The sequence below is a fragment of the Serinus canaria genome, chromosome 20 (genome assembly GCF_022539315.1).
Source record: "Serinus canaria isolate serCan28SL12 chromosome 20, serCan2020, whole genome shotgun sequence".
In the NCBI taxonomy this organism is placed as follows: domain Eukaryota; kingdom Metazoa; phylum Chordata; class Aves; order Passeriformes; family Fringillidae; genus Serinus; species Serinus canaria.
The window spans coordinates 6,961,856-7,068,186 of NC_066333.1; the positions used below are offsets into that span (position 1 = coordinate 6,961,856).

Below are 106,331 nucleotides of genomic sequence, written 5' to 3' on the forward strand. Positions count from 1 at the left end.
CGTGCCCCCATGGAGTGGGGAGCAGCCCCAAGTCTGCCTGCTCTGCCCTGGGGTGTAGCAAGCCCTCTTTTATTTGGAGGGCTGGAGTGAGGGGGACTGAGCAGAGCAGCCTTGCAGGACCAGCCTGGGCAGGCATGCAGGACTGGAAAGGTCAGGAATGCCATGGCAGTGCCAGGTACTGACCCCCTGCTCTGGGAGTGCTCATCCAGGCACAGGCTCTGTGCTGGGGATGAGTGCAGGGGACAGACACAGCCCAGCACACTGCACACCCGAGGCCTTTGGGGCCCTGCTACATACACAGTTCTCTGCCCACCTTGTTTATTTTACTTATATTTCAGTAATTTGCTGATTACCATTTTTTAACTAACCAGCAGTGATGAATCAGCAGCACGGGAGAGGGTGGAAACTGGTGGCCTTGGACTGTGGCTCCAAGGTCTCAGGGTCTGGGAAGGAAGCCACAGGATCCCTCCAGAAGGGAAAGAAAAACACTCAGCAGTAGCAGCAGCAGTTCTGGCAGGCGCGAGGGAGCCAGCTGTTTGCATCCAGCAGCTCCAAGCACATCCTGGAAAGGCTGCTGATAGCCCAAAAACTTCCAGGAATGGCAGCCATGGCACTGACCTATGTGGAATAAGACCTGTGGCACTGGGTGTGGGACAAGATACATCAGAGAAGGAATGCATGGCTTGGCGCCACCGTTGCTCTGTCTTGGGGTCAGGGCACCAGGACACACCAGGAGAGCCCCTCCATGCCCAGGACACAGCCACCAGCAGCACCTCCAGGGCTAGTGAGCTGCCTCCTGCCAAGGGGGCTGCATGAGGTTGTGAGTGGTCTCACTGTCAACTTCCATGGGCTCCTCTACTGGGAGTGGCTCCTGCCTGTCCTGGGAGTGCTCTGCCTGAGCCCAAGGGTGGCATTATGGCTGAGATCATGGGTTCAGCCACAGCTTTGGTGGCCACAGAACACAGGCATCATCTTGTGGCACTCCCACTCACTCCAGCGCTCTGGGAAATGGGGATCCCAGCAGAACAGCACAGGGGCAGGCTGCTCGCCACACGAGCACCACCCTGGCACAGGGCAGAGGGGCCGAGGCAGTGCCTAGCAGGAAGCTGTGCCAGCTCTCACGGCCACCCTGGCATGGAGTGATCCCCCAGGAGTGCCCCAGGAGCCTTCTCCAGGAGCCAGCATTGCTGGGAAGGCACAGAGCCATGAGGCAATCTGGTGTGAAGAAAAACCATTTCCTGCAGCAAGGGCTGCTTTGCTCAACGTTTTACAAAATGTGCTGATGCAACTGCCCTTCCCAGGTGGGATATAAATACAAGCCTTGATGTGGATTCGTGCCCTGCAGCTACACAAACATCGCAACAATGTTTTCTTTGAAAAGAAAAAAAAAACAAGGAGGAACAAACAGCGCGGATGACAAAATCACTGGCAGTGGAAGTCCGGGGTTCGGGTTGCAGGGGGGGGCTGAGGCTCTGCCTTGGGCACCGTGCTCAGCACAACCATCTCCTATTTTGGGACAGTGACTGAGGCCATGAGCACATGGAAGAGCCATTGTGGGAGCTCAGCAAACTGTACTGGGGAGGGGGCAGCCCAGCGTGGCCAGCGGGCACCAGCAAGGACAGCCCCCTGAAGGGGTCACCCTGCCTGAACGGCAGCTTGCCTGATGGGAGCTCCTTCCCAGCGCTGCATCCAGGCTGAACAGCACAGAGCTGGAAAACCTCCCCGGGCATGGGACAGCCCGTCAGAGCAGCCCATCAAGCAGCCTGATAAAACCAGCCTCGTACTCCGCCCAAGCCTGAGCTTTGTCCTCCAGGCACAAGCGCTGCGTTGTCTCCTCAGCCCGTTCCCAAAAGGCCTTTAACCTGCTGCTCCCCCCGCTAAGGTATTTGGACACACATCCAACACGTGTTGCAGCCATTTTTGGATTCTCTTTAAGCCTCTTGCTGAGATTTCTTTGTGTTTTCTTTGGCTCTGAAGTGATCTCAGGCTTGGAGGCACAACAGCAGAGAATTATCAGCGAGGAGCTGTGCCTGCAGAACTGAGGACTGGAGCCGTGCTCTGCCTGCCCTGGAAATCCCCCGCTCACCCCGCTTGGGGGCACGCAGCATTTTTAAAAATAGCAGGTTACCCATCACAGCAAAACTCTGCTTGGGACAATTCACCGAGACAGAGGACATGGGGCACCTCTGCAGGGTGACAGGGAAGCTTGACGCAACTTTCCATCAGCCGAGCCAGCACCAGGAGGGTTCGTTTGAGCCCCTGTGGCCTCTGGAGCTCAGGCTGTTCTGCCCTGCAGCCATCACCAGTTGGGAAAATCCTTCACTTGTCTCACACAGCAGCTGACTGAAGGCAGAAAGAGGAAACCTGCTGGTCTGACACAAATCCATCCAGCTTCCTCTACCTGGCAGGCAGCTTTTGCTAGAGGTTCCTCTGACACCACTGCCCCTCCCCAACAGGAACGCGGACCTTCCCCCAAGAGGGGGCACAAGGGCATTCCAAACCCAGACAGAGCCGGTCACAGGCAGTGCTGGGCTCTACCGGTGTGAGCTACAGAACTATGGAGAGGGGACATCAGGCACAGGAGCACCTCCCATCCTCCCCAACTCCACTTCCCCCACTGAGCTACACGGGGCTACTTTAAAAAGCAGTAGTGGGAGAAAAAATGCTCAAGCCCTCGGTCTTTCTGCCTTTCTGACATGACAGTGACGGCAGCAGCCGGGCACATGTGGGGACTCAGCCCTGAGGCACTGACAGCAGCGCTGCGGCAGCAGAGCTCACACAGCCAGCCCGGGGATGGCTCTCACCGCTGCTGTCTGCCCATGATGGATGAGGGCATAAACCTTTCAAGGATGCATTTAATTAGCTTGAAAAAGAGCCGGAAGGTGCACACGCAGCTGCTGGCAGTGCGGCTCCTCTACTGCCTCTGCCGGACACACAGTGCCTCCGGGGACTGTCACCTGGGGCAGGACACAAGGGACGCTCAGAGCCCCAGGGAAGAGCCCCGGGCCGTGGGGGATGGATACAGGCACTGCCTGCCTCGCCCCGGCGCAGAGGCACAGAGGCACCACAGCCAAATGCTGCAGAGTACTGATCCAGCCCAGCACCCATCGGCTCAGATTTCTGGCAGGTTATGTCCATGCTCACAGACTGCGCCAGATGAGACACTGTCTGTCCTCCTGCCACTGGCACCGTGTCAGCACCGGCTCGGGACCGGCCGTCCTGGCCAGTGACAGGATGGCACTGCCCACCCCGACCTGCACTGCGGGCTGGCTTGGTCTAAATGGCCCCGGAACCGGCTGGGACGCAGAGCCCTGACCCCCCTCGCCCCATGTGTTTCTTCCACAGGGACCCAAAGCCAGGGTCAGCCCACCACGGCCCAGCCCCGACAGAGCACAGGCACAAGACTGCTGCCTTTCTTCCAAGATAAATATGGGATAGAGCCGTCCTTAATAGAGCACTGCAACAAGAGAAAATATCAGTGGGAAGAGGGAGCCACCTGAGGCTTTGGTAAAGCCATCTCCATGGAGCAGAGGCCAAACGCAGGCCATGCACAGCTGAGCTCAGCTGGAGGATCTGGAGCAGCACTGCCATCAGCAGTGCTGCAGGGAGCTGAGACAGCCAGGGAGCTGGGACAGCAGCAAGGTCCGAGTGCAACCCTGCAGGGCATGCTGTGGCATCAAGAGGTGCCAGCAATGCCCCACTGCCGGCAGTGCTCCGGGAGCCCCGGGTGGGGCCCTGAGCAGCCCCCCGGACTGTGCACCCCCAGCGCGGGCAGCCAGCGCAGCTAAATCGGGTGCTTGTCACCATCTGCTTTAGGGGAAAGCCATCCCGGAGGGCGCAATTCGATGAGCGAGAGCCCATCGGAAGGTGGCTGCTGCTCAGATGCGGATCCTGCCGTCGAAAGAGTCAGGTCTGGCATCAAGGAACAAACGGACAGTAGGTGCCGTTCCCCGCCAGAGACCGAGGGGGAAAGCGCTCAGCAGCCTGAGGCTGGGCCGCCGCCCCGGCTGACGGTGGCAAGGCCCCGGCCCTCGCAGGGAAGGACGAGGCGGAGGTCCCGCGACTCGGCCAGGATCACTCCGGGGATGGGCGGCCCCAGCACACAAGGCACGCCGGTCTCAGAGCCCACCGCGGTTTATGGAACAGGAGCTGGAGCGCCGGGGCTGCACGGCTCAGCCAAGGTAAGGACCTCGGCAGGGGAAACTCGCTACCGGATCATGCCGGTCGGGCGGGAAAAGGAGGAAGGGGCGAGAACAGTGCGGCCGCACCGAGCGCCCGCTCCCGGCCCAGTCCCGCCGCCACTTCCGCCTTCCCGTCACGTGTCCAGCGCAACCCGGCGCGACGCCGACGCTCAGGGCCCGGGCGCCGCTTCCTGACGCCATGACGCAAGGTCCCACCACCGCCGACCCTTCCGCGGGAAAAGTAGTCCCCGGCGGGGCGCCGAGGCCTCTCTCCTCCCGCGGCAGGCGGGCGGCCCCGGGAGGCGCCTGAGGCGGCGGCCGGGACGCGGAGTGGATTGCTGCCGCGGCGTGCGCTGCAGGCGGGGCAGGGGCTGGGCGGCCGTAAGTAGTCCCGGCGCGGGGCCAGCGCCGCCATATCGCTGCGCGGCAAGAGGGCGGGGGGGCATGGCGGCCGCCGTGGTGCCGGCTCCGGCGGGGGCGCGGCGGGGCCGCGGCGGACCGGGTGAGGGCGCGGGTTGGCGGGCGGGCGGGCGGCGGCGGCGGGACCCCCTCGCCCCGGCGTGGCGGCGTCTCCCCCGCCCCGGCGGCACCGGGGCCGCCCCGCCGTGTGCGCGCGCGCGGAGGCGGCGGGGGGGGACCCCGCGGCAAGATGGCGGCCAAACGCCGGGTGGGACCGCGGGGCATGATGGGACCGGGGGCACCAGGTGGCGCCGGGACCCCCGTGAGGGTGCTCGGACCGCCGGGAATGGGCCCGCGGCGGCTCCGGGGCCCCGGGCCCCCGCGGTGGACGGGGACGGCGGGAAGCGGACGGCGGCCCTGACGACGGCGGTCCTCCCGCAGGTCGAGCTTAGCGGGCCCCGGCAGGGCGGGCATGGAGGAAAATGCGGTGGAGAGCAGCAGCGACGCGAGCTCGCAGGCGGCGCGGGAAGAGCCCACCGAGAGCGGGCTGGGCGTCGGGAGCTCGGTGGCCGTGTCGGCAGACAGCAGCGATGCGGCCGCGGGGCCCGGGCTCCTCTCCCGGGCCGATGACTCCTGCGTGGGGCAGAGCTCCGACAGCAGCGGGGTCTCCTTGGTAGGTGCTGGTGGGAAGGATGGGGTGGCGAGGAGGGCAGCCGCGGTTCTGGTTCCTAGGGGTTTCTGTAGGCATTTCTGACAGACTGAGCTTTGCGGCCTTGGTGGGCACTCTTACACCTCTGGTCCAGCATCTGTTGTCAGTCTGAGGAGCAGAACTCCCCTTGGTAGCATGAGCAGCCCTGCGGCTCCAGACTTTTGTCAGTACCAAAGGATTTGTTCTGGTGTCTTTCCTGGAAATCTTGCAGTGATACTCCGGGTCATTTGCATAACCTGGCAGCCCCAAGGGCTTGGGCTAGGAAAGGTCTCTCACCTGAGCTCTTCTGGACTCTTTTTATCCACCAGGAAGAGGTCTCAGAGAGCGGTTCCAGCACAGATGCCATTCCAAGGATTTACCTGCCAGACTCATCCTCTATTGCCCAATCCACCTTGGTCTCCAGTGTCTCCACTGTGAGCCAGTCCATCATGGTGTCAGAGTCCCCGCAGGTCCTGGTCCACTCCAGTGTCATCACCGATGGAGCCATAGTTGTGTCAGACTCCACTGCATCCACTTCCTCCGACCTGGGTTCTGCCATTGACAAAATCATTGAGTCCACAATCGGGCCTGACATCATCCAGAGTGAGTGTGTGCTCCCGTGTGGAGATGGCTTGGTGGGCTAGGGAGGGAGCCACTACACCAGACCTCAGGAGGTGGAGGAAGTATGGACATGGAATTATTAAGGCTGGAAAATAAACCTCTAAGATCATTGAGTCCAACTGGTCAGCAGGGTTTTCTCTTCTTGCTTTGCTGTAGTGACTCGAGGGTTTAGTGAGGAGCTCATATTGCTGGACAGCCTTCCTTCTGTCCAGCCGCTCCTTCAGCCCAGGGCAGGCCAGACCCTCTTCCCACCTTCAGGCATCTGTCTGAGCTGGGAGAGCCCTAGGGAGCCCCAGTGACTCTCCAGCCCTGGATCTGGCAGTCACCACTCTGCTCTCCTCTCCCTGCCAGGCTGCATCGCCGTGACCAGCGCAGAGGATGGAAGGGCGGAGACCACACAGTACCTCATTCTGCAAGGCCCTGATGATGGTGAGGGAAAGCCCTGATGATGGCTGTCCATGGTGGCCATCTGTGCCTCTGAGCCTTGTGCCACTGGAGCAGGGCCTGGAGCAGGTGTCCAGCTGTGTCAGCCACGGTGCTGGTACCACAGTCCTGTTGGGAGTCTTGTGTTCAGCCCTGTGCCCCTTGTGCAGGTGCAGCTTTGGATGCAGGTGAGGGTCTTGGCTGAATGGGTTTTGGTGTTTCAGGTGCCCCTATGGTGTCCCAGATGGCCACTTCTGCTCTAGCCAATAGCTTGGCAATAGAGGCTGTTGGTGATGGACCTACCTCCACGTGCCTTGACCAGCCTGGCCCTTCAGAGCCTTCCAGGCAATTGGAAGTGCTGGAGCTGCCTGCACAGCCAAACCAAGCCCAAGAGGCAGATGGTGGGGAGGAGCTGGACCAGCCAGACTTGGAGACCCTGGAAGAGATGATGGAAGTGGTGGTGGTGCAGCAGTTCAAGTGCAAGATGTGTCAATACAAGAGTGTCTCCAAGAAAACACTGATTAACCACATGAAAGAGCGTCACTTCCAGCCAGGTGTGTGCCAGGGGCTCAGGGAAATTCATCTCACAGCAGATAGACTCTGCTCTCTCCTGGGAAGAAACAAGAGAGGAGCTGGAGCACAAGGGCCTGTTCTGGCTCAGTCTGGTAAAGAACTTTCACCCCGTTTTCTGTGGCAGTGGGTTCGGCTCTGGCTCTGAAGAAAGGACGACCACGAAAGGTGGGGGCTGTTCCAAAGACTGAAGATGAGGAGGCCGCAGAAGAAGAAGATGATGATATTATGGATGCTGGTGCTATTGATGATCCTGAAGGTAGGACTCGCCCTCCACACGTCTTCCATAGCTTATTCTTTTCCCATCATCTTTTCTGATGTTTTGCGGCACTTGCCTGCAGAGGACAGTGACTACAACCCAGCTGAGGATGAGCCCCGGGGGCGACTGCCCAAATATGGCTGCACTGTTGCCACCTCCAGTGAGGAGAGACCACGTCGACGCCCGGGGAGACCCCGCAAGCTGCTTCGTCTGGAGAATATGTCTCAGGACATGCCTGGAGGTGAGGGAGCTGGGAAGCAGCAGCCCTGTTCAGGGTTGAAGCAGGGAGTGGTGCTCCTGAAGCCACAGTGAGAATGTGATGGAGCTGTTCTGTGTTCTGTGGAGCAGGAGGGGAGGTAGAGCCCTTGGTGACATCCCAGAGCACACCAAGCCGGGAGCTGCAGAACTCGGAAGCAGCCAGTTCCTCTGGCTTGGAGAATGGGACCGGTGAGAGCCTGGCAGAGCCCGGTATCAGCCAGTCTGACTCCGAGAACAAGGACCCTTCCTCCAACACCACTGCTGAGGATGCAGACGTCATCCCCCGGCGGCGTGGGCGGCCCTCCCGCCGCTTCCTGGGCAAGAAATACCGCAAGTACATGGGGCGCAGGTGAGGGGTGTGCTGGGCCCTCTGGCCTGTGCCCAGGGCTGGTCCAGCCCATTTGCCACTGCAGCTCTGAGCCCTGCTCCTGTTCCTGCAGGTACTACTACAAGTCCCCCAAGCCCCTGATGCGGCCTTACCTGTGTCGGATTTGTGGCTCACGGTTCCTCACACACGATGACCTGCGCTTCCATGTCAACTCACACGAGGCCAATGACCCGCAGCTCTTCAAGTGTCTTCAGTGCAGTTACCGCTCCCGGCGGTGGTCCTCCCTCAAGGTGAGCTTCAGCTGCCCTGCCTCAAACCTGCAGGCTGCCTGGCAGCCCCAGGTCTCATGGCTCTGGTCTGCCTCTTACAGGAGCACATGTTCAACCATGTGGGCAGCAAGCCCTACAAGTGCGAGGAGTGCAATTACACCAGCGTGTACAAGAAGGATGTCATTCGGCACTCTACAGTGCACAGCAGGGACAGGTGAGGGCAGCACAGTCCTGGGGACTGAGCACTACTGACACTGTTCTTCCTGTCCTGGGAGGGTGGCCCTGGCTGGCCCATCCCCTGGCCCTTTCCAAATGGAGAGTTTTGGTGTCTGGGTATAAGGAAGCTTGGGCTTGGGCTTTGGCTGACACAAGGGGCTTTTCTTACTTCTTTTTCAGGAAGAAGAGAGCTGATCCGGTGAGTTTGAATACTTTGTTGACTTGAATCTCAGCTCTGTTATTTGGGAAGAGGCACATCTGGGTCGTCACAAAATCTCAGTGCCTCACTGGAGGCATTGTTTCTGGATCTCTTGAGGAAAGGCAACCCAGGTCGTCCAGTGGGGAGAGGGTAAAGAAACTGGTGAGCTCATCCAGGTGATATCATCTTTATGCTCTCCATCCAGCCACCAAAGCTGAACTCCTTCCCATGCCCTGTCTGCAACCGTGTCTACCCCATGCAGAAGAGGCTTACACAGCACATGAAGACACACAGTACAGAGAAACCACACATGTGTGATAAGGTGAGGGGGGGAACAGCCTGGGGAGGGGCTGGCAGTGGGTGAGGAAGGGCAGGGGGTGACTGCTGCTTCACTTTGTTTCACCAGTGCGGGAAGTCCTTTAAGAAGCGTTACACCTTCAAGATGCACCTGCTGACGCACATCCAAGCCATTGCCAACCGCAGGTAGGAGCCCAGTGTGCCTGGGCAGAGCCTGTGTCCTGCTCCCCTCAGCAGGTGTCACAGGTGGCTTTGTCCTGGCAGGTTCAAGTGTGAGTTCTGTGACTATGTCTGTGAGGACAAGAAGGTCCTGCTGAACCACCAGCTGTCGCACATGAATGACAAGCCCTATAAGTGCAGTGTCTGCAAGTATTCCACCTTCCGGGAGGACTTCCTGGTCTCACACATGGCAGTCAAGCACACAGGTGAGAGAACCTGTTTGACCGATGCCCTGCACTCCCATTTCTCCCAGAGACAGTCAGAGTCTGCCTGCTCTGCCTCCCATCCCCTGGGGACCTCCTGCCTGACTCCCCCTCCTGGGCCCTGCAGGAGGGAAGCCGTTTGCTTGCGAGTTCTGCCACTTCACCACCAAGCACAAGAAGAACCTGCGCCTGCACGTGCAGTGCCGCCACGCCGACTCCTTCGAGGAGTGGGCACAGAGGCACCCCGAGGAGCCGCCCTGCCGCCGCCGCCCCTTCTTCACCCTGCAGCAGATCGAGGAGCTGAAGCAGCAGCACAGCCAGGTGCAGGCACCAGCTGAGCCAGAGGCCAGCCCACCGGTGAGTGCCATGCCTAGTCCCAGCTCCTCCTGGTGCTCACTGCCCACTGTGCTGTCAGCACTCTCTCTCATGCAGGCACCTCTCGGCCCCATCACTTGCCACACGGTCCAGGCTGTTGCAGGTGCAGAGCCCTCTGTTCTCTCGCAAGGTTCCCTGGAAGGGGCCACCATCATCTATGAACAAGGTAAGCGAACACTTGGGAAGGGGGCAGGATGAGGAAGGAGGTAGGTGAGCTCCTGCCTGACCCTTCCTATCTGACTCCCCCAGATGTGGCTGGATCAGCAGAGCTGGCCACACAGACGGCCCTGGATCTCCTGCTGAACATGAGCACCCAGAGAGAGCTGGCCACCAGCTCGCTGCAGGTGGGCAAAGTCAAGGGGAGCCAGGCCTGCTGGGGGCTGGCACAAGGAGGCTTCCCAGCCCTGTTCTGCTGCAGGGGTGTCTTGCAGAGCCTTGCCCCCTGGGCTGAGCTGCTGTATTGTACAGGTGGCAGTGGTGAAACCAGATGACCCAGGAGAAACACCAGGCCCCTGTGAGCTGCAGGCACAGGAGGAGGAGGAGGCAAAGGTGGACTCTAAGGAGCAGCAGCAAAAGTTGGTGATGCTGCACATGGCAGAGCCTGGGCAGACACTTGTGCAGGAGGCTTACGGGGAAGCAAGCCTGAGTGGCTCGGAGCTGCAGCAGATCACCATCCCCTTCAGTGGAGCAGCAGAGTACAGCATCATTGCACCCATCAGCGAGGAGATCCAGGCTCCTGCCACGCTGTACAGGTCAGCTGTATGGGAGGAGTGGGGAGAGGGAGGCACTTCTGGCCTCCAGTCGGGAGGCTTTAGTGGTGAGGAAGAGGAGGAGGCAGACCATCCCTGACCTGGTGCTCTCCAGCAGTGAGGAGGAGAGTCCTGTGGAGACCTCCCACACAGTTGTGGTGAGCGGAGCTGTGATGACAGAGGAAGCACTGAAGGACCATAGCAATCACTACATCATGTCATCCGGTGTCTCGGGGAGCCAGTTCCAGACCGTGGAGGTAAGGATCTGAGCCTTCTCCCCATCCCAAGCAGCAGTGGCAGCAGATGTGACTGGTGTTTCTCTCGCAGCCCCTCAGCGGGGATGCTGCCTTTTCCTCACCTGCGGAGGGCCAAGAGGCAGAGCCCGCCGGCATCAAGTGGCCCGTGGTGCAGTGTGTCACCAGTCTGGTCCAGAACGACTCGTCTTTGTCCCCAGCATCCAAGGGGCAGGAAGTGTCATCCCCAAAGATCAAGTGGCCTGCACTCCAAGGCATGGCCAAGAAGCTCACATGCAAGGTTTCCACAGCCAAGAAGCTCTCATGCAAGATTTCCACGGCCAAAAAGTTTTCATGCAAGATTTGCACAGCCATGTTCACAGGGAGAGCGGAGATGGAGAGTCACAAGAGAGCCCACATTGGGCCCAGCACTTTCAAGTGTCCTGACTGTCCCTTCACTGCCACACTCTGGCCAGAGGTCCGGGTAAGTTTCCTGGTGCAGAGCAGCCCTGGGAACAAGGGGTTTGGAGAAACAGGGGTTTCCGACCCAGCACTTGTCCTTCTTCCCCAGAGCCACATGATTCAACATGCCAACCTCCGGCCACACAAGTGCCCCCACTGCAGCTTTGCCTCCAAGAACAAGAAGGACCTGCGCAGGCACATGCTGACCCACACCAATGAAAAGCCCTTCGCCTGCCAGGTCTGTGGGCAGAGGTGAGTGGTGGAGCTGGGCTGATCCCATAGAGCTCTTCAAGGCTCAAGAGGAGGTAGAATCTTGGCAGAGCTGTCTGCCTCAAATCTTCCCCAGTGTCAGCCCATTAGAGGGGACAGTGCCCTTGGGAACGGTTCCTGCTGCAGGTGGACCCAACTTTGTCACCAAAGGACCTCTGCATCGGAGGGTTCAGTCCCTGGGCACTGATGGGAACATGATGGGAGAGGGGACAGGCCATGTTATAGGATGTGCTTAAGGGTCCTGCTGAGAGCACAGGATCCTGTGCTGCCTTTGGCACACTCCACCCCACTCTGCCTCTCCATAGGTTCAACCGTAATGGGCACCTCAAGTTCCACACGCAGCGTTTGCACAGCTCAGAGGGCAAAAGGCCTGGGCCAGCTGCTGCGCAGCAGACCATCATCCTGAACAGCAACGAGGACACCCTGGCCACCCTGCACAGTAAGACATGTCCCCGGGACCAGGGCCGACCTGTGGGTGTCCTACATGCAGGATTCACCCAGCGTGTGGCTCAGGTGGGACTGAAGGGCCAGGAGGACCCTCCTGCAGTTGGGATTGCTGATGGAGACAGAGACCAAGGGGCTGGGCACAGGCAACTGTGCAGAATGAGGGGTGCCTGTGTTCCCTCCAGACAGGTCCTAGTAGTTCAGTACATGGGGGAACAGCTCACACTGGAAGTAGGGTTGAGGTTCTGAGATGGAGGGTGCATTCTGCCCCTAGTTGTTTAGCTCTGACCTCATGCTTTTCACTGGGGCAGCTGTCAGGCAGTAGCCACAGGTGAGCGAGGCCATTGGTAGCCCTGGCAGTGTCCCCAGCAGCATCCCCAGCAGCTCCCTCTCTGTGTTGCAGCAGCTCTGCAGGCCGGCCAGGCTGTGCTGGCTCCCGAGCGGCTGCAGCAGGCTCTGGGGCAGGAGCACATCCTTGTTGCGCAGGAGCAGAGCGTCACCAGCCAGGTGAGTTGGGTCCCTTGGCCTCAGCTCATGTCCTGTGTGGCTGCTTCTCACAGTGGGGGCCTCCTGGGGGGCTGTGGTCAGGTCCAGCCCCCCTGACCACACTGGGAACTTGCTGATGTTGCAGGAGGAGGCAGCCTACATCCAGGAGATCACAACTGCTGACGGACAGACAGTACAGCACTTAGTGACTGCTGACAACCAGGTGAGGGGACATGGCCCACAGATGGGAGATGCTAGTGGAAAAAACTGGCAGCAGTGTGGGAGAGCAGGGCTCCACAGGGAGAGCTGAAGGCGCTGGGGTGGTAGAAAGAGGCACAGGAGACAGACCAGATCCAGCTGTTGTGATGGGAGGTGGGGACTGGTGACCTTTTTCTGGGTCTGAATTCTTATGTTTGCAGGTTCAGTACATTATTGCCCAGGAAGGTGTCCCGCACTTGCTTCCCCAAGAGTATGTTGTTGTCCCAGAGGGACATCACATCCAGGTGAGCTTCAGACTGTCTGCTCCCATCACATGGTGGGTGGGGCTCATGGGGTGTCATGTGTGAGGATGGACCCCCTCCTGCTCCCTCTTGATTACTCGGGGTCACAACATTGTTGGAGGCCTGGACACCTTCAGACCCTACCACAGCCTCACTGTTTGTCCCCAGGTACAGGATGGTCAGATCACCCACATCCAGTATGAGCAGGGTGGCCAGTTCCTCCCGGAGTCACAGGTAAGGAGCCAGGCATGGTGGCAGGAGCTGGAGGGTCAGCCTGCAGTTGGACAGGGATATGTAAAATAGGGGGAGCTCATGGGCTGGTGCCAGAGTGCAGCAGCCACAGCTGGAGCAGCTCCAGGAGGAACCCTCCCCTCAGGCATTGTCTGTTTTCCCCTCTAGATCCAGTATATGCCCGTGTCACCGGAGCAGCAGCTCGTCACCCAGGCACAGCTGGAAGCAGCAGCACACTCGGCTGTCTCAGGTACTAGCACGGCCCTGTGCCAGAAGGGTCTGTCCTCCCAGGTTTAGGGGTGCCAGTCCTGTTGTTGGGGTTGGCAGCAAGTTGTGCAGCAGTCCTTGGTGGGAGGGCTGGGAAGATCAGGCTCGATCACTCTTTGCTGCCAGCCATGGTGTCCAAGGGCAGATACTAGCTGGTTCCTGCATGTCAATTGTGGAACAGGGTTAAGCAGAGCTGGGTTCACTGCTGGAGCCCCACATGGGCAGGGTGGCCTTTTGTCCCTTCCCGGGGACAGGTAAGGAACGGGGAGGGGAGCCCTGAGTAGGCAGTGCCTCCCCCTGCCCTCAGAGGCAGCACTGACCCCTCCTCCCTTGCAGCAGTGGCAGATGCGGCCATGGCCCAGGCCCAGGGCGTCTTCACTGCCGAGGCGGCAGCCGAGCAGATCCAGCAGCTGCAGCCGGGCATCCACTACGATGTCATCACGCTGTCGGACTAGCGCCGCACCGTGCTGAGCAGGTGGCCGCACTGGCAGCAGCCGCCCCAGCCAGCAGTTGCCTTATTGTGCCGGGGCTGCGAGGGACACACCTGAGCCGTGGTGGCACAGACACAACCAGGGACACGCTGCCGCTCGGTCCTGTGCTGTGGGAGTCCTGCACCTCCCCCCAGAGACTGCTCAGCAGCCACAGGGACAGCCCTTGTGAGGACGGTCTCTTCGTCTGTTGCACTGGATGGTCTGAAACCCCTTTTCCTGAACGGTCTGCGTGGGCAGCCATGGATCAGTGTCTGCGCAGCACATGAGGGTCCTGGGGAAGCCATAGGGCTGGGCACAACTGTGTGGTGCAGTGTCAGAGATGAGGTGTGTGCAGCCACAGCCACTGCTCCCCGCAGCCATGGGGCCAGTGGTCCTAGTGTGCCAGCAGCCAGCCCTCCTGTGGTATCTCCAGCCTGCAGGCAGGCAGCAGCAGGGCTCTGGACTGGAGGAACCCAAGGAGAAGGAGGCAGAAGATGCTCTATTTTTCTTCTGATGAGGAATGGACTCTCATGTTAATCCGCTGGTGGTTGTTGGAGGGTTCAGCTGTGACATTCTCAAGCTTTGACTATGCTTATGAATAAAAAGGGATGGAGAGCTGTGTGTGCACCTGCTTGGGGGTCCAGGGGACAGGGATGCAACAGCCCAGCCTCAGCATGGCCCTGGAGCTGAGGCCCTCCCATCCAGGAGCCCAGCACTGTGCTGGGCCAGTCGCTGCTGGCAGACGCCCCAGGCTATCAGCTGCCTCCCGCCGAGTGACCTTGACTCCTGAGCAGCAAGCCAGGCAGCTGGGACAGCAGTGGGCTGGGGGCTGGAGTCATGAAATTAATCGAGTGGTAAACAGCCTAAATCCCGTGTAACTCTGTCCCGAGCCACACACCGCCCTCCTGAGCGGCTTGTCTGGGCCTATTTACATGTGATTATAACAGCTAATCGCAGAGTTTTAGTTCTCTGCTCCTGCATTAAACTGATTATCCACGGAGGGGAAAAAGGCCGGGAACCACCCTGGCTCGGTGAGAGCCTCTGTGGAGCCTGAGCTCCACGGGGGTGGGGTGATCTCTGCAGGACTCTCTCTGCCCTCATGCAGGGTACGGCGGTGGCACCGGGGCCGCTGTGGGATGTCCCCCCGGCCACCAGGGCAGTGAGCAGTGGGTGGCCCCACACCTCCCCCGAGGTAGCTGCGGCTGATGTGGCTGTCCCAGCTGTGGCTCTGTCCCTCTGCCTTCACACCAGCCTTGCCTGTCACGGTAGTGCTGGTGCGTGGCTGTGCCTGCCGGGTTGCGGCTCGGACGGGTCCAGCTGTGTCTGCCTGCTGTGCCGGCCGCGGCGGCCCTCCCTCTCCAGCTGTGCTGTGCAGGGTCAGGGTGCTGCACACAATCCGCAGGCGCTTTCCTAGATTACAGCCCCATTATCTAATCAAGCAGATCCACGGTGCTGGTTAGGGCTGGACGAGTCCCGTGGGGACAAGGTTATGGGGCCACTGCAGGGCCATGGCCAGGGCTGGTCCCAGCCAGCAGCACCAGTGTCCTGGCTGACTTGAGGCTTCCACACCTGTGCCTGCCCAGAGGACACCATCAGCCCACTGTGGGACGGATGGGACTAGAGCTCTGTCTGCTGTATGTTGGGAGCTCCAGGCGCTGCTCAGGCTCTGGCCATGGGGTAGTGCGGTGGCATGGGACCTCTGGGTGCTGGCACCTCACCCTGGGACCTGCTGTCACCAGGGCCTGCAGGGATCCAGGGATGTGGCCAGGCTCATTAGCACCAGTGACCTTCGCCTTCCTGTCCTGGCCAGCGCTAAGCGGGTTTGTTACATATTTAATATCCTGAGAGCGTTATTAGTCGGTATTTAATGACGGATACAACCTGTGGGATAATCCCAGTTTTAGTGGGGAGGCGTGGTGGCAGGAGCAGGTGGCTCAGGGGGTCGCAGGCTCTTGGGGCCCCTCACACAGCTGCCCACCACTGCCCTGCTGTGCCAACAACAGGAACCCCCCAGTGCCTTGCAGTGGTCCACTGTCCATGGGGCTGTGGGACCCTTCCCCTTGGTCACTCTGCTGCTGGGAATCCAGCATGGCAGTGCTGGGGCTTGGGTGAGGACCTGGCCAAGCCAGAGGACGAGCAGGATGGGGCAGCATGGGTTGCTGTCCTCCCACCAGGCTATCATTCTTCCACCAGCCCCTGGCCCTCCATCCTGCCCTCCCACAGCACAGGGGGCTCTGCCACCTGCAGCCCCAAGTCAGGGCTGGGGTCATGGATGGGACACAGCTCAGCACTGCAGTCAAGCCCCAGCTGGGCTGTGTGTGTGTGGCTCTGGGTGTCCGTGGGGCTCATTGTGGGCCCCATGTGCCAGCCCTGGGATGCCATTGTACCCCATCCCTGGGAGCTGTGTAAGCTGTGCTGAGTTGGGGACTTGGAGGGACCAGGGCTCTGGCTGGTGGCAGGCAGGCAAGGACGGTCCCTGCAAGTCCCTGCGCAACAGTAGCTGGGGAAGGGGGGGTATCAGGTGCCCCAGATCCTGCTGCTGCTCTCGTGGGTGCTAATACCCCCTAATCAGCTGTCAGTCACTGCGGACCCCAGCAGCTATAAAAGACCAGGGAGCAGCTCCCCGGCTCCTCTCCTGCAGTATGGCTGCACCTCGGGGCGAGAGGAGCTCAGGACAAGATCTGGGGGGCTGCGGGGGGCCTTGGGGGACCCTGCGGGGGCCGCCCCAAGCCCTACTGCCCTGTCCCTACCCCTACTCCTGCCCCTGTCCCGTTTTGGCCGGGTACAGCCTCCTGCCACCCCCTCTCAGCCTCGTGACGCCCCTGGTAAGTGCCGCGCTGCAGCTCCGGGGGAGGAATGGGATGCGGGGCTTTCCACGGACGGACCAGGATGGGACTGTGTGGGGTGGTTGGAATCGGGTCTGGAGACCTGCTGTCCCGAGGCCCCTGCCCCTCCCCGGCATTCCCCTGCCCACACACACACACACACACACAGTCCTGCATTTGGCACTTTGGGTGCGCATGGGAGAGGAAAACAACGGGCAGGATACAGCTCTGCCCTCTCCCACACACAGAGGGCCCAGCCCTGACATCCCACAGCCCCTCTCCTCTGGCGATCGTGACCCCCTGTCCCACCCTGACACCTCTGTGCCCCTCCAGGTCTCAGCACCCTTTGAGGTGCCACTGGGGCTGCCCACAGAGCCGGGGCGGGCGAAGGTGGCAGCGACGCGAGAGAGCACCGGGGCACTGAAGGCTTGGCTGGCACGACACCCCAGGAACCCCTATCCCAGCAAGGGGGAGAAGGTGATGCTGGCTGTGGTCAGCCGGATGAGCCTCACCCAGGTTTCCACATGGTTCGCCAATGCCCGCCGGCGCCTCAAGAAGGAGAAAAAGGCGAGCTGGGCCACACAGAGCGCCTCAGATGGAGAGGACAGCGAGGGAGAGGGGGTTCCATCGGGTGCCGTCCCCATTCCCAGTTCCAGCCCCGTGCAGGATGGGTGCGGGGGCAGCCCCGAGGTGACGACAGGCCCTGGGCAGGACAAGCAGCCCCAGAAACCCAAGATCTGGAGTGTGGCAGAGATGCTGGAATCTTCACCCAGCAAGAACAGGTGTCCCCCGGGGGTGCCAGCGGTGCCAGAGCAGGTATAGGACTTGGGATAGTCATGTCCTGTCCCCAAAGACATGACAGGAGAGACAGGACCCAGCAGCTGTCTCAGCAAGGAGAGTGGGACACGTGGGTGGGAGGGACACAAAACCGTAATAAATGTGACTCTGTCCTGGGTCTCCTGGTTTTGCTTGTGTGCAGTGGGGATGCTGGTGGAGATGCTGGTAGGGATGCAGGGGTGCCAGCAGAGATGGTAGGGTAACTTTACTGCCAATGCTGCTGAGAGCAGCCCCTGTGGAGTAGGGCAGGTCCAAGGCAGAGATTAAAAATAGACTTTGCTCTTCTTAATAAAAGTAATAAAATGGTTAGCAGTATTAAATTAATCCTTACAAAACAAAACCCAAGGAGGTTAAATAGAGACTGGAGGCTGTGCAAAAAGAAAACCCACAATGACTACAAAATAGCTCCAAAGACATCTTTACACACCAAAGAAACTCCTCCACTCCTCCCCTCTGGGACACAATGTCAGCGAACACGAGACTCACACATGAGAAACACAGATGCGATGGGAGCAGCCCCACGAGGAGCGTGGGTGCCACAGACAGAACTATTTACACTATGGACACGGAGCCGTGCTGGGGCCAGTCCGGCCGCAGGAGCCCCGGGCTCTGCCCGTCCCTCTCCTGCCGGGGCCCCTCCGGCCGCGGCACTCGCGCTTCCTCAGCTGGGATCAGTGTCCTGGCTCCTGCTTTGTCTGCTGTGGAGGAGGAGGACAGGAGCTGAGGTCTGGCCCAAATGTTTGTAGGCTTCAAAGAGCTCCTGCAGCCGCTCCAGCCAGAGTGAGCACCCACATGGAAAAGACAGTGCTGTTCTGCATGGGAAGGCACCAGGCACTGAGCTTCTCCCCATGGTCCAGGCGGAGCATGCTGTGGGTCAGAGGACATGTGTACCTCAAGGGACAATACCCCAAGGAACTCAAATCCTGCCTGACTCAGGCACACGGGTTGGCTGTGCAGGGTCAGGAGTGGGGGAACCCAAAGACCTCCAGGCACAGGCACTGGCAGAGGCTGTAGACAATGCAGAGAAGGAGGGTGGAGGGCACAAGACTGACCAGGATGATGCCCAGGCTGTGGTGCTCGATGAGCAGGAGGTAGATGCCGAAGGGCAGGGAGCTGAAGTAGAGAAGGCAGAGGACGCCCAGAATGAAGCGGGGGATGGCTTGCCACCCCCAGGAGCGCCACTTCTGCCCAGGGCCGTGGCAGGGCAGTGCACCCAGGCTCGTGGGGCGGTACAGCCGCACCACCTCCAGCCTGCCCAGGCTTTCTGGTGGGGCTACGTCCTCTGGCACCTCCAGGATGGTGACAACCAGGCAGTCGGGGCTGGATGTGGGCTCCAGCACACTGGGGCAAAGGAGTACTTCAGGAGATAGGGGTGGACCCCGTTTCTTGGCCCGTTCACGGCCTGTCAGCAGTGCCAGTGCCTCACCATCATCCTGCAGCTGCTGCACGTCCCCGCCCGGCACCGGGCTGTGCTGGCGGCAGAAGGGGCAACGGAGCTGGGGGGTTGAAGAGTCCCCCGGGGGAACAATCCTGCGCAGGCAGCGGGCACAGAGGCGATGGCCGCAGCGGAGCAGCTTGGGCCTGCGGGCACGGGCGTCGAAGCGGCTGTAGCAGATCTGGCACTCCAGCTCGGGGGACGAGGGTGCCACCGGCGGGGACACCAGTTTGCTCTCTGGCTGGGCCATGCTCCTGGGGGGCTGCTGGGGGCTGTCCGGGCTGCAGGGAGGGGGCACCGCTGTCAGCCAGGGCTGAGGGCAGGCCCCGGGCCCGCTGCCTCCCACGCGTGCGGGTCCTAGCTCCTCCGCATGCCATGGCCATTGTCCCGGTCAGACCCCGGGGCTCGGTGGGAGAGCGGGGCAGGGAGAGCAGGATGGTGGCGACAGCCCCCTCCCCGGCCCCTACTCCAACCCCCGCCCGGTGCCACCGGCGCTGGGACTCACCGTCATTCCGCCCCTGCTTTGCGGGGAAAAAATCGCTCCTAGGAGCCGGCACCAGCGGAAGGGCAGCTCCCGGACACATCTTTGGCCCTCACGGTGCGTGTGGGTTCCCTGGGGCCCCGGGATGGCTCCGAACACCGGCTCTGCCGGCGGCAGGGACCCCCCACCCCGCACCCCGCTCCCCGGGCGAGCCGCTCTCGGTCCGTACTCCCCGCCCCCGCTCCCGGCCCGCACCGCATCCTCTCCTGTACCTGCGCTCCGCGCCGCAGCTCCTGGCGGGGACACAGCGGCGGGTCGGTCCCTGCCGCCGGCGGGCTCGGTGGCACCGGTGGGCTCCGCGGCGGCGGGCGAGGGCCCGACAGCCCCATGGGGGGAGGCGCGGGGCGCTGCCCGCCGCGCTGCGGGGGCGAGCACGGCGCAGGGGCCGCCGGCAGCGCCGCGGCGTTGGCCCGGTAACGGGGAGCGGGGAACGGAGGGGGAGCTCGGACGGGCCGTGCCGGAGCCCTGCGGAGCCGGAGCCCTGCGGAGCCCCCTCTTGCAGAACCGGGCCCCGCCGGCTGCTGAGGGGTAGGCGCAGGGGTCGATGCAGGGGCGGTGCGGGGTTTGGTGCGGGATCGGTGCCGGTACTCCAGGGTTCCCCGCTCACGGTCACCCCTGAGGATCCTCCTTCCCGGCGTGGGGCCTGCGGTAGCGGCGCTTGGGGTTCAGCATCTCTGGGGAGTCGAGTCGGGGGCACTCGGGGGACACAGCACTTGACAGGTTCAGGCTGGGCACAGCCAAGCCCCCTGCACATCCTACACTACAGACAGTGTTTTCCAAGTCCAGTCAAATCCTCCCGCAGCTGCTGCCCTTAGAGGGCGTTTCCAGGGGCCCTGGGGGGCAAAAGCACTCAGGAATCCCCTCCTTCCCTCCAGACAGGAGTGTGGCAGCACTGCCCACCACAGGAACAATGGTAGTGAGGGCCTTTTTGTCCAAATCGTCCAGGTTTAGTACAGCCTGACAGAGCTTTTATGTGAGGGCTTCAGCTCCTGGTGTACTTCATTTCCCCCTATCCTGCCCGTACTACCCACTGCGCCCAACTCTCCCACAGCTGCTCCTCACACCACAGCCTCTCACAGATTGACCTAGTCCTGGTTATCTGCCCTTGAAATGCCCCCAGTGTCAACCTGATGTGCCCCATCGACCATCTCTTGCTGTGTCAGGATAAAGGAGATGCGAAGCAGTCCACACCACCAGGCTTCTGGCCACTGATGTCTCACTTACACATACCTGTGAGACCACAGCCACCGAATACTTAACTAGGTAACTGTCCCTCACCTGAGGAAGCAGGCAAAGGGCTCAGCGTGCACTGACTGACCAAGGGGTGGGTTAGGGACACTCCCAGCACCAGCTCTCTGCTCACCTGTGCCTCTGGAGCAGGTGGTCTTGGGTCAAAAACAATGATTAAAGGGGGAAAAAAGGCTTTACGAACTTCCATATTCACAGATGACATTCCCATCTGCTCTGACTTCAAGGACATCAATGATCTCCTTGCCACCATCTAAAGCATCTCTGGAGAGCTTTCAAGCCTCTGGGAGTGGGCAACATCTGGTGCTGGGCAATTCCTGCCCACTTCAGGGTGGCACTGTCACTGCTGCAGCACTGACACTGGTCCAGCACCAGCAGCGCTGTGGCACCCCACACGCTAAGCTGGCTGTGCTGCCTGCCCCAATGAGTCCAAAGGCACTTTGAGTCCGAGTGCACTTTGCTGTACTTCTCCAATGGGAAAGCACCAAAACCTCACTGGAGTAGTGTGGGAGTCAGGCTGCTTCAGGGGCTCACACTGGTCATTAGGAAAAAATGCCTCCCTCACCAGAAGGCCTGGAAAAGGGCAGATGTCAGACAGTTCTGAAAAACCAAACCCCAACATTTTTCTACCTTCCACCCAAGCAGAAACCAGACAGGAGTAAGCACAGACCCCAGACACCAAAGAAGTCAAGTCATGGACACAAGCAGAGCTGTATGCTGGTTTTAATGTTCCTAAGAACTAGGAAACAGAAATCAAAAATAGATTTTGCTCTTCTTGATAAAAGTAATAAAATGGTTAGCGGTGTTAAATTAATCCTTACAAAACAAAACCCAAGGAGGTTAAATAAAGCCCAGAGGCTCCGCATAAAAACCACAATGACTACAAAACAGCTGCAAAGACATCTTTACACACCAAAGAAACTCTTCTCCTCTGCTCCTCCCCTCTCCAGGACACAATGTCAGCGAACACAGGACTCACACATGAGAAAGAAACACAGATGCGATGGGAGCAGCCCCACGAGGAGCGTGGGCGCCACAGACAGAACTATTTACACTATGGACACGGAGCCGTGCTGGGGCCAGTCCGGCCGCAGGATCCCCCGGGCTCTGCCCGTCCCTCTCCTGCCGGGGCCCCTCCGGCAGCGGCGCTCAGCGCCCAGCACTCGCGCTTGCCATCCATCCCTCCATCTGTTCCACCGTCCTTCTGCCTGCCCACGCGTGCGTCCTAGCTCTGGCCATCCCTTCCCTCACTGCTCCAGCGTTGCGGAGCTGCCGGCTCCTCCTGCCGCGCCACACTGGGCTCCCTCGCCTTGGTGAGGGCCGTGGCTGAGCCTCCTCTCCCACCGGCTGCCGGACGCTCCCGGCTCCTGGGGGCTGGCGTGCAGTTCGCAGAGGAGAGCAGGTGCCGTGGAGCTGCTGCGCAGGAGTCCCGGGCCGTGCTGCACAGCCAGCAGTCTCTGCTGCCCCGGCCAGCCTCCTCCGGGGCCACCGGCACCTCCCCTGCTGCCTCGCACTTCTGCCTTAGTTGGGATTAGTCTCTCGGCTGCTGCTCTGCTCTCGGCCCAGCTCCCGCTCTTTGTCCACTGTGGAGGAGGAGGACGAGGATGAGGACGAGGAGGAGGAAGACGAGGAGCTGAGGGTTCGGCCCGAATGCTTGTAGGCTGCAACGAGCTCCTGCAGCCGCTCCGGCGTGGGTTCCCACTTGGCAAAGCCGGCGCTGTTCTGCAGGAAGAGGACTGCTGTGTTGTGCACAGCCTTGTAGTACATCTCCTCCCTGCAAGGGAACAGCACAGGCATCAGCACCTCCCCTGGCCCCCGCCCAAAACCCTCAACACCTGCTCCTCCTCTTCCTGCCTTCACTAAGACAAGTATTTGTCCCATCCTTTCTCTCATTATTCTGAGCAGAAGGGAGGCACAGTGCAGCCTCGGGCAGTTCTGAGTGCAGCAGAGGCACCTGGGCTTCCAGAGGGAAGAAACACTGAAGCTGCAGAGTCCCACTGCTCTCTAGCAGTACATGCATGGGCTGGAACCTTGCTGTCCCTGCAAAGGGGACTCAGCACAGTGAGGCATCAGTCTCAAGCAGGTAAGAACTTCAGTGTTCAGGCACCTGTTGCTTAAACAAGCTGCTGCACACACTTGTTGCCTCAGCAGCAGAGCAGAGACCAGCCTGCCCCGCTGCAGACCAAACCCCCACTTACTGCCCCTTGCCTCTGCTCTCCCAGTGACATCCAGCTGCTGCAGCACAATCAGCTACCAGGCCTGAGGGCTGGCAGAGGCACAGATCAGTGCCACAGGTGTGACCTGTTCCAGCTGGACTCGTGCCCAAGGCACACACCTCTCACAAGCTAAACTTAGCAGTCATTAAACAGACGTTTAATTCACCATGCTGTCTGCCCATCCTAAACACCCAAAGTGATGACGCGCTGCGCTTGTCCTTGCCTGCTCCCTGCTTCCCACTGATTTCAGCCTGGGAGAGGATATTTCTGTCACACAGCTTCAGAGCTGTGTTCCCAAAGGATCTGAGAACAAAGCCTACTTTTTGCAGACATGCTGGGACCCACTGCGGTACTCGTGATCGAAGGCCGGCAGGATGAGCTGGTGTCGCTTGAACTTGCTCTGCTCCATGCGCGTCAGGGCTGGCGTGGGGGGGTCCCGCCACTCAGGGATGAAGACAATGAAGGAGAGCGGCTCGCTGGAGCTCTCCAGCAGTTTCTAGTGCAAGAAGAAAAGGAACAATCTCAGCACTGACTGAGCAACGACGTGTTTAGTCAGTCCTACAGAAAGGAAATGCTTCTGCTTCAAGAGCAGTGCCCAGCTGTCACTGTCCTCTGTCCATGCCCTCACGGTGCAGGAGTAGTGAGGAGCAGAGGATGGACAGCACAGCTCCATCCCAAACAACCCCACTGTGAGCAGACATACCTCAAAGTGAGAGACCATGGCATCCATCAGCTCCTCACAGAACGGAGGATTTGCCTCAAAAGAACCACTTATAGGGAAGAAATCCAGGCACGGGCTGGAGAAAGAGGCAAAGATCCCTATCAGCTCATCCTGAGTCATCTCACGGGCATGCACCCACACCCACGCAGAGCAAGGGAACACAATACTCACCCCCTGGATCCAAAATACCCATCTGTGTCCAAGAAGGCTGAACAGTACTGTTTAAAATAGCAATTCAGGGGCGAGGCAAAGCATTCAAAACTCACTCCAAAGAGCTTGTGGAGGGCTTCAAAGATGTGCACGGGAAGTGCCCCTTGCAGACCAGTCCCTTCATACAGCCCCACACCGAACATCATCTGAGGAGAGGAAACCCTTGTGAGCCATGTCAGCACTTGCTGTTCCTGCTGCTCCCTTCACTGACCACGGACCCAGGGCCACATGTCCCTGCACCTACTCCTCTAGGTATGCAGGGCCCCCTCGTCCTTTCTCAAATTCGTCCTTTCTCAAATTCCCTGCATGTACCCAAGAATGCTCTTTAGAGATTTTATCCAACTCTGACTCACAAAACCATCAGTTTTCTCTTGTACCCAAGTGACCCTTCAGCTGCCCCTCAGAGTCAAGAGCTACTGAAGGTTTCCTTCACAAAGATCTTTACCCACACTGAGGTCTCGCGTTAAGACCACAACTGCTCCCCAGTCCACCGTCATACCTCAGCATAGCATAAGCAGACTACAGATCCAGTTTAAACCTCATGTTGCTCCAGGCTCCCAAAGCTGTGACCCTTTCCCAGAGCAAAGACAAGTCCCCAGTGCTGCCAAGGCTTTCTGATGGACAGCTGTGGTGAGACTGTACCTGATATCGACGGAGAAGGCACCAAACCCTGGGCAGGAACTTTTCAAAGCCTGAGTCGTCGATGCAGCTGTACCGATAAAGAAGCCACTGGAAGAGAAAGCCCAGCCATTGAAGACACCAGGAACAGCCAAGCTATGGTGATACACGCACACTGTGACAGGGAGAGGGAGGCTGAGGAGCAGGTGGGCTCTGCAGGGAGCTGTCAGCACATCTGCTGTCACTGCGTGAGCCACCAGCTTGTCACTAACACAATGAATGAACCACCACAGCAGCACGTGTCTCTCACCAAGGGTTGCCTTGGTTTGAGTACAATGTTCTGGCAGCGCAACATTTATTCAGAGCACAGACCCAACACCTGGAAGTACTCCCAGCAGAGCCTGACCCCAGCTATGGTGAGAGTAGCTGTCTTCATGGCCACGGCAGCGTGTGGCAGCCCTGCAGGATCAGTTGGCCAGCCTCTGCCCAGCCCTGCCCCAGGGGCAGCAGAGCCAGTGCCCAGCCCTTACCAGCTTGCTGAAATAGTTGCGGCTCACTTTGACCATCTCCCCCTTGTAGCGCACACATGCCACATTGTTCTCCATGTGCATCTCCACGCTGGGCAGCGGCGGGGAGGGAATGGCCAGTCTCACGGGGTAGCAGTACACCAGCCTGTCCTGGACCTCAGGAGCTTCCACCTCAGCTATGGAGAATGAACAGAAAGGCAGCCTGTGAGAAGCCAAGGGTATTTGGGACCAATCTTCAGTCCACCTCAAAAGACACAGCAAGCCAAACAGGGCTGAAGAGTAGGGTGGTCTTCCCAAAAAAACACCACGGCAGTCCCTCACAGATGTTGCATGCAGCTACCTAGGTTCAAAGCTGATTCCCTAATGCAGACAGCAAACAGCCACCCCATCGTCCTGAGGCATGTTCCAAACAAACAAAACACTTTTTTTTTTTGCTACTGTTTCTTATTTCAGTTTGCCACAAACTCATCCAAAGCACAATAAAAATTCAAAGGCTGCCAAATGCAGGAGGCAAAGGAATCTCCCTGCACCTTGTGGTTATCCACTGCCTCAGCTTCAGGGAGAGCTCATAAATCAGCTGGAAGGAATCTCTGACTTAATGGGTTGGAAGATAAGCATCAAAAACAATGGCAAAAGGCAGACATTGGGACCTGAAGGGAGCCTGAGGAGAGCCGGGACCCAAAAGGGAAAAGGACTACACACAGTGGCAATGAAAGGAGCAGACCCCATGGAGGAAGGAAAAGCTGACTAGAGGCAGATGTACAGACATGAATGAAAGGAAGAGCAGAGGAAAGATCAAGGAACATGAACTCTGCCAAGAAAGGGTGCACAGTGACAAGCTGGGAGGCAGAGGGGAGCAGAAGGGTGCTCAGAACACAAGAAATGTGGCAAACAAGAATAAAGGGAGAACACTCAGCATTACTAAGGGGGTGTCAGCTGTGCCCAAGAATTCATGAAGCAGCAAAGCAAAAAAGCATAGTCCAGTGCAATGAACAAATGTCCTGCTCAGTGTGACCTGCTCCTAACAAGCTACTTCACCCTAGCAAATCACATATTTGTAGTATCTGATGTTACAGCTGGTCACAGGACCTGATGGAAGACAGTCTGTCACTGCAGAGACACTGTGACTGAAAGCTGAGGCCTATGTTGGACTGGCTAATTCTTACTTTGAAACACAGACTTTCTAACATTTGGAGACAGAGCTGCCTTCCCAACAGGTAACACTCTCTGAATAGGGACAGGCCAAACCACAGGGCCTTTAACTGCAGTGCTGCAGCTCTACAGCTCTTCAAAGCTGGCTGCATACCAGAGATATTGTTCTCTTTAAGTATGGCAAGATGCTTCTCTCGGATGCGCTTGACGTATTCCAGGGATATGTAGTAAATTTTACTGCAGATGCCTTCAACAGAGTCCTTGGCTGCAGCAGACACATGGGGCCCACACTGTTTGCGTAAGTGCTCCAGGCGATCCTGTGGAAACAGAGAACCAGAGTCTCTCATATGGCCACCAATGGCTCTCCAGGGGTCTTCAGTGTCTCCAGAAGGACCTGTACCTGTCCCCACATGCCCCCTCCCCAGCTCCCTGTGCCCAGCCAAACATCAGTGGTACACTGACCATGTAGTCCTCCTTGGAGGCAGAATGGTCCCGTCGCAGCCAGCTGAAGGTGTCCTCCACATTCCACTTCACCACCTTTCTGCTGTCTGGGGAAGCACTCCTGCAAAAACAGAGGCAAAATTTAACTCACAGCTGCACAGCAAGATATTCCACCCCCCACCAAAGTTTTCTATCAGTGGGGAATGTGGACACTGTCACTTGTCAAGGGCCATCCCTGTCACTTCCCTCCAGTTCTCTGGAAAGGCCTTCCAGGCATTTGCATGACTGCTATATTCCCTCCAAAACTTGGTGTAGCTCCTCTGCAACAGGAGAGGCCCAAAAAGCCTTTATTTGTCATGGCACTGGTCCATTTTGACACTGCCTCTAATTTTCAATTACTACTAGGGGCTTTTGACTCTGAGAAAACTACCCTGTTTACAAGTTTTTCATTTCCCCCGCTAGGTTCTCCTCACCTCTCTTCCTCAGTTCTGTCTCCTGTGGCACAACTGGTCAGAAAAACCCTACCTTGTATACAAAATGCCACTCTAAGCTTGTTGCTCTGTAACAGCAGTGAGTGCCCAAACACTCCTGATTTTATCTGAGGGATAACAAAAGACATTCCACACCCAGTACTTCACTGTCTCCACACACATTCAGCTCCCCAGTATTACATTTTACAGTAATGTCATTATCAGAAGATGGCTCCAGCACTACTGTTTTTCTTCTGTATGTTCCTAATTTTGCTTTTCCTCAGTAACATTATGCCCAGTGTTGGATAAGGCAGGATGAGAAGCCCCTATAGTCCTTTTGTCATTTCTGAACGTGACAGCACTGCGAGAAGAACTCCCACCTGGATTCAATCAGTCGTTTTGCAGCCTCAGCATACTTGAAGAGCAGCCTCTTGGCTTCCTCTCGGAACTTAATTCTGGATAACCTGAGGTAAGTTAAATTCATATGCATGAGTCTTACAAAGGCATGAAAGACAAGTTCAGTTCCCCAGCTTTCCTTCTCCAGCATCCAAACAAACGGAAGTACCACAGCAGAACCGTGGTAGGTAAATCACCAGACCAGACTGACCCAGAATCATCTCAACAAAGTGCTCAGTCTGTGAACAGTACCTGATGGGAATGTCATTCATGATCTCTCTGAACATGGAAGGAGACACTACTGGCTCGCAGTCACTCGGTAAAAGAGGATCTGTCCCTTTATCAACCACTTTCCTCTCCAACATCCAGCGATTAAATGACTCCCTTGGGGGGTCAATCCCTGGAGATGCACAGAAGGGTCTAATCAATACAATACAGAAATGCCCAGTAGCTCTGATAAGGATCATCACACAAAGTTCTGCCTAATCAATTAACCAACAATGCCACAAAGTATAACCATCACAAAAAGAGAACACAGGGACTAGACACGCATAAAACAAATTCAGATCACCACAACACTAGAACTGAGAAGGAAATCAAAGGAACCCAACAGAAACTCACCTTCTCGCTGCTGGCAGAGCTCACGGTAATGCTGCCGCAGCTTGAGAATGAGCTGGGACCGGAGCAGCTCCACCTCGGGGTGCGGAGAAAGCACTTCTGATGGCGCCCTCTGCTTAATCACAGCATTTGTCTGAATATCCAGGTCCCAGTATACTCTGTGGCAGAAGCAAATGTCATCAGGATAACCAGGTCACTGGCTAATCATCAAATATTACTTTTAAAGATACTTTCTTGGGCTGTTTCACCAGCCAGGAAACCGAACTACCAAGACTCCTGGCAGTGATTTATGCCTCAGGTTTCTCGAAACCTGTGTGTCTCAAACACTTCACTGAGAAAGGAACAGAAGATAAATGGACGCAACTCACTCAGTTGGTCGTAGAAGAGCTGCCTGCTGTTTGTCTTCAGGTGAAACACACCATGCCTTCAAAACAGAGGTTCCTGGAATACTGGGAGAGCTGGGGACTGGCTGAGCAGCTGAGTTCCCTGGGACATCCGCCTGTGTGTGTGAAAGATGAATTACTGCACCAGAGAGACAGGTAAAGGAGAAGCAGCTCAGTGAATATACCATCCCACACCAGAACACCACAAGGGAGACCCCCATGAGCTCTCCAGCCCCCCTTGGTTTCAGGCCGCACACATTTATTTCAGAGCACCACACCCACCTTGGGCTTCTTCACACTGTTGCCACTTGGTGGAACCTCTTCTGAGAACCTCCTCTTCCTCTGCTTGCTCTCCACTGAAGCATCTGCCACCCCACCTTCCAGTGGCACTGGAGCTGCATTCAGTCCCAGAGGGTCTGACTATGAGAGTCCAAACAACAACAGCACACGTCAAGCTCACCCACTGCCATGCAGCATCCCACTGCACTGATCCCAGATCCCATGTGGATGGAAATAGGGACACCACTAGTCACACCTGCACAAAGCTGAAAGACTCTCTTCTAGATGTCTATATGCTTTTTAAAAATACTTTAATGAGAAAAACTCATCACAAATCCCCCACGCTGACTGTTCTTTGAGCAGTGCATGACTCCTGGAACAGCAACACCTGACAGGCACCTGACAGAGGAACACTTCCCCAGAATTATGCCAGACAACGCACCGAGCAAAGAGTTCTGAAGGCACACAAGACCCTCACACACCTGGAATCTGAGGCCCACAGACCATGAAGACCCCAGTCCTGGCACAGCATTCCCAAGGTGAGCACTTACTATGACATCGTGCTGTCCCAGCACAGGCATTTCCCACAGAGACTGGTTGGTGAAGCGGTTGAAGTAGTACGGGCGGTTCTCCCGCTTGCTCCAGCACTTCTCCCAGCCAGCCTGCACCAGCTCATCTGAGAGGACAGTGAGAGTCAGGAGAGGAGCATCCTGCGTGACAGACCTGCCCTGCAGTGCCCAGCACTGTCACAGCACACTCTGAAAGACACATCATTCCTGGCCTCCCTTGGCAGCCTTGTTTCACCCCTCTCCCCACTGCCAGGGCCCTGCAGAATTCCCAAAGGCAGAGTTGGTACCTGGCAGGTCCTGTACCAGGCGCATGGGTTTGGGGGAGCTGGGCTGGTTCTGGTTGGAGGTGCCAGGTGAGTGACTCATGAGAGACGTTTCCTCCGCAGGGCTTCTGTGATTCTCATTGGCCATTTCTCAGCAACCACACTGGAAAAAACGGAGTAATATCCAGTGTTACAGCAGGAAAGGTCCCAGATCTGCTTGGCACACTCAGGTGCAGCAATACAAGTTCATTCTGACAATAAAACAGGAATTGAACCAGTACATGCAAACTGCACCTCAGCCCTGAAAAACACCTGTTATCCTGGATACAATGAGCTATGAGGAATGCTGTGTTAAATGGAGTTAGCCAGGGTGTTCTTCAGACCAGCATTCAAAATATTCCCTTTTCAGCTAGATCTCTCCAAAGAGTGAAGCACCAGATTGTAAAAAATAACATAAGCTCCTCTGTGATTATGTGCCACCTTCTGTCACACCAATACCACCGGCTAGGTCTGATCTGTTATCCTCAGAGACAGTTTGAATCAACTCACACACACATAACTACACATCATTTCAACAAAAGGCTTTCATTAAAAAAAAAAAATCTGCTATATGAAATAGCCCTGGAGGTACACTAACAACTTCTGCGGTTCAGAAAACCACAGGCTGGGAGTCAGGAGCTCCTGAATTATTACCCTCTGCATGTCCCAGGCTGACACGTCCTAGTCCTAGTCCTAGTCCCGACAGCAGGGCCTCAGCCAGCTGTTTTGGCCCTTGCTGGTTTTTCATCTGCATAACAACAGTTATGCAAAAGAAGGTCTGTTGGAACAATAAAGCTCCTCTTAATCATAATTTAATGTTGCCAGCTGGAGAGAAACAGCCAGGCTTTTCCTCTCTTAGTCACCACTCATCCCCTGGGGAAGTTTCTGAAACAGCGCCACAGATTGCTCTTCTCTGGCAGCCCGAAACGCATTGGCAATGAACTGGGGGGAAACAAGGCATTTTACATAATTCCCAGCTACCTCAGACACTTAACTCTATTCAGGCTTTGGAGACACCCCACAGTACACACCAGCACAGTCAGGGCAGCAGCAGCACGATGCTGTGCATAGTGTGCTCCTTACTGGAGCAGCACACTATCAGGCAGCAGGAGCCACTTACAGGAGCTCTCCAATAAAAACTCTAGATTTTTTGGGGGTTGTCACTGGGATTTGAAGCCTTTGCTGCCCTTCCTGTGCATAAAGCCCAATGGCTACTTCAGCAGAACAAAATGGAAGGAGCAAATAGTGGTCAAGAGCGAGTGGCCAGTAGCTCAGCTGCCCACAGCATTGGCTGAGATCAGCATTGAAGAACTCAACTCCTTCAGCCCCTCGGAAGATGTTTCCATCCTTCCAGGCAGGGTACACAAGGGAAGGTGTGGGACACTGACACCTGGAGTTTGGGTCTTTGCCCCAGAGCAAGCAGGTAATGCCTTGTGCCTGATGCAGAGCATAGGACACAACTGGGGACCTTTAACGGCCTCAACAGTGAGTGTTGTGCAATCTCACACTCCCTCCTGAACTCCAACCCCACCGTGTCCTTACAGTCATTTCACAAAGGTGCCAAGGTGAGCTGGGCCAGTGGGAGCAGCTCAGGCTTGTTTCAGCCCATGGGTACAGGGATCCTGGAGACACTGGGGCTGCGAAGCAGGACCACAGGGAACCTCTGAGAGATGTTTATTCCCTCCTCCTCAAACTAAAGCTACACTTGCACATGCAGCTGCTGCTGTGTCCTGCACGTTACAGGTGAACTGGTGTGTACTGGGGGGTCCAGAGCTCCCAAAGTCATGGTTGTCAGGATTCACAGACAGCGCTGGGCATGGAGCCCTGGCCAGCTTGGATGGCACATGCCAGCTCCAGTGACCTGCCAGTGTTTTTCACCACCCATCGCTCAAAAGAGCTGTCAAATAGGGTGACTGGCTCTGCCTCCTCCCATTTATGGATAAACTGGAATGGTGGAAGTAGCCAAGAAGTTTTATCACTTGATCAGTGTTAACAAGTATTAAATCCAAGTACCCTTAAAGTCTGCGAAAAGGAAACAGCCAAACTAACAGGAATCCTGGCAGAAGCCACTCTACTTTTATGTAACTACACTGGGACTTAGACAGTGACAGGGATCCAGAGGAAGCATTTTATGGTGATTACGGCATGTTTTTATACACCATGGCAATGCATACAGTGCTTCACAAACACGGTACAACGCTGTCCCTGCCCAGAGAGCTTACAACCTAGAGCAGCAGCACAGCCACAGACCACAGCGAGGGGTAAGGAGACACAGAGTAAAGTAGTACAGCAAAACAGGACCGGTATTTGTTTCCATTTCACCGAGGTAGAATTTTGTACAAGACAACAGCAAATGCAGACAAAGGAGATCAGCGACAGCCACCCGGGACAACCCCGCGGCTCTCCCCCATCCCAGAAACACGGCTGCTCAATGAGGCTGGGAGCCAGGCCATCGCCTCCTCCATCGGCACCCATCCCCTTTCCGAGCGCCGGCCGGCGGGCCCGGAGCTGAGCAGCGCAGCGCTCCCGGGGCAGCACGGGCACTGGGGACCGGGGCACCGTGTCTGCGCGGGGAAGCGGCCGGGAACCTCTTGAGGCTGCCCTGCCGGCGGCGAAGACGGCACGGAGCTCCTCGGCGCGGCGGGCAGGGGCCGGCGGGCGGCCACGGGCGCCCAGCGAGTGCGGAGAGGAGGCGGCGGCGGCGACAACTCTGCAGTCTGGCCGGGAGCGGTCCGGGGGCGCGGCCTAAGCGGGGCGGCGGCCGGCCGGGCGGGTACTTACGGTGGCGGGCTGCCTGGCGGGACGCGTGGCCGTCGCTCCGTGCTCGCCGCTGGCGCGCCGGGGCCGCATCCTCATAGCGGGGCGTCCCGCGCCTGGCCCGCGGGGGCGGCTGCGGAGACAGGAGCCCGTTACGGCGCCGCGGGGAGGGGCCGCGCGACGCGCAGGCGCGGCGGGGGCACAGCGGGGGCGCGGCGGCGGGAGCGCGGCGACAGTAGCGGCCGCGCTCTAAGATGGCGGCCGCGGGCCTGCGCCGCCTCCCCTCCGCCGTCCGCGCGCCGCCGCCGGTCCCCGCCGCCTCCTCCTGCACGGCGGGCTGCGGCCACGCGGTTGCGCCGCTTACCTGGGCGTGAGGCTAGGGGCTGCAGGCACCGGGCACCGCTGCGTCCGCCACCGCCACCACCCCACCTCCGCCTCGCCCGCCCCGCCGCCGCCATCTTGCGCCGGGGCCGCGGGTGTGGAGCGCATGCGCGAAGCAGAGCCCGCGCTTGGGGGAATTACGTGGGGCATGCGCAAAGGCTGCGCGGTCACCCCGCCCACCCGGCGCCATCTTTGCGGCGGGCACCGCCCCGCGGTGGGTGCGGAGCGGTCGCGGTCTCGCCCGCGCTGTCGTGGAGCCGCTTCGTGCGGGCCGGCTCCGCCCTCCCACCCGCCGCAGGCGGTTCCCGGCATTGACAGGGCGCGGCCGCAGCGGTCGCCACCAAAGGGCCTTTGAAGAGCGGCGGCGCCGGGGCGGGGTGGCGGCCGGGCCGGGGGGTCTGCATTGATGTGGAGGCGCGGGGCTTCCGCCGCCCGCCGGGCTCAGCGGTTGGCTTCAGCCCGGGCCGGCCCTGGCAGCCAGTGCCTGTCCCAGCGGTCCCTCGGGTGCAGCGCTGACACGTCCCTCCCTCCCCACGCTATTGCCGTGGCCATTCCCCGGCCCGCGGGTCCCGGTGGCAGCCGGCGCCGCTGGCAGTGAGGGACGCGGTGCAGCGCAAGGCACTGCCCGGTGGTCGCTCCCTTGTCCCGCGGCTGCTGCTGCACAGCGTATGCTCGAGGATGACACGGGACGTGGAAGGAGGACACGGCTGTTACTGGGGACTCTCTGGAGGCCGCAGGAACCCTCGAGGCCGGCGAAGCATCTGCCACATCCTCCTAGCAGAGCACTCGTCCTGCCTCAGCCGCAGCTCCCTGGGCAGCCGATGGCCGGTGCTGGCCCACGGCCCCGGTGAAGACGGCATGGGGAAACCGCGGGGCGTCTCCTGCCCTTTTCTTCTGGGATATCTCCGCTGCCCAGCTTTCCAAGGGGTTTCCCGTCTCCCGGAGTCCTGCCCTCTGCTCCGGGAGCACCGGGGTCAGTTTAATGAGTTAACGCTGGCGCAGCAGTTTTGGGGGGATAAGTGCTGTGTAAGCACTGAGGATCCCGTTTTGGGCTTCCAGCAGCCCGGCTCTGCTGCCCAGAGCACCGATAACCCCCTGGGGCACAAAGGGCCGGCTCAGACCGACCCCTGAGGGCAGAGGGGCCTCTGTGAAGGGACAGTGAAACTTCAGTCTTGGAGAGAGGGACCTCAAGTGGCCGAGGGGGTGGTGAGGACAAGGGCAGACTCTCGGTATGGCTCGGCCAGGCAGGATTTTTGAGAGGGAGCCCCGGGCTGAGGAGCTGCCCATCTTTTCCGTGACGGGAGCAGGACGGCAGCGTGGGCGCTCATGGGGACACTCCGGCAGTGCCTATCTCGGTGCTGCGACCCCGGAGCCAGCCAAGCTGCCGCTAACACACGGGACAAGGCCATCGGAAGGCACATCCTGCAGAGCCAGTGCTGGCTGCCTTGGGGTCGGGGCAGTCCTGAGGTCCGCAGCTTCTCTGCTCAGGGTCATGTTACAGATGGCCATGAACCAGCCCTCAGCAGCACTGCAGACCGGCCTGGGTCTGCACTGAAGCTGGGATAGCTGAGCACGGGCAGAAGCTGCATAACACACACAGGGAGTCCCCAGCAGCCCAGGCCCTTCCGGACATTGCCGTTTGCACATGTGCCCCTCGCACGGGGGCTGCCGGAGAGATCCATGGCTGTGGCTGCGTGTGCAGGACGCGCGGAGCGGTGTTTTCGGGAGGAGGAAGGCTTCGTGTCCAGCCTGGAGGTAGCCAGGCGAGCCGCTGTCTGTGCCGGCGCTGGCAGCCAGCCTGGCTCGGCGGGACACAGACCTGCATCCTCCCCGTCCGTCCGTCCCGCTGTCTCCTCCCAGCTGTGAGCCCACAAGGAGTGGCAGTTGGGGGCTATATAAAGGCAGGGAAACCTCAGCCAGCTCAAAAGAAAGTCTTGGAGCTGGTGGTGCTCTCCCTCCCTCCTGCCTTCACGTGATTCAGCTTCCCCACGCCGGGAGCCGAGGAAAAGCCTCGCTGTAAGTACCCGAACTGAGCCGGCATTGTGTGGGGGAGCCCCCAGCCTCTGGGCAGGACGGTGGCTCCGGGCCCCGGGGAAGGGGATCCCCCATCCTCTCCCTTCACGGAATTGGAGGAAAACACTGTGGGGGAGCCCCGTCCCATCGCACAGCCTCGGGGAGGAGGTCCCCATCCTCTCCTTTCAGAGAACTTGGGGAAGTTGTGGAGGAGACCGGTCCCGTCCCACAGCTCTGCCTATTGCTGCGGGATGGACAGGCTCCAGCTCCCGTCTCAAGCCAGCCTGGGGGCAGGCGGCACATCTCGGGGGGGTTGTGAGGGTTGTGGGACGGCCCCACGGGCGAGGGCTCGTTCCTCTGCGGACTGCTGGGGCTCCCCGCTGCAGCAGCACGTACGGGGCTGGCGCCTGTCCCTGCGGTTTGGGGAGCGGGGTGTGTTCAGGGCGGGGGAGTGCTGGAGTGGGTGTTCCCAGATGTGGGACCCTCGGGCTCCACAGGGCCAGTGCGGGGGCTTGTGCACAGCACCCTGGGGTGGGAGCCATGCCCTTATGGGCTACTGGTCCAGAGGTTTTGGGCAGAGGTAACCTGGGCAGCACTGGGGGGTTTCAGGGAGAACAGTGGAGCCATTGGGTGCTCCTAGGGAGCTATGCCCTGGGCAGGTTGGACAGCAGCTGCTTCCCTTCCAGTGTGTCACCTGGGCCTGTCTGTGCTGACACCCTTGTATGTGCCCAGGCCAGTCCGTGCTGACCCTGCTCTCTGCCTCCAGGTGTGAGATGGCTGCCGGTGGCTGCCTCCTTCTTCTCCTTTTGCCCTCGCTGGTCACAGCTTCACACAGTCCTCCTGGCTGTAAGATCCGGATTACTTCCAAGGGGCTGGACCTGGGTAAGAGGCTGTCCAGGATCTCTCAGTCTGGGAAAGAGGGACGTTGGGCACGCTCCTGGGGTCTGTGCTTGTGTAGGGCTCTGCCTGCACTGCTCCACCATGGGGCGGCTGGGGAGGAGTGGGGCCTGTCAGGGGCGATGCTGCCTGGAGGGCACGTCCCAGCCCAGCCTCGGTTTTCCCTGCAGTGAAGCAGGAAGGGCTGCGCTTTGTGGAGCAGGAGCTGCAGAACATCACGGTGTCGGACCTGCATGGGAATGAGGGGCAGTTCCAGTACAACATCAGCCAGTGAGTGCTGCCTGCTGCCCACGGCTTCCCATGTCCATCTGTCCGTCTAACCATCCCTGTCTCCTCCCTGCAGGGTCAAGGTGACAGACCTGCAGCTGGCCTTTTCAGATCTGAACTTCCAGCCCCAGCAGCATCTTGTCTTCAACATCAGTAATGCTTCCATTAGCCTACGCTTCCGCAGGCAGCTGCTCTACTGGTTCTTGTGAGCTGCCTTCCCTTCCTCCTGCTCTGGGTGCTAGCCCACCCCCTAGCTGTGCTTGCTGGGTGCCGCAGGTGCCTTGCTGTCCTGCAGCTGGCAGGAGTTGTGTGCTCCTCTCATCTGCTTTCCTGGCTTCTAGCTACGACATTGGGTCCATCAATGCCTCTGCGGATGGTGTCCACATCTACACAGTGCTGCAGCTGGCCAAGGATGAGGCTGGGCGCCTCAAGATCTCCAATATGACCTGCAACGCCTCCATAGCAAGAATGCATGCTGGCTTCTCTGGCACACTCAGGTACACCTGACCCCTCTGCATGTGCCTGGCTCCCCGACTCCCTTCCCACACCTTCAGTGCTTCCTCAGCCCAGCTGTGTGCTGGAATGGGCACAGAGCCACAGGCAGAACAAGCAGTGCAGAACCACTCTTGTGATCTCCAGGAAGGTCTATGAGTTCCTGAGCACCTTCATTGTCACAGGGATGCGCTTCCTCCTCAGCCAGCAGGTACAGCTGAGCATTGGGAGGAGCTGTGGGATGTTAGGGCTTGGCCTTTTGTGTGTGGGAGAGGGCAAAGTTGTATCCCACCCGGCTGCTGGGCCTTGTCCTGCCTCTGCAGCTCCTCATCCAGTCCTGGGCGTGATTCCCCTCAGCTTGGCTCCTTGCCTTGCAGATCTGCCCATCCCTGGAGCATGCCAGCCTGGTGCTGCTGAACTCTTTGCTGGACACAGTGCCTGGTGTGTGTTGCCCTGGGAAAGGGACTGGATCCTGTTCACTGTCGGGCAGACAGGGCTGGGCATCAAGCTGCCAGGCAGCTCCAGGCTAAGTCACACCAGCACATCTTCCCTGGCAGTGAGAAACTACGTGGATGAGCATATCGGGATTGACTACTCCCTCCTACGGGATCCGTCCATCACCACTGACACCCTTGAGCTCGACTTCAAGGTGAACACTGGGTCCTGCTTTGCTGGTTCCTCCCCATCCCTGTGGAAAAGGCTGTGCCAGCAGGCACATTAGGCTCTATGAAGTAGGTGAGGGCTGCCCCGTGGCTGTGGGAACCTCTCCTGCTCTTGGTCCAGGGCATGTTCTTCCCCCGGGTGAGAGAGGACCAGGAGCTGGAGAACCACGCGGTGGAGCCGGTGATCAAGGAGACTGAACGCATGGTTTATGTTGCCTTCTCTGAGTACTTCTTCGACTCAGCCATGCACTCGTACTTCCAGGCAGGAGTACTGACCATAGAACTCCAGGGGGAGAAGGTAAGAAGCACCAGATACTTGAACTGTGTGTAGGCAGGAAGGAGGGAGGGGTGGGCTGTGTTACAGAGCAAAGCAGGTGCCATCCAGGCAGCAGCTCTGCTGGGACCTGCAGCAGTGGCTTGCTCCCCCTCCAGTGGTTTGTGCTCTCCACAGGTGCCCAAGGACCTCGAGGTTTTGCTGAGAGCCACATTCTTTGGGACCATCTTCATGCTGGTAAGGAGCCCCCAGCCAGGATGGAAGGCATGGCAGAGCCCAAGGACAGAGCACAGCCCTGCCTTGTGCCTAGCCTCCAACTCACCTGCCTTCCCCAGAGCCCTTCTGTGGATGCTCCGCTGCGGCTGGTGCTGCAGGTCTCTGCTCCCCCCCGCTGCACCATCAAACCCTCGGGGACCTCAGTCTCTGTCTCTGCTTTCCTGAACATCTCACTGGTGCCCCCGGACCGCCCACCTGTCCAGCTCTCCAGCATGGCCATGGTGAGAGGGGGGCTGGGGTTCCTTGTGCAGTCACCCCAGCGTATATGGGAGCAGTGTCCCCCATCCTGTGTTATAAGGCACTGGTGTCACTGAGCAGAGGGACACTGGACCTGCAGTATGAGCTGACCTGGTTGTCCTCTGCCTGCCGTGAGTCAGCCCTCTCCCTCCCCAGGAAACCAAGCTGAGTGCCAAGGTCTTTCTGCAAGGGAAGGCGCTGCGTGTGCAGCTGGACCTACGACGGTATGGCTGGGGTCCCGTGGGGGCATGGGGAGGGTCCCCTCCACACCCTACTCACAACTGCTTCCTTCTGTGCAGGTTTCGCATCTATTCCAAGCAGTCAGCGCTGGAGTCGCTTGCGGTGAGAGCATGGTGATGGCCTGGGAACACTTACACCCAGCCACAGCATGGGGTGGGGTGGGGAGAGGCTCTCCATTGAGGATCCCCACTTACAGCCCTCCCTGCCCTGGCTGGCAGCTCTGCCACTACACTGACCCCAGCTCTTCTCCCGCAGCTGTTCTCGCTGCAGGCTCCCCTGAAGACCCTGCTGCAGCTGACCATCATGCCCATCATTAACGGTAGGCATCACTGCTCCCACACAACTGGGAGTGTAGGCAGGGGCATAACAGAGCTTAGCCTCATCCCAGCTCTCCCTCTCTGCAGAGAGGACAAAGAAGGGGGTGCAGATCCCACTGCCCGAAGGCATGGACTTCACCAGGGAAGTGGTCACCAATCACGCGGTATGTGGTGGGATGGGCACAGCCTGTGCCTCCATGTCCTGCTGGGAAGGGCACTGTCACTTCCAGCCTTGCACTGACCCTCTTCTCTCTGCAGGGATTCCTCACAGTGGGAGCTGATCTCCACTTCTCCAAGGGGCTGCGGGAGGTGATTGAGAAATACCGTCCGGTGCCGACCGCCGCTGCCTACTCCAGCTCCCAGTCCGCAGAGCCCAGCCTGGACCCCAGCTCACTCTAGCTCTCCTCCCTGGACTAAGGGCAGATCCCGGGCTGGACCCGTAGACTGTAGGTAGGAAGCAGCTTCCTTGGTACCACCAGCACATTGTCAGGGCGTCCAGGCCCTGGTGGGGCGCAGCAAGGTGGAGAGGGTGCTCTGGGAATCCCTGCTGCAGCCCTGCTCATTACACTAATAAACCACCTGACTCCAACCACATGGCCTCATTGCTTGGAGGACATGTCTATGCTGGGGTACATGGTGGGGAGATGGAAAGGAGGCAGCTGATGCTGCTGCCCACCTTGTTTGAGAGCAAACACAGCTTAGTGCAGTGCCAGAGGGCTCAGAAAGACTGTGCTGTTGCCACTTAGCTGGGTCACTTGTTTCCAGGATGCAGGGACCCCTGCAGAAAGAGCAGAGCTCACAGAGCCCAGGGCTCCCTGGGAAAGGGCATTGGCACTCACTGGTGCTCCTCAGAGAGCAGAGGAAAGTGAAACAGGGGCTGGCACAAAGGTACGAGGAGGAGCAGAACCACCTTGGTCAGAGTTTATTGCAAGTTCCTGAAGCACTGTGCCCTGGCAGTGGGATTGTTGTGATAGTGGTGGTAAGTTTCCTTCAGTGGGAGCAGAGGTGGTGGGAGCCAAAGTAAAGGTGAGCAGGACCCAGCCGCCCCCTGCTGCTGCTCCTCATAGCCTGCCCAGGCCATGTGCATTTGGGGCCAAGGGGAAGTGCTGGGGATTGCTCCCTGCCTGGGAGGGAAGCAGCTGCCACCGCAGACAGGGAGGAGGCAAGACAGGAAGCCACAAGGGAGGAGGTGGCTGCAGCAGGTGCACAACGCCTCTCCCACAAGGACAGAGTCCCCCAGCCCATGCCCTTCACCCTGTCCAGCTGGGGGGGAAGGCTGCAGGCGTGACAGGTCCGTCGTGTAGCCGAGCAGCAGCGAGGATGAGCTGTGCAAGGTGCCGGTGGTGAGGGCAGGTGGGGTGGTGGGAGCAGCTGGAGCGCCAGGCGCTACCTCTGCAGCTCTTAGTAAGGCTGGTTCTTAATGAAACGGCAGAACATGGTGAAGGCAGCAAGTGGCCGGTCTGTGGGCACCATGTGGCCAGCTCCCTGTAGGAAAGGGACAGTGGCTGGCAGTGTGGCTGGGGAGCTGCCACAGCCCAGCTGACACCACACAAGCCTGACTGCAGCCTTGGTATGCAGCACACCCACCCACAGCCCTGTCCCTGGCCCCCAAGCCCTCAGCCCTACCTTGACAGTGAGGAAAGCGATGTTGGTGAATTCCTTCACAAAGCCACCGATCTGGTTCTCACCGTTTTCCGTGTAGAGCCAGGGCCGGCGAGCCACCTGCACCTGGGAGTAGCAGCAGTGCCTTCAGCACCTGCAGCTGGCCCTGCCCATGCTCCTGCCACAGCCAGCTACAGCACATAGCCTGGAGCCAGTGACTGGCCTGGCCTGGGCCCTGCCCATTTACCTTCTGGCACAGGGAATCCACAAACCACTCATCCCCGAGAAAGTTGCAAGCCATGTCAACGTCCCCATTGTACACTAGGATCCGGTATTTCTGTGTAGCAGAGAGAGAGTGAGCTATTGGCAGGACAGCAGCCCCAGCCAGGTAGGAGGCTGAGCTGGCAGACACTCCCAGGGTCTGTGGGCTCCCCCGCACACACCGTGGCTCCAAGCAGCTTGAGGTACACCTCATTCATCTGCATGTATAGGCGCCTGTAGCTGCGGTTCACCTCAAAGCTGTGGAGGAAGCAATGGCAGCATGTCTGCTCCTTCTCAGAGTAGTCCCTCCCTGCCCACAGCTTGCTCACCTGCACACCTGCCACTCTGGAGCCTCGGGGGAGATGTGCAGCGCCTTCCGCACCTCAGGGGAGTTCAGATACATGCTAGGGGCTGTGGAGTTGGTGCAGGGCGGGTCCATCCGGACCTTCTTTCGAGCTACTGGCATCCGGAACAGGTTCTGGGAGAGTCGGGAGAGTCACTGTCACAGCAGCACCTGCCCCATGGAGCAGCTGCTTTCTGCCCCTCCTGCTCACAAGAGCACAACTGGCTGAACAGAGGTTGCTCACAGCCCAGCAGCATGGGCACCTCGGCTCACCTGCCGCCAGGAGTACCTCAGTGGCATCCGGATGAAGGAATTGCCCAGGTCATGTGTGATGAGATAATCACCCTCATATCTGTAGGCAGAGACAGTATGAGGACAGACTGAAAACCCGGGAGAAGAAGGGCTAAGGGCTCTCCTGGGGGGAAGTCTTAAGCAGTAGCCACACACCATCCATCTTTCCCAGAAAGGCCCCATGCCCAGCCCACCATGTCTCTCTGTACCAGTGCAACCAAAGCTCTCACCTCATGCTCCCAGGAACACCTCCATCGCATGGGGCATAGAGGTTGTAGATATTGAGGCCAGACTCCTCTACAATCTGAATCATGTCCCCCATCTGCAAGGAATTGCAAAAAGGGTTTGGGACTAGGCAGAACCCTTGTGGACCTGTGGGCCCAGGCACGTTCTGCTGGGCACACCTATAGGGGCTCCGGCTCCCCTAACCTTGAGTGTGCAATTCAGGTTGGAGTTGTCATGGAAGTTGCACTTCCCCTGGGAGCAGCAATAGGCCTGAAGGTCTTTCCACAGCCTGTGGGCAGAGACCAGCACCACTTGGACCAGGTGGTAACACTGACATGACAGCTGCCCTGCAGCCCATTGGCCACAAGGCATGCAGCTTGGCATGCCCTCTTTACCCATGAACAAGCTCACCCATGGGAGCTGCCCTGGGATGAGGAGCCACAGCCCAGCTGCTGGCCCAGGCTAGGTGCTGCCCTTTCTCAACACCACCAGCCAGACAGCCCCAGCCTCAGCTGTGCACCCATGCTGCTTGCACACAGATAGCACATCCAGCATTCCCTCTGCTCTTACTCGGTCCCCAGCAGCCCGTGGTAATAGGCAAAGTAAACCAGGGAGTTGTCATTGATCTCATAAGATGAGAGGCCGTTTCCCACAGCGATTCCCTGCGAGGCAAGAAGAAAACAACCCTGTTGTGTTCCAGCTCCCCACAGGGCAGTCACAGCACAGCAGCCGCAGGCAGGAAGCAGATGTGGAACTGTTTACTCTGCGGAGGGAACAGGGAGGGTTGGGGGTGCCTGAGGACACTCCCCGGCAGCAGGGACAGACACGTCCACCAGCAGCTGCTGCCAGAACCCCAGGAGATGAAAGGCTGCAGGGCCAGGCGTGCCCTGCATCCTAACTGGTCCAACCCTGGCTGTGCCAAGCTCTCTGCTCCCCGTCTGGGCAGAGCCAAGCTGCCCACCTTCAGGTTGAGGCTAGGGTCCTGCATCACCCACTCTGCCAGTGTGGGAATGTAGACACCTCCATAGCTCTCCCCTGTGAGGAAGAGATCGTTCTTGGAGTACTCGGGGAAGAGCCGGAGGAAGTCCTTCAGTGCCAGGTAGTTGTTGTGAGCAACCTGCAGGGAGAAAGTGGCACGGTCAGGTGGTGAGGCTGCACCCCATAGCCAGGAGAGGGCAGGCAGGGGAGCAGGGCTCTCCCAGTCACTCGCCTCCGTGTCATTTGTGGCATACTTCTTGTCATCAGAGTATGAGAAGCCGACACCAGCTGGAGACTCCACGTAGAGGATGTTGGCAATCTGCAAGGACAGCAGAGAAGCCAGCAATCAGGGGGGACCCTCTGGCTCAGTGGGGCCAAGGACTGCTAGCCCCACCCACAGCAGCACCCACAGGAGCGTGGCCCGCCCCAGGGCTGCACTGGGATGGCCACATTCCTGTGCTGCTCAAGAGCACACTCGAGAGGAGGGTGTGTTGGGTGGGTGGGGAGCAGCGGTAGGCTCCATGGAGAGAGCAGGAGGAACTGGCTCACGGCCACCTCATCTTGAAGCCACAAAGAAAAGCAGTGCCTGTACCTTGTTCCATGCGTACTCATTGTACTTCAGTGTGACCCCATCGGGCTGGATCTGAGGAAGAAGGTGGTGACTGATGGGCAAAGCAGGACAGGACACAGCGGGATGGCTTGTGCCACGCAGCCAGTCATCCCCTGAGCCCTTGAGTCATGGGATAGCAGTGACTACTAACCAGGAAGGGGCCATGCTCCTTGAGGAAGCCCTCCATGGAGCTGCAGCCAGGACCCCCGTTCAGCCACAGCACCAGGGGGCTGCTCTGGGGATTGCTCTGGGCCTCCACGAACCTGTGGATGTGTAGCTGTGAGTGCCCGGTGCTAGTCGATGCCCCCCTATCGCCAGGCGCAGTCCCACGTACCAGTAGTGCAGGTACTTGCCCGGCCCGGCGCAGAGGTAGCCCGAGAAGTGGCGGAAGGACGGCTGCTTTGACAGCCCCGGCAGGTAGGTCACCTCATGGTCCGGGGGGGCGGCCCAGCTCAACCCCAGCAGCAGCAGCGACGACAGCAACACCGGCCCCATCTGCGGTGGGCGGAAGGGACGGTCAGGCTGCTGTCGGCCAGGAACGGCCGCGGCAGCGCCCCGCGAGCGCCCCGGCCCGGCTGCCCCCGCCAGGCCCCCCACTTGGGGCTGACCCCCGGCCCGGCCCAGTCGGCTCCCCTGGCGCTGGTCCCGGTCCCTCCATCCCGTCCCCCCGGTCCCGTCCCAGCGCCCCCCCGGTACCGCTGACCGCGGCCGCTCCCGGCGCGGCGCTCCCAGGCGGCGGTCACGGCGGGCACATGACACGCGCCCATATGACCTGCGGCCCTCACGTGAGCGGGGCGGAGCCCCACGGCGGCCAATCATCGCCCCGGGGGCGGCCGGCCCCGCCCCGGCCCTGCCCGCGCACGTGGGAGCGGTCCCGGACCGGGACCGGGACAGTGTAGGGGGAGCACTGATGGAGTCCCCGTGCCCAAACGGGGTGCCGGTGGGCACTACCGGGAACCACCGCTTACAGCTGGGTACCACCGGCCACAGCTGGGTGCCACCCAGCACCGCCGGGTAAAGCCGGGCATCTCCAGGCACTGCCAGTCATCACCGTGGGATGACCACTGGCCACTGCTGGCTATAGCTGGTACCACTGGGCACCAGCGGTCACTGCCAGCTGCTGCTGGACAGCATGGGCACAGCCAGGCACCCTGGCCCAGGTGGCAGCGCTGGAGAGTCCAGGGTGGAATGTCTGTGGGTCTTGTTTGGGCCAAGTGGTGCCCAGCAGCCACAGGGACCCTGTAACCGCCCCCATGGCACTAGGACCCCCTTGAGCCCTCCGGTTGTCCCTCCCAGCCGGGCTGTCAGCACCTCACAGCAGCTGTGACAGAGACAGTTAAAAATAGCTCCGGCAGCAATGGCTGCCCGGTGGCGGCTTGCTGCACGCTTCCACCACATCCATGGCGCCAACATCCGCCTGGATGCCTCACGCACACAAGCCACACGGGTGGAGAGCTTCGCCAACGGGCTCTGCTTCAGCCAGGAGCCTCTGGCACCCGGGCAGATCTTCCTGGTGGAGATTGAAGAGAAGGAGCTGGGCTGGTGTGGGCACTTGCGCGTGGGACTGACAGCCCATGATCCCCAGAGCCTGGAGGTAGTGCCTGAGTACTCGCTGCCGGACCTGGTCAGCCTGGGGGACAGCTGGGTGTTTGCCATCACCCGGAACCACAACCGTGTGGTGGTGGAGGGGGAGGAGGCGCAGGCACGGGGGCAGTCCTGGGAGCCCTTCCTGCTGATCGACCGGGTGCGGATCCCCCGTGACACGCTGGTGGGGCGCAGCCGGCCCGGCCGCTACAGCCACATCCTGGATGACCTGTACAAGATGAATGTGCTGCCCGCAACCGCCCGGCGCAGCCGCATCGGGGTGCTGTACGCCCCGCAGCCCGATGGCACCGCCGACATGCACATCGTCATCAACGGCGAGGACATGGGGCCGAGCGCCCGAGGCCTGCCCGCCACCCGCCCGCTCTACGCCGTCATTGACGTCTTTGCCTCCACCAAGAGTGTCCGGGTGATCCCGGTGGATTATGGCTGTAGGTACCTGTACCCCTCCCTGCGGCATGTGCTGTGCGGGCCAGAAGTGGGGGAGCTCTGGTGGGGTCATGCAGTAGTCGCCAACAGAGGGAAGGTTGGCGTGTGCCACTGGGCAGGGGGGCACAGGGGGTAAGAGGGCACAGGAAAGCCTCTGGTTCTTGTGGAGCCCAGGCAAGATCCACAGTACCGCTGCTGGGCAGTGTCTGACGAAAGCTCTGCCGTGGGCACTGTGCTGGGGCCAGGGGAGAGACCCCCAGCAGCAGCAGCAGCAGTCAGACAAACCCCCCTGGCCACTCTTCCCAAGCAGAGTGATAGGGTTGGGTGTTTGGGGCTGTCTCACAGCTGTGAGGCCTTGCTGTGCCCAGCCTTGCCTACAGCACGTGGCCGCCAGAGCCAGCTAAGATCCTGCCCTGGTATCAAAACATCCACCTACATCCACCACAGCTCAGCACACCGCACCCACGCGCCTGCTGCGTGCCCCAGACATGATGTTCCCTGGGCAGACACCCTGTGATGCCATCAGAACCTGGGCATTAACCCATGTCCCTTGGCTTGTTGGGAGGGACCAGGCTAATAAGTGCTAATTAGCACCACGCTGGAAAAATGAGGAGATGGATCAGGTGAGACAGAGCCAGAAGAGCTAGAGCCAGAGTACTGCCTGCCCCCAGCACTGGGAGCCATGGCTTCACATGCTGGTGTCAAGAGCAGCTGTTTCTGTCCCAGGGCTGGAACCTGGTATTCTCCCTGGTGTAACAGCTGGGGAGAGTAGTGGCTGCAGCAGATAGTACCCCATGCTGCTGAGCCACCCATGGCTCCAGGAAGTCGTATCACAGGAGCAGGAACCAGGCAGATTCTGTGCAGGTACCCAAGGGGACAGTTCTCATGGTGGTCTGCCCCAAAGGTATGGTGGGTGCTGTCTCTGCAGGCAGTGCAGCCCCAGCCTGCAGACACTCACCCAGCAGCTTGGTGCTGGGGCCAGTGCAGACAGACCAAGGGAGTGGGATGAAAAAGAAGCACAGCATGGGTATGTGAAATCCTGGGGACTTGCTTGACAGCCACTAGAGAAAGAAATGCAAACCAGCCACAGTCACACACAGCTTGGGCACATAACTGTTTCTCAGCCTTCCTCCTAATAACGGGAAGAGCTTTGCTGCCCCGGGCCCTTGAGCTTCCAGCCCTGCTGGAGCAGCCTGGCACCAGCTCCCGCACAGCCAGTTCGAGCCCAGGGCAGGACGATGCCACAAAACAAACTCACCCACTACTGCCTTTAACCACAGTGCCTCTGAGAAGCTCTGGCAGCTCCTCCACCCCGCTGTGCCCAGCCTCGCTGCCGACTTGCCCGGCTCAGGTACACTTTCTGTTCTCTTGCAGTTCTTTCCCTGCAGACGCTGTGCCGGCTGGTTATCCAGAAACACATTGTGCACCGCCTGGCCATCGATGGCCTGGACTTGCCCCCGCTACTCAAGAGCTGGTGCCAACATGAGTGAGGTATCAAGGGTGCTGCTGGGCTGCCCCCCACATCAACAGCCCCCCAGTGACAGCTGCCTGGCAGGCTCTGTGCCCCTCCCTGCCCACTCACCCCAGCATATGCTGCTGAAGGGCTGACAGGAAAGCAAAGTGGGGTTGGGATTTTCCCCACACTAACGGTGTTACACGCCCAGAGCATGGGCAGGGGGATTGATGAGGGTCAGAAAGAGCAATAAAGGGCTTCCAGACAAGACTCTGTCAAAGGAGGCTTGGGGCCTGGGATGCCCCTATGCTTCAGCAACTCCTTGTGGGAGCAGTTCCTCCACCAGTGAGGAAGGGAGCACAGGCTGCAGCCCTGTGGGCTCAGGACATGTGCCTGGCCCGGTAATTATGCTGGGACTGTCAGGGTGGATCAGAGTGGGTGGAGCGTGGGAGGGCACAGTACAGTGTTCACGTGGAGGTAAATTACAGCCGGACACTCATCCCGGGCAGTTTCACTCTTGGGAAAGATGTTTACCCAGAGAAGGATGAGTTATTTCCTGTGTGTTCAGCTTGGAGGGGGACGAGTCAGATGCTGGAGCACCCAGACAGCAGTGCTGGCAGCAGCCCTTGCTTGGGCACGTGTCTGTGGCCACAGAGCCAGTCACAGTGACCTGGTGCAGGGCACAGCCATCCTGACTTGGAGCTCCATGCCCTCGGCTCTGTGCCCTCAGCCAGACCCTTCAACCCCTGGCAGGTGGGGATGGCAGCAGGCATCCTGCAGTGCCTATGCAGGCTGGAGGGGAGGCAGGGTGGCAGCTGTGCAGAGGAACAGGCTGGAGGGGAGAGGTCTCCCAAAATCAGAGGGGTTCCCACAGAAGCCAGAAAGATAGCAAAGGGGCAGGCAAAGCCTTCCAGGCCTCTTCCACAGCACAACCAAAGGGGAAACAAGCAGCTCTAAGCTTACAAAAAGGTGTTTTAAAGAAACAGGATGCTATATTTAGTCACAGACTCGATAGTATCAGATCATGTTACAAAACTCATGCTCAAAGGAAATCCCCAGCCCTCAACCACAGCCAACTCCACCAACACCAAAGTGTTAATGAAGGAATTGCTAAATTCCATGGGAAAAACATGAACAGTGACCAAACCACAGCAATGGAGGGAGGTCTGTGACATTCCCTGCTATGTCCCAAGAACAGCCTGGGAGGTGATGGGGCTGGTGCTCATCTGGCTGCAATAGGGCTGGGGAACTCACCCACTCCAGAGCAGTGCCCACGGATGAGGGAGTTTACTCTCCTGGCTGTTGTCCCTCCCCCACCCTTGCACGAAGCCTTTACTCCCCACCTCCCTGCAGTGTTATCTGCCCGGCAGTGACCCCTGCACACGAGGGCGGGTTCCTGTTTCTTGAGGAATTGAGAGCAGCTGCTGCAACCAGACAAACAACACCCCTGCTCTGTAATGGGCTGCAGCACAGTGGGATTGCAGGGATTCAGAAGCTGCCACCTCCTGCCACCTGAGGCACCACAGGACGACTGAGGAGCACTGCCCAAAGCCCTGCCCCATTCCCCATGCTCTGTTCCCTGGGCAGGGAGGGGTGGCTGCAGCCGGCACAGGGACAAGCTCAGCTCCCAGACAACACGAGGGTGATTTATTGGCTCAGTTGCACAACACCTCACAGCTGGATGCTGCAAGGACCTGCGGGTGCTGGCTACGCATGAAATAGTTTTGTCACGTGTTACTGTACCTAGATCCCTACAAATCTATGGAATCGTATGGGATTAATTTGAGAAACCACAAAGAACTGGCTGATGTCATCACAAAGACTCTCGATGAGTTTTGAGCGGTTTTGGGAATCTGGAGAGGTTCCCACATGACTGGAAGCTGGGGAATTATGTCCTGATTTCAAAGGGCAGAAAGGAGAACCCTGGAAACTACAGGCCTGTCAGTCTCACTTCAGTGCCCAGTAAAATCATAGAAAAGATCATTCTGGCAGGTACTGAAAAACACCTCTAGGAGGGCACACTCACTGGTCACAGCCAGCAGGGTTTTTTGAGGGGAAAGTCCTGCTTGTTGAACATGATGTCCTTCTACAACAGGGTAACCCACCTAATTGACCAAGGAAAGCCAGTAGCTGTAATGTTTTTGGGCTTCAGCAAAGCTTCTGATACTGTTTGTCCCAGTATTTTTTTGGACAAAGTGTCCAGCTTGCAGCTGAATAATCCTGTTACACAATGGGTGAGCAACTGGCTCACAAGTTGGGCACAAACAAAGACTTAGAGGGAATGGGGTGACATCAGGCTGGTGTCCAGCCACTAGAGGGGTTCCATAGGGCTTCACCCTTGGCCCAGTTCTCTTCAACATCTTCATTAACGACTTAAACTCAGGACTTGAAGGAATATTAAGTAATATATTAATGTTTAGTGCTAAGAACACTAAATTGAGAGGAGCTGTCAACTCCATTGAAGGCAGAGAGGCCCTGCTGAGAGACCTCAAAAAATTGGAGAGATGGGTAATCACCAGAAGTATGAAGTCTAACAAGAACAAGTGACACACTGCACCTTGTACAGGGCAATCCTGGTCGTATATACAGACAGGGGAAAAGAAGCTGGATTCCAGCACTGTGGAAAGGGACCTGGTTGTTGCCAAGTTGAATGTGGTCAGCAGCGCCCTGGCAGCCAGGAGGGCCAATCCTGTCCTGGGGACATCAGACACAGCATTGCCAGCAAGGGAGGGGATTGTCCTGCACTGCTCTGCACTGGTACAGCCTCACCTCAAGTCCTGGGGGCAGTTTTGGCACCACAATATAAAAAAGACATTGAGCTATTAGAGAACATTCAAAAGATGCCACGAGGATGGTGATGGGACTGGAAGCAAAGCTTTTGAGAAACAGTTGAGGTAACTTAGTCTGTTCAGCCTGGAGAAGAGGAAACTGAGGGAAGACCTCATTGTGGTCTTCGACATCCTCATGAGAAGAAGCAGAGGGGCAGGCTCTGATCTCTTCACTGTCATGACCAGTGACAGAACTCGAGGAAATGGTATAAAGCTGAGTCAGGAGAGATTGAGGCAGAATATCAGAAAAAGGTTTTTCACCTAAAGGGTGGCTGAGCACTGGAACAGGCTCCCATGGGTAGTGGTAATGGCATCAAGCCTGTCTGAGTTCAGGAAGTGTCTGGACAATGCTCTCAGGCACATGGTGGGATTTTTGTGGTGTCCTGCACAGGACTGGGAGTTGGACACAATCCCAATGGGTCCCTTCCAGCTCAGCAGATTCTAGGATACCAGCACCTCCCACATTGCACCATCCAGAGCTGGCTCCTGGCCACAGCTGTTAGCCAGGTCAGTGACTGTTACCCTTCCTGCAGGATCAGGAGCTCCCAATCCAGTTCCTCTGCTGCCCCATGCAACAAATGACGCTCACTCAGCAGATCAAGGACCCAAACTGCCCCTTCCATGCCGAGGAAATGACAGGCTGTGGGGAATGAAGGTGCAAGACAGGACACAGTGGAAGCACCCAGCTCAGCTCCCACTCAGTGCTGGAGCTTCACCTCAATGGAGCTGATCCAGCTGCCAGCCAGCTCCCACAGAGTCCTGTGCTCTAAGTCCTCATACTGTGCCAGGCAGCTGGCTGATCTCTGCCATGAGGAAGAGCACCATCAGGGATTTATCCAAAGACTTGTTCCAGGAGCTCTTTAGGACCTCCAAGAGGCTATCAGCACTGTCTCACACAGCCTGATGGGCATCACATCCCCTCTCCCATGGTCTACTGAGCCTCTCCCTCTGCCAGAGCTTCCTGTAAGAATTCAGCACAGCCAAATTCTGTCCAATCACAAGATGTGACAGCATGGCAGCTGGAAGGCCAGGTTGAAGAGGCAAGTGTAGCTACTTGGGCCTTCCTGGAAGATGCTCACAAGGTGGGCATCCTCCTGGCTCTGTACACTGAGCCTGTCCTACCTGGTGCAAATCAGCTGCCTGGACTTCCAAAGCACTGCCTTAGGCACACTGGCAGCAGCCTCTCACTTAGGTGCAGCCTGGCAGCAGCCTCTGTGCAAATGCCACTCAAAAACTTCCTGATACTGTCTTCAGTCCTTTGGGTAATCTAATCTTCACTGACATCCTGAGGTTTCTGTGGCCTCCAGTTTTGCCACAGGATACAGGATCTAGCAGGGACTGAGTTTGCTGGCTCACTCTGGAGAAGAGCATGAGGTGTTTCAGGCTGACACTGAAGGGCCTCAGGGAGCTGGTGGACTCTGGAGGACAATCACACGACTCTCAACAGCCACAAGAGAGGCTGACATGGGCTGCTGCTGCTTAGCTGCTGCCACAGTGGGGGAAGCCCGGCCAGAGCTCTGGGATGTGTTACCATGGCACACCAGAGAGGCAAGAGGCAAGTCTGAAATAGGTAGACTTTGGGGGAGCTGCCTGAGCAGCACGGTGATCAGGATGGGCATCAGGTGGGATCTTAGAAACACACTCTTTCTAGTGCCAGGCCAAGGTGGTGATGCAGCTCTCCAGAGAGAGCCTAGCACTGCAAAACTGACTTAACCCTGGATGCCAATCTCCAGCTCCATGAAGAAGTCTCTGCTCTCCCCCCAGCTGCCCTCTGTGCGTGGCCCGGACCCCATCCTCGAGCAGCCAGCGAAGGTGGAGCTGAGGCAGCGAGTCCGGCGTGATGAGGTCTCTCAGGACGGTGAGCAGCTCCTGCCGGTGGCTCTCAGTGCCTGCACCCACGGCTTTCCTGCGGCGATCACGGCCGGCCCCTCGGCACGGTGCTCCAGGCACAGCCGCCGCAGCCACATGCAGAGGGGGAGCACCGGGAGCTGCACCGGGCAGGCGCGGGCCAGCGCGGCTGGGGCTGTCAGTGCGGGCCCATTCCCCGCTGCTGCTACCGGCGGGGACACCGCGGCGTGTCCCGGTCTCTGCTGCGCTCCGCCGCCGCCTCCCCCGGCCGCGCCCGTGGCGGCGCGCGGTGCGGCCTCGCCCGGCGCTGGGCTCCGCCCGCCGCGGCGGCACCGGAGCGCTCGGGCGCCGCTCGCCGCGGCCGCTGTGCATCGCCCCGGGCCGGGAACGCCGGGAGCACCGCTCGCTGTGGCCGCTCCCCAGGGCGGCTTGCGGGCAGCGGCTCCTGCCTGGCTGCCTCCCCCTCCTCCCTCCGCATCGCTGTGCGGCAGCTGGAGGATCAGCGACTGCGCTCTCGCTCACGACTCTCAGCAAGAAGAGCACCGCTCTCCGCCCTCACTCCTTGCTCCCCACAAGGAAGGCATAGAGGACTTGTCCTCCCTTGTCTGGCGCCCAGTGAAGGAGAAGCCTCTCAGCAACTACTTGAAGATGCACTTCATCACGTTGCTGAGGAAGCTCATTGTGTCTTTATACCTAAACCACACGGTTCTGCAGCTCTGGAGGAGCAGGCTAGAACATGACAAGAAAAGCTTCAAGGAAGGAGGTTAAATTGTATTTCAAGAAGGCAAGTTATATTTTAAAAGGGCAAAGGGAGTAGTTGCATAACTAGTGAGTGACCTTGTAGCCTTTGTGCACACAAGCAGATCCACCAGCTAAGATGGGAAGGAAACAGTGTCACTACAGCCGCTTGGAGAAGTGAAGGCCGTGGAATGCTCCCCGAGGGAAACCTGATATCACCTTTCCACTGCAGTGAGGTAAGACAGCTGGAGAATGCTGCAGATACCGATGCTTGGACTCTTGAGCTAGAAAAGGCAGGAGCTATACAGCGAACACAGCAAGTGTGTGGCACAGCTGGCAGTGCCCCGGTACTGGGGCATCCCACTACCGGGATCAGCCTGGTTATCAAAGCCAGGTACGGGACAGGGCCTGTGCCCGGGGCAGCGCTGGGCTGGGCCCAAGCGGCGGCTCCACGGGACCTGTTGGTGGTACACCGGGGGAGCGCGGGCGCACGGCCCTGCCGCTGGGGCTGCTGCGAGCTCCAGACGGACGCGGCGGACGGGCCTTACCTGACATCCTGGAGGGCAGCGGTGCCGTGCTGCCGGTTGTGGCTGCGCACCGGGACGCAGCTCCGCAACCAGTAGAGGCAGCCCTTGCAGGCGAGAAAGCGGGCGCATGGCGAGGGGTGGTCGCGGAGGGACGCCCGGAACCCTTCCGCTCAGCCGCCCAAGCCCACCCCGCCATCCCCGTTAAACCAGCCGGGCACGCCCGCACCCTGATCTTGACCAATCAGCGCCGTCTTCTGCCGATTTTTCAGGAGGCGAACCAACCAGCCCAGAGCATCCTGACAAGACTAGGGTGACTGACAGTTATACTGTCCAATCATATGGCGGTCTTCGCCCCGAGGATGGGCGGTGCTTCCTGGTCCGCCGTGCTGGTCGGTTCGCGGTGCCGGTCCCGGTTCGCGGAGGTGATGGGGGCCCCAGGCGACGCCGGCGGGGCTGGAGCGGGGTCGGGATCCGGGCCGCCGCCGTCCGGGGACCTGCGCAGCGTGCTGATCACCAGCGTGCTGAACCTGGAGCGGCTGGAGGTCGACCTCTTCAGGTACGGGTGGACGCCGGGGCAGTGGGACCGAGCCGCCTCCTCCTCCGCCGCCACCCTCACCACGGCCGCCTTCTCCCCGCAGGGGCCAGCACCACTGGGTGCCCGCCACGCAGCACCTCTTTGGCGGGCAGATCGTGGGGCAGGCGCTGGTGGCGGCGGCCCACGCCGTGAGCCGCGACGAGCAGGTGCACTCGCTGCACTGCTACTTCGTGCGGACAGGTGCGCCCGAGGAACCGGGGAACCGGGCGGCGGGGACGGGGTCCCTGGGTTCGGGAGGGGCCCGGCAGCGGTTGGGAAGTTCGCAGGAGTGAGGAGGCGCCGTCATCCTGGTGCCAGCAAACAGGGAGGGTGAGTGGCGCTGCCGGGCCCAGCCTCTGCGGGGCGGGTTTCGCCTGTGCGCTGTGCGCCATGGCCCAGCGGCCCAGCGTCCCTTTCCCGTCGCAGGGGACCCCAAGGTGCCGGTGCTGTACGAGGTGGAGCGGACCCGCACAGGGAAGAGTTTCTCTGTTCGCTCTGTAAAGGCCATCCAGCATGGAAAGCCCATCTTCACCTGCCAGGCCTCCTTCCAGCTCTCGCAGGGAAGCCCAGTGCAGCACCAGTTCACCATGCCGACCGTGCCACCCCCCGAGGAGCTGCTGACACAGGAGGAGCTCATCCAGAAGTTTCTGCAGTGAGTGGGGTGGAAGGGACACGCCAGGGATGCCCCTTGCTGCCCGGGGCATAGGGAGCTGTGGGAGAGTCTGAGGAATTCTTGAATGTGCCTGGGAGGGGAACAGAGGAGTAGGACAAAACAGAGCTGTGCCCCTCTTGTCCTTCTGTGTGCCCCTGGGTCCCTGGGCTGGAGCTGCTGCCAGTAGGATGTGTTCCAACCTGCCTGTCTGGCATTAACCTTGCTGCTCTGTGCTGGGCTGCAGGAATCCTAATGTGGCTGAGGGATACAGGAAGCGTCTCACCAAGATCCAAGCTCAAGATGTGCCGATTGACATTAAACCCGTGAACCCACCAGATATATTCAGCTTGGAGCCACAGGAGCCAAAGCAGCTCTTCTGGGTGCGAGCACGAGGCTACATAGGTGGGTCCTGCTGGGTCCAGGTGCCTCCCAAGCCAAGGGCTTAAGCACCTGCTCACACTGTGGAGCACTGTTGCAACAGAGTGGGTTGGGGAGGGCTGTGATTAGGGGGCTGCCTATGCCCCATCCTGGGCACTTCAAGGCTGTAATACAGGTAGGTGCAGAGGTGATGCTGGGGCATGGCATGGCAAAGGGAATAAGTCTGGAAAAAATCTCAGCTGTGCTTGGCAGCTGGCTCCAGGGGAGCGGAGCCCCTGGGGCTCTGTGCCCCAGGCATGTCCCACAGGCTCCCACGGGATGGGCAGCACTGGTTGCTCTGCAGGAGAGACTGACATGAAGGTGCACTGCTGCGTGGCTGCCTACATCTCAGACTATGCCTTCCTGGGCACGGCCCTGCTCCCGCACCGGCAGTACCGCATCAAGTTCATGGTGTCCCTCGACCATTCTATGTGGTTCCATGCGCCCTTCAGAGCTGACCACTGGATGCTGTACGAGTGTGAGAGCCCCTGGGCTGGTAAGTCCTTAGTGTGTTTTTGGGAGACCGTCATGGCCAAGGCCAGCCCTGCCTGTCCTGGCAGCAGTGGGCTGCAGTCTGACAGTCTCTCTCTCTGCAGGTGGGTGCCGGGGCTTGGTGCAGGGACGGCTGTGGCGCAGGGATGGGGTCCTGGCTGTCACCTGCGCACAGGAAGGTGTCATCAGGGTGGAACAGACACCAACCCAGAGCAAGCTCTAGCTGAAGAGACCCAATAAACTGGGGCTCAAGCATGCTGAGGAAGGGACCCTGAGATCAAGACAGGACCTGGGCAGGAACAGGGAAGAGACCAGGTGGGACCAAGCACTGCAGGAAGTCCCAGTGCCAGAGGTGTCTGCAACAGACTGTGACCAACAGAGCATCATTGCAACCAGCTGCTAGCTGCATAGCACGTAAGCACATGCTGCCATCAGCTGTCCCTCACCCACCTTAAAATAAAGGCATTGGGTGAAGAGCTGGACTCTGTCCCTGGAGTTTGTCCCCTTGGACCCGTGACTGGGCTTGCACGAGGGCGGGCAGTGCCAGGAGCACAGTGGATCAGCTCTGTCCCCATGCCAGGAGGAGCCACAAGAGGGGAAGGTGCTACTTTGGCACACGTTGTTTCCTCTTCTCACTTCTGCACTTGTACTGCCCTGGCTCCTCAGTTGCTGCTTCTGCTTGTCCTTGGGCTCCTCCCCAGGACTGGGCTTGGGCTTGGGCCCAGCTGGGAGAAGGGGATGAGGCAGCTCCCACCTCTATGTGGAGGCTTGAGGCCTCCCACTGATGATGCCCTGGGGTAGTAAGGGTAAACAGACACAGCAGATGCCTTGCTCTTCTTCCTGCCAAGACTTTATTTAATAAAGTCCTTTCTATTGTGTAAGTTTTATGGGAAGTTCCCGGCAAGAGCCCTGGACTCTGCCAGAAGCTGTCCCGTTCCCTTCCAAGGTGCCAGTATGTCCCAGCTAAAGTCTCAGCCACTCCAGGATCCCCTGCAGAGGGGGAGTGGCTTCTGGCAGCACCAGTGTGGGTGGTGGACCCCCATGAGTCCCCAGCCCCGCAAAACAGACTAACCACAGAGAAAGTGCACTCAGGAGGCAGCTCCAGGCATGGACTGTGCTGCCTGTGGGACCGCAGTGATGCTCCCCTGCCCCATTGCCACCCATGGCATTTCCCTTGCTTTTCCCAGCTGCCACAGGCGTGTGAGCTCCCCCACAGCCCTTGCCCTCCCGCCCATGTGAGCACAGGTGGCTCATTCCAGAGGTTCCTTGATCAGGCATTCCTTCAGGGATGGCTGCTGCTGCAGGGGCAGCCCAGCTTCCCGCAGGTCCTGCAGCCGGGCCTCTGAGCGCCGCTTGTCCTTGCCCACCTTCCAGGCCAGGTGGACGTGGGCCTGCAGGAAGGGTCCCAGGAGCGGGTGGCTGCCCTGGGCCTCCAGCAGCTGCAGCGCCTGCTCGCAGCAGCCGTGGGCCTCACTGAGCTGGTCCAGCTCCTGGTGGCACACGGCCAGCCCAGCCAGTGTCAGCAGGAAGCGGCCGGAGCTGCAGACCCCCAGGCGGTCCTGCAGCCGGTAGGCGTTGGCCCAGGTGGCCAGGGCCTCGCGGTACATGCCAGTGCACGTCAGGCGCTGTGCGGCCTGCAGGTCCGGCAGGAAGAAGAACTCGAGGAACTCGGGAGAGCGGCGGATCTCATCGATGGAGTGCAGATGGGACAGGAACTGTTCGAAGGCTCGGCTCCGTTTGGCAATGGTCTCAGCGGTGAAGTTCCGGCGCAGTCTCTTCCTGGGGAAGGCAACGCTGGCCATGTCGCAGCTGAAGCGGCAGCGCAGGCGGCGGTTCAGCTGCTCAAAGTCCGAGTAGCGCCGGGCGATGGTGGCAGGGGCCTTGTCAAACTGGCCAGAGCGGATCAGGTAGATGGTGTAGAGCTGCGGGGGAGGCAGGTGTAAGGCAGTGCTGTGGGCATGCTGCTCCCGGCACAAGCAGAGAGGGGTGTGCGGCCTCAAAGGGGCTGGGGGAGTTTGCTCGAACAGAAGGGAGTGGATTGGGCTGCTGCAGCCACAGCACCCATCAGCAATAGTTACCTGAGGCTCATCTGAGCCGCCGGCAGCATCCGAGCAGCACAGGGAAAGAGAAGAAAATAAGCACCAGCCCCGTGGGATCCCTGCCCCGGGGAGAGAAGGACTCGTACCCAACCCGTGCCCGCCCAGCCGCGCCGGGCTCACTCACCACGTACTTGGAAGAGCGCTCGCTGACCACGCTGGCGCTGGTGACTTCGAAGAGCAGCCGCTGCGGTGCCAGGCTGCCCCGCGACCTCCGCCACAGCTCCTGCAGCTGCCGGGTCAGCAGGCTGCCGCCGGGACGCTCTGCCGCAGAGACCCACTCTGTGCCGGGAGAGGGGTGTCAGTGCCCTCCGTGGGGACAGGGCTCTGACGTCCGTCGGGCTGCCGGACGCCACCATCGCAGGAGTGTCCCTGGAGTCACCCCAGTCCCCCCAGCTCAGCGCCCCAGCACCTGCCTCCGTCCTCCGTGCCCGCTGCCGCCCCCGGCGCCTGCGGCGGCTCCTCCAGCTCCTCGCTAGCTCCGTCACCCTCCTCCTCCTCCTCCTCCTCCTCGTCCTCGTGGCTGGTGAAGCTCAGGGTGCCGCTGAGGCGCGTCGACAGCCCCTCGGTGTCGTCCTCCAGCTCCGAGCTCTCCGGGCAGTCCTCGGCCTCGGCGCCGCCGCCCGCCGGCTCCTCCCGGCCGGCCTCGCCCGCCAGCGCGTGCCGCAGCCGGTGCAGGATGCGGGCGGCCATCGCTGCCGGGTGGTCCGGGCCGGTACCGCCACACGGCGGGGCCGGGGGCTGCCCACCGCGGCACGGCCCCCCGCGGGGACAGCCCGGCCCCGGGACACGCTCCCGGTGCTGCCCCCGCCCCGGTCCGTTCGCGCTGCCCCGGGCCGGGCCGAGTCGAGCCGGGTGGTGCCGAGCGATGGCCGCTCCGCCACGGCTCGTCCCGGGATCCTCCCTGCGCGGCTCCGCCTCCGCCGGGAACCCGGATCGGGGCGGCGGAGCCGGCACCGCCCGGCACGGCCGGGATCAGGATCAGCGCTTGCGGCAGCGTCCGGCACCATCGGGATCGGCTCTCCCGACACTGCCCGGCACGGCCGAGATCGGGATTGGTCCCTGCGGCACCGCCCGGGACTCTCGGATCAGGGTCAGGGCTCAGCCTGGCTCTGCCCGCAGCCCCTGCCTCGGAACCGACCCCGCCCTTCCCGGTCTCGGCTCCTCTGTCCCCTGTCCGGGATGTCGTGGTCGGGCCGAGCCCCGGATATCTGCCCTGGTGCCACAGGAGCCGCACACTCCGGTGCTCGGTGCTGTGGTGTCCCAGGGTCTTAATACCCCAACACGCTGGCACAGCTGTGCCTTGACAGCCAGATTCCCCAACACCCCTGTATCCTGCCACCCCAGACTCAGGCTCCTGATCCCACTGGTGGTCCCCCGGGCCACTTTGGCACCCTGCCACCCTGGCCTCAGTTGGCCTCACCATGCGCCCCATGGCCAGGCTGCACCTCCGGCACTTGCCCAGCCTTTTTTAGTGTCTGTCCACTCACCCCTCACTGCTTCCTTGGGAATGTCTATAAATATCGAGGAACCAGCCCAGCTGCTGCCATCGCTCTGTCCATCGCTTGCTCACTGTGCTCTGTTCCAGCACCCTGCACCCCACCCGGGCTCAGATGGGACCCCTGAGCTTCCCTGGGCAGGGTGGGATGCACTAGGGGCTGAACTTGTTCCCAGTTCCCACCTGGTGAATGGGGGTCCCAGCAAAAGCAAGAGCCAGAGAACCCCTGGGCATCCCTGGCACTGGGACCTTATGGGACAGATATCTGTCACCCTGTCCCCACTGCAGCCCTGAGGCTCCGAGCACCACAGGGCATGGGCCACTTGGTCAGTGTGTCCCCAGAGCCACCGGCCCCAGCCAGTCCTGGCAGCAGTGGCTGGCACGGGCTGTGAGTGTGAAGATTGAGCCTTCGAGGAGGCACCGGGCATAATTCCCACTCCTCAGAAGCACGAAAAAATGGAGCCATTTCCGGAACAGGTGCCAACAGCACTGGGGACCCCAAACTATGGGGCTTATGCTCCAAATCTCTCCAGGGACTTCATGCTCTAGCCCCCACAAGGGACCCCTTCCTTATCTGGGGTGGGGGGGCTGCAGCACTGCTCTGCCTGGGCCCCCTGGCGCAGAAATGGGGGTGTAGGAGGGGACACTGTGTTGGGGAAAACCAGCTTGATATTGGGAGCTTGGGCCAGGAAGGGGCTGCATTTGCAGGGGCCAGGGGGTGATAGTCCATGCCCCTTGAGCGGGGGGGGGGTCTCTGTTCCCCTTACCCGGGTGATGCTGATGGCTCCAGGGCTATTTTTAACCCCCTCATTGCTGAGTTGCCTTGGATGGGGGTGTCAGGGGTGAGCAGAGCTGCGCTCCTGCCACAGCTTTCATCTCCCTCCTGAAGGGCTTGAATTTCCATCCCAGCCTCATCCCCATGTTAATCCCAGCCCTTGGCCAATAAAGCTTTGGCTAAATTAGGTAAAGGCACCAGTTGCCAGTGAGAGGGGCTGAGTGCTGCCAGAGCGCTGATAGGCTGAGGGGGCCAGGGGGCAGTAGCTGGAGGCACATCCCACAGAGGAGACACTACAAATTGGGGTGCCAGGGGTACCACGAAGCTTCTGGGAGTTCCTGCTGCAGGAGCTGGTGATTCTCTGGGGGTGGGAAGCTCCATAAATTCCCAAGATGGTAAGTGTCCCTGTGTGCAGTGTGCTGTGTGCTGTGTGCCAGGACAAGACCTGACTGGGCAGGAGGCACCAGGGGGGTGTGGGCTGTGGAGGTGCCTCTGCTGCTGAGGGGAGCAGAGATATGGTCCCCAGTGCTGGCTGACCATGGCGGTGAGGGCAGGGAGGCGTTGGGGTGGTGCAGGGTCCCCGCAGGATAGATCTGAGGGTGACTGTGTGGCTGCTGAGGGGGTGCAGGTGCCTGGGGACACCATGTCAGCCCTGTTTGGAGCTCAGGGCTGCACAGAAGCAGGGGTAGCAGGGGGTGGCTGAAAGCCGAGTGCTGGGTCATGCGACACAGCATTGCTGCTGGCTCCATGGCCAGCCTGCGCCTCCAGGAGAAACTTGATCGGGGTTGACAGGTGCCATGGCTGTAGCCTCAACGATCCCTACAAGGGGAGCTGAGGAGTTCCCAAAAATAGCACTGCATGCCCAGGATGCCAAGGCTGTATACAGGGACCATGACCCCAGCACAATGGAGCCCCCCATATAATGGGGGACTCAGGCAGGCAGCTCCCTGCAGCCCTCCATGTTCATGGATGGCCTGGAAGGCATTGGAACTATAGGGATTGCTGGTGTCTGTGGTTTATGCCTGCACAGGATTGTCCTGCAGCAGGGCAGAGGCTCTTCCCACAGCCAAGCAATGTTGGGCCACCATGTATGAGTGGTCTCTGGCCTGATATGGGTGACCCTTCTCCCTTGCCTTGCAGACGGACCAGCAGGCAGAAGCCCGTGCCTTCCTCAGCGAGGAGATGATTGCGGGTGAGTGTGGGGACAGTAGGGACAGGGGCCAGACATGGCCATGGTGCAGGGCCTGGCTCTGCCCCACTGCTCAGAGACCTGACCTCTCTCCCCACAGAGTTCAAAGCCGCCTTTGACATGTTTGATGCTGATGGCGGTGGAGACATCAGCACCAAGGAGCTGGGGACAGTGATGAGAATGCTGGGCCAGAACCCCACTAAAGAGGAGTTGGATGCCATCATTGAGGAGGTGGACGAGGATGGTGAGCAGCCCTTGGTGGCTGGGGGCAGGGGTGGGCACTGGACCCTGGGCAGGCAGCCTGACCCACGCTTGGCTTCCTCCCCACAGGCAGCGGCACCATTGACTTTGAGGAGTTCCTGGTCATGATGGTGCGCCAGATGAAAGAGGATGCCAAAGGCAAGTCTGAGGAGGAGTTGGCCAACTGCTTCCGCATCTTTGACCGGTGAGTGTGGGGGCAAAGAGGCCTATCCTGTCTGTGGGAGCGAGCAAGATCCCATCCCTCCCTCACCCTCCTGCAGGAATGCGGATGGGTTCATTGACATTGAGGAGCTGGGTGAGATCCTGAGAGCCACCGGGGAACCAGTCACTGATGAGGACATAGAGGACATGATGAAGGACTCAGACAAGAACAATGACGGCCGCATCGACTTTGATGGTGAGCAATGGCCCCAGCCAAGAACCCATGTTGTGCACCCAGGCAGGGCCATGGGCTGAGGCTGCTGCTCTGTTGCAGAGTTCCTGAAGATGATGGAGGGCGTGCAGTAAGAGACCAGACATTCCTCAGGCCAGCTGCTGCGCCCAGCCCTGCTCCCCTGCTGTCCAGGGAGCAGCAGCTCCACAGCATCTGGCCCTCAGCACTGGCTGGGACCTTGCTCTGTGCCAGGGTCCTGGTCTCATCTCACCACTGGCGGCTGAGCTTTTCCTCCCGTCTGTCACCTGTGGCTTTGATTTGAGCCTCGATTAAAGAGGAAAGGCTTGAGCTGCTGGTGCAGGATTTCACTGGGGATGCATGGGGAGGGGGGCTGTGGCAGTGTGCCCCTGCTCTGCGCCCCAGGGAGGGAACATGGGCGGGCTCACACCACAAGGCAGTGCTGCAGGGGCAGCCCAGAGTTGTGGTTCCCACGGCCTCTTGGGCAGGAGCCAGTGCTGAGCTCAGAGTTTCCGTGCAGAGCAGCTCGTTCGCACGCCAGAGGCTGAGGGAGCACAGCTCTGGCCCTGAGGGTCCTGCTCCAGGGCAAGGCTGTGGGACCACAGGAGTTCTAGAGAGCCATCACTGCCTGCCCCACACTGGGACCCACATCTCCCACCCAGAGGACCTGGCTATAAGGTGGAAGGGCAGGAGCAGCCCCCTCCCTACAGGGGAAAGGTGACACGTCTCCATGTCCCTCTGTGAAGGGGTTGTGCCAGTCTGCTGGAAATCACAGCTCCCTGGGGACTAGCAGGGGTGGAGCACAGCAGGGGGATGAGGCAGGGTGCAGTTCCCAGCCAGGATGGGTGGGACCACCGAACCAAAACACAGCTCAGAGCTGGTTGCAGCCCAGCGCTCTGGCACAGAGCAGCCGAGCCCCCGGAGAGCCAGCGGCCACCGCGGGTGTCCTGCCCCTGCCCTGTTGTCACGGGGTGTAATGTCACCAGGCAGAAGGGATGCGTGCCGTGGGCGGGGGGCAGCGGGAACATGTGCCACGGCCCAGGCTGCCCTCTGCAAGGCCACGGCCGGGCACCGGCAGCTGGTGCTACAGCTTGGGGGGAGTGGTGACGGCCCCCGGCTGCGAGAGGAGCGACGCGGGAGGAGTGCAGAGGCCCGTGAGCTCAGCATGGGTAAGGAGGGAAATGCTGTACTCGGCAGCAGCCACGGGGAGCCTCTGCTTCCACACTGCTTGGCCCCAGGGCCGCCCCAGCTCACACGCTATCCCACAGGGCTGCGGCGGATGCTGCTGGCGGGGCTGCGGCCGGGCCCGGCCAGCCTTCGGGAGCGGCAGGAGCTGGAGCGGCTCTGGGTGCTCTTCCTCTCCGCCCTGGAGCTCTTCCTGCAGGACCTGTACAGAGCCCAACACCTCTGCCAGCTCTTCTCCGTGCGAGGGGGTGGTGTTGCCCCACTGCGCACTGGGCTGGGGGGCTGGGGGCTGCCCAGCCGGAGAGGAGGGGGTTCCACGCAGCCCCTGACCGCCCAGAGCTTGGAGGAGGAGATTGAGCAGGTGAGGGCCATGCTGGCAGAGATGGAGAGTGGAGCCAACATTCCCCCATGGACAGTGGAAGCCACAGAGACCACACAGCCAGCAGAGACAAGCGGCACCGCAGAGAGAGCGGCCTGGGAAGTCACCTTTGCTGGGCACTGCTGTGGGGTGCTGTGAGCTAAGGGAGCAGGAGATAGCAGCAGAGGTGACACCCCTGCCACAGAGCAGGGGACAGAGGTACCCTTAGAGTCCTCAACCCCTGCCTTTGGTGATGATGGGGGCTGCTCCCACTCTGTACATGGAATGGAGTTGCTCCAGGTCCCCAAAGATTGATAAAGCTCCAGTATCCCTTCCACCCTTCCTGCCCACACCTGCAGAGGGGCCTCTGGGCACTCAGAGTGTGCTAGAGCTGCCACAGAATCCCCTGCAGAAGTTATAAACCTGCATTTATTTATACATTAACCGTGGCTCGGACTGCGACATTAATTTAAAAACAGCCTATGATACAGAAGGCAGGGGAAGGCCGGGAGGGAGGGGGTGTGCTGAGGGGCCGTGGTGATGGTCAGGTCTCCTGGCTCTTGGTCTGCTTGTTGTACGTCTCCCGCACATACTTCTTGTAGGCTGAGGAGAGAGGGGGAACATGACACCAAGGGTCCTGAGGCAGTGGCCAGGGCAGCTGTTGGGCCAGACAGGCACTGGGGCTGTGCTGCTGCCCATCCCACTGGGGAAGGGGCGGGAGGGTTCTGCTTCAGGCACTCACCGACTTGGTTCTTCCAGAGCTCAGCGGCATGTGTGTTCAGAGGGCTCTCGATATTTGGCTCTGGAAACAGTGGCTGGGTCAGCTGGTGGGAGGTGACCTGGACCCCTTTGAGCCCTGATCTGGCTTGGACAGCCCCACCACCATCACCATCCGTTCCCCCAGCACTCCACAGCAGTCTGTCCATGAGACCCACCTGCCAGCAGGCTCTGTATGGAGAGCAGGATGGTGCGGACATCATACAGCGCTGACCACTTCTCCTTGAGGATGTCGAGGCAGATGTTGCCCTGGGTGTCGACGTTGGGGTGGTAGCAGGGGGTCAGGAACCGCACAGTGGGTGCTGTGTAGGGGTACCCGCTGGGGAACTCCAGCGACAACTTGTACCGCAGCTCCTCGTAGGCCTGGGGGTGGGACAGGAGTCAGGGGGTGCCGTAGGCCCAGAGGTGTGGGGAAGCCTCGGGAAAAAGAGGTACAGGGGCAGTGGAGGTCTGGGACCACCCTCAGCTGAAGGAAGGAGGGTGGGGCAGGGGCAGGGCCCCCCAGACCGGGATCTCGCCTCTCACCGTCCCGGCGGCGCCGTCAATGGTCCCGATCCACTTGAAGAGGTTGTCGGATTCGGGGAAGGCAGAAATGCCTTTGTCACCGGACATCTGCGGGGACAGTGCGTCAGGGCGGTCCGTGCCACCCCGAGACACCCCCCCACCCCAGTTCAGCCCCAGGTACCTTTGGGACCCCCAACCCCCGACTTGGTCCCAGGATCCCCAAACCCCGACTCGGCCCCGGGGCCCTACTCACCATCAACGCCATCAGTTCTTGCTGCAGCCTGTGGGGAAAGCGCACGTTACCGGCCGGCTCACCGGGGCAGCCCCTGCCCTCAGCCCCGGTCCCAGCTCCGCTCACCTCTTCCCCACCGCGCCGCGGGCCGCCGTGGCCCCGGTCTCAGCCGCTTTGAGAGCGGCTGCGCTGGACACGGCGGCGGGGTCGGCGTTCTGTGAGGCCATAGCGGCTCCCTGGCCACGGACCAGCACACCGGCACCGGCCGCCGCTGCCGGCGGGTCACGGGCTGGACGCGGCTCCCGCTCCCGGGCGGCGCCGCACTCCGCTGGCTCCTTCCCTTCCTCCCGCAGTCCCGCTCGGGGCAGGACTCGGGTCCCCCTGCGGCTCTACCGGTGCCGAGCGGCGGTCAGGGCTCCCCTAGCGGGGCTGCCCCGTGCCGAACGGCGGTGCTTGGGGCTCTCCCGTGCGGCGGCGGCCCGATCCCAACCCTCGTTCCAGACGCTCTGCGATTCAGGAGCGGCTCGATCCCGACCCCTTCTTCGGTGCAGGAGCGGTGGGGTTCCAACCCCTCTCCGGTGCAGAGGCAGCTCGGTCGCAGCCCCGTCCCCGCCCGCTCCCGCGCCCCGTTTGAATATTTCCGCGTGCGGCCCCTGCACCAATCAGCGCGCAGCCCCGTTCGAGCCGGCCAATCACCGTCCGCCGAGGATGCAGCTGCCACGGTAACGGCCAGCGGCTGCTGATTGACAGCAGGCCGGTGACGCACAGCGCTGTGATTGGTCGCTGCCCCGCGGGGGCGGAACTGCGCGTCCGCACGCCCCTACATGGGCAGAGCCCGGTGCCCGGCCCAGGAGGCGGCGAGGTGCGAACGAAGCGGCTTTATTGGGGGGCATCAGGGTTCAGGGGGGTCCTCGGGGGGCGGCACCTCCCCCCCGCGGCGAAGCGTCTCCATGTGCTTCTGCATCTTCTCAGTCATCCAGGCTGGGGGGATGAAAGGCTTCAGCTCTTCCAGCCGCAGATCAACTGAGTCCCTGGGGAGGAAGGAGGGGCAGGTGGAGGGATTCCAGCACCCACTGCTGACCCCAAACCCACCATGTCCCCTGGCACACATCAGTACCAAGCCCAGACCCACTAAACCCACCATGGATCTCAATCAGCACTGAGCCTAAACCTACCACAGACCCCCCAACCAACACCAAGTCCAAACCTTAGTGGCCCAACATAGCCCTGTGGGCACCAAACTCATCCCTCCAGCACAGGACACCCCTGCAATGCAGCAGTGAGGAGGGACATGGTGGGGCCCCACAGGAAGCAGGCCCAGGCCCAGCAGCACTTTCAGAGTTTCTGCTTTGGTCCTCACCTGTAATCCTCACTGGCGGCCAAATCCCGAATGTCCTCTTCAATGAGGAGGTAGGCCTGTGGCACAAGGTGGGGGACACCTCAGGGTGCCTGGGAGGGGCAGCCAGGGCAGGGCCACACCCCCCAGCCACTGCTGTCCCCGTGGGAGCCAGCTGTGCTTCCTGGCCTTGCCCCAGTGCTGTGGGCAAGGGACAGACCTTGGCAGCGCAGTGTCCCCACCCCTGCCTATCCTCCTGCCAGCCCCGCCTGCCCTGTGGCAGGCCCTGCACCTGGCCGTACTCACCATCTTGCCCCCAATGGCCCTCATGTGCTGCTGCTCTGTCAGCCAGTGCTTATCCTGCGGGTCGGCCGCGTACTGCAATAAAGCAGCAAGGACTGAGCTGAGAATGGGTGACAGACCCTCCTGCAGGACGCTGACGCTGCCCCCCGCTCTGCTCTGCCCCCCGCTCCGCCTGCCCTGCTCCAGCCTCAGCCCTGGCTCTGGCAAACCCGCTGCCTCGGCAGGCACACGACACCATTGGCTCGTGTTGTGTGCTAGCCAAACCTTGGGAACCTGCTTGAAGACAACAAACAAGGGCATAGGGGAGGAGGTAAACAAGGGAGCTGAAGCACACACTCCATGGGAAACCATCTGGCTGTGGCACCTGACCTTAAAGAGGTGGGGATGCTTGATGTAGAGTCGCCCTCTTGTTCCTCCCATCCCGAGAGCTCTGCAATAGGAACACGAGGGGTGTTAGGGTTGTGGGGAGGACAGCTGCGGTGGCACAGGGACACCCCTCTCCTCCCCAAGCCCTTCCTACTGCTTTTGAGGCACAGAAGCGAAGTGACGGGAGGAGTGTCACGGGCTCCTGCCAGGGGACACCACCCTCCATCGACAGGGCCGTTCCTTACTTGTTTGCTCGAGATCCCAGCACAAAGGTTGTGGTTTCAGTCAGTCGGGATGGATCCCACTACAGAGCAATTGGAAAAGGGGCAACATTAGAAATGAAGTTGCTGCTGGCCATGTTCCACAAGCCTCGGCTCTCTGACAGGGAACCTTGGAGCTGCCTCCAGACTGGGAGGGAAGGAGCTGGCCAATGACCTCCACCCTTCCGCAGGGGAGGGACATTACATTCCATCTGGGCTGATCTAAGCAGTTTCCCTCGTGGGAAACACTTGTGGGATTCTCCTGGCTACTCCCGGTCTCCTCAGGGCTCCCCCAGCGGCACCACACCGCAGGGCTACAGGCTACGATGCCTGGGGAGACCAGCAAAGGCCTCCGGGCACTTCGCTTCCTCTTCTTGCTCCAGCCTTGCCCAGGGCCCCATCAGGGCAGAGCACAGCCCCGCTGTCCTGTGCTCCTGCAGCTGCAGGGCTCTGCCAGCGGGAGCAAAGGGGAGGAGAGAGGGAGCCCAGCAGTGTCGGACAGCTAATACCTTTGGTCCATCCCTTTTCACAGGCTCAGAGACTTTGAGCTTCCACCTGAGGGGAAAGAAAACACAGTAAAAATGAGTCCTCGTGGGATCAGCTTAGTCACCACCAGCAGCAGGGACTGAGCCCAAGCCCTTCCAGATCCATCGTTTTTCCCACCTTCCATTTCCCCACAGCGCCCGGCTTCAGACCCTCAGCTTTGCTGCACATTCCCCTCTCCCGGTTGCCCAGATCCCACCATCCCCCGTGTCTCACCATTCACTTTGGATGGTCCATCTGGACCTTTTCACCCCTTCAGCCCTGTTTAAAATCCCTCCTTTTAAGGTCTTTGCCTCCTGAGGGAAACACCTCAACCTAACCCTGCTTCTGCCCACACCCAGAAGAACTCCCATCACCTCTCTGCAGGAGAGGAGTCTGTGGGGCTTCTGTGCTCCCCACAGGCAGCCTCATTCCCCCTGCCCTCCCAAAAGAGGGACTCTGGCTCAGGGTTGGTACTCACGCTGCCATGCCTGAGACTCCACGGTCATTTGACAGGCTCTGTCCTGGAGGCCGCCCCTTCCTCTGCATGGAAAAAACCCTTCTGTGACCCCAATGTGCTGCCTGAGGGAACCCTCTCAGCAACCCTCCCTCTCCCAGGGAAGCTGCTTCACTGGCAAAAACACTGCCTGCACCAGAGTGAAAACCTACAATGCCTCAAAAGCTGCCTGTGCACCTCCCTGCACTCACACTGTGGGGATGGCCAGGAATGAGGGCCAGGCTTCCCAAAACATAAAATCTCTTGTGGGGAAAACCACCCTACCTTTTTTGGAATGGGGCTCCCTCGGCGGCTCAACTCCTCATCCATCTGTCGGGCACGCTGGAAGAGGAAGGGCAGTGGGATGAGCAGGGCTTTTCTCCCTACCTGGCCAGGTGAACACTGACCCCAGCCCACCTGTGAGAGCAGCACTGAACTTCAGCAAGCAGCACACACACCTGGGATTCTCCTTGCCCTGTATTCCCTTGAAGCCAAACATCCCCCACTCTGCCTCTGCACTACTGCACTGGCAGCCAAGAGCCAGAGAACAAAGAGATCCCAACTCTTCTCCCAGCTCTCACAGGTCATTTAAACCTCTGTGTACAATCACAACAATTACCTTTGGCACTGCCTGCTCATGGGGCAACCTGGGAACCACCTTTTTGCCATCAGAGAACAACAGTTTGGCCTGCAGGAAGACAAACAAGGTTCCATGGATTCTGGGCTCACAGAGGGCCCCATAAGCAATCCCCACCTCTACACATCTGCCTAAAAGCCCTGCAACAGCTTTGCTTTTGGAGTGCTACCAGGCCACGCTTCCACAGCCAGCCAGATGCAAAAGCACAATCTGAGCATGTTAAATTCTGGAGAACTGGCAGAGAAGCAAGACGTGAAAGGAAAAATCCTGCCCTACCCTGCCAGGACCCTCTGACAGGTGCTGGGAGCCAGTTTCTGTGGGACTCCAGCAGTGTGCCAAGTTCCTACAGCAGCACTGAGAAGAAGCAGCATGAGCTGCCCAGCCCTGACTGCTCTCTTCTTCCCAGTGAGAATGAATCCCAACACAGCAGTCACACAACTCCTGTGGACGTCCCCTCACAGTGACAGCAAAGCTGTTAAGAGGGACGCTTTCTAGGCAGGCTGCTTTGCTTGGCTGGGCACTCAAGAAACACCTCACCAGCACCCACCTGCTCCAGGCAGCTCCTACAGGTCTCCTGGATGAGCTGCTCTGGATCCACCTCCTCCCCAACATTATCACGCACATTGATGGCTGCTGTCTGGAAAAACTGAAGAGGAAAAGGCAGAAGAGGGTGACAGCCTGTGCAGTGCCAGCTCTGCTCACAGCCAGGCGCCATGGCCTTGGTGGCAGCTGAGCTGTCCCCGCGCACCTTCAGGCTCCTGCCCACCTGTCCCAGCGCTCACCTTCATGTACTTGTTGAAGATGCCCTGGATCTCCTCGTTGATGCTGGGCTGCAGCACGGCGCGCAGCAGGTCCATGGACACGCTCGGGTCCGTGAAGCTGCGGGCGGAGGGCTCAGGAGGGCGGCTCGGACCCCCCCTGCCCAGCCCGGTCTAACGCGATCCTCCCTGCGCCCGGTGCCCATCCCGGTCCCGCGGTCTCACCCTTCCCCTCCATCTCCCACGTGCCCCGGCCGGCCATCCCGGCCCCGCCGTACCTGGTGGTCATCTGGGAGCGCCGCCCGCGCCGCTGCACCTGCCGGTGCTTGATCATGATGTTCCAGGGGCTCTGCGGGACACACGCGTCAGCCGAGGCCCCGCCGCCCTCCGCCCCCCAAACCGGCCCGGCCCGGCCGCCTCCTCACCGTGCTGACCAGCTGCTCCTCGGCATCGTCCGGGCCCTCCTCGCCCGGCGGCCCCGGCTGCTGCTCCGCATCGCGGGCGGCGCCCATGGCCGCGCTGCCGGCTGCGCTGCCGGTGACCGGATGCGCGGGGATCCCGCGCCTGCATCATCGGGCCCCGACGGATGTGACGCGGTACCGGCGCAATGGGAGCGGGAGCGCCTGGGGGGCACCCGGAGTGTGCTCGGGGGGCTCACGGTGTGGTGGTGCCGCCGGGGCGCTGGGCGGAGCCCCCGGTGTCCCGCCGCCTCCCGGGGCTGAGCAGTGCGGAGGGCGATGCAGGGCATCCCGCGTCCCTTAGACTCACCCTGCCCCACCCAGGGCAGGAGCTGTTCCCAGCGGGTGCAGCTGGACACACGCGGCCTCTGACCCTGAGAGCCGAGTACCTGCAGCTGGAGTGTGAATGCCAGTCTTTCCATGATTTCTGTGTTTCCTCGTATAATTTCCTCTTTCTGGATTCTCATTGTTTCTCTGAGCAAACACCCCAAAGCATTTCCTCATCTTGTCTAATGTGTGCAGAATAGTCAAAACAACTTTTCTGTCATTTTTCAGATCATGTCACCCCATGTTGTGGTCAAAGAGAAGCTTTTCTGTTGAATCAGCTGGAGAACAATTTGCATTGATAAACCATTTACTATTTTGCTAGTAACATTCTTCCTCATTCCAAGATGATTCAGCGGGAGAAACCAAGCACAGGGGATTTGCTGGAGCTCAGGGTGGGTCTCGCTGTGCAGAGCAGGGGTGTGCTCCAGCAGCCACCTCCAAGTGCTGTCCCTGTCCTCTGTGCCAGTGGGGCAGTCCTGAGCACTGCTGCGGGGGAAAGTGGCACCTCCTTCCCACCAGCGTTGCCAGATGCTCAGTCTTGTTTCATTTGTGTTCAAGGGATGAGTGCATGTGGCACTGGGAGCCATGATCTAATTGACAAGGTGGTGATCAGTCAAAGGCTGGATTTGATGATCTCAGAGGTCTTTTCCAACTTAAATCATTCAGTGTTTCTGTCACCAATGCCTGGGGGCTGTGTTGGTACCTCCAGAGGATGTTGTGCTGGTGTTTCTCAGCACCAGTCACTGCAGCCTGTGGCTGTGTCTCTTCAGTGTGACTCTCCTGCTGTAGCTGTTGGCTCTGCAGTGACCACACTGGGCTCCCATGGAAGCCTGGAAGAAGACTTAAATCCTGGAACAAATTCCCAATGACGGAGTCACTGTTTTTGCAGGGAGAGGGATATCTTTTCAAGAATGTCTCAGAACAACACCTCTCAGGCATCACCTAAATCTAACTGATGCGGTGCCTTATTTGGGTCTCCTCCAGGCCCTGGTTTTTAAGGGTAATTTTTCCATGGATCTCTGTGGTAGGTGCATGTCTGCCAGACACGAACACTGGATTCAAAGCTGAGGTCACCCATGCTCCTGTTTGATTCTCAGGGAGACTTTGGACAAGTCCCTCTGACCCTCCATATCCTCAGGTGTTTATTTCATTAGAGCAATTTGCTTGTCAGACATTCTCCTCCATTAGCTCCCTAAATGTTATCCGGGATTATGGTCTGCTAAAATAGAAATGTGCCAAAATTATGATGTTGTTCCCAAAAGAGGCACCACCAGGCAAGCACGGGGACAGCGGCAGTGCTGAGCTCTCCGTCACGGCACTCCTCAGGTCGGAAGGAGCCCTGCCATCCCTCAGGTTGTTCCAGATGGTTTTCCAGGTGTGTGGAAGGGAGCTGGTGCTGCTGACACTGGCTGGCCAGCACTGCCTGCCCCGGGGTGCCTGGTTGGGGGGTGATTAGCAGCCACAGGAACCCGCGATAAGCACCGGGCCAGCGGGTTCCGCCAGGCGGCTGCCAGGTGTGGAACACCACATCTCCATGGGCATGGGTGGTTCGGGGAGGAATTGCATCCATCCTGAGTCACAGCAGGAGGAGAAGGATCAACCTGTACTTAAAGCATTTTTCTTGCTGTGAGCCCTCTTCCCACACAGATTTGTGGAGGTTTATGCAGAGCTGTGCTCTTTTCCTTGCACTGGCCTTGCATTGTCTTGATGTGATGTTGGTGGAAAGCTCTTTGAGCATGACTTTGCTTTTCCAGCCTTCCTGTCAAGTGCCTGCTTAGAGTTGTAGTAATAACATCAATCTCAAACCAGTTGATTTCACTCACCCCTCAGCTGCAAATTTAAACTTTGTCTATTTTAGTGCAGCACTGTTTCATTGGAGCAGATGTTTGTTTGAACAGTAACTCATTTGGTGTTTGTGCATGCAGTGACTGTGCACTCCCATTGCAAATCCATGTGGTTATTGGATGCTTGTGTGTAAATTAATAGGGCTCTCATGCATGGACACTAAATCCTGCAATTCATGTTCAGGAGTTCCCAAAAGCTGTGATGGAGTCCGGTTGGTCTGGGGGAGCTCTCACTTTGCCCAGAGTGTGCTGAGCTGTGTAGGCTGTCCTGTGATAAGGGGGGTCCTGGGGAGGTCACAAAACAGGAGTACCATGGGTCTGAGGGACAGCACTAACTTGCTCAGGAAACTTTGAGCTCATTTGTGTGCCTAAACCTGGCAACTGACAGTAGGAACTCTGCAAGAGCTGGAGCACTCTGCTTGGGAATGGGATGGTTCAGAGCCAGGTGCTCAAACGAAGCTTTGAATATTTGACCTACAAAAATCTGCAAAGAACCTCCATGTGTGAAACAGGAGCCTTGAATGAAGGGCATTTTGCATGTGGAAGGAGGGAGCTGCTGGTGCTGCTGCCAGGTGCTCTTGCCCTGATCCTGTTCCATCCGGGATGGCAGGGCCAGGACAGGCTCCTGCCTGCAGCAGAGCTCAGCACTGGGGCAGAGCCTGGTGCTAGGGTCACTGCTGTTGGTAAAGGTCATTGTGGGGATTCCTGTTGGGAGCAGCAGTGCAGAATCTGCCTCTGTGCAGTCCTGGTTCCCCCTTCCATCCTTCAGTCCTTGTGCTGTCCTCCTTGGAGTGCAGCCAAGTCTGGATCCTGCTCCTGCCTTGGCTGCGGGTGTAGCTGGAGTGGCTCTTCGGTAAACAGAATTAGAGGCAAATGTGGGAGGTTCCTGGAGTCACCTGTGGCCTGCCTCCTCCCATTCCTGGACCCGGGCTGCCTGCGAGGCCCTTTAAATTGCCGGTTAACACAGCCCTGGACACAGACTTCATCAGCATGGCACCAAGCATCCTCCTGCTGGGGCTCCTCACCCTGTGGGCACAGCTGCAGGCAGCACCCATTGCAGGCAAGTACTGGTGGGTGGGAGGAATATTTAAGAATGTTTTTTCCTTATTTTCATAGAATCACAGGTGTTTGGCAGGTGCTGGCAGGTGCCAGGTTGCTGCCTTGTGAGGGCAAGGGAAGGCACGGGGGGAGTGGGGTGGGATGAGCCTGGGCCATGTGGGGCTCACTGCAGTGCCACAGTGAACTGTGGCACAGTGCCACCTCTCCCTGACTCCCCAGGCATGTGGGGCTGCTGGCCCCAGGGCAGAGGTGCCCAGGAGAGACCCTCAGGCACCAGCCCCACCATGACACTGCCATGAGCTGGGAGGCACCAGCATGGTGAATTGCCTCAGCCTTGAGGGCAGCAGGGGTCAGGCAGAGCCCTGAAAACCCACCAGGAAAAGCTGCAGAGGAGAAGACAGCACAGCATTGTGGTTAACTGGGCTGCTGGGTGGGAGCATGGATGGAAGGACAGCATGCTGGTGCTGATGCTGCTGCTTTCTGCTCTCCTACAGAGTTCCATGGAGTAGCTCCAGCTGGGTGGCCACCACCAGGGCAGCCGGGAAGCACCCTGAGCCTTGAGCCTGGGAGAGAGCCCAGCATGGAGCCTGACAATGACAAACACACGTCCAATAGCAATGAAATGGGTGACTCCAGTAGCCATGAAACTGGTGAGTCCAATAGCAGTGAAACTGGTGATGATGGCAATAAAAATCAGCTTTGTGATTGCAATGATCATGATCATGGTGACAGCAACAGTGATAATGCAGATGATGATGGTGTCAACAGTGACAATTCCAAAGGCAATGAAGATGGTGATGATGGCGATAAAAATGACCTTTTTGATGGCAAGGACAATGACAATGATAATGGTGACAATGACAGGGGTGATGGTGATAATGGTGTCAATGGTGACAACTCCAAAGGCAATGAAGATGGTGATGATGGTGTTAAAAATGACCTTTCTGATGGCAAGGACAATGACAGTGATGATGGTGATGATGACAGTGATGATGGTGATGATGACAGTGATGATGGTGATGATCTCATCAATGATGAAAATTCCAATAGCAATGAAGATGGTGATGATGGCATCAGTGATGAAAATTCCAATAGCAATGAAGATGGTGATGATGACATCAACAGTGACAGTTCCAATAGCAGTGAAGATGGTGACTCCAGTGACAATGAATATGATCACTCCAATAGCAATGAAAATTATGCTGATTATGGGGGGTGGACATTTTAGATTGTAAGGATGTAATTGCCCTGGGATTTTCAGAGATTTTTGGGTTCCTCTTTTGTGGCATCCAGATCAGATTTCATGCTTGATCTGTGCCAATAAATATATCTAGTGAACATGAGAGCTTAGTGTCAAAAATTTATTTAACGGCTTGGCAACTCAAGTGGGGCACTTGTTCACTTGCCTGTTTTCTTCCAAGCACCAGATATCCAAATTTGCAGCACTGGATGGTTTTACCCAGGAGCTCTGGAGTAAGGAAGGACTGAAGGAAATCTCTAAAGGAGATTCAAGTCCTGCCTTCTACAGATTTGAGTTTTGTGGGTTTGGGAAAGATGGGCTAGTTACCTGGCATAAAGAAGGGGATGCCCTTAGCTGAGGCACTACAGAACAGGGAGAAGGTAGTTTACATTACTAAATGATCTCTAAAACTCACAGTGATATTATGCCAGGAGGAATGGCCATACATTACTTGACATGCTGGGACAAAACCTGCAGAAGTGTGGCCCACACAGGGGGTTTCAAAGAGACTGTTTTGATTTGCCTTCAGCATAGATTACAGGATTGGTACACAGGGCAGATTGATATGTATGGGATAACCGAGCTTGGGAAAAGCAGCATCTCAGAAATGGGGTTGGTACATGATATCCTGAGGTAAATTCCAGCCCAGACCCAGCTCCTCCCTATGTGCACACTGAAAAAGATTTTCAACTGTCTATTCCTGTTGCTTTGCTTTCTATGTTCACTGCTACTTCACCTGCAAATGCCCCAATCCAATCTGGACAAATTATGTGAGTACTGTTATCAATGGGCAGCCAGCAATTGTTTTAATTTATATCTATTGACCCTGCATTACAGGAAATTTAGTGTTGTGGGCTACTGACATGACAAGGCTGAGGGAGGATGCAGAGCAATGTGCTCAATGATTTTCTTTCAAATTTGTGCTCCACGTGATGAAAACTGGCAGGATTGGAAAGCTGTGGAAGAAAAGCTAAAGGTGGCCAGGCACTGTATAAAAGATGAAAAGAGCAAAGGAGTTTTTTGTAAGATATTAGACACTTGCACAGAAGCTGCCTGTTAGGACAGGAAAAACTATAGCAGAGAGAAACAAGATCTGAGAGAGAAATAGCAGGTTGGAAAGAAGCTGTATTATTGTCTTTGAAAATTGAGAAGCTGAATTAACAGGAAGAAAAGCTGCAGGAAGAAAACGAAAAAAATGTAAAAGTCAGAGGAAAAGATTGAAATTATATTTATGTGGACTCCCTGTCCTCCAACATTGTATAAATTAGAAAACTAACTTTTATCCCCTTAAGAATGAGATTGGGAGCATTTGGGGTAGCCCTGACCATAGTGAACCTGGAGAAGATTGTTCTTTGTTTCCTTCAAATCCCCCTGAATATGAAACCAGACTCATTAGAGAAACAGAAGAAACCAATGGACCTTAGGATAGAGTGGGAAATTATACTCCAAACGAGCCCCATTTGATTTGATTTAGATGAGTGATCTGCAAGAGCAGTATGGCTGTAAGCCAGGCCAGACTGAAATCTGGCAATTGAAATCCTATTAAGGCAGACATAATAATGGTCCAGACATTCTGATGCTATTGGACAAAAATTAATGCAATTTTTAACAGGCATTGGAGCACGAGATTCAATTTTAACAGAATGTTGTTGGGTGTTCAGCCTGGTCAGCAAAGAGTTAAAGTTCCTGGAGTAAACAGAACAAGTGCCAAAAGCCAAACCACCCAGGTTAATTCACAGCCCCTGGGCAAGAACACATGTTGGCATGAAGTGTATGTCAGCCACTTGCTTTGCACGTAGAGATCATAGTGAAACATTTGGGTTTTGGTGTTCTGAAAGGCCAAACCTGGTGTCTGCAGTCCTGCAGGGTATGGTCCTGCAGCTCAAATGCCAGCCCTAACCCTGAATTCAGGAGGCTGCAGTGTGTGCTCTGTGCAGCACCTGCACTCCCTGATTCAAATCACTACGTACCCCGATACTCAGCTTCTGCTGCAGCACAAAATGGGATTTCTGCAGCCACACACCCATGGATGGCAGCACTGGATATGAAAGATGTGTGTCCTGTGTAGCCCCCTTATTAGAGGAGAAAACAGCAATTGGCATTTCCTTGAGAAGGGACAATATACCTTTAAAAAAATCCCACTGGAGTGTAAACATTTGGTGATTGCTTATAGTAATTCCTCTGGGAAGAAACCAAATTAAGGGAAAGAAACCCCAGAATGTGAGGGAAGACTGTGCCTAGGGAAAAGCTAGAGGTTGTAGCAAAACTGGAGACTGGAGAGAAGCTGGAGACTGGAGAGAAGCTGGAGACTGGTGGGAAGCTGGCATCTGGGGAGGGGTCTGTGCTGGAAGAGAAGCCAGAGAAACCTGAGGAGGGAAAGAATCCTGGATCTGACTGAGAGGCAGATGATGGCAATGATGATGATGACAACAGTAATGATGACTGTGGTGATCAAGACTGCTGAAAATGTTCTATTATTTGAAAGTAGCCGAGTGCTTGTTTGATATCAGGAGCTGGATCTGTCAGGTGCAAGTTGAACTTTATCTGAACCATAGTGGGTGTGTTGTGTAGGTAAAAGACAGAGAGTAGTGAAACCCAGGGCTGAACATTAATACTAGAATAGACAAAGCTGTAGCTTAAATTTTACTTAAAAATGCATAGCTGGAGTGGACAGCCCATGAATCATGGTGTATGAACTGTAACAACCATATTGTAACATGGACCACAGATCTGAGTGAAACCCCCACCAAAACTGACCTCAGAGGGTGTGAAAATGACCCTGTGGCAGCCACTTGGTAACAAAAGAGTGAGGGAATGAAGAGTGAGAAGACCCCAGAGCCTAACGAGACTCTTGATCTGGACTGTCATGTGAGGGATGGGGAGTTTACACTCTAAGGGTATAATTGCCCAGAGATTTCTTTGTTTGGGGTCCTCCTTTTGAGGCTGCAGCTCAAGCTACCAGATTTCATGGTTGATCTGTGCCAATAAATCTATCTGATAGAGATGAGAGCCTGGTGTCAAAACTTTCTTTAACACCCATGATGATGGTTAAAGTGATGGTGCTGGTGACAGTGCTTACACTTGTTGACTGATGCCAGAAGTTATACTAGGAACATGTGAGGTGAGGAGAGCCCACGGTTTGTGGGTGTTCCTCTGCCTCACTCTACCAGGGCTGGTCCTGGCCAGTGGTGTTTTGGGCAGGACCTTCTCTTTCCTAATAAACCCCACAGTGGCCACTGGCTGGGTGTGGCAAACTGTCCTTGGTCAGTGCCTGGCACGTCCAGGTCATTGTGGCTGCCCCAGCCCTGTCCCTGCACAGGGACCCTCTGGAGCTGCTCCTGCCCAGGGTGGGCTCAGCAGGGCCCTCTACACAGCAAAATGCTTCTGTTCCCCCTGGGAGACCCCCAGAGACAGCCCCAGGCACGCTCCCACCCAGGACCCACAGAGCATCTCTGGACCAGAGGAAGCTTCCCCATAGGGTCTGTGGCCCCAGCTCCCAGAGGCTCCCCAGGCATCCTCCAAAAGCTTGAGCAGGGACCCCATCCCTCCCACAGGAACTGAAGGTCTCTCAGAAGCTGGTGGGGGCTTGCCAGGAGACAGATGCAGCAGGAGCCAGACATTGTTCATCAGACTGGGTTTACTGGGGGATGGGGGGCACAGAGACCCCTATGGTAAGCACAGAGCTGAGGGTGCTGAGGTGGGATTGGGAGGCTGGGTGATTTATCCAGCAGCTGATGGAGCCCTCCATGGCTGGCTGTCCAGCTGTCCAGCTGTTGTCTGGCTGTCTGGTGTGGGTTGGCTGCACAGACTGGATCCTTGGTCCAGGTCCAGGTGAGGGCTAGGTGAATTCTGGGAAAGACAGGAATCTGTGTTCAGACCCTCACTCTGTAGCATGACTGGGCACATCTGGCAGCCCCACAGCGGGACCCTGAGAGTGAGGGCTCCAGAGAGCCCAGACAGCTCTCCCAGAGAGCTGTGAGGGGTGTGGTGGTCATTTCTGCAGCATGCAAAGATGTAGGGAAGACAGCACAGGTGGGATGCTGCACTCCCAGCCATGGTCACAGTGATCTCTGTGCCCATGGCTGCACATCCTTCTGCAGCACTGTTCCACTGGCTCCTGCATCCACCTGTGCCCACCCGTGCCCACCCACACTCACCTGGGGACACCAGCCGGGCCCAGAGGCAGCAGAGCCCCAGGAGCAGGAGCAGGGACAGCAGCCTCATGGTGTGGATGGGCGGCGTGGGGGCTGCCTCCCTGGGCACAGGCAAGGGTTTAAATCCTCCTGGGGCACAAGGTTGGTGCCCATGACCTGGCCCATGCCCCAGCACCTGACACGCTCCATCCGAGCGTGAACCCTCCCGTCCCCTCCCTCCCTCCCTCCCGCGGGCAGCTGGGCTGGACGAGCCTCGGGGGAGGCAGGAAGGTGCTGCTGCTTGGTGCTGGGCTCTGTGCAGCCCCAAGAGAGCCGTGCTGTGCCACAGGGCATGAGCAGCCAGTGCCACTCCCGGCTGCAGGAGACAGGAAAGGGGCAGGCAGCAGCAAAGGGCCAGGGGACACAACTTGGGGCCAGCCTGGTGAAACAGTGCTGGAGGCTCCCGGGCCGGGCGCTGTGGAGCAGCCCGTGGTGCCCTGGCAGCTCTCCAGGCATTGTTCTGCCTCTGGGAACAATCGCTGGTTCCCGAGGGACGTCCTGTGACCGGACACGGTCCACAGCCCCACGCTGCCACCAGCCCCTCAGCCCTGCATCTCCTGGCCAGCCGCTGCCCAGCTGGCCAAACACTTGGGGACAGGAAAGCTCCAGGGCCACCGGGTCCTGCTGCTGGGGACAGGGGGAAGGGGCTCTGAGTGGGCACCAGGACTGCAGGGCTGCAGCAGCGGGTCCGGGTGCTCAGATTCCCGTCGCACGGTGCTCAAGCTGCCTCTGGCCCTTCCATCGCCACACTGGACACTGCAAGGTGTCGCAAGGACGGCAACGGAGCTGCCGGGGCTTTCCCTGACAGCGCCTTCCGGGAGTGCCCATCCCTGGGAGAGGCAGGAGGGTTCACGCTGCACGTGGATGAGTGTGTGTGCACACGTGGGAGCCAGGTGTGGACACGTGTGTGTGCAGTCCAGGCTCCCTGTCCTCCTGCTCAGCCCCTCGGCTCTGCTCCTGGCCCGGCCAGCAACATCATCCCGGTGGCACAGGCTGCCTCTGTCCCTGTCCCTGCTGGGTGCCGCATTCCTGGGGGGTGCCGCATTCCTGGGAGGTGCCGCATTCCTGGGTGTTCCCTGGGTACCCCGTCACTGCTTTCCCACAGAGGAGGTCTGGCTGGTAGCTCTGCCCTCCCGGCTGCACCCATTGCTTACCCTGTGGGTCCCTGGAGAGAGGGCAGGACAATGGGGTACGGCACAGGTCCTTCTCTGGAAGTGGTTTTCTGTCATGTGAAACCTCACTATCTACCTGGGAGCAGCCCTCCCTCATCTCTGGCACCGTCCCTGCATCCACCGTGGTGTGGATCTATCCATCCAGCCTGGCCATGCTGTTACTGCCGGGGACCCTAACAGGCAGGGGGACACGGACAGGCGGGGCTGCTCTGGAAGACTCAATCCGTTCGTCCAGTGATCACCCGGCCTCTGCGATTCCCCTGGGAAACAGCAGGAAAAATTCAGTGGATTTTGGCACTGTGGCCACCGAGGGTGGTCGCTAAGTCCCTGCACAAGGGTATCTTTCCCACTGCCCACTCTGACTCTGCACCCCCGACCTCCTCCGGCACGTCCCTCCGGATGTGCTCCCAACCCTGCTCAGGACCGGCCACGTCACCGTGTCCCGAGCAGGGGACACTGCCACGACCTCATCCTGGGGCTTCGCAGCACAGGCAGGAAAAGCTGCGGTGGGGCGTGGGCGGGGGGCGCGGGCGGGGGGTGGCACCGCCCTCCCAACCCCACCCCGACTCCGACTTTCCTGGCCCCTCCCCATGGAGCTTTCCTCGCCCTCCGCTTCCCCCTTGGGACAATAATTACGGCAGTAATTAGGATAACAATTATTCTTGCTGAATGGGAACATCTTAATGTGTTTCTCCCTCCTTCGGCAGGTTTCACCCCACGCCCACCCACGGGTACCGGCGGGTGCCTCCCAGCTCAGCGCCCGGGGCCCCTCGCCTGGAAGCTGAGCCGGCTGCGAGCCGTGTGCCAGCCCCGGGGGCCACCAAGGCACGATGCAGCCCCTGGATCCCCACCCTGCGGCCAGGAGCAGGGGTCTGCCGGAGGGCACGGGGCACGGCTCCGCGCCGCTGTTCCGCGGGATGGGGGCGGGTGAAGGAGATGGTCCCAAACCGAGAGAGGGTGATGAAGGAGGTGACAAAGGGACAGGATGAGGATGGATGGGAGCATCAGCGGGACGTGCCTTCCACAGCCACAATGGTAGGCAGCGAGGTGGTACCCACAGGCTCAGCCCTGTGCGTGGGCCCGTCCTGCCCGGGTTGCTCTCTGTCAGACGGGAGGGAGCATGGGAGAAAGCCATGAAGGGATTCACCTCTGGCACAGACTTTTCCTAGGACATGCACCACAGGGAGCACAGGGAGAGCGGTGCTGCAGCATGCCGTGCCCCAGCCCTTCCCTGGCTGATGGCTGTGCCAGAGCTGGCAGCTTTCCATGCCCTGGCATGGCACTGTCATCATCCCTGGCAATGGAGAGGCCAGTGCCAACCTTCCTCAAGTCAAGCTTGTCCCCAGGAGGCTGCAGCAGCTGCTGGCGCTGTCCCCAGCCCAGCCTGGTTGTGCTGCTGCCACCCAGCTGGGCTCCCTGAGGGCTGTGCCGGGACAGCTGGCCTGTCCTACCGGTTCCCCCCAGCTCGAGGGCTGTGGCCAGGATGCCACCAGGGAGACCAGGCCCTGCCCGGGTGTGGCTCATTACCTGCATGGCAGGTATTAGCTTGGTTTAGGCACCAGCCCTGCTCCCTCCGCCCCTCTTGCATGCCTTAAATCCCAGCCCACCACACCCGGGGCCAGACTCAGCCATCCAGGGCACCATGGAGCTGCCACCTGGCTGTCTTCTCCTCCTTGCTGCCCTGCTCCCCCTAGCCAGGCGGTCCAGCACGGCCCCACACACAATGGGACGAGAGGAGATGGGTGAGTGTGGCTGGGTCATGGCCTGGGAATGGGGTACTCTGGGTGCCACTGCTGCCCAGTGCTTCCCAGATGCTTGTAGGCATCTGCTGCCAGGTGCCTACAAGTGTGGGACTGTGGGAGCCTGGGGTCTGACCCCAGGGCACTGGGGGCCTGCTGTGGCTCCTGCTGTGTGCCTCTCAGCAGCCTCCTGGCCAATGTGTCCTGCAGCAAAGCCTGGGTACTGCTACCACATCGCAGAGGTGGAGGACCTGCTGGACAAGGACTGTGGCTCCTGCCACATGGGTGCCTCCTGTTCACGCTGCACCAGTGATGCTGACTGCCACGGAGTCACCAAGTGCTGTCCCAGCAAGTGTGGCTACACATGCCAGGAGCCAGTGCTGGGTGAGGACTCACTGGGGGCTCTGGAGTGGCAGCATGGCACTCACGGGGTGGGTGACAGGAGGGGTGTTGGATGACATGCGGTAACAAACTGGGAAGGGAGGTCCCTGAGGTGTTCCTGAGCTCTTGATGGGTCTTGCAGATGCTGTGGGGTCACCACTCTGTGCTATGGGGAAGCTCCTGGTGTGTGGGGCTGGGGCCAGGGGTGTGCAGAGCTGTGTGCTGGCACCAAAGGTATGGCAGTAAAAGGGAACCAGAACTGTGCAGGGCTGTGTGAGGGTGTGAGAGTGCTGAGGGTGGTCATGTGTCCCTCTGCCCTGGCTCAGCCTGTCCCCTTTGGGTCGTGCAGACTTCTGCTACCTGCCCTCAGTCTGTGGGAACTGCAAGGCTCTCTTCCGCCGCTTCTTCTTCAATGCCTCCAGCCAGCAGTGTGAGGAGTTCATCTACGGCGGCTGTGGCGGCAACAGGAACAACTTTGAGACCAAGGGCGAGTGCTTCCAGGCCTGTTCCCACGTCAGTAACTAGCAGTGTGCTGAGGGCCATGGGCCACAGAGGGCAGCTGCTCCTGGCCCCTCTCCTGATGCCCCAGCTTTCAGTTCCAGGTGCCTGGCAGTGCTGGCCTCGGAAGTGGTGGCTTCTATATGGCTCCTGCCTGGGGGAAGCTGCTGCTGGTGGCCATATCCATGACCCTACAGGGAGACCATGGGGCTGTGGGCAATGAGGGCAGTGGGCCTGGGTGGCCATTCTGGGGGCTGTGGCTTGACTGGGAGCCTTGCTCGCCTAAGGACACATGCCCATGCCAGCATGGATGGCCCCTCCTAAGCCTGGTGCCTGAGCCAAGGAGCCTGTCCCTCCCCTTGGACTGTGACAATACAAGGACGGGTCCCTGGATGAGCACGTCTGGGTCTGGTCCTTCCTGCCTGTGCTGGCAGGAGCAGACATTGCCTGTCCCTCTGGGCACTCCTCCCTCATGGGGACGGGGTGGTGAGTGCCTCCAGCAGCACGGCATGGCAGGGCTCACCCAGCCACCACCCTGCAGCACCCCTTGCCACGGATGGGCTCCCAGCCAGCCCTGCCTTCGAGATGCCGACATGACCTGACTGAGAGCTGGAGCCACTGAATGGAGAAGGAACAGCTCCTGCCTCGATGGATGCCTGGGGTGGTGCCCGTCCCCACCCTGCCCTGACCCCGGTCTGTGTCTGCACTTCTTCACTGGTCCTGTGGCACCAACTCTGGCTGAACCTCCAGGCCCTGGAGGCCTCAGGTGATTTCAAGGCCACTTCAGGACCACATGAGGCAGCTGGGGCCAATCAAGCACACACTTTATTGCTGGAGGTGGTGGGGAGGGGACAGGCCAGCTCGGGCTCATGACTGTCCCATGTCCCCTAACTTCCTGCTGCAGAGGAGCTGCTCTTCCATCACATAGCATCTGAAAAGGAGGATGTGCTTTTAGGGAGCAAAGAGACTGCAGGAGTGAGGGACCAGTGGCCATGATTGCAGCCATGCTGGCCAGCTCCATGAGAGCTCCATCCCACTCCGCATCACTTCAGATCCCCTCACCCTGCAAATGCATCTGCTGGGAACAGAGCAATGGGGCAGTAGTGGGAATGGCCTCACAGTGATGCTGAGCTGGCAGCATGCTGAGGGCTGTGCCCTTCGTACAGGTCAGCTGGCACCCTGCATGACCTGGTGTTAGCCCTGGGGGCCTGTGGTGGCCATAGGCCTCCTTACCACCAGACACCCGTGTGCAGACATGGCCACAGCCGTTGCTGCAGCACTTGTGGCCCCAGGGACATTCCTCATCCAGGCTGCACAGGTCCAGGCAGGTCCCACCGCCCCCAGGCATGGGGCACACTCCAGCTCTGCCTGCAGGGCAGAACACCCTGCCATGGATCACCTGGCTGAGACACCCCACGTCTCCTGGGGCAGCACTGGGTCTGCTGTGGCTCACCTCCAGGAGTGTCCAGGCAGACACGGCCGCAGGAGGTGCGGGTGCACCTCTGTCCCCAGCGACACTGTGAGTCGGCCTCACACTCCTCCGAGCAGCGCTCAGCACTGGGCTGGGGCACAGCCACAGTGTCCTGCTCTGTGGGCAGGGGAGCACGGCCACATGGTGACTAAGCTGAGGTTGTGTGCGCTCATCACTCGCACAGAAAGAGGGGGAGGCATGGAAAGAAGGATGGGGGAAGATCATATCTGCGGAGGGTGTGAGACCTCCACATGTACAGCTGCCTTGGAGGAGCCAGCTCAGGGTTCCAGTGTGGTCATGGTGAAGGGTCCTCATTGGGGAGGAAGGGCCAGGATGCCCCAGGGTGGGTGCCAAGAGTATCCAGGCTCTGTCCCTGCTGGGCTGGGCGGTGTGAGGGGCTGACCTTGCAGAGAGGCTGGTGTGCAGATGTGGCCACAGCCGTTACTGCAGCACTTGTGGCCCCAGGGACACTGCTCATCGAAGTCGCACAGGTCCAAGCATGTGCCCCCCTCCCTGGGGATGGGGCACACTCCTACTCTGCCTGCAAAGTAATCACACAGCTGGGGCACATCTGGCCTGGGCCACCTCACCATGGGGCAGTCCAGCGCAGCCACACACGTCTCCTAGAGGGCCTGGCTGGTTCTCACCTCCAGGGATGTCCATGCAGATGTGGCCACAGCCGATGCTGGTGCACCGCTGCCCCCGGGGACACTGTGAGTCAGCCTGGCACTCCTCCACACACCGGCCATCAGCTTTGTCCCCGCTGTCTGCAGGGGCACCACCTTGCTGTCACCTGGCTGCCCTTGAGGGGCTGGGGCCAGCTCCCCCCGAACAGGCTGTGCCTTCTACCTGTGGGCACGGCCACGCACTCCCGGCCGCAGCCGGTGTCACAGCACTTCTCCTCTCGCCGGCAGACACTGTCATCCAGGCACTGGCTCCCGCGCCGGCGCCGCAGGTCCCAGCACGGCCCTGCCCGAGGGCACTCCCCGGGGTGCTCTGCCAGAGGAGGGGACTCGGGTGAGGGCGGGGGTCCCTGTCACATCGCTTCTCCGTGCTGGTGGCCGGGCTGCCACACTCACCTTGGGCAGGGCGGGTGCAGCGCATGGCGCAGCCAGAGAAGCAGCACTTCTCCTGCCGGGAGCAGTCCCTGTCGTGGGTGCAGGAGTCCATCTCCGTGCACGGCTCCGAGGAGTGTTGTGGCCTCACCTTTGGGCACTCACCGGGTTTTTCTGAGAGGGGCAGGAAGAGACAGGAGGAGGGGGACCGCCCTGTATTGCAGGCACCTCCATTTGTGCAGCCTCGGGGTGCCCTGGCCCGGGGATCTGGGTGCCTGCCCTGTGGCAGCGCTGTCCCACATCCTGCCTCCAGGAGCTTTGACAGCAATCCCGGTGGAATCACTGTTCTAGCGACCGTCTCCTCACCTGGTTCGGGGGCTGAGCACACGGAGCCACATCTGCTGCTACTGCAGCACTTCTCAGCCCCCGGGCATTGCCAGTCCTTGGTGCAGGTGGTGCCACACGGGGCCAGCGGAGCCTCCTCAGCCAGCGGGCAGATGCCTGGTTTCTCTGCGGGCAGGAGGCAGCGGGGCTGGGAGTGCAAGCAACAACAGGGGGTGTTCCCCACCCACTGTCACAGTCCCTGGAGCTGGGGGACACCCCTGCCAGTAACTGGCACCTCGGGAAGGGGGCAGGCAGACGGAGTCGCAGCCACGGAGGCAGCACTTCTCCTCGCTGGGACACTCGCCATCGTGCCGGCACCAGGCTCTGCAGTCGTAACTGGGGAACAGCCCAGCACGGACCGGGCAGAATCCGTCCTTTCCTGCAGGCATAGAGTGGGGTGGCTGCAGTGCTACTAGTTGGAGACACCCGTGGGGACCAGGGCACGTGGGGCTGTCGAGCCTTTGGGGCGGCTCCCAGCCCCCTCACCTTGGCTGTTTGCCCCACAGTGCCTGGTGCACAGCTGGTGACAGCACACGTGGAACGGGGGACAGTCCTCGTCCTTGAGACATCCCCACTTGTGCTGCAGTGGCCATTGAGTCACTGGGGCAGGGCTGGTGTCCTCTGCACCGTGGAGCAGGATGAGAGCATGATGGTGGCCTTACCAGAGGTTGGTTGCACTGTCCCCTTTCCCTCCCCACTCCAGTGCCCACCTGGAGGCTGTGCAGTGTGTCCCCACCCGGCAGAACCCACCCTGGCAAGCATGGGGTGAGGGGTCCCGTTTGTGCCACAGCTCTGTGCCATGGTGGCTGCAGCCCCACGGCGTCATTCCCGGACTCTGAGCCGTGTCCCCGCCCTCGCTGCCCGTGCTGTCCCATGCTGTCCCGTCCTGCCTCACCGGCCGGCACTCCTGGCAGGCACTGGTGGCCGCAGCTGCTGTTGCAGCATTTCTGCGCGTCGGGGCAGTCGCCGTCGCCTCGGCACCGCTCCCGGAACGGTCCCGGCTGCACCGTGGGGCCTTCGCTGGGCTTGGGCTGGGCTGACAGGGCAGAAGGAGTGTGACGATTCAGCATCCCCCACTGGCCGCCCTGCCTGCCCCGGGGTTCCCTGGTTCCTGCCATGACCCACATATTCCTGGCTCCTGGGCCACGTCCCGGCGTTGGGTTTTCCCGGCAGCTGTCAGGAGCTGCCGGGGCAGGGAAAGCGCCGTGTGCTGGGCCAGGGCGCCAGGCTCCCAGCCGGCCCCGCCGGGTCCTTACCCTGCGCCGGCTCCAGGCAGGCAGAGCCGCAGCCCAGCGGGCAGCACTTCTGCGCTCCCAGGCAGTCCTTGTCCTCCAGGCAGGGGAAGGAGCAGGGGGCAATGAGCCCCTCGGGGGCTGCTGCCGGGCAGGCACCGGGCTTCTCTGCAGCGCCGAGGGGCCAAGAGGTGAGGCTGCGCTGCAGTGTCCTAGGGCAGCCCCAGGAAACCTGCCACTGCCAGACCCCTGTGCCTCGCCCTTGCTGCACCCCTTCCTGTGTCCCATCCCATCCACACACCCCAGCGGCGCCCAGAAGGCTGTTAGCAGCGCACAGGGAATGGGACAGGGAGAAGGGTGCCAGCTGTCCCGGGACAGAGGTGTGTCAGCGGCTGTAGCGCGGTGCCGTACCTTCTGCCGGGGGGATGCAGCGGAGCCGGCACTCCCAGAGGCAGCACTTGAGCCCAGCGGGGCAGCTGGAGTCATTGGCGCAGAGCGGGGACTCCAGGCGCAAGCAGCGCATGAAGTCCCGTGGACACCGCCCCGGTTTCTGGGAGTCCCCTGTGTTGGGATGGCAATGTCAGGACAGTGCCAGAGCCATTCATCCTCCATCCCTGGGGAAGTAGGATGTGGGTCTCTGTGCAGGGAACAGGAGCAGGGACTGCAGCCCAGGGGCTAGAGATTTCTCTGCATCATGGTCCGGGGCTGCTGGACCCCACACCGAGACCTGCATGGCACAGCACAGTGTGGCACAGTGTAGCATGGCATGTCATGGTGCGGGATGGCGTGGCCCGTGTATGCCCTCGCAAATGCCACGAGGAGTGTCACTGGCCCTGTCAGGGTGAAGCCAGCACCAGCTGGAGGTCAGGATCTATTCCTGGGCATCCTGCTGAGGCGGGCATCCTCACAGCAAGCAGCACGTTCCTCACTGCTGCCGTCTCCTCCTCTTCCTTCTCCTCCTCCTCTTGGCACCTTGTGCTCCTCTTGGCCATGTTGGGAAACCTGGGGCAGCCCTGCCTCTGGTACAGGCGAGCTCCAGCTGGCTCCTGTGCCCGGCTCCTGCTGCCAGCCTGGGCTGCGGCGGGATCTGCCTCTGCCAGCAGCCGGTCCGGGTGTTTGGGCTGCAAACAGACGCTGCCGGAGTTTCACTGCAAACAGCAGCTGCTTGCTTCAAACAAAGAGGCACCGGCCGTGCCTCGGTGTGGGCAGAGCCACGCCGCAGCTGGGCACCACCGCCCCGGGCATTGGGGATGGCAGCAGGGGTCTGTGCCCAGGATGCAGCAGAGACCCTGCTGCACGTGGTGCCACTGGGAGCTGGCAGTTGCTGTGCCCGTGAGATGCAGGGGGTGCCCACGGGGCTGAGGGCATGCACACATGCACCCTGGGGTGGGGGCAAGGTCCCCCAGGCAGTAGGGCTGCTGTGCAGGGGCTGCAGCCAGCTGGAACGTGGTCCCTGTCAGCATATGCTGGGCAGGGACAGAGGGCACACGGCAGGGACATGGGGGCTGGGATGCAAGGAGCTGCTCCCAGGCTGCCTGTGCCTGGCAGCTGCCGGGTTTGACTCCTGGTACTCACCACCCTTCTCTGGTGTTACACTCGGCTCTGCCCTGAGGATGAGGAGGCCCAGGAGGAGGAAAACTCTTGGGTTCATGCTGCTGCTGGGGATGTTGTGCATGTCTGGAGCTGAGCTGGGTCTTGGTTTAAAGTCTGTGGCAGGGGTGCCTGAAGTGGCAGGGCAGCTGAAGTTGAGCTGCCTGCTGTGGCAGTTGGTTGTGCTATGGGCAGGAGGGGCAGGAGGAGGGGCAGTTCCCAGAACCCGCCGGCGCCCCGCCAGCCACCCCGCTTATCTCTGCCCAAGCCCTGCTTTGGGGTCATGGTGACCTGTGGGGCTGGGAAGGCCAGATGGGGTCAGGCACTTCTGCCCCTCATGTTGCACCACCCCATCCTTGCTGGATCTGGCTGCCACTCTCTCTCTGGGTGTTCCTCCAGCCCCACTCACCCCTCTACTCCCTGGAGTGGGGGCTGTGGATAGACCCCATGGCTTGGTCCTGGCATGGCCGTGGGAGCATCATGAGGGGTTCTAACAGCTCTGCTGCCATGGTGCTGCTCTGCAGCCAAGGGCAGCTTCCATGCATGGGATTGCTTGGGATCAGCACCATGAGTAAGCAGGTCCTGCCATGGCCCCTGGCACATGGGTGATGCTCCCTGCCCCCTTCTTTGTCTGGGTGCTCCATCTGGCCTGATCCGTGACTGCTTTTCCCACCAGGTTTTGACACTCTGGGATGCAAATGAGCCCTTCCTTGGCACAAGGAATCTGAGGGAACTGGTTTTCCAGTCCATGACTTCTGAGGGGACATCATGCAGTCCCCAGGCCCAGCAGGATGGTTACCATGGAATGATTATGCCTGGAAGTCACCTGCTGGGACCTGGGACCCTCTCCCTGCCCTTGGGCAGTGCCTGCATGCAGGGATGGCTGCCTGCATGCAGCCTAGGCTGCCAGCGCCTCTGGGAACCAGAGCACAGAACAGGGATGGTGACCCAGAGCAGAGGTGCCTGTGGGATGGTTTATTCTCTCCCCACAGAAGTGCTGTGGGGCAGAGGGGCCATTGTGGATGCAGGGTTTTGCCTCATGCAGGGTTGCTGGGAATCTTGGCCATGGGTAGTGCAGACAGCATGCAGCCCTTGATGGCACAGCTGGGGGTGCCAGGGACCCTGACCAGAAGCATCAGAGTCAATGCTGGTGCCAGTGCAGAGGATTCAGCACAGGGAGAGGTGTGGGGTGCACCAGCATCTCTGCTCAGCCCTTGGGTGCAATGGCAGTGGGGTGGAGGATGACCCTCAAATGGCAGCTCCTGGTGCAGCCCTTCCTGGCCATGGCTACTCTGTACCTGGAAGAGGCAAGTGAGGTGGTCAGTGAGGATGCCTCAGTGCGCCTCCTTTGAGGGATGAGAGGCCCTGTGGTGCTCCCACCCTGGCCCCCCTCTGTCCCCTCCAGGCTGGACCCAGGAGACAGCAGGCTGGAGGGGACTATAACCCATGGTGGGTGGATGCAGACCCGGCTGCAGCACTGCAAGCAGCAGGGGAGACAGGGGGACAGTCCCTGTCCTGCAACCAAGGAGGCACTTGGTTGCCAGATCACCCTCTGCTGCAGGGGGACAGAGACCTGGCCATGCTGGCACATGTGGAGAGAGAAAGGGGTGAGGAGCTCAGGGCACCCCTCCAGGGACGGGGAGCTGCCCTGCCTGCAGGGGTGAGCTCCTCACTGAGCTCCTGCCCCATTGGAGAGCAGCTCAGTCCCCAGCTTCCCACTGCCCTCTGGAGGGTCATGGTGACAGGCAAGGAGGGGGCACAGGGGTCTTGTCCCCACAGGGTGCTGGTGGCTTACCCTTGGTGGGTGGTTTGCAGATGTGGCCACAGCCGGTGGTGCAGCACTTGTCGTCCCCAGTGCAGTCACCGTCAGTGTCACACAGCTCCAGGCAGGGCCCCAAGGAGCCCCGCAGCACCATGGGGCACATGCCAGGCTTTGCTGCAGCACGGTGGCTCCCTGGTGACAGGGAAGAGTGCAGCTGTGCTGGGATTCTGTCTCCAGTCCCACTCCTGGCACAGCCTCAGTCTCCATCCTGTCCCTGTCCTGCGCCTCCATCTTCCTTCCCCAAGCACCATGATGACCTCGGTCACCAGCCTCACACCCTACCAGTCTGACCCAGTGAGACCAGTCACAGCTCAATATGGGATGCCAGCTGGTAGCTGGAGTGGTGAAGGACAATCCTTGCTCTGGTTGCAGTCTGAGGGGGTGCAGGAGGGAGGGTCAGGAGAGGTTTCAGCCTTTCATGCACTCAGAGCCATCTCCCACCCATCACGGAGGAGTTGGGCATGGGGATCCCTTCCCACAGCACCCTGAGGGCCAGCTTTGAGGACTGGGGCTGTGCCCAGGGCAGGCATGTGGCACCGGGAGCCACAGCCAGTGGCACACACTCCCTGGGGCCTGGATGGATGCCACCAGCTGCACACTTGGCCTGGCACAGCTGCTGTGCCTTGTCCAGCAGTAGGGCCAGGCACACACTGGGCTCTGTCAGGGGGGAGCTGGGATAGCACCAGTGCAGAGGTGAACTGGACGTGGGCATCAGAGAGGGCTGGCAGGGCTGTACCTGTGTCTGGAGGAGTGCAGGCCAGCCCACAGCCAGAGAAGCAGCACTTGTGTTCCCCAGGGCAGTCCCGGTCATCGGTGCAGCGGTTGGGGCAGGCAGCAGCTCTCTTCTGGGCACGCTTCCGTGGGCAGAACCCAGGTTTGGCTGTAGGGAAGGCTCAGGGTTTGGCCTGCAGCCAGCCTGACCCCACTGCCCACAAGCCCCCTACAGTGCAATGGGGGCTGCAGACTCCTGGGGCTGCCCCAAGGCATCTTCAGCCTGGAATAGGGATCTCCAGGACACCTCACCTGGCTCAGCAAGCACGCAGCGGGTGCAGCAGCCGCGGGTGCAGCACTTCTCCCCCGAGTGGCACGTGGTGTCGTTGTGACATCTTGTCCCACAGTTTGGCCCAATGGCACTGCCAGCATGGGGGCAGTATCCTGGGCTCTCTGCAGAGGGAGATGCTCCATGCAGCCATGTAGCCATGTCTTGGGGAGCAGGGACACCCCCTCCAGGGGCACCAACACAGGCACCAGCCCACATCCCATCCATTGCCCAACCCTTGCGCTGGCATCCTTTGGAGTAAGCAGCAGTACCTGTGGTGGGCAGGAGGCAGGTCCAGTCCTTCCCGATCTGGCAGCACTTCTCAGCACCAGGGCAGCCATGGTCGGAGAGGCAGTACAGCCTGGGGGACCAGGGGGCTCTGCTGGCCCCTGCTGGGCACTCACCCACTTTGGGGGGAGCAGGTGGGGTAGTGGTGGTCCAGCGTCCCTGCAGGGCCGGGTGTGGGGATGCAGTGAGGGTGAGGGCAGTGCCCTGGACCCTGGGGCTGTGCTGCTGGGCCAGTGTGAGCAGTGCCAGGAGCACCAGAAGAAGGGTGCGGTGGCCCAGCATTGCGCTGCAGTCAATGTGCTGCTGGGCAATGGGCTGGGATTTAAACCCTGCTAGAGTGGGGGGTGGCCAAGCCAAGCTGCTGCTTCTCATGGCAGCACAGTTCCGGGACTGTGGGAGTGCTGGGCATGAACAATTCAGCTTGGGGGAGACTGCTGGGCCAGTGCTGGGCTCGTGGCCCATGACTGACACATCTGCAGCTCCCTTTCCAGGTCACTGGTGACCTGTGAGCAGCTGTGCCAAGGGCTAAGCAGCACTCCCAGAGCCACACTATTGAGAGCATGGATGGGACACAGGAGCAGTGTCCTGTCCCAGTCTTCAGCATCCACTGGATCCCTCCTGGCATATGTGGAGCAGGCAGAGCTGCTGTGGAGCTGTGGTGCTGGCACAGCCTGCACCTGCACGGCAGAGAGAGGGGAACCAGCACCAGACCCTGGGCAGTGCTGGGCAAGGTGTGGGACTCACTCAGTCCTAAGGGATGGCTCTGTCAAGGGTGGAGGCTTTGGGGGTGCCAGCCCCTCCCAGGCAGGAGGGACATAGTCTGATCCCAGGGGCAGGGAGCAGGAAGGTACAGAGGAAACAGGGCCCCTGGAGACCCATGGAGAGCAGAAAGTGCCAGGGGAAAGCAGGACAGGAGCAGGAGCCCAGATTTGAGCAGGTGGGGAGGAATGTGACATGGGACAGTGGCATGTGGGTTGCACTGCCAAAAGCTCCTTCAGCTCCTTCTGCTGCGGTCAAGGTGCCATGGCCAGGCTGGGAGGGCAGAGATAAGGAGGAGTCTGGGTGATGCTCGTGTATGAGCACACACAGCACACACTGCAGCCTGTTTGTCCCCTGGCCATTGCAAAGCAGGGAGCAAAGAGCACCTCTGCTCTGACGGGACATGGACACAACTGCACCTTGACAGTGCTCTGAGCATGGTAGAGGACCCAAGGTGGAGGAGCCAGTGTGCAGGGACAGCTGGGGCCATGGACCCATGGGACAGCCCCAGGCAGGGCACAGGACCCTTGGAGGCCTGACAGAGTCAGTCGATGCTGCTGTTTGTGTGAAGCCCTTCCAGGCATCCCTGGCATGGGATGGAGAGGCAGTCATGACTTGTGATGGAGAGGTGGCCACAGCATGGAACAAACAGGTGGCCAAGGTGTGGGATGGAGAGGCAGCCACAGCATGTCAGGGAGAAGCTGCTTTATTGGTGAGAGTACAGGGGTCTTGCCCTGATAGAGAACCTCAGGGAGAGAACTGAGGCTGAAGGCTCCAAGCCAGGGGGATGGTGCAGGGCCACGGCCAGGGCATGAGGGATGGGCATCGGGCAGCAGCTTCCCTGTGGCTGGGCTGGCAGGAGGCGGCTGCACCTGCAAAGGAGCAGAGGCTGTGAGCAGGATGGGTGCATAGGCACGGTGCTGAGGTGCTGTGGGATCCCTGGGGCTGGAATGCACCCAACTGACCTCAGTGGAGGATGGGTGTCACACAGGAGACCTTGCCACAGCCATTCCTGCAACACTTCTGGATCCCGGAGCAGTTGGCATCGGTCTTGCACTGGTTGGAGCAGACGCCCAGCATGGGGATGCCTGGGTTGACGGGTGGGCAGGTGCCAGGCTTCTCTGAAAGGCAAAAGAACATGGCTGAGACCTGCTGGCCCTGGCATGGGGGCAGGGCCTATCCTGCAGCTCCCAAAGCTGTAGGCATGGCCCTGGCCCCTATCTGCCACGAAGGAGGGACCACCACGGTACCCAGCATTTCCCCCATTCCACAGATCCACTTGTTGATGCTCCTTGCCAGCTGTACCTGATGGGAACATGTCAGGGAGGCCACATGGCATAGTGGTCCCCAACAGTCCCTGTGCCCAGTGCTCCCTCTCAGGGACACAGGGCTGGCAGAGGATGCACAGCTGCAGCATGCAGATGTGATGCAGGTCTTGGCGCTGCTGTCCTCTACAATTGCTATGGATGGCCAAGGCTGTTTGTTCATAGTATGGGCACACAGCCTAGACCTCAGCCAGGATCATGGGTCCCCCAAACAGCCTTTGCCCAGCAGTGTGGGGCCCCTGCCCCACTGTGCCACTGCCTGCCACTGGCACTGAGCTCTGGCTCTGCACCACGCTGCCCTCCACTGTGGGGCAGCCAAGACAGCGCTGTCCCGCAGGCAGCCATGGAGGCACTGGAGCCTCCAGGTCACATCCATCTGTCTGCAGCTGTGGATTCCAGCTCCTGCAACCATCTCCTTGGGTCGCTGTCCAGGACTGTTGTGGTGAGCAACAGAACAGTGCCCCCCACATCCTGGGCTGGCAGCTGCCCACAAGGCTGAGCAGACAACAAGGGCTGCAATGGGGCGTGGCGCAGACCCCACCCTCCATTCAAGCCCCAGCATCATTTAGGGCTGTCCACTCAGCCCCTGCATTGCTGAGAGGAAGAACGTGTGAGCATGGCCCAGCAGGAGCACACACCAAGCCTGCTGGGCTTCCATGCAGCCCCCAAGCGCGGTGCTGCAGCTGAACACACATCGGGCACCCAGACCCAGGCCTGTGGCCAGCACTGCACCCTGGAGCACCCGTGCTGCTGGCCGGGACGGGCTGCTGGCTCGTGGCAGTGGCACCGACTCTGGGCAGCACAGCCAGGAGCAGGAGGGAGTGTTACCGTCAGGCTTCTGGCAGGCCTTGCCGCAGGCTGCCGGGCAGCACTTGAGGGTGCTCTCGCAGTCGCCATCGGACTGGCACCCCACTGTGCAGTTCACCGCATCCGTCGCAGGGCTGGGGCACACGCCGGCTTTGGCTGCAAGGCAAAGGTGGGGGCGTGGGCAGGCGCGGGGCGGCCGGCGCCGGGCAGGGCGAGGGCTGCGTCCCTTTCCGGGAGATGCTACCCCTGCCCCAGGGCTGGGTCCAGGGATGCTGCCGAGCCCAACCGCGCCGGGCACGGGCCGGTGCTCGCCCCGTACCCACGCCGGCTGCCCTGGGGCTGGGAGGGAGGGATGCTGGCCGCTCGCCGGGCGTGCCGTGACGAGCCGTGCTGGGCCATGCGCTCATACTCACTGGTGTCATTCTGGGCGGATGCTGCCGGCAGCTCTGCCCAGAGAGCCAGGAGCCCCGCCAAGATGAGGACGCTGCGGGCCGTGGGCATGGTGCAGGAACCGGCTGCGCTGTGGCCGCCCGGCCGGCCTTTAAGCTCCTCTCCAGGTGGGGCCGGCGGGCTCGGCCTTCCGGGTGGCTCCCAAGGGCCGGGCAGGGCCAGGCTCCCCCTTCGCGCTTGCACAACCCGAGTATCAGGTATCTGCTGCTGCTGGCTGCCGACCAGGGAGGGGGAGCCTCGAGGAGACTGGGCGGCCTTGCTGAGAACTCGCCCGGCAGGAACGGCAGCCAAGCACCCCTGGCCACGGCCCCCGCCCGCCGGACCCCTGGCAGCCCCGCGCTGAGCCCGCCGGGCCGCTGGGTCGCCATGACCCTGAGGGCGATCGGCCCCGTGGATGAAGTGGTACCGCTCGCCCGGAGCGAGGCAAAGCGAGTGCACAGGGATGGGGGCATGACCCGTCCCTGCTCAGTCTCACCCTGCACCGCCCCGGCCACGGGCATGAGCTTGAATGGAGCCCCTCGCCTGGGTCGGTGGTGCCCCGAGGCCGGGAGGAGCCAGCAGTGCAGACGGGGCTGTGGCTCAGCTCTACTGCTGCTCGCCCAGGTCCTGCTCCTGTTCCAGCCTCTGTTCTCCTCCAGCTCTTGCTCCTCAAGTGAAGGGTGCTCCAGGCTGCCCGTGCCTTGGGCAGGTGCCTGCCCTGTTCCCCCAGCTATGGGAGCACCTGCCCAGCCACAGCCCTGTCCCATGGACCCTGCCATCCTCACAGCCTCCCACAGCACTGGGGATGCGGATGGACCACCCGACCACCATTTGTGCAAGTGATTGTCAGGGAGTGTCACTGACATGCACTCCCAGTCCTCCGGCGCATGGTGGTACTGGGGCTGTAAGATCCCAGTCCCTTCAGCCTGTCCGAGGTACTCTTCCCCATGGCACATCTGGTGGCTCAGGACACTTCACTGCCCCAGGCTATGTCAAGCTGGGGGCACCTGGCATGGCTGCCCTGCTCACATCAGCGTTTGCCACTCTGCCAGCACCCATCCTCCTGCCAGAGGATGAAACCTGCCCTCTTCCTGGTGATGTGCTCTTGCTGCCGGTGGAGGCAGCCCCAGCTCCAGACATCCTGAAAATTTGCATGGGCCAAGGGTGCATGGGGCCAGGACATGATCCCTGCCTGAGTCACGAGTTGGCGTCTGCTCTGCCGGGGTCTGTCTCCAGGTAATTTAACCCCACAGTCAACAATGTGGCACGGCGGCGTGGCAGTAAATCAGTAACTGTTTGACTTTGCCTGTGGTCCCCTCCCTGCCGGGTGTTTATGCAGGAACAGGAGCCGGCGCTCAGCCGCCTGCCCCACTGCCGCACCTCATGTCACCGCTGACGGCAGTGGGAGTGACACATGGGCAGAGGCCTGGGGTGGCAAGGAGATCATCAAGGCAGCCGTTTTCCCTGTGCCCTCCTGGATGGGGACCTGCTGAGGAGCTGCAGGCACCTGGAGACGCTCAGGCTGGCTGGGATGCTCCCACAGCAGGCCCAGGCCCAACACTGGGATGCCAGGAATGAAAGCAACCATCTTGCAGCCCAGTGGCCCTTACAGCAGGGCCAGAGCACAGTGCTGTGTCAGTCGGCGGTGGGGGGGGTGGGGGTGGTAACAGCTGGGAGGTGAGCACACTGCCCACCAGGATGGAGGGAGAGGAAGGAACTGCACCATCCCTACCTCTGCTGCACAGGGACAGAGCCCATCTGGACCCAGCAGCAGCTTCTCTAGACCAGCAGCACTGCTGCCAGTCCCACACCGCCCACCCAGGGTCAGTGGTGTCCCACTGTGACTTGGGTGTAGCCCTGTGCTGATGCTGTCTTTGAGCATCATTGCCCTGGTCTGACCCTGTGACAACTCTGCCCTAGCATGGGGTGACCCCAGTGTGGGGTGACCTTGGTGCTGGCAGTGGGCATCCAGCACTGGGAGGCTCTGAGGGAGGATGCCAGCACAAGAGCAGATGGGAGCCCAGACATGGAAGGCTCATGGAAAGGAGACGAGGGGAAAACCACAGGGGAAACTGAGAGCTGATAGAAGCAGTGTGGGCACCAGTGGTTTTGCCCACAGTTGTTCCAAGGTGGCTCCAAGGTGCCCAGCTGGTTGCTGAGGGGACAATCCAGCTGAAGCTGCCTCCTGCCAGCTGGAGCACCTGAAGAGGGAATGAGCAAGCTGGCAGCAGGGCCAGCAGCTCCAGCCCACGCAGTTGGCATTGCCTTCTGGGAGACAGGAATGCTTTGGCTCCTGTCCCCAGTGTATGGCATCCAGGATATTGGTGTCCCCGCCCTGGCTCTGCCAGGTACTTCTTCAGCAAAGGCTGAGGATGGCTGTGGAGAGCACAGGGGTCTGGCAGCTGTCCCTATGGCCAGGGAGGATCCTGGCTGGGCACATGGGATCAGCAGCCCCAAACCAGGCCCAAAGGCTTGTCTCTGCTGCATCCCTCAGGAGCTGTTCCCACCACTACTGAGCCTGGTCACGGTGGCTGTGCCCAAGCCTCGTGGGTGACCGTGGCTCCTCCATGGCAGCAGTGAAGTGCTGGAGTCACATCACCTGACTGATGTGGTCAATGATTAAAAGGGGCACACTGAGGTGCCCCCGAGCAGTGAGCACGCCTCCCGCTGCTGGCACAGAGCAGGGATAGCAAGTACAGGGATACAGAGGGACACCCCAGCTCTGGAGATGCTGGGCCCCTCAGTCAGCAGCACAGGGTCCTCACACCATGGGCATGGACTGGTGCATGGACCCTCAGGTCCAGCTGTGCACCTGCTGAGGGCTCCTGCCACACTGCCACATCCTGCCACAGCCGAGCCCCCCTGCCCACACTGCCCCTGCGGCGCAGAGCTCAGTGGCCCTGCTGGCACGGCCACAGCTTCAGTGGTGCATGGATGCTCTGGAGCCTGGCATGTGCCTGGCTCTGTGCTCTGGGATTGCTCCTACCTGCTCATTCCATGTGGGACCCCTGCCCCAATCAGCCCCGCAGTACTCCAGGGGCTGGCATGAGGCATCCACCCCAAGCCCCTCCACACTCACCTTTCTCCTCAGTAGGGGCTGCATGCAGCTGGGCACACAGGGCCAGGATGCCCAGGAGCAGAACGATGGTGGTCTTCATGTTGGTGAATGCCAAAGGTGTGGATGAGGAGTGCAGGTTGGCGGGGTTTATATCTGTGTGGAGCTGGGGAGGGGCCATGCATACAACCTTCATGTGCCAAAACACTCACTGCTGCTGCGTGTCACAGTTGTGCCCGAGGCAATGACGGCCTGAGAAATGATTTACCTGGCCTAGTCCAGCCCTGGCAACCTGGCTGCAGCAGGGGAAAGGACCCTCAGCACTCTCATAGGGAAAGGGAGATGAGGCCATGGGCTGGGGTCACCCTACAGCCATGGGGAGCCCAGAACTACCCAGTTGTGACAAGTGATTTGATGAATTTGTGGGATAGGAACCCAGAGAGAGCTGCTCAGGAAGATGTTACCCTGGGGGCTGCTGTCCTGGCAGTGTGTTACTGGGGTGACACAGGGCTGTGGGTCTGCTGGGCTGTGCCCATCCCATAGACCCAGCACCTGCCTGTCCCAGTCCTGGCCTGGTGCCTGCATCATGCCACGTCCGCTAGTGGAGCCTCAGGGGACAACGGGCTGGGTCCCCGCAGGCAAGCATGGCCTCAGGGGGAGCAGAGCATGGGAAGCCTCCATGAGACACCCACAAAGCTGGGTGCACCCGTTGCTGAGCACCATTCCTCCGTGGGGACTGGCTGGTGGCTCAGTGCCGACATGTCACTGGCTGCAGACATGTCCCAGCACATGGGTGCTATGGCGGGGTCAGCACTGCGGCTGCCTCTCACCTTCCCATGCTCCCAGACTGGTGAGAAGTGACCCTGGGATGCCCAAGGTCAAAGGTGTGGGGGGTCATAGGGAGCCCATCTGAGCATGTGAAGGGTAACTATCCCAAGGGTGAGGTGTGCTCCCTGCTCTTGGGACCCCGTTGTGCTGCCACTGCTGTGTCTGAGACCCTGCCGGTGCTGCTGGCAAGTTGGGCAGAGGCAATCTGACTTGGGGGACAGGGCAGGGGTCTGGCAGGGCTGCAGCAAACCACAGGGGACAGCCAGGGCTGCAGTGGGTGGAAAGGGACAGAACCAGGCTTTTTGAGGGGCTGGTGTAAGAGACTTGTCCTGTGCTGGAGATGGAGAATGGCCCCAGCTGGGGTCCCAGTGTGTGGGAGGACACCAGGGACATACCCTGCCTGGGAAGTTGTGACAAGGCCAGCCTGCCAGGATGCAGGCATCTGTGCTGAAGGCAATGTGACCTCTGTGACCTCATTCAGGGTTTTACAGCTCAACGATCATACTTTCCCACTTGGAAATTCCTGTGTGCGTCATCCCTGTTCCGAGCAGCCGAATGCATTTGTTGCTGGCAGAACTCTGTGTCTAAATCAAAAGGAAACATGAGCAGGAACCAGGGGCTTTAAGAACAGCCTGGTCACATGCATGGAGTCCCTTTATGTGACACCTTTGCCCCAATGTGGCATGTGCCACAGTGCAGTGGTGGCGATGTGGGGGTCACCTGCCTCTCCCGAGCAGCCCTGGCCCTTTGGCTGGTGCTGGCGACCCTGGGCTCTGCGAGGGCCTTGCACTCTTCCCGCCCAGCTGCTGTGTGCCCGATGCATGTTACAGCGTGGAGCGGCATCAGAGATGGCCCGTGCCACTCATGCGGCACATGGCAGTGTGAGCCTGGTGTGCCCTTCGCCACGGGGCTGTGGGGCATGGACTCCCTGGTCTGGGAAGCCCCCTCCCCACCTACACCCCCTTCCCTCCCGCAGCTCCTCCCAGCCGGTGCCGGTGCCTCTGGCGGCCCCCCCGTCCCGTCCCGCCTTGTGGGGCGGCTCGGGGGCCGGTTCCGTCCTGGTCCCGGCGCCGATCCCTCGCGGCGGCCGGCAGAGGAGGCTGTTGCTCCGCCGGAGCAGACCGGGAGCGGACCGAGCTCTGCCGGGGTCCGGCAGCGCCCCCCGCCCCCGTCCCCGGCGGTGACCCAGCATAAGAAGAATGTGGAGCTGATGGAGGTGTCCGGAGAAGGCCACGGAGATGCCCCGAGGGCTGGAGCACCTCTGCTCTGGAGCCAGGCTGGGAGAGCTGGGAATGTTCAGCCTGGAGAAGAGATGGCTCCGTTATGGAGCCTAACAGTTATGGCACCTTCCAGTGCCTAAAAAGGCCACAAGAGAGCTGAAGAAGGACTTTGGACAAGGGCATGGAGTGACAGAACAAGGTGGAATGACTTCCCACTGACAGAGGACAAGGTTAGATTAGCGATTACAAAGGAATTTTTCCCTGTGAGGACAGTGAGGAACTGGAACAGGCTGTCCATAGAAGCTGTGGCTGCCTCATCCCTGGAAGTGTTCAAGGCCAAGTTGGACAGGGGTTGCAGCAACCTGGTCCAATGGAAGGTGTCCCTGCCCACATGCTCTCGGACTGCTTGGCGCCGAGCTGGCACCGTGGCTGCTGCTGGGTGCTGACATGAAAGTTCCTGGTTGTGGGAGCCAGGGGGCTGGCACCTCGACCCCAGCACACTGTTCCTAGAGCTGGGGGAGCTGAGGGACATCAGGCAGGCCCAGGGTGAGCAGGGTGCTCAGCACAGGGAGGGTACTGCCCTCTGCAGCCTCGCTCAGCCCTGCCTTGAGCTGTCCCTCACAATCTAGGGGTTAAACAGCACTGGCTGCCTGAATACTCACAGGGACTGCTGCTCAACAGCAGCTCTAATAGCCCCTATCCATAATGCAGTGAAGGCAAGACAGGATGCAAAGATCCAGGCTGGGCTGGTGCTGGCTGCTCAAGGCTCTGTGCCACGCATGGCACCCGGCTGGTGGCACGGCCTCGCGTGGCGCCCGGCTGGCGGCGCGGGAAGGCGGCCTCCCAAAATGGGGATTTTATTACAGCCATACATCACAGCGGCGGCCTGATGCGGGCGGACGGCGGTGATTTTTCTTCATGGTTTACAGACAAATGAGGGGAAGGAAAATTGATGTGAACTTTGCTATAGCGAGAGGTCGGGTGCGGGCAGGGAGCTGGTTATGGATGAGCCAGGGACTGCTGGGGCTGCCTGTCCCTGGGGCCCCTCCCGGCCCCCTGCTCCAGGCTGGATGGATGGGAGCACTGGCAGCGACAGGGCTGGGAGCATCATGTCCAGAATGGAGACTGTGCTGCAGCTCCAGGGGATTGGGAGAGCACGGCTCCCATCCCTGTGGAGGGATGCCTGGAGGGATGCTCTGCTGCTCAGGGGAACCATGTGAGCAGAGTTATTAATTCCAGCATAGTTTGGCCATGCAGTGACAGGTGGGCTGCTGTCACTGGCTGCTGGTGAGACCTTGGCTGCTCTTACCACAATTAAAGTTGCCTCCAAACATCACCGTCCTGCCCAGTGTAAGATAACAGCTAATACCCTCCAATAGCAGTTATCAGCTTCTCCATATGGCCCATAAATATTAATACAATTCTAATTAGTTCCTTTAAATACATTGCCTATATAAAATGTTTCCAGGACAATAAATCAGGAGCAGGTTGTCCACTCACCCTGCTCAAGCCCATTGCACAGGGACTGATAAACCTCATGGTTTATCATTAACCCCTCCTTTTAGATCCTGGGAGAAGAGGGGCCCAGGTGCAGTGTGTGAGCAGGGAACACCCTGTAACCCTCATCAGCAGTAACTCTTTGATGCATTTCCCCAGGTGCACCTGGTTTGCATTCCCAGTGATTTGCTCAATACCAGGACTGCCCACATCTCATCCTGGCAGACAGTGGCTCTGGACTGATGGCTGTGTGTTGATGTGCTCCTCTGGAAGATCTGTCCCAGCTGCAGCAGTGCCATGTGTCCCCTGGCACCAGGCAGTTCCTGACCCACAAGGCAGGAGGGTGCCTGGACAGCTGCTGCTCTATGCAGACCCTGGCCTTCACCCCCAACTCTGATTCTTCCTTCTCCTGGGAGGTGACAGAGATGACCATCCAGCTCAGAGCTCTCCTGTGAGCTGGAGGAGAGAGGATCCCCTCAAGGTGCTATGTGTGGGGGTGAGTGTGCACACAGGGTGACATTGCTCAAAGGAGTGCGAGGGGCACAGAGTGCTGGCTGGGGCACAGGCATTAGGTCTGAGGGGAGTGTGGCATTCATCCTTCCAGCACTTTGGCTTTGTCAGTACCGGAAAAGAACAAATACCAAACTCATTTGCTTGAGGAGGAATTAATACGGTGTGAAGCCTGTAGTGGATGATTTAGGAAGTGAATTTAAAATCTCAACACAAATAGATTTTTTTATAAGGTCAGAGGAAAGATTAAACGCTACAGACAAGCACAGCACTTGCCATTTCCAGCATCACTTTCACCATAAATATTTTGGGCTGGCACTGTCCCTGCGTTGTACACGTGGGTCTGAAGCTGCTCACTACAGCACTGCTGGGTGAGCAGGGATGTCCCCATGGAGGCCAGGATCACTCACCATCCCCTTCCTTACCAGGATGCTGCCAGCACATGGAAGCAGCTAGTGATGCTCCATGGTGGGAGGAAGGAGAGGTCATGTGTGTGGCCATGCTGCTGGTGGTACTGGAGAAACCAGCTGTAATTGCTCCAGCTCTTGGGCAGGATCTGTTCCCAGACCCCTCTGGTATTCCTGCTAGTGTTGCAGGGGGAATCCAAACGGTGGTGCTCACCTGGCATGGTGTGTGCCCATTGCCAGTTCCTGGCTCCTTCTCCCGGTGCCTGGCAGCAACCAGGATTGATGGCAAGTGATGTGAGAGGCTCCAAATGTGGAGGTTATAGCACTGAGCCACCCCCATCCATCACCGGCCATTCATTACCAAGTAACACCCTGCACGCTGGGCTGATTTCACACCTTATCTGAACCCAGCAGCTGTGCCCTAAATCCTGAGTGCCGAGACTGTCTGGAGGAATTCGGCTGCCTGTGCTTAAAATTAGTGTTAGCATCTATCATTTCCCTACACCAAATGGCTTTTGTGTCGGCACTTGGCAGCGCTCATCTATCACCGGGGCTCCAGGCTGCCCAGCACCATGCCCTCTCTGTCACTGTCACAGGACCCCTTGTTGGCAAAATGTCACCCAAAGAACAAGTGCAGCGGCTTGGCCTCTCCTTTCAGCTGGCCTGGTTGGCACTGCCAGCAGTGAGGGTGACCTTTGTCCTCTCGGCATGGCAGGCACCAGCTCTGCTCTCCCTGTCCCTCCAGCCCCACCGCAGCCAGGCATCTGGCACGGGCACAGCCTGACACATGTCCTCTGGCATGGTGGCTCGTTGCCACAGGTGCCACGATGCCAGTACAGCCATGGGGCCAGGTGCCTGTGGCTGCAGTGCCCTCAGCCATTCCCGGTGAGGTGAGTTGCTCCTGCCAGGCTGGTGCTGCCGGAGCTGTCGGCGTGATGAAAAGCCTCCCGCAGCAATGCAGATAACATACAAGCACAGGTCAGGCAAGGCCCCTGTAGCCCATCCATCAGGCACAGCAGCTACAGGCGCTCCTGGTGCCACCATCTGATGCACGTTATCCAGCACAAATGTGTTTCTTCCCCCAAGGTTAAACGGATGAGTGAGGTTCAGGCGCTGACAGCTCTGCCTGCCCCGCGCCAGCGATAAACGAGCTGCAAGAACCAGAGGGAAAAAAAAAGGTTTGTTTTCTGTCAAATGCTCCTTTTGATGGTGCTGGCACAGTGATGGCAGCAGTGCTGAGATGAGTGTGAGGATAGGACCTGCTCGTGGTGTGGCTGCAGGGCAGCCAGCAATGGCACCATCACAGCTGTGTTGGGTGATGGGCAAGAGCAAGGGCTTGGTGAGTTGCTGGAGTACTGAGTGATGCTGGCAGCAGGCACTTAGTGTGCCCCCAGCGTGCTGTCAAGCCATGCTGGGACTGGCAGGGATTGGATGGGATGGTGGCGAGCCTGGTCCTTCCCAGGGTGCCTGCCTGCCCTGGGTGCTGCCCCAGATAGAGTGCCAGGTGGGGATCCCCCACCCTTTGCAGTGTCCCTGCCAGGCTGTTGCTGCCCTACTCAATGTCACACTCAGAGCCTGTCAACGTGAAAAAAGGTTTGCAGGCGATAAGCGATGGGGCTGCGGCCGCGCCGCGCCGCCCGCACGTGATTTACTGCGGCGTTGCTAACGGAGTGCAGATTTTTCTTAATCTAAATTGAAAACTACTCAAGTAGAAAAATAATTTCATTGCTTCATCCTGAAGGGGCGGGGGAGAGGGAGGGGAAGAGCTGTGCCAGGGCAGGCAGGGCGACAGCTGCCTGCACCCCCTGCGCCACCATTCCCCATGGCCTTAGGCAGCTCCTGCTCTGGGGACATGCAGCAGCTGCTCTAGCTTGGACAGAAAAACTGGATTGTGTGGGGAGGGGGCAGCTGCCAGGACTTAGCTCTGTGGTGTCAGGGCACACCCAGTCCCTGCTGGGACACAGCCTCCCCCAGTGCAGGCTGATGCTGGCACAGGTGGGGATGTGCAGCCTCACAGATAGATTGGTAATTTGGAGCACGAGTGAATTCTGGGAGCATTTGCTGAGCTGGATAATAACGTGCCCAGTGAGCTGCATCCCATGCATGCTGCCAAATTAAAGAAATTTTTTTCTCCTTTAATTTAAAAGTCACCGTTGGGAAATCTCCACTGGCCGCAGCAGTGATTTCCCCTAGGCTGCCTTTCTGGAGAAATCTTTAATTTTGATTGTCACACTTTGTGGAGTTTATCTCAGAGAAGTAAAGCCATAAATAAGGTGCTGCTTCAGCACCCAGCCTCCAACTGTACCAGGACAGTGAGTGGCATTGCCACAGGTGAGAGCAGGGACAGCCTGACCACAGACACCCTCTCCCCTTGCACCTTTCTCTTCCTTCCCCCCTCTAGCCCCATCTACCCTCAGCACACTGCCTGGCTTCTCACAGCCTGATTTCACAGGTCAGCAACCTTTAATTACCCGGGCCTGTCCCCACCCCTCCCACCAAATGATTCGCAGGTTCATGAAAATCTCATTAACCATGAAACCACAGCTGGGTTCCCATGCTGGCACTGGAGCCCTCCAGCTCCTGCTGTGCTGTGGGCTCAGCCAGTGCTGTGCCCTGGCATCCAGCACCACAGGACCCGTGGAACGGGTGTCACGGTCAGACTGGGGAGGTGGCAGCTCCCAGGGCTTCCCCAGCACCTCCGGGGAAGCCCTGGGAGCTTCCCACACAACCAGCACACAACCCAGATAAGGGGCCTGTCCTCTCCCTCCTGGGGCCTGGGGAAGGCATCTCCCAGCAGCTTTTGAGCAATTAAGAGGCGGGAAGGGATTCAGGCAGCTCCCTTCGGCACGGAGCCGGCACAGCAGTGCCGGGTGAGCTCAGGAAAGGTTACACCATTTGCATTTTACCCTTCAGTAATTCCAACACTTACGGGTGCAATTAAGCAGCAGCCTGGTGTTATGAAGCTATCAGGGCGGAGAGACCTGAATCCCAACGAACTCCGCGTGCGTGCCTGTCCCAGACTGTTCCATCTGTCTGCGGTGACACTGCCGCGATGCCGGCGCAGGGATGGGCTGTGATTCTATCTCATGCCCATTGTTCCCTTGCTGGTGGCTCAGCCCTGTCCAGGCACCCGGGTTTGATACTCTCGGAGGGTGAGCACACAGAGGGGAGCGAGTGTTGGGATGGTGGAGCAGGTCCAGGCTTGTGCCATGCTTGTCACTACAACAAAGCATGTGATCTGATGGTGCCCTCCAAAGAACGGCCCCTGGCCTGCTTTTTTTACTGTGTGACCCCCTGATGGGGCAGAGCTGGATGGACTAAGATGTCTGTCCCAGTGCCACTGGCACATCTCTGCTGTGAAACAGGGTCTCCTCAATGTTTGGTGGCCCCTATCACCTGTGCGAGGACAGAGGCTCTATGGCCATTCTCCTTCCCTGCTTCAGTGGGACAGCAGGCTGGGAGAACTGCTGCCTTCCCCTTTAAGCATCATCCCTGCTTAATTCGATGGTTTTGAGTCCCGGCTCATGATTTCTGCAGCAATTTGGGCTGAGATTTCTCTCTTTCCCTCCATTATCCACTCTGATTAACTCAGCTGGCCCTGTCAGCTCTCATTCCGGTGCGGGGAGCCCTGTGAGAGCCTGTTAAAATGCATGAGCCTGTGGCAGTCGCTCCACTGCCCAGCCAGGCTGAACCGAGGCAAGGGGCTGCAGGCAGCAGGGCTGTGGTGGGGAGCTGGGGACTGTGGGGGTCCAGGGACGGGGTGCAGGTGCTGTGGGGGTGCCAGTGTCCCCCTCTGTCAGCATGGGGATGTCCTGGCCAGAGCTGAGCTGGGGGGAACCCTGTGGGGTGCAGGACCCAGTCACCCCCACATGCCAGGCTGTTGGGCAGCTGAATCCTCCCCCATGCAAAGGCTCATTTCCCATTCCAGCTCTGACTTGTTCCCTTTTTCTCATTTTAATAAAGACGAAAGCATCCGGAAACGCGGCTGCACCCGCAAAGAGCAAGATCTGACATAATTAAAAAGTGGCTTCAATCAGGCTGTTTTCCTAATGGTTTGTCATATCAGCCCGCACGGCCCTGCACCCCCGGTGCTCCCAACCCCCTGAGGCATCATTTACATTTCTTAATAACCCCTCATTAATATTCATGACGTGGGGAGGGTAATAACGGCTGAGTGCACACCACTAATTCAATTTCAGCGAGCCTCAGTGTGTTTAGTTAATCACTGGGGGACCTGGGTTACTCAGTACAATTATTTATTCGGAATTAGATCTCGAGGCATCTGGATTGAAACCTGAACTCGGAATAAAATTAAAGCAGGATTCTCCTCCTCTCCTCCTCCTCCCACCTCCACTCCCATCCATGGTTCTGAGCATCCCCTGCAGCCCTGCTTTGCTGGGATGAGGATCTGGTGTTTCCATACTGAGACCATTGTATAAGCCTCATCTGCAGCTGCTGCTGGGTCGTGGCTCCTCTGTGGCCATGCAGGGAAAAGGGTCACGAAAGGCCTGGTGACATGGCCAGCCCTGAGGGTGGTACCCCATCCCCGGTGGAAGGTGGGTGCCTGGGAAGAGGAAGTCAGGAGTCCTTGTTCTCCTGACCAAGCCAAATCCCAGGGTTTGCTTCAGCCTATCCAGAGCCTTCAGCCCCTTACCCAGCTTTGCTGCATGTTCCACCTGGGAGAGGCTGGTGCCAGCTCCATGCAGTATCCACCACCCAGGGCAGCTGCTCATCTCCATCCTTCATTTATTTCCTTCAGAGCTTTTTTAATACTTTGATTTTGCTTCTGGTTTCACTTTTTAATTCAATATTTTGTCCCTGTGCTCCAACTCACCTTATTGGATAAAAATTCTGTTATTATATCCTGCCCTGTAGGACCGGATGAGAATTGGGCTTCCCAGGCAGCAATGCAGTGCCTGGGTTCTTCAAATTCCTACTTTTGTTTTCTTTTGAATATTGCCCCTGGCCTTTGAGTCCTGTCAGGGAGGTGAAGTGAACATTTTCTATCCCTTTCTTTAACAAGAAGCTCAAGGCGAAGGTGCCAGCCTCGCTCGCTGTGCTCAGATTGGGGCTCTTCTTGTCACTGCTGGTTTTTGCCTTCCCCCAGCTCCTCCCAGAGCTGTTCCACTCACCCGGAATGAGGTGGAGGGAAAGTCTCGGCTCATCATGTTCTGTGTGTCTGTGGGTGGTCAGTTCTTATTCCCACTTGTTGTGCTTATCCCTGGGTGGGGGTCAGGCTTCTCAGTAGCTGAATCCCATTCCCAGTATGTGCCAATACCCCTCCAGTGTCTCCAAATGTGGAGGTTTCACAGCTGGGGAATTATCTGAACACTCAATACCCCAAAGCCAGAGGAGCTAATAATGATCTTCTATTTATCTCATCTTTAACATGCAGATTTGTTGAGTTAATTTTGCCATGACTGATCTCCTATATTTTCTTGAAACAATGGGGGATGTGAGGGACTCCTTCAAAAACATTATATATTTTTTTAATTTTCTGAGGTTTCTCAAACAAGACTCCTGCTGAGATAACTGCGTAATAGCTGCGATCATTATGAAAAATCATTTCAGCTCAAAACTGTTTTTTAAAGCACAGTTGAAATAAATTCAGTACGATTTTGGCCGAGTTGACTCTCTTCTAATTATTCTTATTTGTTAAATTGAGAAATG

The 106,331-nt window shown here is 59.4% G+C and overlaps 17 protein-coding genes across 37 annotated transcripts; 8 read left to right on the forward strand and 9 right to left on the reverse strand.

The window, feature by feature from the left end:
- The first annotated feature begins 4,415 nt into the window (after positions 1-4,415).
- On the forward strand, positions 4,416-14,232 carry ZNF335 (zinc finger protein 335). Of its 9 annotated transcripts, none has more exons than XM_050982202.1 (28): positions 4,416-4,562; positions 5,022-5,253; positions 5,598-5,871; positions 6,241-6,318; positions 6,537-6,866; positions 7,010-7,141; positions 7,224-7,382; positions 7,490-7,748; positions 7,840-8,017; positions 8,098-8,210; positions 8,393-8,411; positions 8,617-8,733; positions 8,818-8,894; positions 8,973-9,133; positions 9,258-9,487; positions 9,563-9,671; positions 9,755-9,849; positions 9,974-10,257; positions 10,370-10,511; positions 10,582-10,971; positions 11,059-11,201; positions 11,525-11,658; positions 12,067-12,170; positions 12,295-12,372; positions 12,569-12,652; positions 12,818-12,883; positions 13,049-13,130; positions 13,484-14,232. In XM_050982202.1, the coding sequence occupies exons 2-28, from the start codon at positions 5,053-5,055 to the stop codon at positions 13,600-13,602; spliced, it is 4,158 nt and encodes a 1,385-aa protein (XP_050838159.1). In that variant the 5' UTR covers positions 4,416-4,562; positions 5,022-5,052; the 3' UTR covers positions 13,603-14,232. The 9 variants fall into 9 exon arrangements, 7 of the variants coding, with proteins under 7 accessions (XP_050838159.1, XP_050838158.1, XP_050838161.1 ...); XM_050982201.1 differs by lacking the exon at positions 4,416-4,562 and adding an exon at positions 4,612-4,683; XM_050982204.1 differs by lacking the exon at positions 4,416-4,562 and having other exon boundaries at positions 4,794-5,253; positions 12,070-12,170.
- A 4,006-nt stretch (positions 14,233-18,238) lies between these two features.
- On the reverse strand, positions 18,239-18,964 carry LOC103818818 (E3 ubiquitin-protein ligase RNF182-like). Its single transcript, XM_009093215.3, has one exon. The coding sequence runs from the start codon at positions 18,962-18,964 to the stop codon at positions 18,239-18,241; it is 726 nt and encodes a 241-aa protein (XP_009091463.1).
- A 2,244-nt stretch (positions 18,965-21,208) lies between these two features.
- Positions 21,209-32,641, reverse strand: PCIF1 (phosphorylated CTD interacting factor 1). 2 transcript variants are annotated; one of them, XM_050981997.1, is made up of 16 exons: positions 32,527-32,641; positions 29,391-29,529; positions 29,086-29,210; positions 28,538-28,675; positions 28,241-28,371; positions 27,876-28,030; positions 27,507-27,654; positions 27,239-27,322; positions 26,410-26,509; positions 26,102-26,264; positions 24,799-24,971; positions 24,293-24,379; positions 23,612-23,796; positions 23,423-23,516; positions 23,040-23,215; positions 21,209-22,277 (listed from the first exon to the last, which is right to left on the reverse strand). In XM_050981997.1, exons 2-16 carry the CDS (start codon positions 29,512-29,514, stop codon positions 22,025-22,027), a joined length of 2,136 nt encoding a protein of 711 aa, XP_050837954.1. In that variant the 5' UTR covers positions 29,515-29,529; positions 32,527-32,641; the 3' UTR covers positions 21,209-22,024. The 2 variants fall into 2 exon arrangements, with proteins under 2 accessions (XP_050837954.1, XP_050837953.1); XM_050981996.1 differs by lacking the exon at positions 32,527-32,641 and adding an exon at positions 32,187-32,295.
- A 1,774-nt stretch (positions 32,642-34,415) lies between these two features.
- PLTP (phospholipid transfer protein) lies at positions 34,416-38,807 on the forward strand. Its single transcript, XM_030230972.2, has 16 exons — positions 34,416-34,559; positions 35,323-35,438; positions 35,624-35,723; positions 35,797-35,925; positions 36,062-36,217; positions 36,360-36,423; positions 36,590-36,653; positions 36,770-36,861; positions 36,996-37,172; positions 37,326-37,385; positions 37,484-37,645; positions 37,818-37,885; positions 37,961-38,003; positions 38,157-38,220; positions 38,306-38,382; positions 38,477-38,807. Exons 2-16 carry the CDS (start codon positions 35,330-35,332, stop codon positions 38,615-38,617), a joined length of 1,506 nt encoding a protein of 501 aa, XP_030086832.1. The 5' UTR covers positions 34,416-34,559; positions 35,323-35,329; the 3' UTR covers positions 38,618-38,807.
- A 318-nt stretch (positions 38,808-39,125) lies between these two features.
- Positions 39,126-52,138, reverse strand: CTSA (cathepsin A). 4 transcript variants are annotated; one of them, XM_009093013.4, is made up of 15 exons: positions 51,975-52,138; positions 42,863-43,023; positions 42,680-42,791; positions 42,511-42,561; positions 42,151-42,237; positions 41,902-42,057; positions 41,511-41,602; positions 41,145-41,229; positions 40,946-41,037; positions 40,698-40,776; positions 40,411-40,559; positions 40,264-40,339; positions 40,068-40,157; positions 39,845-39,946; positions 39,126-39,703 (listed from the first exon to the last, which is right to left on the reverse strand). In XM_009093013.4, the coding sequence occupies exons 1-15, from the start codon at positions 52,080-52,082 to the stop codon at positions 39,620-39,622; spliced, it is 1,524 nt and encodes a 507-aa protein (XP_009091261.2). In that variant the 5' UTR covers positions 52,083-52,138; the 3' UTR covers positions 39,126-39,619. The 4 variants fall into 4 exon arrangements, with proteins under 4 accessions (XP_009091261.2, XP_018772800.3, XP_018772801.3 ...); XM_018917255.3 differs by lacking the exon at positions 51,975-52,138 and adding an exon at positions 43,228-43,362; XM_018917256.3 differs by lacking the exon at positions 51,975-52,138 and adding an exon at positions 43,225-43,362.
- On the forward strand, positions 43,414-50,810 carry NEURL2 (neuralized E3 ubiquitin protein ligase 2). 2 transcript variants are annotated; one of them, XM_050981999.1, is made up of 2 exons: positions 43,414-44,565; positions 45,934-50,810. In XM_050981999.1, exons 1-2 carry the CDS (start codon positions 43,886-43,888, stop codon positions 46,043-46,045), a joined length of 792 nt encoding a protein of 263 aa, XP_050837956.1. In that variant the 5' UTR covers positions 43,414-43,885; the 3' UTR covers positions 46,046-50,810. The 2 variants fall into 2 exon arrangements, with proteins under 2 accessions (XP_050837956.1, XP_009091260.1); XM_009093012.4 differs by having other exon boundaries at positions 43,414-44,561.
- Positions 51,536-54,564, forward strand: ACOT8 (acyl-CoA thioesterase 8). Its single transcript, XM_050981998.1, has 7 exons — positions 51,536-51,662; positions 52,223-52,509; positions 52,592-52,728; positions 52,954-53,179; positions 53,424-53,581; positions 53,901-54,092; positions 54,193-54,564. The coding sequence occupies exons 2-7, from the start codon at positions 52,292-52,294 to the stop codon at positions 54,309-54,311; spliced, it is 1,050 nt and encodes a 349-aa protein (XP_050837955.1). The 5' UTR covers positions 51,536-51,662; positions 52,223-52,291; the 3' UTR covers positions 54,312-54,564.
- A 356-nt stretch (positions 54,565-54,920) lies between these two features.
- Positions 54,921-56,892, reverse strand: SNX21 (sorting nexin family member 21). 2 transcript variants are annotated; one of them, XM_030230970.2, is made up of 3 exons: positions 56,601-56,892; positions 56,312-56,466; positions 54,921-56,010 (listed from the first exon to the last, which is right to left on the reverse strand). In XM_030230970.2, the coding sequence occupies exons 1-3, from the start codon at positions 56,875-56,877 to the stop codon at positions 55,339-55,341; spliced, it is 1,104 nt and encodes a 367-aa protein (XP_030086830.1). In that variant the 5' UTR covers positions 56,878-56,892; the 3' UTR covers positions 54,921-55,338. The 2 variants fall into 2 exon arrangements, with proteins under 2 accessions (XP_030086830.1, XP_030086831.1); XM_030230971.2 differs by having other exon boundaries at positions 56,319-56,466; positions 56,597-56,892.
- Positions 56,893-58,400: 1,508 nt separating this feature from the next.
- On the forward strand, positions 58,401-60,628 carry TNNC2 (troponin C2, fast skeletal type). The gene is made up of 6 exons (XM_009093016.4): positions 58,401-58,852; positions 59,598-59,649; positions 59,747-59,890; positions 59,977-60,091; positions 60,168-60,304; positions 60,383-60,628. Exons 1-6 carry the CDS (start codon positions 58,850-58,852, stop codon positions 60,412-60,414), a joined length of 483 nt encoding a protein of 160 aa, XP_009091264.1. The 5' UTR covers positions 58,401-58,849; the 3' UTR covers positions 60,415-60,628.
- Positions 60,629-60,751: 123 nt separating this feature from the next.
- On the forward strand, positions 60,752-62,126 carry LOC103818821 (regulator of G-protein signaling 9-binding protein-like). Its single transcript, XM_018917258.3, has 2 exons — positions 60,752-61,467; positions 61,567-62,126. The coding sequence occupies exons 1-2, from the start codon at positions 61,140-61,142 to the stop codon at positions 61,998-62,000; spliced, it is 762 nt and encodes a 253-aa protein (XP_018772803.2). The 5' UTR covers positions 60,752-61,139; the 3' UTR covers positions 62,001-62,126.
- A 126-nt stretch (positions 62,127-62,252) lies between these two features.
- On the reverse strand, positions 62,253-64,073 carry UBE2C (ubiquitin conjugating enzyme E2 C). Its single transcript, XM_009093220.3, has 6 exons — positions 63,481-64,073; positions 63,376-63,403; positions 63,144-63,230; positions 62,777-62,981; positions 62,584-62,643; positions 62,253-62,444 (listed from the first exon to the last, which is right to left on the reverse strand). Exons 1-6 carry the CDS (start codon positions 63,579-63,581, stop codon positions 62,386-62,388), a joined length of 540 nt encoding a protein of 179 aa, XP_009091468.1. The 5' UTR covers positions 63,582-64,073; the 3' UTR covers positions 62,253-62,385.
- A 143-nt stretch (positions 64,074-64,216) lies between these two features.
- DNTTIP1 (deoxynucleotidyltransferase terminal interacting protein 1) lies at positions 64,217-68,795 on the reverse strand. Of its 3 annotated transcripts, none has more exons than XM_050982227.1 (13): positions 68,546-68,795; positions 68,311-68,329; positions 68,057-68,153; positions 67,822-67,920; positions 67,257-67,325; positions 66,923-66,979; positions 66,623-66,684; positions 66,129-66,174; positions 65,605-65,663; positions 65,363-65,423; positions 64,997-65,068; positions 64,715-64,770; positions 64,217-64,385 (listed from the first exon to the last, which is right to left on the reverse strand). In XM_050982227.1, the coding sequence occupies exons 1-13, from the start codon at positions 68,778-68,780 to the stop codon at positions 64,247-64,249; spliced, it is 1,071 nt and encodes a 356-aa protein (XP_050838184.1). In that variant the 5' UTR covers positions 68,781-68,795; the 3' UTR covers positions 64,217-64,246. The 3 variants fall into 3 exon arrangements, with proteins under 3 accessions (XP_050838184.1, XP_050838183.1, XP_030089160.1); XM_050982226.1 differs by having other exon boundaries at positions 66,923-67,054; XM_030233300.2 differs by having other exon boundaries at positions 68,311-68,381; positions 68,458-68,588.
- A 2,797-nt stretch (positions 68,796-71,592) lies between these two features.
- On the forward strand, positions 71,593-75,969 carry LOC127060309 (uncharacterized protein DDB_G0290685-like). Its single transcript, XM_050982224.1, has 2 exons — positions 71,593-71,721; positions 72,215-75,969. The coding sequence occupies exons 1-2, from the start codon at positions 71,652-71,654 to the stop codon at positions 72,946-72,948; spliced, it is 804 nt and encodes a 267-aa protein (XP_050838181.1). The 5' UTR covers positions 71,593-71,651; the 3' UTR covers positions 72,949-75,969.
- Positions 75,970-79,903: 3,934 nt separating this feature from the next.
- Positions 79,904-81,336, forward strand: SPINT4 (serine peptidase inhibitor, Kunitz type 4). Of its 3 annotated transcripts, none has more exons than XM_050982233.1 (3): positions 79,904-80,067; positions 80,248-80,448; positions 80,795-81,336. In XM_050982233.1, the coding sequence occupies exons 1-3, from the start codon at positions 79,968-79,970 to the stop codon at positions 80,968-80,970; spliced, it is 477 nt and encodes a 158-aa protein (XP_050838190.1). In that variant the 5' UTR covers positions 79,904-79,967; the 3' UTR covers positions 80,971-81,336. The 3 variants fall into 3 exon arrangements, with proteins under 3 accessions (XP_050838190.1, XP_018772809.2, XP_009091470.2); XM_018917264.3 differs by having other exon boundaries at positions 79,905-80,067; positions 80,251-80,448; XM_009093222.4 differs by having other exon boundaries at positions 79,912-80,067; positions 80,275-80,448.
- A 414-nt stretch (positions 81,337-81,750) lies between these two features.
- Positions 81,751-86,893, reverse strand: LOC103818825 (keratin-associated protein 10-4-like). Of its 3 annotated transcripts, XM_018917260.3 has the most exons (14): positions 86,661-86,893; positions 85,497-85,646; positions 85,110-85,253; positions 84,749-84,889; positions 84,340-84,474; positions 84,089-84,232; positions 83,836-83,979; positions 83,494-83,643; positions 83,264-83,410; positions 83,062-83,181; positions 82,818-82,955; positions 82,397-82,531; positions 82,177-82,311; positions 81,751-81,874 (listed from the first exon to the last, which is right to left on the reverse strand). In XM_018917260.3, the coding sequence occupies exons 1-14, from the start codon at positions 86,758-86,760 to the stop codon at positions 81,864-81,866; spliced, it is 1,794 nt and encodes a 597-aa protein (XP_018772805.2). In that variant the 5' UTR covers positions 86,761-86,893; the 3' UTR covers positions 81,751-81,863. The 3 variants fall into 3 exon arrangements, with proteins under 3 accessions (XP_018772805.2, XP_018772806.2, XP_018772807.1); XM_018917261.3 differs by lacking the exon at positions 85,110-85,253; XM_018917262.3 differs by lacking the exons at positions 82,177-82,311; positions 82,397-82,531.
- A 741-nt stretch (positions 86,894-87,634) lies between these two features.
- Positions 87,635-91,133, reverse strand: LOC115484586 (SCO-spondin-like). The gene is given in 5 exon segments (XM_050982293.1): positions 87,635-88,198; positions 88,201-88,257; positions 88,414-88,629; positions 89,234-89,377; positions 89,521-91,133. Coding segments are annotated over 5 exon segments (1,269 nt in total). The 5' UTR covers positions 90,287-91,133; the 3' UTR covers positions 87,635-88,112.
- A 140-nt stretch (positions 91,134-91,273) lies between these two features.
- LOC103818653 (WAP four-disulfide core domain protein 2-like) lies at positions 91,274-93,358 on the reverse strand. Its single transcript, XM_030233241.2, has 4 exons — positions 93,129-93,358; positions 92,737-92,871; positions 91,549-91,704; positions 91,274-91,455 (listed from the first exon to the last, which is right to left on the reverse strand). The coding sequence occupies exons 1-3, from the start codon at positions 93,214-93,216 to the stop codon at positions 91,550-91,552; spliced, it is 378 nt and encodes a 125-aa protein (XP_030089101.1). The 5' UTR covers positions 93,217-93,358; the 3' UTR covers positions 91,274-91,455; position 91,549.
- Between the last annotated feature and the right edge of the window lie 12,973 nt (positions 93,359-106,331).

Coding starts and splice junctions, on each gene's coding strand:
- DNTTIP1 (XM_050982226.1), bottom strand. CDS start 68,780: ATGCCCTGCATCGCCCTCCGCACTGCTCAGCCCCGGGAGGCGGCGGGA. Junction 67,055..67,256: donor ATGAGCAGGCAGTGCCAAAG/GTAATTGTTGTG, acceptor CTGCTCTCACAG/GTGGGCTGGGGTCAGTGTTC. Junction 66,685..66,922: donor GGAGCCCCATTCCAAAAAAG/GTAGGGTGGTTT, acceptor TTTTCCATGCAG/AGGAAGGGGCGGCCTCCAGG.
- LOC103818818 (XM_009093215.3), bottom strand. CDS start 18,964: ATGGCCCAGCCAGAGAGCAAACTGGTGTCCCCGCCGGTGGCACCCTCG.
- ACOT8 (XM_050981998.1), top strand. CDS start 52,292: ATGGCGGTCTTCGCCCCGAGGATGGGCGGTGCTTCCTGGTCCGCCGTG. Junction 52,729..52,953: donor CTGCTACTTCGTGCGGACAG/GTGCGCCCGAGG, acceptor TTCCCGTCGCAG/GGGACCCCAAGGTGCCGGTG. Junction 53,180..53,423: donor CTCATCCAGAAGTTTCTGCA/GTGAGTGGGGTG, acceptor GCTGGGCTGCAG/GAATCCTAATGTGGCTGAGG.
- UBE2C (XM_009093220.3), bottom strand. CDS start 63,581: ATGGCCTCACAGAACGCCGACCCCGCCGCCGTGTCCAGCGCAGCCGCT. Junction 62,644..62,776: donor CATACAGAGCCTGCTGGCAG/GTGGGTCTCATG, acceptor CACTGTTTCCAG/AGCCAAATATCGAGAGCCCT. Junction 62,445..62,583: donor GCTCTGGAAGAACCAAGTCG/GTGAGTGCCTGA, acceptor CTCTCTCCTCAG/CCTACAAGAAGTATGTGCGG.
- NEURL2 (XM_050981999.1), top strand. CDS start 43,886: ATGGCTGCCCGGTGGCGGCTTGCTGCACGCTTCCACCACATCCATGGC. Junction 44,566..45,933: donor CCGGTGGATTATGGCTGTAG/GTACCTGTACCC, acceptor GTTCTCTTGCAG/TTCTTTCCCTGCAGACGCTG.
- CTSA (XM_018917256.3), bottom strand. CDS start 43,347: ATGATTGGCCGCCGTGGGGCTCCGCCCCGCTCACGTGAGGGCCGCAGG. Junction 41,603..41,901: donor ACCCTAGCCTCAACCTGAAG/GTGGGCAGCTTG, acceptor CTTGCCTCGCAG/GGAATCGCTGTGGGAAACGG. Junction 41,038..41,144: donor ACCTGAATTGCACACTCAAG/GTTAGGGGAGCC, acceptor AATTCCTTGCAG/ATGGGGGACATGATTCAGAT.
- SNX21 (XM_030230970.2), bottom strand. CDS start 56,877: ATGGCCGCCCGCATCCTGCACCGGCTGCGGCACGCGCTGGCGGGCGAG. Junction 56,467..56,600: donor AGCGGGCACGGAGGACGGAG/GCAGGTGCTGGG, acceptor CTCCCGGCACAG/AGTGGGTCTCTGCGGCAGAG. Junction 56,011..56,311: donor AGCGCTCTTCCAAGTACGTG/GTGAGTGAGCCC, acceptor CCTCCCCCGCAG/CTCTACACCATCTACCTGAT.
- ZNF335 (XM_050982202.1), top strand. CDS start 5,053: ATGGAGGAAAATGCGGTGGAGAGCAGCAGCGACGCGAGCTCGCAGGCG. Junction 8,895..8,972: donor CAAGCCATTGCCAACCGCAG/GTAGGAGCCCAG, acceptor TTGTCCTGGCAG/GTTCAAGTGTGAGTTCTGTG. Junction 11,202..11,524: donor TGCCAGGTCTGTGGGCAGAG/GTGAGTGGTGGA, acceptor GCCTCTCCATAG/GTTCAACCGTAATGGGCACC.
- LOC103818653 (XM_030233241.2), bottom strand. CDS start 93,216: ATGCCCACGGCCCGCAGCGTCCTCATCTTGGCGGGGCTCCTGGCTCTC. Junction 92,872..93,128: donor ATCCGCCCAGAATGACACCA/GTGAGTATGAGC, acceptor TTTGCCTTGCAG/CCAAAGCCGGCGTGTGCCCC. Junction 91,705..92,736: donor GGCCTGCCAGAAGCCTGACG/GTAACACTCCCT, acceptor TTTGCCTTTCAG/AGAAGCCTGGCACCTGCCCA.
- PLTP (XM_030230972.2), top strand. CDS start 35,330: ATGGCTGCCGGTGGCTGCCTCCTTCTTCTCCTTTTGCCCTCGCTGGTC. Junction 36,654..36,769: donor TTTGCTGGACACAGTGCCTG/GTGTGTGTTGCC, acceptor CTTCCCTGGCAG/TGAGAAACTACGTGGATGAG. Junction 37,386..37,483: donor TTGGGACCATCTTCATGCTG/GTAAGGAGCCCC, acceptor TGCCTTCCCCAG/AGCCCTTCTGTGGATGCTCC.
- LOC103818821 (XM_018917258.3), top strand. CDS start 61,140: ATGGGTGGGACCACCGAACCAAAACACAGCTCAGAGCTGGTTGCAGCC. Junction 61,468..61,566: donor GGCCCGTGAGCTCAGCATGG/GTAAGGAGGGAA, acceptor GCTATCCCACAG/GGCTGCGGCGGATGCTGCTG.
- PCIF1 (XM_050981997.1), bottom strand. CDS start 29,514: ATGGCCAATGAGAATCACAGAAGCCCTGCGGAGGAAACGTCTCTCATG. Junction 23,797..24,292: donor GCCTTCTCCGTCGATATCAG/GTACAGTCTCAC, acceptor TCCTCTCCTCAG/ATGATGTTCGGTGTGGGGCT. Junction 23,517..23,611: donor GGGTATTTTGGATCCAGGGG/GTGAGTATTGTG, acceptor CTCTTTCTCCAG/CCCGTGCCTGGATTTCTTCC.
- SPINT4 (XM_050982233.1), top strand. CDS start 79,968: ATGGAGCTGCCACCTGGCTGTCTTCTCCTCCTTGCTGCCCTGCTCCCC. Junction 80,068..80,247: donor AATGGGACGAGAGGAGATGG/GTGAGTGTGGCT, acceptor TGTGCCTCTCAG/CAGCCTCCTGGCCAATGTGT. Junction 80,449..80,794: donor ATGCCAGGAGCCAGTGCTGG/GTGAGGACTCAC, acceptor TGGGTCGTGCAG/ACTTCTGCTACCTGCCCTCA.
- LOC103818825 (XM_018917260.3), bottom strand. CDS start 86,760: ATGCACAACATCCCCAGCAGCAGCATGAACCCAAGAGTTTTCCTCCTC. Junction 85,254..85,496: donor CTGCATCCCCCCGGCAGAAG/GTACGGCACCGC, acceptor TCGGCGCTGCAG/AGAAGCCCGGTGCCTGCCCG. Junction 83,182..83,263: donor GTGCGTGGCCGTGCCCACAG/GTAGAAGGCACA, acceptor GTGCCCCTGCAG/ACAGCGGGGACAAAGCTGAT.
- TNNC2 (XM_009093016.4), top strand. Junction 59,891..59,976: donor TGAGGAGGTGGACGAGGATG/GTGAGCAGCCCT, acceptor TCCTCCCCACAG/GCAGCGGCACCATTGACTTT. Junction 60,092..60,167: donor TGCTTCCGCATCTTTGACCG/GTGAGTGTGGGG, acceptor ACCCTCCTGCAG/GAATGCGGATGGGTTCATTG.
- LOC127060309 (XM_050982224.1), top strand. CDS start 71,652: ATGGCACCAAGCATCCTCCTGCTGGGGCTCCTCACCCTGTGGGCACAG. Junction 71,722..72,214: donor GCAGGCAGCACCCATTGCAG/GCAAGTACTGGT, acceptor GCTCTCCTACAG/AGTTCCATGGAGTAGCTCCA.